Here is a 144,179-nt window from a genome sequence, read left to right on the forward strand (position 1 = left end):
ACAAAAACCTATGTCTTCGAGTGAGACTATGAGAGCGAAACTTGTCCAGAGTCGGACAAGTCAGCTTTGCTTGTAGCCCAAGTAAAGCTGCCGCATGAGTTTGAAATCTGACCATTGGACACGTGTCAGTTCCTTAGTGACCCAGGGTCATTTCGGACAAATCAGATCGGGTTGCCTAGTGGCTATAAATAGCCCACCCCCTACAACCATAAACGGTTGGCTGCTCAGAGTTAGAGTATGGCTTTTGTCGTTTGAGAGCAACCCACCTCGAAGCCTTTGAGAGAGAATTCCTTGCGAGGATAAAGCCCTAACCACCCAGAGCCAAAGAGTGTTAGGCATCACTTAAGTCTTCTTGTCTGTGTGGTCTGAAGACTTATTACACTTGAGGACTGTGAATCCTCCAGCCGGTTAGGCGTCGCGTTCTGAGCATCCAAGAGCCATTGTGGATCGCCGGTGAACGAAGTTTGTGAAGGTTTGGGAGTCTATATTGAAGACTTACCAGAGTGATTGGGCGAGGTCTGTGTGACCTTAGCTCAAGGGGAATACGGTGAGGACTGGGTGTCCTGTGCTGCGTGTTCAGGACTGGGTGTCCGGGACTGTGTGTCCTCAGGTTTAAATACCTAGCCGCCCTAACCAGATGTACAGTTGTCACAGCAACTGGAACTGGTCCAACAAATCATTGTCTTCAACGAGTCACTGGTTTCATCCTTCCCTTCCCTTTACTTACTGTTGGTCCTTGTGAAGTCATTGTATGATTGCACTATCTTTTGTCTTCACTAAGTGACTGCATGTTTTGTTTGGCTTCATAATATCTTCCTAATTGATCCTCACTACATTGTTGCTATTAGTCATTATGCTTTCACTTCATTGAATACTTGACTATGGTTTGCCTAGTGTAGTCTACCTTCCGCTGCATGGTAATAGGTTTATTTCTATCGTTTGTCTTCGAAACTTCCACGTTTTGAAGACTTTCATAAAAATCGCCTATTCACCCCCCCTCTAGTCGATATAACGCACTTTCAGGAACAGATGGCCGTCTCACCGCCATCCACTGATCCTTTAGAGAATTCACCTCCATGGATGCAACCCATGAAGGCATGCCTCACGGCAGGTTGAGCCCGGGCGGATCTCGCGCGCTGAGCCGTCTCGACGAGGTTGGTGCAACGTCCGGCTCAGGGCCCGACTCGTCGATCCGGCCGATGAAGACATGGATTCCGCCAAAGGGGACCCGGTACCCGTACTCAATTGAGCCGTCCTCGGGGCCCCAGCCTTTGTTGTCGATGTAGAGCTTGCCGCAACGACTCTTGGTCATCCGACCCACAGCGTATCCCTTGAGCCCTTCGAAGTTGCCCTTCAAGAACTCAAATCTATCATGCGCTGGCCCCACGGTGGGTGCCAACTGTCATGGAATTGTCATGGCAGATGTCCTAGCAAAAGGACTTAGTCATAGGGCCATCGCAATTAGGAAGCTTAAAGGGATTAATCGGGATAAAGGACACAAGGGGTTTATACTGGTTCGGCCCCTTACGGTGAAGGTAAGGCCTAGTCTAGTTGGTGTTGTATTGCTATGTTTCGATGACCGAGGAGCGAATCCACTAGCTTGGCTATCAATCTCTTGTTATTCTTCCCCTAAGACGCCGCCAGGTCGTCCCCTTATATACACGGGTTGATGCTTGGCGGCCTACAGAGTCCCGGACGGCTCATAAAATGTGTCCGGCTCGGTGACTTCTTTTATATGCCTTTCTTTACAAGTCTTTCTTTACATACGGCGGTTTGCAATATTGAGCCTTAAGCCGCCTCTGGGCTTAGGCCTTCTACAAGTCTTAATAGACTATCACCCTGAATATTACTGGGCTTCTTTTGTAACCCGCCATTGGGGTTGACCCGGCCCCTCCTGGGCGGGTCATACCTGGTAGCTATATCCCCAACAGTTATGTTATGGATGAAGAAGCTACTAGAGCTATTTTAGCTTGCAATGATAGATATGATCTAAAGAGGTTATTAGCTAAATGGAAGCAGCAATCCCTTAATGCTATAATGAAACATGACCCCTCTTTTGCTACTTCACCTATCTGTGTTACTGATAAGGATTATGAATTCTCTGTTGATCCTGATATAATTACTTTGGTTGAGTCTGATCCTTTTTATGGCTATGAATCTGAAACTGTTGTGGCACATCTTACTAAATTAAATGATATAGCCACCCTGTTGACTAATGATGAGAGAACTCGCTACTTTTATATCCTTAAAATATTTCCGTTCTCATTAAAGGGTGATGCTAAGATATGGTTTAATTCTCTTGATCCTAGTTGTGTGCGTAGTCCCCAGGATATGATTTATTACTTCTCTGCTAAATATTTCCCTGCTCATAAGAAACAAGCTGCCTTTAGGGATATATATAATTTTGAGAAAATTGAAGAAGAGATTCTCCCACAAGCTTGGGGGAGGCTTATCCAATTACTTAATGCTTTGCGTGATCATTCTCTTAAGAAAAATGAAATACTTGATATCTTTTATAATGGACTAACCGATGCTTCCAGAGATTACCTGGATAGTTGTGCTGGTTCTGTTTTCAGGGAAAGAACACCGGATGAAGCTGAAATTCTATTGAATAATATGTCGACAAATGAAAATAATTGGACACTTCCTGAGCCTATTCCTAAATCAACTCCGATGAAGAGAGGTGTTCTATTTCCCAGTCCTGAGGATATGCAAGAGGCAAAGAAATCTATGAAAGAAAAGGGTATTAAAGCTGAAGATGTTAAGAATTTACCTCCTATTGAAGAAATACATGGTCTTAATTTACCGCCTGTCGAAGAAATGCATAATTTTAATCCATCTCCTATTGAAGAAACACATGGTCACGATAACCCGACACAGGTAGTAAAGGTAAATTCTCTCTATAGATATGATAAAGCTGAAATCCCATTTACTAAGTTTGCTAGCCCATGCTTAGATGAGTTTGTTAAATTTATGGTTAAGCAAGAAGACTTCAATGCTTATTTTGGTAGAGAATTAAAATGCAGTGTTGATATGCTTGAACACTTGGGTGATTATATGGCTAATGTCAAAGGTGAACTTAAACTTATTAGTAAACATGCTTCGATTGTTACCACTCAAGTAGAACAAGTACTTAAAGCTCAAAATGATTTGCTCAATGAATTGAATAGTAAGAATAAGGACTATGCTGTTAAAGTGGCTACTAGAACTGGTAAAATGACTCAGGAACCTTTGTATCCTGAAGGTTACCCTAAGAGAATTGAGAAAGATTCTCAGAGAAATAATATAGATGCACCTAGTCCTTCTAAAAGGAAGAAAAAGAAAAATGATATGACTTTGCATGCTTCTAGTGAACCTATTGCTGAAACACCTGAGAATCGAAATGATATTTCTATTTCTGATGCTGAAACACAATCTGGTAATGAACATGAAACTAGTGATAATGTAAATGATAACGTTCAAGTTGATGCTCAACCTAGTAATGATAATGACATAGAAATTGAACCTGTTGTTGATCTTGATAACCCACAATCAAAGAATCAACGTTATGATAACAGAGACTTTGTTGCTAGGAAACATGGTAAAGAAATAGAACCATGGGTTTAGAAACCCATGCCTTTTCCTCCCAAACCATCCAAGAAAAAGGATGATGAGGATTTTGAGCGCTTTGCTGAAATGATTAGACCTATCTTTTTGCGCATGCGATTAACTGATATGCTTAAAATGAATCCTTATGCCAAGTACATGAAAGATATTGTTACTAATAAAAGAAAGATACCGGAAGCTGAAATTTCCACCATGCTTGCTAATTATACTTTTAAAGGTGGAATACCAAAGAAACTTGGAGATCCAGGAGTACCCACTATACCATGCTCCATTAAAAGAAACTATGTTAAAACTGCTTTATGTGATCTTGGAGCTGGTGTTAGTGTTATGCCTCTCTCTTTATATCGTAGACTTGATTTGAATAAGTTGACACCCACTGAAATATCTTTGCAAGTGGCTGATAAATCAACCGCTATACTAGTCGGTGTTTGTGAGGATGTGCCTGTTGTGGTTGCAAACATTACTATTTTAACGGACTTTGTTATTCTTGATATTCCCGAGGACGATAGTATGTCTATTATTCTTGGAAGACCCTTTTTGAATACTGCAGGGGATGTTACTGATTGCACCAAAGGCAATGTCACTTTTCATGTTAATGGTAATGAGCATACGGTACACTCTCCGAGGAAACAACCTCAAGTCCACAGTATAAATTCTATTGGAAAAATTCCATCAATTATTTTTGGAGGTTTTGAATTTCCTCTACCTACTGTCAAGAAGAAATATGATATTCTAATTATTGGGGATGTGCATATCCCCGTTGAGGTAACCTAGGGTTATTCAAAAATTCTCCGGTTCCATGTTATTCGGAATGAGTTTGTTAACAAGACTTGATCAACCTTGTTAATGGATTCCTTTTGATGATCATGAGATGGATGAAGTTAGAAAACACAACTCTCTTTACCCTCTTTCTACTTTCTGTTATTTATATTAAATAAAGCAAAAATAGTAATTTCAGTCTGTTTTTTGATTATCCGTGCAATATAAAATACCCCAAAAATAAAAGTTCTCCAAATGCCCTGAAATTTAAATATGGTTTTTTCAGGAATATTTGAGAATATTTGGCACTGAGAACACAGCAGGGGGGCATTCACCTGGCCACGAGGGTGGAGGGCGCGCCCTACCCCCTGGGCGCGCCCCCTGCCTCATGGGCCCACGGTGGACCTCCTCCACTTATTCCTGTACCCACACACTCCTTCTTCCTCCCACAAACACCATTATCCAGCTCAAACCCGAGTCCAAGCTCATTTTGCTGCCATTTTCGATCTCCTTGCTCAAAGCACCTCTCACAAAACTGCTTGGGGGGATTGTTCCTTGGTATGTGACTCCTCCATTGGTCCAATTAGTTTTTGTTCTTGTGCTTTATTCATTGCAAATTTATGCTGCCTAGGTGACCATGTTCTTGAGCTTGCATCTCAATAGATTTAATGGAGATTTCTTCGGTGGAATTTATGCAACCCGCATAGCTAATTTTCTTGGTATAACCATACGTGAGGATGATATTGAGTTGCCTCCTGCCTATTTGGATTATGAGGCTATGGTTCATCATCAGTTTGTTGAGAGGAACGATCAGTTCCTCTAGTACCGACTAATCTTTAATAGACGACACACCTATCACGTCGCTCTCCTTGCTTCTACTTTCTTTGATTTTCAGGCAAAGGGGAGATCTATAACCAGAGAGGAGGCAGAAGAGTACAAGAGGAGAGCTGAGATAGCTCGCCTCCAAGCTGCAGCCCACGATGCAATGACTGCTGCATCTCAGTACGACCCCAACTACAACTTTGGATATCCGCTAGGCCATCCGTGGCATTAGACCACTTAGGCCAAAAGCCTAAGCTTGGGGGAGTACGTATTTACCACCGACATTACATTTATGTTCACACACTCGTTGCTAGATGTTGGTGCTCATACATTTTCATTGTAATATCCATGCTAGTTTATTTCCTTTTTATGCCTTCTTCTTGTGTGTTTGAAATAAACCTTTTAGAAAAACCAAAAAAAATTAGTTGTAGCTTTTAGCTAGTTTTAATTTCCATGCTTGTAGTAGTAATTAAAAAGAAAACACAAAAAGATTTCCTGTTCTTCTTTTGCTTGTTGGGAGCTTTCCCGTGTAAATAGTTTTATTTCTTTTCTTTTCTTTGGGGGTCGATAGGAGAAGACCACGATTAAATTGTTGAAGTGACTCCTATATGCATTATTGTTGATTTAACCAAGAGTCCATATTGCCCTGTCTTCTCCTGTTTATTGAATGCCTGCAGATTCCAGCTTAGTCCAATGCACATGTACTGTTATTATTATTCACATCATTCGGTCGTGCAAGTGAAAGGCAATTATGATGATATATGATTGCCTGATTGAGATGAGAGAAGCTGGTATGAACTCGACCTCTCTTGTTTTTGTAAATATGATTAGTTCATCATTCCTGATTCAGCCTATTATGAATGAACATGTTTGCAATGACAATTAGAGATTATAGTTGCTTATGCCATGCTTAATTAGCTAGGAGCTTATAATGGTTTACCTTGCGTACCAACATGCAATTAAAATGGTTGTGATGTGGTATGATAGGGTGGTATCCTCTTTTGAACGATTCGAGTGGCTTGACTTGGCACATGTTCACGCATGTAGTTGAAACAAAATCAACATAGCCTCTACGATATTTATGTTCATGGTGCATTATATTCTACTCATGCTTGCATTCGGTGTTGATTAATTTTAATGCATGTTCATGACTGTTGTCGCTCTCTAGCTTGTCGCTTCCCAGTCTTTTTCTAGGCTTCACTTGTACTAAGCGGGAATACTGCTTGTGCATCCAATCCCATAAGCCCCAAAGTTATTCCATATGAGTCCACCATACCTACCTATATACGGTATCAACCCGCTGTTCCAAGTAAATTTGTATGTGCCAAACTCTAAACCTTTAAATAAATATCCTATTTTGTATGCTCGAATAGCTCATGTATCAACTAGGGCTGTCCGTATCTTCCATGTTAGGCGGGTTATTCTCAAGAGGAGTGGACTCCGCTCCTCACTCACGAGAAAATGGCTGGTCACCGGGATGCACAGTCCCATGCTTTATGCAAATCAAATCAAAATAATTGCAAACAAAACTCCCCCAGGGACTCTTGTTAGTTGGAGGCACTTGTTGTTTCGAGCAAGCCATGGATTGATGCTTGTTGGTGGAGGGGGAGTATAAACTTTACCATTCTGTTTGGGAACCGCCTATAATGTGTGTAGCATGGAAGATATCGCCATCTCTTGGTTGTTATGTTGACAATGAAAGTATACCGCTCAAAATATTATTCATCTCTATTTTGAAATCAAGCTCTGGCACCTCTACAAATCCCTGCTTCCCTCTGCGAAGGGCCTATCTATTTACTTTTATGTTGAGTCATCATCCTCTTATTAAAAAGCACCAGTTGGAGAGCACCACTATCATTTGCATCCATTACTGTTATTTTACATTGAGTATGACTTGACTGGATCTCTTTTACCACGAATTACAATGTATAGTCAGTCCTTGATCTTTAAAGGTGCTCTGATTTATCTTTTGCGGTCTCAGAAAGGGCTAGCGAGATACCATCTTGTTATATCATATTATGATTGTTTTGAGAAAGTGTTGTCATCTGAGATTTATTATTATTGCTCGCTAGTTGATTATGCCATTGATATGTGTAAACATGAGACCTAAATGTTATTGTGAATATGGTTGGTTCATAATCTTTGCTGAAAACTTGAATGGTGGCTTTGCATATTTACAACAACAAGAGCAAATAGAGTTTGTAAAAGTTTTTCTTTATCATTTTCAGTTTATCAACTGAATTGCTTGATGACAAGCAAAGGTTTAAGCTTGGGGGATTTGATACGTCTCCATCGTATCTACTTTTCCAAACACTTTTGCCCTTGTTTTGGACTCTAACTTGCATGATTTGAATGGAACTAACCCGGGCTAACACTGTTTTCAGCAGAATTGCCATGGTGTTATTTATGTGCAGAAACAAAAGTTCTCGGAATGACTTGAAACTCCGCGGAGCGTATTTTTGAAAATAATAAAAAATACTGGCAAAAGATCAAGGCCAGGGGGCCCACACCCTAGCCACGAGGGTGGGGGGCACGCCTGCCCCCTAGGCGCGCCCCCTACCTCGTGGGCCCCCTGGAGCTCCTCCGACCTCAACTCCAACTCTATATATTCACTTTCGGGGAGAAAAAAAATCAAGGAGAAGGATTCATCGCGTTTTACGATACGGAGTCGCCGCCAAGCCCTAAAACCTCTCGGGAGGGCTGATCTGGAGTCCGTTCGGGGCTCCGGAGAGAGGAATCCGTCGCCATTGTCATCATCAACCTTCCCCCATCACCAATTTCATGATGCTCACCGCCGTGCGTGAGTAATTCCATCGTAGGCTTGCTGGACGATGATGGGTTGGATGAGATTTATCATGTAATTGAGTTAGTTTTGTTAGGGTTTTATCCCTAGTATCCACTATGTTCTGAGATTGATGTTGCTATGACTTTGCTATGCTTAATGCTTATCACTAGGGCCCGAGTTCTTGATCCTATCTTGCAAGTCTATAGTCACCTACTATGTGTTATGATCCGGCAACCCCGAAGTGAGAATAATCAGGACCACTCAAGGTGATGACCGTAGTTTGAGGAGTTCATGTATTCACTATGTGTTAATGCTTTGGTTCGGTACTCTATTTAAAGGAGGCCTTAATATCCCTTAGTTTCCGCTAGGACCCCGCTGCCACGGGAGGGTAGGACAAAAGATGTCATGCAAGTTCTTTTCCATAAGCACGTATGACTATATTTGGAATACATGCCTACATTGCATTGATGAACTGGAGCTAGTTCTACGTCACCCTAGGTTATGACTGTTACATGATGAACCGCATCCGGCATAATTCTCTATCACCGATCCATTGCCTACAAGCTTTCCATATATTGTTCTTCGCTTATTTACTTTTCCGTTGCTATTGTTACAATCACTACAAAATACCAAAAACATTACTTTTGTTATCATTACCTTTTGCTACTGTTACCACTATTATCATATTACTTTGCTACTAAATACTTTCCTGCAGATATTAAGGTTCCAGGTGTGGTTGAATTGACAACTCAGCTGCTAATACTTGAGAATATTCTTTGGCTCCCCTTGTGTCAAATCAATAAATTTGGGTTGAATACTCCACCCTCGAAAACTATTGCGATCCCCTATACTTGTGGGTTATCAGTACTAGGATCGGTCGATCGTGAAGACGTACGACTACATCAACCGTGTTGTCATAACACTTCTGCTTACGGTCTACAAGGGTACGTAGACAACACTCTCCCCTCTCGTTGCTATGCATCACCATGATCTTGGGTGTGCGTAAGAATTTTTTTGAAATTACTACGGTCCCCAACATGAAGTTGCCCTCACGACGCGGGTCCACATGCCCATCTTTCACCGGGGATGATTGAACAATGAAATGATATTTGGGGAGCGAGCTAGTGTGCTTGAGACGCCGGCTGTGGACTGATACATTTCCAATGTATGTACTTTTCCTAACGCTTTTCCTCTTGTTTTGGACTCTAATTTGCATGATTTGAATGAAACTAACCCTGGACTGACGCTGTTTTTAGCAGAACTACCATTGTGTTGTTTTTGTGCAAAAATAAAAGTTCGCGGAATGGAATGAAACTTTGCGAGGTATTTTTATATAATATATAAGAATTTCTGGAGCCAAGACCTACCGGAGAGGGGACCCTGGGTCGGCACTAATAACCCACAAGTATAGGGGATCGCAACAATTTTTGAGGGTAGAGTATTCAACCCAAATTTATTGATTCGACACAAGGGGAGCCAAAGAATATTCTCAAGTAGTAGCTGTTGAGTTGTCAATTCAACCACACCTGGAAACTTAATATCTGCAGCGAAGTGTTTAGTAGCAAAGTAATATGTTTGTAGTGGTAATGGTGGTAAAAGGTAACATTAGTAAAAGTAATATTTTTGGTGTTTTGTAGTGATGATAACAATAGCAACGGAAAAGTAAATAAGTGAAGAACAATATATGGAAAGCTCGTAGGCAATGGATCGATGATGGATAATTATGCCGGATGCGGTTCATCATGTAACAGTCATAACCTAGGGTGACACAGAACTAGATCCAATTCATCAATGTAATGTAGGCATGTATTCCGAATATAGTCATACGTGCTTATGGAAAGAACTTGCATGGCATCTTTTGTCCTACCCTCCCGTGGTAGAGGGGTCCTATTGGAAACTAAGGGATATTAAGGCCTCCTTTTAATAGAGTACCGGACCAAAGCATTTACACATAGTGAATACATGAACTCCTCAAACTACGGTCATCACCGGGAGTGGTCCCGATTATTGTCACTTTGGGGTTGCCGGATCATAACACATAATAGGTGACTATAGACTTGCAAGATAGGATCAAGAACTCTCATATATTGATGAAAACATAATAGGTTCAGATCTGAAATCATGACACTCAGGCCCTAGTGACAAGCATTAAGCATAGCAAAGTCATAGTAACATCAATCTCAGAACATAGTGGATACTAGGGATCAAACCCTAACAAAACTAACTCGATTACATGATAAATCTCATCCAACCCATCACCGTCCAGCAAGCCTACGATGGAATTACTCACGCACGGTGGTGAGCATCATGAAATTGGTGATGTAGGAAAGTTGATGATGACGATGGCGACGGATTCCCCTCTCCAGAGCCCCGAACGGACTCCAGATCGGCCCTCCCGAGAGAGTTTAGGGCTTGGCGGCGGCTCCATATCGTAAAACTTGATGAATCCTTCTCCCTGGGTTTTTTCTCCCCGAAAGTGAATATATGGAGTCAGGGTTGAGGTCGATGGAGCGTTAGGGGGCCCACGAGGCAGGGGGCGCGCCTAGGGGGTAGGGCGCGCCCCCACCCTCGTGGACAGGAGGAGGCCCCGCTGACGTGGATCTTCCTTCCAGTATTTTTTATGTATTCCAAAATAATTCTCCGTTGATTTTTAGGTCATTCTGAGAACTTTTATTTCTGCACAAAAATAACACCACGACAATTCTGCTGAAAATAGCGTCAGTCCGGGTTAGTTCCATTCAAATCATGCAAGTTAGAGTCCAAAACAAGGGCAAAAGTGTTTGGAAAAGTAGATACGACGGAGACGTATCAACTCCCCCAAGCTTAAGCCTTTGCTTGTCGTCAAGCAATTTAGTTGATAAACTAAAAGTGATAAAGAAAAACTTTTACAAACTCTGTTTGCTCTTGTTGTTGTAAATATGTAAATCCAACATTCAAGTTTTCAACAAAGATTATGAACTAACCATATTCACAATAACATTTAGGTCTCATGTTTACTCATATCAATGGCATAATCAACTAGCGAGCAATAATAATAAATCTTTGATGACAACACTTTCTCAAAACAATCATGATATGATATAACAATATGGTATCTCGCTAGCCCTTTCTGAGACCGCAAAAGATAAATGCAGAGCACCTTTAAAGATCAAGGACTGACTAGACATTGTAATTCATGGTAAAAGAGATCCAGTCAAGTCATACTCAATGTAAACTAACAGTAATGGATGCAAATGACAGCGGTGCTCTCCAACTGGTGCTTTTTAATAAGAGGATGATGACTCAACATAAAAGTAAATAGATAGGCCCTTCGCAGAGGGAAGCATGGATTTGTAGAGGTGCCAGAGCTCAGTTTTGAAATAGATACGAATAATACTTTGAGCGGTATACTTTCATTGTCAACATAACAACCAAGAGATGGCGATATCTTCCATGCTACACACATTATAGGCGATTCCCAAATACAATGGTAAAGTTTATACTCCCCCTCCACCAACAAGCATCAATCCATGGCTTGCTCGAAAGAACGAGTGCCTCCAACTAACAAGAGTCCTGTGGGAGTTTTGTTTGCAGTTATTTTGATTTGATTTGCATAAAGCATGGGACTGGGCATCCCGATGACCAGCCATTTTCTCGTGAGTGAGGAGCGGAGTCCACTCCTCTTGAGAATAACCCGCCTAACATGGAAGATACGGACATCCCTAGTTGATACATGAGCTATTCGAGCATACAAAACAGAATGTTTATTTGAAGGTTTAGAGTTTGGCACATACAAATTTACTTGGAACGGCAGGTAGATACCGTATATAGGTAGGTATGGTGGACCCATATGGAACAACTTTGGGGTTTAAGGAATTGGATGCACAAGCAGTATTCCCGCTTAGTACAAGTGAAGGCTAGCAAAAGACTGGGAAGCGACCAGCTAGAGAGCGACAACAGTCATGAGCATGTATTAAAATTAATCAACACCGAATGCAAGCATGAGTAGGATATAGTGCACCATGAACATAAATATCGTAGAGGCTATGTTGATTTTGTTTCAACTATATGTGTGAACATGTGCCAAGTCAAGCCACTCGAATCGTTCAAAAGAGGATACCACCCTATCATACCACATCAAAACCATTTTAATAGCATGTTGGCACGCGAGGTAAACCATTATAAGCTCCTAGCTAATTAAGCATGGCATAAGCAACTATAATCTCTAATTGTCATTGCAAACATGTTTATTCATAATAGGCTGAATTAGGAACGATGAACTAATCATATTTACAAAAACAATAGAGGTCAAGTTCATACCAGCTTTTCTTATCTCAATAAGTTCATCATATAATCATCATTATTGCCTTTCACTTGCACGACCGAATAGTGTGGATAATAATAATAGTGCACGTGCATTGGACTAAGCTGGAATCTGCAAGCATTCAATTCAAGAGAGAAGACAAGGTAATATGGGCTCTTTGTTAGATCAACAATAATGCATATGAGAGCCACTTTAACATTTTCATTATGGTCTTCTCCTCTCGGCCCCCAAAGGAAAGAAAGAAATAAAACTATTTACACGGGAAAGCTCCCAACAAGCAAAAGAAGAACGAGATATCTTTTTGGGTTTCCTTTGTAATTACTACTACAAGCATGGAAAGTAAACTAATTAAAAGCTACACCTATTTTTTTAGTTTTTCTTAAGGTTTATTAAACACACAAGAAGAAAGCATAAAAAGTAAAATAAACTAGCATGGATGATACAATGAAAAAGTATGAGCACCGACAACTAGCATGAGTGTGTGAACATGAATGTAATGTCGGTGAGAGATACGTACTCCCCAAAGCTTAGGCTTTCGGCCTAAGTTGGTCTATGGCCACGGTTGGCCTGGCGGATATCCAAAGTAATAGTTGGGGTCGTACTGTGAAGAAGCCTCGGATTGCCACTGGTTTGCAATCACCTCCGGATCTCACTGGCAATCAGACTATCATGGAGGATCAAATTGTGGTTCCAGCTCTGGCTCTGTAGCTGATGTAGGGTTCCGGTAGGCGTGAATCCCTAGTATCCACTATGTTCTTAGATTGATGTTGCTATGACTTTGCCATGCTTAATGCTTGTCACTTTGGGCCTGGGTGCCATGATTTCAGATCTGAACCTTTTATGTTATCACTGTTATATCCATGTTCCAGATCCGATCTTGCAAGTTATAGTCACCTACTACGTGTTATGATCCGGTAACCCTAGAGTGACAATAACCATGACTTTTTCCGATGATTACCGTAGTTTGAGGAGTTCATGTCTTCACTATGTGTTAATGCTTTGTTCTGGTTCTCTATTAAAAGGAGGCATTAATATCCCTTAGTTTCCAATATGGACCCCGCTGCCACAGGGGGGGGAGGACAAAAGATGTCATGCAAGTTCTTTTAATAAAGCACGTATGACTATTTACGGAATACATGCCTACATCATATCGATGAACTGGAGCTAGTGCCATATCGCCCTAGTTTATAACTGTCTCATGATGAATATCATCCAACAAGTCACCGATCCAATGCCTACGAATTTTTCCATATTGTTTCTCCTAAGTTACTATTTCTATCATCACTGTTACACTTGCTACAAAATTACTGCTATCACTATTACTCTTACTATTGATGCTACTACTACTATCAAAACTATCAAACTACTTTGGTACTGATCACTTTGCTGCAAATAATTAATCTCCAGGTGTGGTTGAATTGACAACTCAGCTGCTAATACCTTCAGATATTCTTTGGCTCCCCCTGTGTCGAATCTATAAATTTGGGTTGAATACTCTACCCTCGAAAACTGTTGCGATCCCCTATACTTGTGGGTTATCAAGACCGTTTTCTGACGCCATTGCTGGGGGCATAGCTATATTTGTTGAGTCACTTGGGATTATTATTATCATATTATCACTATGAAGAATCTAAAGGATGCTAAGAATAAGATTTTTCCCTCAAAGACGAGGGGAGGTAAGGAACTACCATCCAGTTCTGCTTTAGATTCACCTTCTGTTATGAGTAAACTTGCAACGCCACCACATGCTATTAATTCTGATATGTCTCAAGTTATTGATGATGCATTTCTGCTATGGATAATGCTTATGATGAGGCTAGTACCTTGCTTGATAATGATGATGTGCCACTTGGTGAATTTCTTGATAAACAAATTGCTAGAGTTATACAACATGATGTTGTTGAATCTGATGATGAGCTTGAAACTGAATCTCCTGAAACACCTACTAGAACTAGCCTTCCTAGATATGAATTGCCTAATGTACCAAAAGGTTATGTTATGGGTGAAGAAACAACTAGAGATATTCTTGCTTGCAATGATAGAGATGATCTAGAGAAATTACTATGCAAGTACAAAGAAAAATCTTTAAATGCTAGAATGAAATGTGATCCTAAGTTTGCTATTTCACCTATCTTTATTGATGATAAGGATTATGAATTCTCTGCCAACCCAGTGTTAATTACTCTGTTTGAATTTAATCCTTTCCATGGTTATGAAACTGAAACTGTTGTGGCACATCTTACTAAGTTGAATGACATAGCCACCCTTTTTACTCATGATGAGAAAACTCGCTATTACTTTATTCTCAGATTATTTCCGTTCTCATTAAAGGGTGATGCTAAAGCTTGGTACAATACTCTTGCTCCTGGTTGTGTGCGTAGTCCCCAAGATATGATTTATTACTTCTCTAAAAAATATTTTCCTGCTCATAAGAAACAAGCTGCCTTACAGGAAATATTTAACTTTGTGCAAATTAAAGAAGAGAGTCTCCCACAAGCTTGGGGGAGGATTTGCCAATTACTTAATGCTTTGCCTAATCATCCACTTAAGAAAAATGAAATACTTGATATTTCTATAATGGACTAACTGGTACTTCTAGGGACTTCCTAGATAGTTGTGCTGGTTGTGTTTTTAGGGAATGAACTGTTGGACAAGCTGAAGAATTATTGAATAACAAATTGAAAAATTATGATGATTGGACTATTCATGAACCACCACCTAAACCCACCCCGAAGAAGAGGGGTATATTATATCTCAGACCTGAAGACATGCAAGAGGCAAATAAATCTATGAAGGAAAAAGGTATTAAAGCTGAGGATGTTAAAAATTTACCTCCTATTGAAGAAATACATGGGCTTAATACACCACCAGTGCCTAAGGTGGTAGAAGTAAATTCTCTTATGAAGTTCAATGATAATGATAATCCTCACAATATGCATCCCTAGCCAATGCCTTTATGAGTTTGAAAATTATATTAGAAAACAAGATCACTTCAATGCAAATGTTATGAAACAATTGAAATATAATTCTGATATGATTGCTCGCTTGAGTGACTTGTTATTTAGAATTTCAAATGATGTTGGAGGTGTTGGAAAGCATGCTTCTATGGTTCAAACTCAGTTAGAACACGTTGCTAAATCCCAAAGAGAGTTGCTTGATGAAATGAATAATAATATGCATGACTTTGCTGTTAGAGTTGCAACTAGAGGAGGTAAAATGACTCAGGAACCACTTTATCCCGAGGGACACCCAAAGAGAATTGAACAATATTCACAAAGAGCCAACACTAGTGCACCTAGTTCTTCTAAAAAGAAAAAGAAAAAGAAAAAGAAGAATGATAGGACTTCACATGCTCCTAGTGAACCTGAAATAGAGAAACCTCCTGACATAGATAATGAAGTTTCTATCTATGATGCTGAAACTCAATGTGGTAATGAACACTCACCTAGTGATAATGAAAAATATAATGCCGATGTTCATGAAGACTCTCAACCAAATAATAAAGAACCAGACAATGATGTTGAGATAGAACCACCTGTTGATCTTGATAACCCACAACCTAAGAATAAAAGGTATGACAAAAGAGACTTTGTTGCTAGAAAACACGGTAAAGAAAGAGAACCGTGGGTTCAAAAACCTATGCATTTTCCACCTAGGTCAACTAAAAAGAATGATGATGAAGAATTTGAATGCTTTGCTAAAATGCTGAGGCTAGTCTTTTTGCGTACTCACTTGACTGATATCCTGAAAATGCCTCCTTATGCAAGGTATATGAAAGACATCATCACAAATAAGAGAAAAATACCGGAAGCTGAAATTTCCACTATGCTTGCTAATTATACTTTTAAAGATGGAGTACCTAAAAAACTTGGAGATCCGGGGATACCAACTATACCTTGATCTATCAAAAAGAATTATGTGAAAACTGCTTTGTGTGATTTAGGAGCTGGTGTTAGTGGTATGCCTTTCTCTTTATATGTCGGTGTACAAAAGTAGGGGCTCTTCTTTTGACCCCTTTAATTGTGCACGGGCAGTCAGAGTCGCGCGCCACGGCCAGACTTAGCAGGGCAGAGAAGGGAAGTCGGAGAGAAGCCAAAACACGAGGCAACCAAGGCAATGCGAAGACCAGAAACGCAGGAGAGCAAGAGGGCGAGGTGGACTCCCTCGGCAAGATCCTTGCCGAGGTAGCCTCTGCATCCCCGGCAAGAGCCTTGCCGAGGCAGCCTCCGCAGCCCTGGCAAGAGCCTTGCCGGGGCAACTTTCCCGAAGCCAGCGGAGTGAGCCACCCTTGAGCCCACAGGCTCCAACCCAACCAACTACATTGGAACCAAGGCTCGGGAGGCGCCTCTGTGGTGGCATGCAAATCTTCGTGAAGATCATAAACATGTGAGATCAGATGAGGACCGGAAGACAGCGACCCTCAGCGGGATCCTAGTCGAGGAAATCCACAAGACCACCGGTAACCCTTGTCGGGGACGACAGCGACGCCATAGCAGCACCCTTGTCGGGCCCCCAGCAAGACCCTTGCCGAGGGCATCAGCAGGGCCACAGCCAGGCCCATGCCAGCCAAGACTCCACCACCATCCCCAAGCAGCTGCTAGCTCAACTAGCTGGGCAGGCACCTGTGTGGTGACGGGCGGCCTCTACACCGACTCATCAAGCACCTGCGTGGCGGCATGCGACCCTTCATGAAGGCTCCACCACCACGCTAGCCCAACAGCCAGCCAACATGGTGCCATGATGCCTCATCAGCTCGGACGCGTGTCGAGGCCAGGCGAGGCGGCGACAGCTGGGACGTGCTTCCCTGGCATCCCTGATAAAGCAAGGAGGGTACGTCGGTAGCGCATTAAATGCGTTTGTTCGACGGTCCCAGAGGATAGGCTTGTCGACTGTAGACCTTTCCACCTCCTGTGTGCCACTGTGGCAGCCCCTTTTTCCTATAAAAGGAGGCTTGAGGCGGCCAGGAGAGGGATTCGGCTCTTTTGGGCAAAGTTGCACCCTGTAGCTAGCTCAAGAACACAAGAACACTCAAATACATCCACTAAAGCAGGACTAGGGTATTACGCATCTTCGCGGCCCGAACCTGGGTAAACGATCCGTGTGCTTCTTGTCAGACCCGCTCTTCGCACAACCTCGCACCCACCAACCATAGAAGGGGTCCCAGTGACCCCATAGGTGTCGTTTCCGCCGACATCTCTGGCGCGCCAGGTAGGGGGCGCAGTTGTGAAATTCTGGTCTGGCAGTCAGCCTAGCGGTTCTTAATCATCATGGATCCCAAGAAGAAGGCGGCCACGATGGTCGGTTCGTGGGAGCCGGACGGCCCGTACCGGTGCGGGCGAGCAGTGGGCCAGTCGCCGACAGGACCCGAGGCGCGACCCGCGAGCACCAACATTGCTCTGGCAGTCAGAACCTAGCGAGCGGCGTCGTTCGTGCGCAAGGCAACGAGCCACACAGCGCGAAATCTAGAGACGGAGCTGCCCCCCCGCAGGCGGCGCGGGACCCTCCGGGGGCGTCGCAGTACCACCCACGGGCGACGCGGCGACCTCCAAGACGCCCACTCCGGCGCCCATAGCGCGCTCCTCCCAGGTTGTGCGCGACGAGCAGTGTCACCACACCTGTGACCCTGGACACCGCCGTGGGGAGAGTCCTGTGCGTCATTTGCGGGACGAAGGAGGTCAGCATGCCCGCCGAAGTGCTGGCGGAAATGGCACACAGCCGCCGGGCCGTGACAGAGCTCCTTCTAACGTGGTTAGAAGTCGAAGCGCGCCACGGTCCATGCAGCTTTCGCCGCCACCCACGCCGGCAGAAGCTTTGGCGTGCGCGCAGCTGCTCCTCGACTTTCCTCCTGCTGCGGAGAAGCTCGACGAGTGGAGAGCCTCTATCCGGAGCCTCGTCGGTGTTGCCAACAAAGACGAGCCATGACTGGTGGGGCCCTCAGGCTGGCGCTCCATCGAGCCACTGCATGCCAGCGGTGGAGGGGCCGGAGGCGCCATGGCCATGGTGCACTCTCCTCCTCCACGCCAGCCACCGCGGATGTCGATCAGTCGTGATGACGCTTGTGATAACATTTCCATAGCGTCGTCCGACCCACAGACCCACCACGACCAACGCTGGGCTCTTCGGGAGCGAGCCCATGAAGACGCTGGAACCACCATCGAGCGCCGGCGCAATACGCGCCACCAGTCAGACAGGCGGGTGGGGCTCGCTATGGACCACCCAGCACCGGGAGGCTCCGACGGCCTACCTTACGAGGTGGGTTGCCTAGCCTTTACCCGTGAGCTGTGGCAGTTCCAGTGGCCATCCCACCGCATGTTCAAGCCCGACGTCGGCGAGAAGTACAACGGCAAGACCCATCCATCAGAGTTCCTCAGCATCTACACCATCGCGATGCAAGCCACTGGTGCTCGTGACGACAAGGTGCTTGCCAACTACTTCCCCTTGGCCCTGAAACCCAATGTCATGTTTTGGTTGATGCACTTGCAGGCGGATTCCATTTCTTCTTGGTCGGACATGTGTCATGAGTTCGTTGGTGCCTTCACTGGAGGCCACCAAGCTCATGGCCAAGCGAGTGATTTGCATATCATTCCCCAGAAGGAAGGTGAAAACCTGCGCAAGTACATACAGAGGTTCAGCCGAGTGCAATACAACATCCCGGATGTTCATCCTGCCGCCGTGATCAGCGCATTACATCAGAATGTGCGTAACCGCAAGATGCGTGAAGAGCTGGCAATGAACAAGGTCCAGGACGAGGCCGAACTTTATGTTCTGGTCGATAGATGCGCCCGGGCTGAAGAGGGAAGGAAGTACTGATACATCTCCACCGTATCTATAATTTTTGATTGTTCCATGCTATATTACATCCTGTTTTGGACATTATTGGGCTTTATTATACACTTTTATATTATTTTTGGGACTAACCTATTAACCGGAGGCCCAGCCCAGAATTGCTGTTTTTTTGCCTATTTCAGAGTTTCGCAGAAAAAGAATATCAAACGGAGTCCAAATGGAATGAAACCTTCAGGAACGTGATTTTCGGAACGAACATGATCCAGAGGACTTGGACCCTACGTCAAGAAAGCAACCAGGAAGGCACGAGGTAGGGGTGCGTGCCTACCCCCCAGGCTCGCCCTCCACCCTCGTGGGGCCCATGTTGTTCCACCGACGTACTTCTTCCTCCTATATATACCTACGTACCCCCAAACTACCAGATACGGAGCCAAAACCCCAATTCCACTGCCGTAACTTTCTGTATCTGTGAGATCCCATCTTGGGGCCTTTTCCGGAGCTTCGCCAGAGGGGGCATCGATCACTGAGGGCTTCTACATCAACACCATAGCCTCTCCGATGAAGTGTGAGTAGTTTACTTCAGACCTTCGGGTCCATAGTTATTACCTAGATGGCTTCTTCTCTCTTTTTGGATCTCAATACAATGTTCTCCCCCTCTCTTGTGGAGATCTATTCGATGTAATCTTCTTTTGCGGTGTGTTTGTTGAGACCGATGAATTGTGGGTTTATGATCAAGTATATCTATGAACAATATTTGAATCTTCTCTGAATTCTTTTATGTATGATTGGTTATCTTTGCAAGTCTCTTCGAATTATCAGTTTGGTTTGGCCTACTAGATTGATCTTTCTTGCAATAGGAGAAGTGCTTAGCTTTGGGTTCAATCTTGGGGTGTCCTTTCCCAGTGACAGTAGGGGAAGCAAGGCACGTATTGTATTGTTGCCATCGAGGATAACAAGATGGGGTTTATTTCATATTGCATGAGTTTATCCCTCTACATCATGTCATCTTGCTTAAAGCGTTACTCTGTTCTTTGAACTTAATACTCTAGATGCATGCTGGATAGCGGTCGATGTGTGGAGTAATAGTAGTAGATGCAGGCACGAGTCGGTCTACTTGTCTCAGACGTGATGCCTATATACATGATCATACCTAGATATTCTCATAACTATGCTCAATTCTGTCAATTGCTCAACAATAATTTGTTTACCCACCGTAATACTTATGCTCTCGAGAGAAGCCACTAGTGAAACCTATGGCCCCCGGGTCTATTTTCCATCATATTAATCTTCCATCAACAAGCTATTTCCTTTTCCGTTTATTTTGCTTTCTTTACTTTGCATCTTTATCATAAAAATACCAAAATATTATCTTATCATATCTATCAGATCTCACTTTCATAAGTGACCATGAAGGGATTGACAACCCCTTTATTGCGTTGGTCGCGAGGAGTTTATTTGTTTGTGTAGGTGCAAGGGACTCGTGCGTGGCCTCCTACTGGATTGATACCTTGGTTTTCAAAAATTGAGGGAAATACTGACGCTACTTTGCTGCATCACCCTTTCCTCTTCAAGGGAAAACCAACACAGTGCTCAAGAGGTAGCAAGAAGGATTTCTGGTGCCGTTGCCGGGGAGTCTACGCAAAAGTCAACATACCAAGTACCCATCACAAACCCTTATCTCCCGCATTATATTATTTTCCATTTGCCTCTCGTTTTCCTCTCCCCCACTTCACCCTTGCCGTTTTATTCGCCCTCTCTCTTTCCCGTTTGCCTCTTTTTGCTCGTTTTTCCCTCACCATGTCGGAACCAAAAAGAGTTGGGGGTTCTCTCCCGAGCTTGGACAATCCTTCTATTATATCTAAACTCATAAATAAAGCTGTGGAAAACCTGCCAGAGTTGTCAATGAGAGTCTTAATAAATTTGATGAAGATGATTCCGGAATTTTTCGTAATTTACTTGATGAATCTTTGAAAGATTCTTGGGATAGGCTATTAAGGATCCGGGCTAGCTATGTACCCCAATATCAAATTGAGGTTTACCTAAAAAACTTTTATGCTGGGTTGCCCACTTCGTTCAAACAAGTTTTAGATTCTATTTTTGAAGAGGGTTTTCTTGAAGGGGACCCCATAGATACCTATGAAAATATGAAAGCTATATTTGGGCACCCCATTAATGAGAAAGTTGAAACCACATCTCTTTTGCTCTCTTACCAGAATGAATCTATCAAAGAAATAAAAGCTAGCCTAGATGCCAATTTCCGCAACTTACTTAATCTTTCTTCTACCATAAATAGCCACGTGCTTTACCAAAATAGAAAGATTAATTCTATAGATAACAAGTTTGCTATTTTCTTCCCTAAAACCAAATATGGCAATACCTAGATCTATCCTTGCTTTTATGCCTAGCTAGGGGCATTAAACGATAGCGCTTGTTGGGAGGCAACCCAATTTTATTTTTTTCCTTTCTTTTTGCTCCTGTTTAGTAATAAATAATTTATCTAGACTCTGTTTTGGTTGTGTTTTTTGTGTTTAATTAGTGTTTGTTCCAAGTAGAACCGTTGGGAAGACTTGGGGAAAGTCTTTTTAATCTTGCTGTAAAAAACAGAAACTTTAACTCTCACGAGAATTGCTGCCATTTTTATTTAGAAGGTGATATTTAGTTAATTATTTTTGAAGATGATTAATAGAAAAATTCCTCACGTCCAGAAAATTAGTTTAGAATTTTTGGGGTTCCAGAACTTGCGTTATCTACAGATTACTACATACTGTTCTGTTTTTGACAGATTCTGTTTTTCGTGTGTTGTTTGCTTATTTTGATCAATCTATGGCTAGTAAAATAGTTTGTAAACCATATAGAAGTTGGAGTACAGTAGGTTTAACACCAATATAAATAAAGCATGAGTTCATTACAGTACCTTGAAGAGGTGTTTTGTTTTCTTTCGCTAACGGAGCTCACGAGATTTTCTACTTTAAGTTTTGTGTTGTGAAGTTTTTAAGTTTTGGGTGAAAGATTTGATGGATTATGTAACAAGGAGTGGCAAGAGCCTAAGATTGGGGATGCCCATGGCACCCCAAGATAATCTAAGGACACCTAAAAGCCCAAGCTTGGGGATGCCCCGGAAGGCATCCCCTCTTTCATCTACTTCCATCGGTAACTTTACTTGGAGCTATATTTTTGTTTACCACATGATATGTGTTTTGCTTGGAGCGTCTTGTATTATTTGAGTCCTTATTTATTAGTTTTCCACAATCATCCTTGTTGTACACACCTTTTGAGAGAGACACACATGATTCAGAAATTTTTAGAATACTCTATGTGCTTCACTTATATCTTTTGAGTTATATAGTTTTTGCTCTAGTGCTTCACTTATATCTTTTAGAGCACGGTGGTGGATTTGTTTTATAGAAACTATTGTTCTCTCATGCTTCACTTAGATTATTTTGAGAATCCTACAAAACAGTGTGGTAATTTGCTTTAATTATGTTAGGCATTCAAGATTAATAAAAAAATTCTTATGAGTGTGTTGAATACTATGAGAAGTTTGATACTTGATAATTGTTTTGAGATATGGAGATGGTGATTTTAGAGTCGTGCTAGTTGAGTAGTTATGAATTTGAGAAATTCTTGTGTTGAAGTTTGTGATTCCCGTAGCATGCACGTATGGTGAACCGTTATGTGAAGAAGTTGCAGCATGAATTATTTATTGATTGTCTTCCTTATGAGTGGCGGTCGGGGACGAGCGATGGTCTTTTCCTACCAATCTATCCCCCTAGGAGCATGCGCGTAGTACTTTGCTTCGATAACTAATAGATTTTTGCAATAAGTATGTGAGTTCTTTATGACTAATGTTGAGTCCATGAATTATACACACTCTCACCCTTCCACCATTGCTAGCCTCTCTAATACCGCGCACCTTTCACCGGTATCATACACCCACCATATACCTTCCTCAAAACAGTCACCATACCTACCTATCATGGCATTTCCCTAGCCATTCTGAGATATATTGCCATGCAACTTTCTACCATTCCGTTTACTATGACACGCTCCATCATTGTCATATTGCTTTGCATGATCATGTAGTTGACATTTTAGTTGTGGCAAAGCCACCGTTCATAATTCTTTCATACAAGTCACTCATGCATCATTGCTATCCCGGTATACCGCCGGAGGCATTCATATAGAGTCATAATTTGTTCTAGTATCGAGTTGTAATCATTGAGATGTAAATAAATATAAGTGTGATGGTCATCATTCATAGAGTATTGTCCCAATAAAAAAGAAAGGCCAAATAAAAAAGGCCCAAAAATATATATAAAAAGGGACAATACTACTATCCTTTTTCCACACTTGTGCTTCAAAGTATCACCATGATCTTCATGATAGAGAGTCTCCTATGTTATCACTTTCATATACTAGTGGGAATTTTTCATTATAGAACTTGGCTTGTATATTCCAATAATGTACTTCCTCAAAATGCCCTAGGTCTTCGTGAGCAAGCAAGTTGGATGCACACCCACTTAGTTCTTTTTGTTGAGCTTTCATATACTTATAGCTCTAGTGCATCCATTGCATGGCAATCCCTACTCACTCACATTGATATCTATTAATGGGCATCTCCATAGCCCGTTGATACGCCTAGTTGATTTGAGACTATCTTCTCCCTTTTTTTCTCCTCCACAACCACCATTCTATTCCACATATAGTGCTATGTCCATGGCTCACGCTCATGTATTGCGTGAAGTTTGAAAAAGTTTGAGAACACAAAAAGTATGAAACAATTGCTTGGCTTGTCATCGGGGTTGTGCATGATTTAAATACTTTGTGTGGTGAAGATGGAGCATAGCCAGACTATATGATTTTGTAGGGATAACTTTCTTTGGCCATGTTATTTTGAAGAGACATAATTGCTTAGTTAGTATGCTTGAAGTATTATTATTTCTATGTCAATATTAAACTTTTGTCTTGAATCTTTCGGATCTGAATATTCATACCACAATTAAGAGAATTACATTGAAATTATTCCAAGTAGCATTCCACATCAAAAATTCTGTTTTTATCATTTACCTACTTGAGGACGAGCAGGAATTAAGCTTGGGAATGCTTGATACGTCTCCAATGTATCTATAATTTTTTATTGTTCCATGCTATATTATATCCTGTTTTGGACATTATTGGGCTTTATTATACACTTTTATACTATTTTTGGGACTAACCTATTAACCGGAGGCCCAACCCAGAATTGCTGTTTTTTTGCCTATTTCAGAGTTTCGCAGAAAAAGAATATCAAACGGAGTCCAAACGGAATGAAACCTTCGGGAACGTGACTTGGACCCTACGTCAAGAAAGCAACCAGGAAGGCACGAGGTAGGGGGGCACGCCTACCCCCCAGGCGCGCCCTCCACCCTTGTGGGGCCCACGTTGCTCCACCGACTTACTTCTTCCTCCTATATATACCTACGTACCCCCAAACTACCAGATACGGAGCCAAAACCCTAATTCCACCGCCGTAACTTTCTGTATCCGTGAGATCCCATCTTGGGGCCTTTTCCGGAGCTCTGCCAGAGGGGGCATCCATCACGGAGGGCTTCTACATCAACACCATAGCCTCTCCGATGAAGTGTGAGTAGTTTACTTCAGACCTTCGGGTCCATAGTTATTAGCTAGATGGCTTCTTCTCTCTTTTTGGATCTCAATACAAAGTTCTCCCCCTCTCTTGTGGAGATCTATTCGATGTAATCTTCTTTTGCGGTGTGTTTGTTGAGACCGATGAATTGTGGGTTTATGATCAAGTATATCTATGAATAATATTTGAATCTTCTCTGAATTCTTTTATGTATGATTGGTTATCTTTGCAAGTCTCTTCGAATTATCAGTTTGGTTTGGCCTACTAGATTGATCTTTCTTGCAATAGGAGAAGTGCTTAGCTTTGGGTTCAATCTTGCGGTGTCCTTTCCCAGTGACAGTAGGGGAAGCAAGGCACGTATTGTATTGTTGCCATCGAGGATAACAAGATGGTTTTTTTTTATCATATTGCATGAGTTTATCCCTCTACATCATGTCATCTTGCTTAAAGCGTTACTCTGTTCTTTGAACTTAATACTCTAGATGCATGCTGGATAGCGGTCGATGTGTGGAGTAATAGTAGTAGATGCAGGCAGGAGTCGGTCTACTTGTCTCGGACATGATGCCTATATACATGATCATACCTAGATATTCTCATAACTATGCTCAATTCTGTCAATTGCTCAACAGTAATTTGTTTACCCACCGTAATACTTATGCTCCCGAGAGAAGCCACTAGTGAAACCTATGGCCCCTAGGTCTATTTTCCATCATATTAATCTTCCATCAACAAGTTATTTCCTTTTCTGTTTATTTTTCTTTCTTTACTTTGCAGCTTTATCATAAAAATACCAAAAATATTATCTTATCATATCTATCAGATCTCACTTTCATAAGTGACCGTGAAGGGATTGACAACCCCTTTATTGCGTTGGTTGCGAGGAGTTTATTTGTTTGTGTAGGTGCAAGGGACTCGTGCGTGGCCTCCTACTGGATTGATACCTTGGTTCTCAAAAACTGAGGGAAATACTTACTCTACTTTGCTGCATCACCCTTTCCTCTTCAAGGGAAAACCGACGCAGTGCTCAAGAGGTTGCAAGTACCCCGGCGAAGACGCCAGTGCGGAAACCGACTCTACCTATGAAGACATCGCCGCCCCGACGAAGAAGGGTCGGCGTCGCAACTGGAAACGCAAGGGCAAGGCCATGCTTGCCGTCGAGGGATCCGACGACACTAGCGGCACCAAGAAGGCCAGGGCAGACGACCCCGGCAAGGAGATTGCCGGGTGCGCCGCTTGCTGGGCCTTGGTGGCTGCCGACAACCCAGGGGCTCCGACAAGCAGTATTGCAAGATCCACCGGACCAAGGGCCACGACCTCCAGAACTGCCGACAAGTTGAGATGCTTGCTGAAAAGAAAAAAGCCGAATATGAGAGGCGGGACAAGGAGAAGGTTCAGATGGTGCCGAAGGGTCCAGCAAGAAGCGTGGCGGCCAAAGGGGCCGCCGCGGCAAGAACAATCAACAAGAGAGGCCCGCTCGGGGCCGCGAAAAGAAGCAGGAAGACGACAATCATGACGAGAATGACGAGTCCGGCAAGCATGAGTTCCAGAAAGCTACAAAGGCCATGTGCATCCATGGTGGTGCCTCGCTGCATACTTCTCACCACCAGCTCAAGCAGTGGGCGCGTGAGATCACAACAGCAGAGCCGTCGTTCGACGCTCAGAAGCCGCTTAAGTGGTCTAGCACGCCCATCATCTTTGACACCGAGGACCACCCTGATCGCACAACCGCGGTCGGGTGTTTGCCGTTGTTGGTTTCACCAACGATACGCAACCTCAAGGTGAACAAGATGCTGGTTGACGGCAGGGCCGGTCAGAACTTGATCTCACCCATTGTGATCAAAGGGCTGCAAATTCCTGATGGAGACCTCGAGGAAACGGGCACGTTTCAAGGGGTCAACCCGAGAAGGAGCCAGCCGTAGGGGAAGGTCACGCTGCCTGTGACGTTTGGAGGCGAGCTGAACTACAGGACGGAGAAGATTGTCTTTGATGTAGCCGAGATTCCCTTGCCCTACAACGGGAGTCTCGGCCGGCCAGCACTAGACAAGTTCATGGCGGCATCACATTACGCCTACAACACGCTGAAGATGTCTGGGCTGATGACCATCATCACCGTTCCCTGCGACAAGAAGGATGCGCTGATCTGTGCTGACCAACTCTACCGAGAAGCAGTTGTAGCAGCTGCCGCCAAGGCACTTGCTCCTGCCACTGAAACCTCAGGAGAGAAGAAGAAGACCGACAAGACCTCTCGCACCCACTCTGGCAAGCGCACCTCTTCGGAGTGTTGTGCTACCGTCGAGGACGTGCCAGAGAGCTTCACTGGCAAGAGCAAGAAATCCAGAGCCGCACCACCAGAGACCAAGAGGGTGCCCGTCAAGGAGGATGGCACGGGAGGGCCTTTCACCATAAACTCGACCCTCGATAGCAAATAGGAAAGCGCACTCATCACTTTCCTGCACGCGAATGTCGATGTGTTTGCATGGCAAGCATCCGACATCCCCGGTGTTCCCAGGGAAGTGATTGAGCACCATCTTGCCGTCTGTCCCCATGCGCGACCCGTCAAGCAGAAGGTCAGGAAGCAAGATTTGGAATGGCAAGAATTCGCCCTATAGTGAGTCGTATTACAATTCACTGGCCGTCGTTTTACAACGTCGTGACTGGGAAAACCCTGGCGTTACCCAACTTAATCGCCTTGCAGCACATCCCCCTTTCGCCAGCTGGCGTAATAGAAGTGGAGGTTGTGTATCGATTACACAGATATCAATAAGGCTTGTCCTAAAGACCCCTTCCCGTTGCCGCGCATCGACCAGATTGTTGACTCCACGGCCGGGTGCGATCAGTTATCATTCCTCGACACCCGGGCTACCACCAGATCTTCATGGCAAAGGAATACGAAGAGAAGACAACATTCATCACCCCATGTGGTACGTATTGCTTTTTACGGATGCCTTCTGGGTTGAAGAGTGCTGGCTCGACATTCGCAAGGGTGGTCCAAATTGGTTTTGAGCCCTAGCTACATAGAAATATGGAAGCTTATATGGATGACATAGTGGTCAAAACCAAGGACAAGGCAACCCTTGTACAAGACTTAGAAGAGACGTTTGCCAACCTACGCAAGATCAACCTCAAGCTGAACCCTGAGAAGTGTGTCTTCAGCGTTCCGCCCGGCACACTTCTCAGGTTCTTTGTGTCGCAGCATGGGATCGAGGCAAACCCGGACAAAATCAAGGCTATCGAGCAGATTAAGGCACCCAAGCGAATCAAGGATGTGCGTCGGCTCACTGGCTGTGTTGCCGCCACGAGCAGATTCATCTCCAAGTCCACTGAGCGTGCCCTTCCCTTTTTCAATATCTTGAAGAAGGCGGGCCCAATGGAGTGGACCCCAGAGGCCGAGGTAGCGTTGCAAGATCTAAAGAAATACCTTTACTCTACACCAATACTGGTTGCGCCTAAACCACAAGAGTCATTGCTGCTGTATCTGGCGGCGACGAATCAAGTGGTCAGTGTCGCGCTAGTGGTACAGAGGGAGGTCAGTAAAGAGGAAGTGGCGACGGCAGGACTGGCGGATGGCAAGCCAGAGGTTCCCCCGGCAGGGCCCAATGCCGGCAAGGCAAGGCCCCCAGTGGAGTCTGACACCATTAGGACAGGCCCCATGCAATCGAATGAGGTGGTGCAGAAGAAGAAGATGATGCAGCACCCAGTTTACATTGGCAGCTCCCTCCTGTAGGGGGCTAGGTCAAGGTACTCTGGTGTGCAGAAATTGCTCTTCGGCTTCCTTATGGCCTCGAGGAAGCTGCGTCACTACTTCCAAGCACACAAAATCACCATTGTCACCCGCCTCCCGTTACAACGGATACTGCACAACCCAGACGCAACCGGAAGGATTGTGGAGTGGGCCTTGGAGTTTTCGAGCTTTGGTTTGAAGTTTGAAAGTACTTTGACAATCCGGAGCAGAGTCTTGGCAGAGTTCATTGTAGAATGGACCTCAACGCCTGACGAGGAAATCCAGTAGACCACCCTCCCCGACAAGGAAGCACGTCGCAACTGAATCATGTACCTTGATGGGGCTTTCTCGCTGCAAGGCAGCGGTGCTGGTGTGCTGCTCGTTGCACCCACCGGAGAGCACCTCAAGTATGCAATCCAGATGCACTTTCCCAGGGAGATGTCCACCAACAACACTGCTGAGTACGAGGGGTTGCTTGCCAGCCTCAGGATCGCGGCGGACATCGGGGTCAAGAAGCTCATCGTCAGAGGTGATTCACAGCTTGTTGTCAGACAAGTTAACAAAGATTATCAGAGCCCATTGATGGAGGCCTATGTAGATGAGGTGAGGAAGCTGGAGGAGCGCTTTGATGGTATACAAGCGGAGCACGTTCCCCGAGTGGAGAACGACATCGTCGATTACCTGTCAAAGTGCGCTGCATTCAAGCTACCTGTGGAACCAGGTACTTTTTTGCTTCGTTTAACTCAACCACCCGTCGAACCATCAACGGAGCAGAACAAACGAAGGAAATCAGGCCCTGGCAAGTACTTCCCGCTGAGCCCCCAGGGGCCGCCGGCAAGGGTGTTGCCATGGATTCTGAGCCTGCCGAGGAGCGACTGATTCCGGCGGGCCGTCAAGCCCTGGCCGTAGAGACGACCGCTCTCATGGCAGAAGAAATGCCTTTGGTCCTTGCCGTTGAGCCCTAGGCTCCGGCATGGGCACAACATACCGTCCGATTCCTCCAAACAGGGGAGCTTCCTGAGGAGTAGGAAGAAGCGGAGAAAGTAGCCCGTCGGTCTGCCATGTATCAGTTCGTCGATGACGTCCTATATAGGAAGAGACTGAACAGTGTGAAATTGAAGTGCATTCCCCAGGAGGAGGGACTAGAGCTGTTGGCGGAGATACACGAAGGCATATGTGGCTCCTACATAGGGTCGAGGGCCCTTACCGGCAAGGCATTCTAGGAAGGTTTCTTCTGTCCCACTGCCCTCCAAGATGCAACGACACTAGTAACCAAGTGTGAAGCGTGTCAGTTCCATTCGAAGGAGCTTCAGCAACCTGCTCAAGCCCTTCAAATAATTCCTCTTTCCAGGCCATTCTCGGTCTGGGGGCTCGCCATCCTGGGCCCTTTCCCCCGCGCTGTCAGGGGCTTTGAGTACTTGTACGTTGCGATCGACAAGTTCACAAAGTGTCCAGAGGTGGAAGTAGTGAGGAAGGTGACAACACAGTCAGCCGTCAAGTTCTTCAAGGGGCTAGTGTGCCATTTTGGTGTGCCAAATAGAGTCATCACCGACAACGGCACGCAGTTCACAATCCACACCTTCATGCAATACACCCAAGACCTCGGTAGCAGGGTCTGTTTCGCTTCCGTGGCACACCCACGGAGCAATGGCCAGGCGGAGAGGGCAAATGCTGAAGTGTTGCGAGGCCTGAGGACAAAGACTTTTGACAGGGTGCACAAGAGCGGAATGTGCTGGATTGATGAGTTGCCGGCGGTTCTTTGGTCGATCAGAATGACGCCAAATCGAGCCACCGGCCAGACACCCTTTGCCCTAGTATACGGGGCAGAAGCAGTTCTCCCCACGGAACTCATATATGGGTCACCTCTAGTGCTCGCTTACGAAGAGCTTGAGCAAGAGCAATTGTGGCAAGATGACACAGCACTCCTTGAGGAAGATCGTCTTCGGGCGGTTGTGAGAGCAGCACGCTACCAGCAAGCCTTGCGCCGCTACCATAGCCGCAAGATTCATGCCCGAAGCTTTGAGTAAGGCGACCTTGTTCTTCGGCGCGTTCAGTCGGCCAAGAATTCCAACAAGTTGACGCCGAAGAGGGAAGGCCCTTATCGGGTAATACGAGTCACCAGGCCAGGCGCAGTCCGCCTGGAGACCGAAGATGCTATTCTAGTGAGTAACTCCTGGAACATTTAACATCTTCGCAAGTTTTACCCATAAGGTGTGGTTGCCGCCCCCCCCGGCAACCCACCTTTTGTACAAGCCTTGCCGGCAAGGCATGTAGCCCTCTGTACAAAGCCAGGCGCAGACCTTGAGCATAAATAAATGAAGCGCCGGCGCCCTAAGTTTTAGCATGCATGCTAGGTTAAGTCTCTCCCTCGATTAGGGTTGATAGTGCATAGCGGCAACTAACCCCTAGCCTAGAGGTCGAGTGTGCGTCTTTCTGTCTTCTTTGGTTCGCAGGGCATGTGGACACTTCTGCTGAGCTGCTTCGGAGAAATAAAACGAACCGGCGCTCCGGCCCCGGCAAGCCAAGACTGCCGGGGGCTGAAGACACAAGGATCTAACCACGGCAAGCCAAAGTTGCCAGGGGCTGCGGATTCAGATAAGTCCTTCATCCCTTGTTGTGCATTTCCGTATGGAACTGGGACAAATGAAACCTCATTTTGCCCCAAGACACCGTGCTCCCCCTTCTTCTTGTACCCAAGTCCCTGGGACAGAACCGGGTCGTAGACGCGGTGGCGAGGAAATAATCGAAGGGCCTAACTCTACTTCTCCCTGCCTCCGCCAAAAGTGTGAGAATGGTCGACTGAAGTCAGGGGACGGCAAGGCCTGTTGCCGGGCGACAATGTTTATCTTAAAAATAACAAGGATTCCTTCCTTAGCATGGGCCTCACTCACTCACAGAGAACCTGACAAGTGCCCTTTTTCATTAAAAACATCCCATACAGGTACAATTCATACAGAATTAAAAACATGAGCAAGGGGATTACAAATTTTAAATCTAACAAGTGCCCGCAGGCTTACAAACTAAAAAGAGATAAGATGCCCATAATCCCTTTCTTGTCCCTCTCCTCAGAAGGTGTGATACGTCTCCAACGTATCTATAATTTTTGATTGCTCCATGCTATATTATCTAATATTTTAGACATTATTGGGCTTTATTATCCACTTTTATATTATTTTTGGGACTAACCTATTAACCGAAGGCCCAGCCCAGAATTGCTATTTTTTGCCTGTTTTAGGGTTTCGAAGAAAAGGAATATCAAACGGGGTCCAAACGGAATGAAACCTCCAGAAACGTGATTTTCTCATCAGATAAGATCCAGGAGACTTGGACCCTCCATCAAGAAAGCCACGAGGCGGTCATGAGGGTGGAGGGCGTCCCCCCTAGGGCGCGCCCCCTGCCTCGTGGGCCCCTTGAAGGTCCACCGACGTACTTCTTCCTCCTATATATATCCATGTACCCCAAACGATCAGATATGGAGCGAAAAACCTAATTCCACCGCCGCAACTTTCTCTATCCACGAGATCCCATCTTGGGGCCTGTTCCGGAGCTCCGCCGGAGGGGGCATCGATCACGGAGGGCTTCTACATCATCATCCAAGCCCCTCCGATGAAGTGTGAGTAGTTTACTTCAGACCTACAGGTCCATAGTTAGTAGCTAGATGGCTTCTTCTCTCTTTTTGGATCTCAATACAATGTTCTCCCCCTCTCTGGTGGAGATCTATTCGATGTAATCTTCTTTTTACGGTGTGTTTGTTGAGACCGATGAATTGTGGGTTTATGATCAAGTCTATCTATGAATAATATTTGAATCTTCTCTGAATTCTTTTATGTATGATTGATTATCTTTGCAAGTCTCTTCGAATTATCAGTTTGGTTTGGCCTACTAGATTGGTGTTCTTGCCATGGGAGAAGTGCTTAGCTTTGGGTTCGATCTTGGTCCTTTCCCAGTGACAGAAGGGGCAGCAAGGCACATATTGTATCGTTGCCATCGAGGATAACAAGATGGTTTTTTTTATCATATTGCATGAAACTATCCCTCTACATCATGTCATCTTGCTTAAGGCGTTACTCTGTTTTTAACTTAATACTCTAGATGCATGCTGGATAGCGGTCGATGAGTGGAGTAATAGTAGTAGATGTAGGCAGGAGTCGGTCTACTTGTCTCGGACGTGATGCCTATATACATGATCATACCTAGATATTCTCGTAACTATGCTCAATTCTGTCAATTGCTCAACAGCAATTTGTTCACCCACCGTAGGATACTTATGCTCTTGAGAGAAGCCACTAGAGAAACCTATGGCCCCGGGTCTCTTTCTCATCATATCAATCTCCATCACTTTATTATTGCTTTGCTTTTACTTTTTACTTTGCATCTCTATACGAAAAATACCAAAAGTATTATTTATCATCTCTATCAGATCTCACTTTCGTAAGTGACCGTGAAGGGATTGACAACCCCTAAGCATGTTGGTTGCATTGAGCTATTGTTTTTTGTAGGTACGAGGGACTCGTGCGTAGCCTCCTACTGGATTGATACCTTGGTTCTCAAAAATGGAGGGAAATACTTACGCTACTTTGCTGCATCATCCTCTCCTCATCGAGGAAATCCAATGTAGTGCTCAAGAGGTAGCAAGAAGAATTTCTGGCACCGTTGCCGGGGAGTCTGCGCAAAAGTGAACATACCAAGTACCCATCACTATCCCTATCTCCCGCATTACATTATTTGCCATTTGCCTCTCGTTTTCCTCTCCCCCCAATTCACCCTTGCCGTTTTATTCGCCCTCTCTCTCTCTCTATCCTCCCTCTCTTTCTCCGTTTGCCTTTTTGTTTGCTCATGTGTTAGTTTGTTTGCTTGTCGTCATGGCTAGTCTCATATCTTCTCTGTTGTCTCCCAAGAATGAAGTTCTAAATTTTAAACAAAGGGAGGGAGAAAATCTAAAAGATGCTTGGTATAGAATTTGCAATGCTTAAAATAGATCTACCAGGAAGCAATCTACTTCAGTTCTTCTCCGCTATTTTTATGTATGTGTTAGTCCTTGGTATAGATATATCCTTGATACCATTACTGGAGGGAATTTCTTGGGTAGCCATACTTTTGATTCTTATAATGCTATGTTAGATTTATTTGGCTCACCACCTCTTTTGGTTAATGGAACTATGTTAACTTTGGAGCATGTGATGCAAAGACTTGAAATTATTGAAAATAAAGTTGCTACTATTGAATTAATTTAAAATCTAGATAAAAAGATCCACAATCAAATTACCCAATATGTATCTAAGGTAGGAATGACTTTGAAAAATATTAAGGAAAAGGAAGCCATAGTTAATGAGAAAATAAACTTAGATTCTACTAGAATCGATAAACTTGAGGGTATCATTACGAATTTGGGAACCGCTTTTTCTTCTGTAAAGAATACTCCAAGTCCTCCTACTAAAATTGCCAAGCTTATGTATGTTCCTAAAAATAAGGGTGAATCATCTAGTAAGGAAACTGCGGATCTTAAATCTATAAGTATTCATCCCAATCTTTTTGCTATCATTAAGGAACCAATTGCTACAAATGAATTTTTCGATCTTGTGCCTAAGAGTTTGATAATCACTAGAAATAAATAAATTCCTAAGGGAGATATATGCCTCATTGAAGAATTGCCTACCAAAGATGGCAATACCTAGATCTATTCTTGCTTGTTATGCCTAGCTAGGGGCGTTAAACGATAGCGCTTGTTGGGAGGAAACCCAATTTTATTTTTATTACTTGATTTTTGCTCCTGTTTCGTAATAATTAAATTATTTAACCTCTGTTTTGGTTGTGTTTTTTGTGTTTAATTAGTGTTTGTGCCAAGTAGAACTGTTGGGAAGACTTGGGGAAAGTCTTGTTGAACTTGCTATAAAAAACAGAAACTTTAGCGCTCATGAGAACTGCTGTCATTTTTATTTGGAGAGTGCTATTTAGTTAATTATTTTTAAAGATGATTAATATATAAATTCCTCACGTCCAGCAATTTATTTTATAATTTTTGGGGTTCCAGATCTTGCGCTAGCTACAGATTACTACAGACTGTTCTGTTTTTGACAGATTCTGTTTTTCGTGTGTTGTTTGCTTATTTTGATGAATCTATGGCTAGTAAAATAGTTTATAATCCATAGAGAAGTTGGAATACAGTAGTTTTAACACCAATATAAATAAAGAATGATTTCATTACAGTACCTTGAAGTGGTCTTTTTTTTTCGCCAACGGAGCTCACGAGGTTTTCTACTTTAAGTTTGTTGTTGTGAAGTTTTCAAGTTTTGGGTAAAGATTTGATGGATTATGGAACAAGGATTGGCAAGAGCCCAAGCTTGGGGATGCCCATGGCACCCCCAAGATAATCTAAGGACACCTAAAAACCAAAGCTTGGGGATGCCCCGGAAGGCATCCCCTCTTTCGTCTACTTCTATCGGTAACTTTGCTTGGAGCTATATTTTTATTCACCACATGATATGTGTTTTGCTTGGAGCATCTTTTATGATTTGAGTCTTTGATTATTAGTTTACCACAATCATCCTTGCTGTACACACCTTTTGATAGAGCCATACATAATTTGGAATTTGATAGAATACTCTATGTGCTTCACTTATATCTTTTGAGTTATATAATTTTGCTCTAGTGCTTCACTTATATCCTTTAGAGCACGGTGGTGGATTTGTTTTATAGAAACTATTGATCTCTCATGCTTCACTTAGATTATTTTGAGAGTCTTAATAGCATGGTAATTTTCTTAATAATAATATGCTTGGTATTCAAGATTTGTGAAACTTTCTTTTGAGTGCGTTGAATACTAAGAGAAAAATTGATGCTTGATAATTGTTTTGAGATATGAGGATGGTGATATTAGAGTCATGCTATTTGAGTAGTTGTGAATTTGAGAAATGCTTGTGTTAAAGTTTTTGATTCCCGTAGCATGCACATATGGTGAACCATTATGTGATGAAGTCGGAGCATGATTTATTTATTGATTGTCTTCCTTATGAGTGGCGGTCGGGGACGAGCGATGGTCTTTTCCTACCAATCTATCCCCCTAGGAGCATGCGCGTAATACTTTGCTTTGATAACTTCTAGATTTTTGCAATAAGTATATGAGTTCTTTATGACTAATGTTGAGTCCATGGATTATACGGACTTCCCTTCCTTCCAGCATTGCTAGCCTCTCTAATAACGCGCACTTTTCGCCGGTATCGTACACCCACCAAATACCTTCCTCAAAAAAGCCGCCATACCTACCTATCATGGCATTTCCATAGCCATTCCGAGATATATTGCCATTCAACTTTCCACCGTTCCGTTCATTATGACACACTCCATCATTGTCATATTGCTAGCATGATCATGTAGTTGACATCGTATTTGTGGCAAAGCCATCGTTCATAATTCTTTCATACATGTCACTCTTGGTTCATTGCATATCCCGGTACACCGCCGGAGGCATTCATATAGAGTCATATTTTGTTGTAAGTATTGAGTTGTAATTGTTGAGTTGTAAGAAATATAAAAAGTGTGATGATCATCATTTTTAGAGCATTGTCCCAAGTGAGGAAAGGATGATGGAGACTATGATTCCCCCACAAGTCGGGATGAGACTCCGGACGAAAAAAGAGGCCATAAAAACATAGAAGGCCCAAAAAAAATGAGAGAAAAAGAGAGAAGGGACAATGTTACTATCCTTTTACCACACTTGTGCTTCAAAGTAGAACCATGATCTTCATGATAGAGAGTCTCTCATTCTGTCACTTTCATATACTAGTGGGAATTTTTCATTATAGAACTTGGCTTGTATATTCCAATGATGGGCTTCCTCAAAATGCCCTAGGTCTTCGTGAGCAAGCAAGTTGGATGCACACCCACTTAGTTTCTTTTGTTGAGCTTTCATATACTTATAGCTCTAGTGCATCCGTTGCATGGCAATCCCTACTCACTCACATTGATATCTATTGATGGGCATCTCCATAGCCCGCTGATACGCCTAGTTGATGTGAGACTATCTTCTCCCTTTTTGTCTTCTCCACAACCACCATTCTATTCCACATATAGTGCTATATCCATGGCTCACGCTCATGTATTGCGTGAAGATCGAAAAAGTTTTGGAAATGTCAAAAGTATGAAATAATTGCTTGGCTTGTCATCGGGGTTGTGCATGATTTAAATACTTTGTATGGTGAAGATAGAGCATAGCCAGACTATATGATTTTGTAGGGATAGCTTTCTTTGGCCATGTTATTTTGAGAAGACATAATTTCTTTGTTAGTGTGCTTGAAGTATTATTATTTTTATGTCAACATGAACTTTTGTCTTGAATCTTTTGAAACTGAATATTCATACCACAATTAAGAAGATTTACATTGGAATTATGCCAAGTAGCACTCCGCATCAAAAATTCTGTATTTATCATTACCTACTCGAGGACGAGCAGGAATTAAGCTCGGGGATGCTTGATACGTCTCCAACGTATCTATAATTTTTTATTGTTCCATGCTATATTATCTCCTGTTTTGGACATTATTGGGCTTTATTATCCACTTTTATATTATTTTTGGGACTAACATATTAACCGGAGGCCCATCCCAGAATTGTTGTTTTTTGCCTGTTTTAGGGTTTCGAAGAAAAGGAATATCAAATGGAGTCCAAACGAAATGAAACATTCGGAAACATGATTTTCTCATCAGATAAGATCCAGGATACTTGGACCCTCCGTCAAGAAAGCCACGAGGCGGTCACGAGGGTGGAGGGCGCCTCCCCCTAGGGCGCGCCCCCTTGCGTCGTGGGCCCCTCAAAGCTCCACCGACGTACTTCTTCCTCCTATATATATCCACGTACCACCAAACGATCAGATACGGAGCCAACACTACTAGGAAAAGGACTATAGATGGAAATGACACTAATGGCGCACCAGACATGTGGTGCACCATTAGTGTCCAAATACTAATGGCGCACCACATCCACGGTGCGCCATTAGTAACAAATTTTTTTTTTCATTTTTTTCAACTAGTAATGGCGCACCACATCCACGGTGCGCCATTAGTAAATTATTTTCAATTTTGTTTTCCAAATTTTTTTATTTATTTTTTCAAAACTAGTAATGGCGCACCAGTGGACAGTGCGCCATTACTAGTTAAAACTAGTAATGGCGCACTGTCAACCGGTGCGCCATTACTAAGTGTTTTTTAAAAAAAAAATCAGAATTTGTTTTTCAAAACTAGTAATGGCGCACCCTGGGTGTGGTGCGCCATTACTTGTTTAACTAGTAATGGCGCACCACCCCCATGATGCGCCATGACTAACTTGGCCCAAAACATACCGAATGCACCCCCCCCCCTGCGAATTTACAGCACCGTAGTAGAATCATTACCAACGGCACGCTGTGCGCCTAAGTGCGAAAAGACAGTGCAAGCTTTGTTATGCCGAAACCTAAATGTAAAGTCAGCAACACTTCTAAATGCCACTTCTTCCCGCCGCATCCGTCTTCAGGACGATATAGTCACAGGTTTTCACTTTTCAGTGAGTGAAAGATTTGTATCCGGGTCTACGTTCAAAGCTTCTACCATAGACCTAATTCGAGAAGGCTTGATAGTCCTAAGAAAGGTGAGGGTGTCCGAATGAGAAAGACCAATGGGGGTGGTGCGCCATTACTAACTTTGGCCCAAAACATACCGAATGCACCCCCCCCATGGACCGCCTTTTCAGTTTAAAAAAATAAAAGAAAATTATGGAAATGTCCAAAAAGTGAAAGAAAATAAGTTTCCTATGTGATATGTGGTCTAATTGTTGGGAAAATTTACAAATATGAATTTCGACTTTATTTGCAAAATCTCTCTGATATTTATAAAATGGGCATAACTTTTGCATACGAACTCGGATGAAAAAGTTTTTTATATGAAAAATCATCTACTTGAAAAGTTACATCCGAATTTAATCGGGGGAACCCCGTTAAAATTTTTCAAAATCCCCAAAAACCTAACAGAAAAAAAGTTACGGGGCTTTTAAGATCCGGGGGAAAAAATTCAAAAATTTCAAACTTACTAGTGGCGCACCGTATGCTAGGTGCTCCACTAGTAACAGAAAAAAAAAATTGAATTATTTTTCAAAATATGATACGTAATATGACTGGGAAGTTTGAAATATTTTTTCAAAATTTCATCATACTCATGAACATGAACAAAGTCCTAGACATCAGCAAGGTTTAATAGGATTGATATGATAGATATATCAACAAGTGCCTGTGAAGTGAGCTGGTGCTAGGGTTGGATAGAACTATGAAGTTAATCATGCTTGGGCTGGAGTAGTGTGAGGATGGGTGACCTTCTGGGAAGTTTGACCATAGAGTGCGATTTGACATAAGTTTAAGCATATTGACTCGAGATTAAGCCATAGTGACCCGAGATTAAGAAAAAAATAAAAAAAATTGAATTTTTTTTGAAAAAAAATTTGAAAAAAATTTGAAAAAAATTTATTACTAACGGCGCACTTCTATGTGGTGCGCCATTACTAAGTCAGATAGTAACGGCGCACCTCTAGGCATACTAATGGCGCACCACTGGTGGCGTGATACTAATGGCGCACCAGAAGTGCGCCATTAGTACGCAAAACTGGTGCGCCATTAGTAGGCCTTTTCCTAGTGGTGCAAAAACCTAATTCCACCACTGCAACTTTCTGTATCCACGAGATCCCATCTTGGGGCCTGTTCCGGAGCTCCGCCGGAGGGGGCATCGATCACGGAGGGCTTCTACATCATCATCCAAGCCCCTCCGATGAAGTGTGTGTAGTTTACTTCAGACCTACGGGTCCATAGTTAGTAGCTAGATGGCTTCTTCTCTCTTTTTGGATCTCAATACAATGTACTCCCCCTCCCTCGTGGAGATCTATTTGATGTAATCTTCTTTTTGCGCTGTGTTTGTTGAGACCGATGAATTGTGGGTTTATGATCAAGTCTATCTATGAATAATATTTGAATCTTCTCTGAATTCTTTTATGTATGATTGATTATCTTTGCAAGTCTCTTTGAATTATCAGTTTGGTTTGGCCTACTAGATTGGTGTTCTTGCCATGGGAGAAGTGCTTAACTTTGGGTTCGATCTTGCGGTGTCCTTTCCCAGTGACAGAAGGGGCAGCAAGGCACATATTGTATCGTTGCCATCGAGGATAACAAGATGGGGGTTTTATCATATTGCATGAAACTATCCCTCTACATCATGTCATCTTGCTTAAGGCGTTACTCTGTTTTTAACTTAATACTCTAGATGCATGCTGGATAGCGGTCGATGAGTGGAGTAATAGTAGTAGATGCAGGCAGGAGTCGGTCTACTTGTCCCAGACGTGATGCCTATATACATGATCATACTTAGATATTCTCATAACTATGCTCAATTCTGTCAATTGCTCAACAGTAATTTGTTCACCCACCGTAGAATACTTATGCTCTTGAGAGAAGCCAGTAGTGAAACCTATGGCCCCCGGGTCTCTTTCTCATCATATCAATCTCCATCACTTTATTATTGCTTTGCTTTTACTTTTTACTTTGCATCTCTATACGAAAATACCAAAAATATTATTTACCATCTCTATCAGATCTCACTTTCGTAAGTGACCGTGAAGGGATTGACAACCCCTAAGCGCGTTGGTTGCGTTGAGATATTGTTTTTGTGTAGGTACGAGGGACTCGTGCGTAGCCTCCTACTAGATTCATACCTTGGTTCTCAAAAACGGAGGGAAATACTTACGCTACTTTGCTCCATCATCCTCTCCTCTTCAGGGAAATCCAACGCAGTGCTCAAGAGGTAGCAAGGTGGAACAAGGTGGTAGGAGGGCAAAAAGAGCGCCTAGGTGAGGTACGAGGAGCAGAAGGCACCAAGAGAACATCTTGGTGCCAGGAAAGGAGCTGGAAGACGAGGCAACGGGCTGGCAATACGCGAAGAAGGCGTCGGTGCCCGCGTACTCCGACTTGACGGCAGCAAACCGCCTTCTTCGCCTTCTCCGGCCCTCCTACCCCAGCCGCCCAAGGAGACGAAGGGGAGCGCCCCAATGGAGAGCTTGACGAGGAAGGCCCTTGGCAGGACGCACGACGTAGGGCGGGGCAACGCGATCAGTCAGAGACGAGGTCGACATGACCTCGCTCGACGCTCTCGTCGTCGCTGTCGCTACCCTCCTCATCACTCCCACTTGTAGAGGAGTCTTCATCATCGGAGGAGCTCTCCACGCAGCACTTCAGGCGAGTTCCATGATCTCCAAATACCTTGACGGAGAGCAGACCACCCTCCATTAACTTGAAGTAGAGGACAAGCCCTGCCGTCAGGCTATGGATGCGAGTGAACGTCTTCCATCCGCGGTAGAGGTACATGAAGTGAGGAGCTGGGAAGTCGACGTCGACCCGCGTACCGCCGTTCCCGCAACCCCTCATGTGCAACCTGAGGGTCTGGGGTGGATTGAGCTCCATCTCACGAGCAAATGGGGTAGGGAGACGGAGACGGCGACGCGGTGGCCGGTGCAGCCTGATGAAGAACTCGTGGGGCTGGTCCCTGACGTGGCCCTCCATCGGGGGAGGCATCGCTGGTGGAGGCGAGGCCGATGCGCTGCCCCGTCCCCCTATACCCCGAGCACCACGGCGACCTCGGCCTCGCCCCTCCCCCTTCCTCTAATGGCCGGCTCCGCCGCCACGTGCTCTTGGGGAGGAGGGACGCGCTGACGAGCAGCAACCCTTGCCGCCACCGTCGAAGGGCCGGCGCCTCCTCTCGCCATGGCAGATGGACGAAAGGAGCCTAAGTGAATGGATATGGATGATGAAAGGATGTGGGATGCCATCCCCCTCCTTATAAAGGAGCGGGGTCGGGGCTCGGCCGCCCTACTCGGCCAATCAGGCCGTCAGGAGCGCACGGGATTGGGTCTGACCCGCTGCCCCAATCAGGGATGGCCCGGTTTCCCGCCTCCACCGCCTGCCACCTGCATGGGGGACACGTGGCGAGTGTCGGCGTTCTGGGAACGGGGGTCCCCAGACTTGCCTGCCTGCGGCCCGCGGCGTGGCTCAAAAGGGGGCCTAGCGCGGCCCATCTTCATCAACACAGACCCAAGACCCTCGCGAGGGGCCAAGCCTCGCAGGGCGGACGACATGGAGCTTCCTCAGGCATGGCCTCATCAGGCTGGCTCGCGAGGAGGCAGAGAGATCAAGGTGGGGTACCTCACGAGGTGCCCGTGACGCAAGCCATGACGACCAAGGGCATCGGGCGGGCGTCGGGCGGGCGTCAGCTGCGCAGTGTCCACCTTTCCCCTTTGGTGCAAAGGGAGCAAGCGCAGGCGAGAGCATCAAGCAAAGGCACCTGTTTCGGTGCAACGAGACCAAGACCAGTCCAACGGCAGGGAGGAAGTCATTGTGGAGCCCAAGCCAGCGTCACCACCAGAGTCTTTGGCAGGCGGGGACCAACTTTAGTTAGGATAAGTGTACCAGATGTTCCCCTTCAAAATGGCCAATTGTTGGCGCCCTTCCCGCTCAATATTTGGGAAGAGGCCCAGGGCCTTTGCCTATAAATAGGACTAGCCACCCGTAGGGTAGAGGGAATCGAAAATCGGAGAGAGAATCGAGAAGAGAGAGAGAGAGAGAAGGGTGATTGAACTCCTTTCAGCAGTTCATCCCCCCAACCAAGAACAGACCCTCGCGAGGCTGTTCTTCCTTGTATTGCTCATCATCATCAGCCCAAGAGGCAATCCACCACGCCACACACTGGAGTAGGGTATTACACCACAACGGTGGCCCGAACCAGTATAAACCATGTGTCTCTTGTGCTGTTCTTTCCATAGCTTAGATCTTAGCGAGGCGGAGGGGTGCAGGTAGGTAGAGGGCGAAATCTCCGCGCGCACCCCAGTGTTCGAACCTCAAGGGTCTGCCGGAACCCGAAATCCGACATTTGGCGCGCCAGGTAGGGGTGCACCAGAGTTTTCCCTTCCGCCACCGCCACGACCTGCCTCGCGATGAGTAGCGCGTCGCCCGCTCCGGCCGCCGGCGCCAGCACAGGGGCCAGGGGGCTCCGAGCCCTGGCCCCAGCCCTGCGACGGGTACGGTGGCCGGACAAGTTCAAGCCAACGACGCCGCCGCGCTACGGCGGCACGACTGATCCGCTGGCCTTCTTGCTGGCGTACGAGGAGGCCATCCTCGAAGCTGGAGGTGACGATAGGGTCATGGCCAACTGGCTCCCCATGGCCCTCACCGGCGCTCCGCGCGCATGGCTGCTCCACCTGCCGGCAGCCTCCGTGGCCTCTTGGGAAGAGCTCCGCAGCCTCTTCCCCGCCCACCACGCTACACCAACACCCCCGGTCGTCGCCGCCCTCCTGGGCGGCTCGCAGGTGCCGCCTACAAGTCACCACGTCAAGCCGTTCATCCGCCGGGTCAGCGCCGCTTCCACGCGGCAGGGGGCTCTCCCGGACCGGGCGGCGCCCAAGGCCGTCCTGACCTTCAACTCGGAGGACCACCCCTCCAACTCGACCTGCTCGGGTGCGCTCCCCATGCTGTGCACCCCCAGCATGCACCAGGTGGCCGTCACCAGAACTCTCATCGATGGCGGTGCGGGCCTCAGCGTGCTCTCTGTTGAGGCCTTCAACCTCCTTTGCATACCCCTAGAACGGCTGCAACCCAGCTGGCCCTTCTCAGGCGTTGGGGGCGGATCATCCAGCTCCTTGGGACAGATCCAGCTCGCAGTAACCTTCGGCACCTACAACAACTTCCGCACGGAGCTGGTCAACTTCGACATCGCCCCCATCGGGCTCCCTACAACGCCATCCTCAGCTACCCAGCGCTGGCCCAGTTCATGGCCGCGACGCACCCGGCGTACAACCTCATGAAGATGCCCGGGAGCAGCGGTGTCCTCACCGTGCACAGGGACACCGGAGACGCGCTGCGGGTGCTCAAGCTCGCCTTCAAGACGGCGGCGTCGGCACAGCCCGCCGACTCGGAGACCCCCGAGCTCAAGGGGGCTGCACCCGCCAAGAAGAAACAGTTGTTCACCCAAGACAAGGCAGAAACCAAGCAGATACCCGTCAATGAGGACGGGTCCACCAACGTCACTTTCACCATAGGCGCCAACCTCGAACCCGAGCAGGAGGAGGCCCTAGTCGGGTTCCTACGCGCAAACAAGAAGGTATTTGCTTGGGAGCCTGACCAGTTGGCGGGGATCCCTAGGAGCGTAATCGAGCATCACCTCAACGTGTTCCCCAACATGCGCCCTGTGAAGCAGAAGGAAAGGCGGCAGTCCACAGAAAAGCAGGCCTTCATCGTCCAAGAGACCCGCAAACTAGAAGCCGTTGGGGTCAGTCGCGAGGTCCGATACCCGGATTGGTTGGCCAACCTTGTCGTTGTGCCAAAGAAGGGAGGGAAGGAGCGCATGTGTGTCGACTTCACCAACCTCAACAAGGCATGCCCGCAAGATCCGTTCCCGCTCCCCCGCATCGACCAGATCGTCGATTCCATCGCGGAATGTGACCTGCTATGCTTCTTGGATGCCTTCTCTGGGTATCACCAGATCAAGATGGCGGTAGAAGACGTCAAAAAGACAGCCTTCCTAACCCCGTGTGGGGTGTAGTGCTACACATGCAGGCCATTCGGGCTGCGTAACGCAGGGGCGACCTTTCAGCGGCTGATGCACATCACCTTGTGCCCACAGCTCGGGAGGAATGTTGAGGCTTACGTTGATGACATTATGGTGAAGTCTCGGGAGGCCAGGACCCTGATACAAGACCTAGAGGAAACCTTTGCGAGCCTCAACGCAGTGAACCTGCGGGTCAACCCAGAGAAGTGTGTGTTCGGAGTCCCGTCGGGCAAGCTCTTGGGTTTCCTCGTGTCCCACCGAGGCATCGAGGCTAACCCGGAAAAGGTCAAGGCGGTCGAGGACATGAGCCCGCCAAAGACCCTTAGAGAAATGCAGAAGCTCACTGGGCGCGTGACTGCGCTAGGGCGCTTCATCTCCAAGTTGGGGGAGCGAGCGCTGCCCTTCTTCCAGCTAATGAAGAAAAAGGGGCCCTTTGAGTGGACTGAAGAGGCCGACAAGGCGTTCCAGGATCTCAAGAGATACCTGACCAACCCTTCGGTCGTGGTGGCTCCGCGCCCGCAAGATCCCCTGGTGCTTTACCTCTCCGCCACTCCCTACTCCGCAAGCGCAGCCCTGGTGGCGGTTAGAGAGGAGCGTCGAATCAAAACCACAGCAACAGCCTGGGACAAGGCAAAACAGGAACAAGGAAGGCCCACAGAAACCGCCACCGCGGCTGAGGAGGATCAGCCGCCGTAGAGGAGTGCACCGGAGGTGGAAGAGACCCCTCTCCCAGATGGCCAGCCTCAGGAGGCCTCATCGCCTCAGGAGGCGCCATGGTCTCCGAAGGGCGCCACCAGCACTGACGCACCCAACCTCGTTGAGCACCCAGGGTACTTCGTCAGCACGGTGTTGCGGGACGCGAGGGCACGGTACCCCCTGCCTCAGAAGCTCCTCCTCACGCTACTGGTGGCCTCGCGCAAGCTGCGGCACTATTTTCAGGGTCACCCCATCAAGGTCGTCTCGTCATACCCCCTGAAGAGAGTGCTTTGGAGCCCTAACTCAGCTGGAAGGGTCGCTGAGTGGGACATAGAACTGCAAGCGTTTCAGCTCGAATTCAGCACGACTAGAGTCATCAAGGGAGCAGCATTGGCGGATTTTGTGGCAGAATGGACGGAGGCACCAAGCCTCAAGGCCGACGAGGATCGGTCCCTCTCCCCGGGAGCGAGGCGCCAGAAGGCTGGGTCATGTACTTCGATGGGGCGTTCTCCAGGCATGGCGCTGGGGTTGGGGCGGTGCTTATATCGCCCACTCAGGACAAGCTCTACTACGCTATACAGCTCTGTTTCCAGCAAGGTGAAAAGGTCTCCAACAACATAGCGGAGTATGAAGGTTTAATAGTGGGCTTGAAGGCCGCAGCTGCCCTGGTGGTGAAACGCCTCACCCTCAAGGGCGATTCGCAGCTCCTTGTCAATTTCTCCAACAAGGTGTACGAGTCGAAAGATGAGCACATGGAAGCCTACCTTGCGGAGGTCCGCATGATGGAGAAGCAGTTCTGGGGGTTGGAGTTGCAGCATGTGCCCCGCGGCACCAATCAGGAGGCCGACGACATCGCCAAACGGGCGTCCAGGCGGTTACCTCAGGAGCCTGGCGTTTTCGAGGAGCGGCTCTTCAAGCCCTCAGCCCTGCCGTCATTGTCCAACATGGCTCAGCCTCGGGAGGAGCTCCCCCAGCCACCTGCCTTAGGAGCCCCGGTCTGTGGCCAGGCCTCAGGAGCACGCCTGCTCCTGACGATGGAACCTCTGGAGGGGTGCTGGATCACGGAGCTCCGGAGTTACTTAACACAAGGGACCCTGCCAGAGAAGGAGGAGGAAGCGGAGCGTGTGGCACGGCAGGCCACAGCATACTGCATCAAGGATGGAGAGCTCTACCGGAAGCGACCAAACGGTGTATCCCTGCGCTGCATCTCCAGGGAGCAAGGAAAGGAACTACTGGAAGATATACATGGCGGAGACTGTGGACATCATTCATCATCATGGACCCTCGTCGGCAAGGCGTTCCGCATTGGGTTTTATTGGCCCACCGCACTCAATGACGCCGTCGAACTAGTGAAAGCTTGTGAGGCCTGCCAGTTCCACGCCAAGCAGATCCATCAGCCGGCAGGAGGCCTGCAGACTATACCCCTTTCGTGGCCATTCGCAGTCTGGGGGCTGGACATCCTGGGCCCGTTTCCTCGTGCGCCAGGGGGCTACCGCTACCTCTACATCGCCGTGGACAAGTTCACCAAGTGGGATGAAGTAGAGGCCGTCCGCACCATCCCCGCGGGTTCCCCGGTCAAGTTCATCAGGGGCATCGTGAGCCGGTTCGGGGTGCTGAACCGCATCATCACAGACAACGGTTCGCAGTTCACTAGTAACCTCTTCAAAACATACTGTGCTAACCTTGGAACGCAGATATGCTACGCTTCGGTGGCGCACCCCCGAAGCAACGGCCAGGCCGAGCGAGCCAACGTAGAGGTCCTGAGGGGCCTCAAGACCAGGACGTTCAAGAAGAAGCTGGAGGCCTGCGGCAGAGGTTGGTACGACGAGCTTCAGTCCGTGTTGTGGTCCATCCGCACAACTGCGACCAAGACGACTGGAGAGACCCTGTTCTTCCTGATCTACGGAGCCGAAGCGGTCCTCCCTCACGAGGTCAGACGTCGCTCTGCACGGGTCCTGGTGTTTGACGAGGCGCAGCAGGACGCCATGCAGGGGATGGACCTCGTGCTGGGGGAGGAACGTTGCCGAGAAGCCGCGCTGTGAGTGGCGAGGTACCAACAAGCACTGCGACGATATCACTACCGCAACATCCGCCCTAGAACTCTCGAGGTAGGAGACCTCGTGCTCAGGCAGGTTCTCTCCAGGGAGGGACTGCACAAGCTCTCTCCCATGTGGGAGGGCCCGTTCAAGGTTGTTCATATTTCCAGGCCCGGCTCCGCATGCTTGGAGACTCAGGAGGGGGTGCCGGTCCAGAACGCATGGAACATCCAGCACCTCCGGAGGTTCTACCCCTAAAAAGGCCCAGAGCCTGTGAAGAAGGTGAATGCCTGTGAAGCTGTCGCGTTTGGGAAAAGGCCCAAAGCCTGTGAAGAAGGCGAATGCCTGTGAAGCTGTCGCGTTTTGGAAAAGGCCCAGAGCCTGTGAAGAAGGCGAATGCCTGTGAAGCTGTCGCGTTTTGGAAAAGGCCCAGAGCCTCTGAAGAAGGCGAATGCCTGTGAAGCTATCGCGTTTTGGAAAAGGCCCAGAGCCTATGAAGAAGGCGAATGCCTATGAAGCTGTCGCGTTTTGGAAAGGGCCCGGAGCCTGTGAAGAGGGCAAATGCCCGTGAAGCCTGCTTCCCCCAAGAAAGGCCCGGAGCCTGTGAAGAAGGCCAAGGCCTGTGAAGCTCGCCGCCCATGACACTCTCACGTAATAATGAGTTGGGGCTGTAGACGCCCCGGAGTCTCAGGAGCGCCGGCCTCAGGCCCTTGGGCTCCCTCCCACGCCTAGTGGCAGCACTTAGCTCCGCACTGGTGAGAAGACGTCGAAGACTAGATTAGGTGCCGGACGCGGCTTTTTCATTTGCTTTCCGCAGTTGGCTTGTTCATTCTCATTCGGAGTTTTATTGAAGTTGTTGCCGTCTTTGGCTTGTGGTTCTTCGACTTTTCACTCTCCTGCCTCGATTTCTCTTATGCAAGGCCTCGCGAGGGGGGCAGCCGAGCGCCCTCGCGAGTGTTCCTGTCCTAGTCGTTCAAAGGTTTCGCGACCTGGGTCCATTACAGGAGCACCCCTCCAGTCCGTGCCCCACGGGCACCGCGACACGAACACAGGGCCTGGGTTGGTCGCCCCCACGGCTGGGGCCGGGAGCTATCCACGCGCGGGCACGTAGCCGGAAGGCACGATAACGGAAGCAAATCGATGATTAACAGCAATAACCCAAACACGCCCCCGCGGGGCTCCATGCTACTGTCTTTTTACGCAGGAAAAAGGAAAAGAAAGAACAAATCAGGCGCAGCTCGCCTCACACCAACCAGCAGGGAAGAATCGAGCTGCCTCCAGGGCTCAGGCAGACTCCCTCTCGCGCTTCACCGAGGCGCGACGGCGGGCAGACACGCTACCACCTCCCAAGCAGGTATGACGGCGTGGAGGCTGACCGCGGCCACCGCTAGAAGAGTCGCCGCTTGAATAAGAACCGGTGAAGCTTGGGGAACCCCAAGCGCCGCCGGTCACGCGAGCGCTGTCCTCTCCGTCTTCGCCGGGGCTGGGTTCCCGGCCGCGGTCGTCGTCCTCAGGGAAGCACCCTGCGGGCGACCATCTTCCCGAAACACCCTCACGTAGAGGGTGGCATCGCCGTTAAACTTGAAGTGTAGGGTGCACCGACGGCTCAGGCCACGCGCGCGGGCAAACGTCTGCCAACCGCGGGCCAAGGCCAGGCTCCCGGCTGTGGAGACCTCCAGTGAAGCCCACGAGGCCCGGCTACAGCAGCCGTCTGCCTGGAGCCAGAGGCCGCCCGGGAGCTTGCCGAGGAGGAAGCGAGGAAGTGGAAGCCGGGTGCTAGTCGGCTCCGCCGACCACACAACGAACTCCGGCAGCACCTCTGTAGCACAAAAGCGCGGCCTAGGGGAACGCGCGACCGAAGCGCGCCCCCCGGCCGTAGCAGTCCGCCCGTCACCTTGCTGGAAATCGTCTCCACGGCCGCGGGGAGCTGCCGTGGTGACCACAGGATGTTTGCGAGGGCACCCTCGGCCGCTCTTGGGCAGGGGAGAGGCAGGCTCAACCTGGCGAGCCTTCCCCTTCTCTGCAACCGAGAACCTCCTCGACGGGGCTGTCGGATTTTGGGTTCCGGCAGACCCTTGAGGTTCGAACACTGGGGTGCGCGTGGAGCTTTCATCTCCTACCTACCTGTACCCCTCCGCCTTGCTAGGATCTAAACTAAGGAAAGAACAACACAAGAGACACAGGGTTTATACTGGTTCGGGCCACCGTTGTGGTGTAATACCCTACTCCAGTGTGTGGTGTGGTGGATTGCCTCTTGGGCTGATGATGATGAACAATACAAGGAAGAACAGCCTCGCAAGGGTCTCTTCTTGGCTGGGGCGATGAACTGCTGGGAGGAGCTCAGTCACCTTTCTCTCTCTCTTTCTGATCTTCTGTATCCTTCCAAACACTCGGCCTCCTTTGCTCTGTGGGTGGCTGGTCCTATTTATAGAGGCCCTGGTCCTCTTCCCAAATATCGAGCGGGAAGGGAGCCAACAATGGCGGGCTAATTTAAAGGGGGACAGCTAGTACTAGCTACCCTGACAAAAGTAGTCTTCGCCTGCGCAAAGCTCTGGTGATGACGCCGTCTTGGGCTCCACGGTGACCTCCATCTCGTAGTCCTCCTGGTCTTGGTCTCATTGCACCAAAATGGCAACCTTTGCCTGATGCCTCGGTACTCCGCGGCTGCGCTTGCCCCCCTTGCACCAAAGAGGGAAGGAGGACACTGCGCGGGCTGTAACCCGCCTGGCGCCCTCGGTCGTCATGGCTTGCATCACGGGCACCTTGTGAGGTACCCCGCCTTAATCTCTCCGCCTCCTCGTGAGCCAGCCTGACGAGGCCGTGCCTGAGGAAGCTCCGCGTCGTCCGCCCCGCGAGGCTTGGCCCCTCGCGAGGGTCTTGGGTTTGTGTTGGTGAAGATGGGCCGCGCTGGGCCCCCCTTTGAGCCACACCGCAGGCCACAGGCAGGCAAGTCTGGGGACCCCCGTTCCCAGAACGCCGACAGTAGCCCCCGGGCCCAAGGCGCGCCCGGACTTGGCCATGCAGGGAGGCGGAAGGGCAACAGCGAAGCGCCGCGGGCCCTAACAGTCTGCGGCCTTGGGTGCCGCGTGGCGGTTGATTGGACATGGGCACCTTAGCAACCGGGCGAGTTGATAAAGGAGCGGCGTCCCCCTAGGCTTTGCTTCTTGCTTTCCCCGGTTGCTGCTCAGATCCCCTTTCTTGCGCCTCTCCTTGCTTCGTCCAAAATTTCCAGATCCGCTCCGACCGTGTGACCTAGGAAGCCATGGCGCCTCATCAGCCCCCGGCCGTAGCTTGGTACTCGTCCGCCCTGGACCCGCCGAACGTGTTGGAGGCGAGCCTTGCCTGGTTGCGCCGGATGGCGACGGCACGGGGCGTCAATGGGGCGAAGGTGTTTAAAGCCGGCTCCGCCACCCCTGAGGGTCAAGGGAGCACCTTCTATCCGCTCTTCGTAAGTGCCATTGCTGCTGGCCTGGTGCCTCCCTTCTCCGAGTTCTTCTTCTCTATCCTCCGCCACTATAAGCTGCAAGCCCTGCATCTCCACCCCAACTCCATCCTTCTCCTGGCAATCTTCTCCTATAACTGCGAGGCTCACGTAGGGGTGCAGCCCTCAGTGGCCTTGCTGCGCCACTACTTCTACCTCCGGACCTCTCGTGGTACTGCTTCCGCGTGCACGAGCTTCGTGGCGTACGGTGGCTCCATTGCCATTTCGAACCCCTGGAAAAGGATTGAGGACTTTAGGAGCAAGTGGGTCTTGGTGGATGCTGGGCACATCCACCCTCGACTGATCTTGCCAACGGAGAAGCCCACGAGCTCCAGCAATTGGGGTCGAGCGGAGCTCATGGACCCCCGCGCGAAGCTGATGTTGGAGAAGATGGACGCGGATCTGAGGCCGGCCAATATGGCGGCGGCGAAGCTGACCGGCGCGTCGCTGCTGAGGGAATTCCTGGAGCACCAGCTGGCTCCGCTTCGGCAGTACTCGCTTCCGATGTGGAGGTCCCGTCCGAGCCCCGCGGCCTTAGCCGACGGAGATCTGGCTGCTGTCCTCCAATCTCTGGTCGGGGGCGATGTGGCGAGGTCGGCGGGCGCTCCTACGCCCTTGTTCCTCCGCGACAACTGGGAGCAGGTAGTGGAGTCCATGCCCGTCTACAACGGGGATGGGCCCGTGCCCATGGAAACTCCTGAGGAACCGATGGACGTGCCCTCCGACGACTCCAGCGAAGAGGAGGAAGGAGGGGAGCGGGGAAAAGGGCCTGACTCCGAGGCGACTGATGGAGAGTCGAGGGCTCCCCTCCCTCGGCGCAGGTCCCGCGTTCTCCGCCTCTCTCCGAGCGATGACGACAAGGATGACGATGAAGACGATGACGAGCAGGACGGCGGGAGCTCACCCTCGATCCCGAAGAAGGACAGGACCGGGCTAATCTCCTGAGGGTCGGCCCCGGCCCCAGGGCGGACCGCAGATGCACCTTCCGCCTCCAAGATTCCCGAGGTTGACCCTTCCAGCTGGCTTTCAGGCTTCAAATTTGGCCGGAGGCCGCTTGAGCTCGCTGGCGACGACCCGTAAGCATTCGATTCCTGTCTTTATATCTTGCTCTGCTTCTGAGGCTTGACGTCCGCATCTCTTGGATAGGCTGGCGCCCGCAGCAAAGAAGCCAAAGGAGGCTCCCGAGGTTCCATCCGTGGCAGCGCCTCTGCCTGCGAAGGAGGGTGACCGCGACGCACATGCTTCTCCTGCCCGGTCGTCCTCGCGAGGCCTGGCTGAGCCGGCTGGGGCGAGCTCAGCCCCCACGGCCCAGGTGGCTCCCGAGGTGCTCTCGCCTGCCGCCGCCACCACAGCTGTCGGGGCGCGGCAGACTCTGCCTCAGGATGCTGCGGCCGCGCTGCCGCCTTCTCCTCCTACTCCACCGGCTGCTGTCTCTCCGACTCCTTCTGCCGTTCTGGATCATGCTATTGCTGAGCTGGACCGACTGTGGCAGGATCTTCTTGGCGCCGACCCCCGCTTGGTGGCCGGGCGCTTGGAGCTGGCTTCAGGATGGGTTCGCCCCGATGCTTCGATTCGGGCGGCGCTGGTCCAGGCCTCGACGGCATGCGACGAGGAGAAGCAAGCCGTCCTTGAGGCGAACGCTGCCCGTGATGCAGCCCTGGGGGAGGTGGTCGACGTCCTCGGCGTTGCAAGGTGCTGGAGGGCGAGCTGCAAGATTTGCGGGACCAGCTCGCGAACGAGGTCCGCCTTCGCCAAGAGCAGGAAGAAGGCGTGAAGGCTCGCGAGGCGGCTCTCGAGGAGAGGGAGGTCAAGCTCAAGAAACGCCGCAACTGCCTAGGCGCGCTAGAGCAGGAGTTGGGGGCGAGGAAGGCCAAGCTGGACGACGAGGCCCTGGTTCTTGTCGAGGACCGCGTGGCCTTCACGGAGATGGAGGCGAGGGCTCGCTCCTCACTGAGGACGCTTTACGACAGCGGCCTGGAGAGCCCACTGGCTGGCTCCGAGGACGGCCCCACCAAGCTGCTTCCCTTCCTTGTTCACGCTCTTGAAGATGTCGCCCTTGGCCTTGGCCCCACGGACGAGGCCGAGGCGCGTGTCCTATCTTTTGCAGCATTGACGCGGGTCCTCACCCACATCTACCTTCGCGATCCCAATGTCGACCTCGACAGCCTGCTGGAGCCAGTGAGCGGCGAGCGTGCCACTGCCGCTGCTGAGGCCGTGAAGGGTTGCGCAGAGGCCCTGCTGGGGAAGTTCTGGGCCTTCAGCACCAAGCCGAATCAAGGCGCTGCCAACTCCACCGCACCGTGAGGCGTGCCCGATCCGCACTGCTCCACTACCGACAAGTGACTCCGTCGCGGCTCCTGTCCTACTTTTAATTCCTGCACATGTATCATGCCTCGGGGAGGCGTTTAAACTTGCGTTTGGCATTGAGATAACAGTGTGGACTGTAATATTTGCTTTTGAATTCCTTGAAATTTGCGCCTTTCCTTCCTACTTGCTTATGTTCTACGCCGGCAGAGCCCGGCCCCGCGCATGCCTCACCCAGCGTTGGTCCCGACCGGAAACCAGGACGGGGCCAAGGAGTGAGGGGCCACGTGACAAGTTAGGCTCCTGAGTCCCGATGCTCAGGAGTCCCCCTTGGCACACGAACAGCAAGTAGGGAGGTGTGATGCGGGTGGATCTACCATTCTACGTCTGCAGAGCCCGACCGCGCGCGTGCCTCACCCAGCGCTGGTCCCGACCGGAAACCAGGACGGGGCCACGGAGTGAGGGACTACATGACCAGTTAGGCTCCTGAGTCGCGATGCTCAGGAGTCCCCCTTGACGCTCAAACGGCCTTCGTACCTTGGCTCCGCTCGGGGAGAGGCGCGCGACGAACCAGGCCCGGGGGGACCTGGCTAGGCGGCGTGCGTCTGGGTGTGACCCAGCTGCAGCCCCCGTGCCCAGCCCCCTCACGCGGCACTCCCGAGGGGAGGCGTTACGATGAGGCTAGGCACTAAGCTCTGGGCTCCCTGAGGTTGATGCGGCCCGGGGGCCACCCTCAGTTGTTTATCACCAGCGCGGAGCATAGTGCTACCGTATATGTACGGGCATAGCCGCTCCTCGGCAGTGTCGTCAGCCAGCGCGGAGCATGGTGCTTCCACTGGTACATGGGAGGGGGCCCCCCTCCGGGAGGAGCCCCCGGGGTGTGTACAACCTCGCCCTGACATGTGGCCGGCACGGTAGGGCCTGGCGAGGTGTATCTGGGCACCCGTGAGCCAGCGCGGGACTCACGGGGCCCTACCTCTAGGCGGGTTGCGCCTAGCACTGGGCCTTATCTTGTGATGCGTTCCTGCAAATTTGGTTAGATGTCGGCACTCTACGTCCTCGGGTCCCGGCCCTCGAGCTAGTCTCAGCCGTCGCTGGTATGCCAGGTCGCAATGCCATGGACAAGGCCAGAGGGTGAGGGCTGGAGAGCCAGTAAGAGCCCTGAGTCGCGATGCTCAGGTACCCCCCCTTTAATGTGCAAGTGGTCCGCATGGAGAAGAAGAGGTGTCGTGGACCGGCATCAAATAATCAAGCATGGTGGGTCTAACGCATAATCGGAAATAAATGCAAATGGGATACATGCCACTGGGCCTGGCCCGAGCGGCTTGGGGATCATGCAGCCTGAGGGGCGCCCCCAACAAGGTAAGCTAACAACATTGAATAAAAAGGGATACACACCATAGGGACGGACCCATGCGGCCTGGGAATAATGCAGCCCTGGGGGGGCGCTCCCAGCTGGAAGTAAAACTAGAAAGGTGTCACCTGTTGATGTTGAGGATGAAGGAGCGTTGATGTAGCGGGCTCGGTGGGCTGCGGGAGCCGATCCTCACGAGCCCCCAGGCCCAGGGGCCTCGGGAGGCTCCGGAGGCGCTGGTGGCTCCTCGCGGGCCATCTCCATCCCTGCCAGGGCAGCGGAACGCCTGGCCTCTCGTGCCTCCGTGATGCCCCTCATGAGGCGCAGGTACGCGTCAGCAGCACTCGGCAAGCCGTAAGTCATGCGAACGTAGCTGTGGGGTGGGCCTCCGCAGCTCCCCACTCGCGAGGGCCAGAGGCGCTCCAGAGAGGCGACTCGGTTGAGCCCTGGTATGTCGATGCAGACACGCAGCCCACCATCGTCGCCTGGATGGATAGCCACTGCTGGTAGGCGGCGGCCGCCTTTCATGACTCTTGACTCCTGTAGCTCCTGAATGGCCTTGCTGACGAACTCCTGAGAGTCTGGATCTCCTTGCCTTGCTCCTTCTTTAGGGAAACGTGCTTCGAAACACGCCTCCATGTGGTGCCCAAGCGCCTCCCTCGTGACCCTAGCTAGGTCGGTGGCCCTCCAGGGGAGAGCCCCCGAGCCCTGCCTGAGGAGGGCGCCGGGCGCGCTTTCCTATGCGATGGAAGGAGGTTCCCCCTGGGCAGGCGCGGGCCCAGAGGGGCCTGCCTCCTGAGTGGCCGGGCTGGACGATGTCTTCTTCTTCTTAGGGGCGGTCTCGGGAGGCCTCCTGCTTCCATGATCCGGGTCTTCCAGTGACGCGGCCTGAAAGGCTCGTTCCAGGGAACACACCGCGTCCTTCTCTTCACAGGGCACCGTGATGACTCCGCCACTTCCTGGCATCTTGAGGACGTTGTAGCCATGGTGAGTTACGGCCATGAACTTGGCCAGCGCTGGGTACCCAAGGATGGCGTTGTACGGCAGGCGAATGTGAGCGACGTCAAAGTCGATGAGCTCGGTGCGGTAGTTGTCGCGTGCCCCGAAGGTGACAGGGAGGCGGACCTGCCCAATCGGGACCGTGGAGCCGTCGGTGATACCGGAGAAAGGCTTGGTTGGTTGAAGCTGGCTGTAGGGCACTTGGAGGTTGTTGAATGTTTCCACGGACAGGACGTTGAGCCCTGCCCCGCCATCGATGAGGGTCTTGGTGACCACCACGTTGCTGATGATTGGGGAACAAAGCATCGGGAGGACTCCGGCTGTAGCCGCACACTTGAGCTGATCTGCCGAGCTGAACGTGATGGCGCACGCCGACCACCTGAGAGGGCGCGTGGCTTCGAGCCTGGGGAGGACTGCGTTCACTTCGCGGGCGAACTGCTTGAAGATGCGCTGAGAGGCTGGGGCTTGCGCCCCGCCCAAGATGCAGGCGATCACGCGCGGCTCCTGGAAGCCCCCAGCCCCCTCGTCCTGGTGGCGGTCTTTGTTTCTTCTTGGCTGCGGCGGCAGCGGTGGGAGGCCTGCGTTGCCTTGCGGGCGATCCTCGCGAGGCTGATCCCCCCAGTCTCCCTCGCGAGGTGGGTCTTGCCAGCGATCCTCGTGAGGTTGGTCGCGCCACCCTTGGAGCGGGCCACGGTCTTCCTAGCGTCCTGCGTTCCTTCCTCCTCCTCGGCCGTAGCCCCGGTCACTACGGTCAGGGCGACGGCCGATCCTTCCTTCTCGGACGGCTCGGAGCTCTTGACATTCGTTGGTGTTGTGGGTGTGGAGGTCGTGGTACACACAGTACCGGCTGCCCTTGGAAGGTTCGGGCTGATCTCTGCCTCGCTTGGTGTCTGGTTCTGCCGCGAGCATGGCAGCCCCCTTGCGCTTCACATCCTTGGCCTTGGGCTTCTTCTCTTCTGGGTCCGCGGCAGGCAGCTCGATGAGGGAGAGACGCCCTTCCTCGGCCCTGGCGCACTTGGTTGCCAGGTTGAACAGCTCCAAGGAGGTGCACATGTCTTCATGCATCGCCAGCTCCTCCTTCATCTTGACGTCGCGCACGCCGTCGGAGAAGGCCGAGATGATGGCCTCCTCGGTCACCTTGGGAATCTTGAGGCGCTCGTTGTTGAAGTGCTGGATGTGCTTCTGCAGGGTCTCCCCAGGCTATTGCTTGATGCGGCGCATGTCGCTTACGGCGGGTGGCCGGTCGCGAGTGCCTTGGAAGTTGGCGATGAAGCGGGTGCGCATCTCGTCCCAGGAGGAGATTGTGCCTGGAGCCAGGTTCAGGAGCCAGGTGCGGGCCCCGTCCTTGAGTGCCATGGGGAACCAGTTCGCCATGACCTTCTCGTCTCCGTTGGCAGCTTCGATGCCCAGCTCGTAGAGCTGGAGGAACTCTGCAGGGTCAGCCGTGCCGTCGTAGCGAGGAGGCAAGTCTGGCTTGAACTTGCCGGGCCACGCGACGCTGCGTAGCTCGGCGGTGAAGGCGCGGCAGCCTGCTGTGGCCGCGGGAGGTCTTGGATGCCGGGGAGCTTGGTCTTGCATATCCCCACGCGCTGCAGCTGGAAGCAGCGCGGGGTCTTGATGCGCGGGAGCAGGAGCATGGTCGCGACGTGCTGGAGGAGGGAGCGCCCTGGCAGCTTCTTGCGGGCGAGGGACTTCTTGACAGCTCTGCTCTTGCCGCGTTGGCACCTGATGGAGCGGGTTCTGCCCAGGGGCCACGCGCCTTGGAGCCATGGCGCCTTCCTGAGGAGGAGGCGGTCGGGGCGCCACTAGAGCTTCATCGCCCGCGCGGGGCAGGGTGCGGTGCAGCAGAACGGACGGCGCAGGAGAGCCCCCTGCGACGCGGACGAGCTCGGCGACGCGGTCGAGCCATTCTTCGTAGACGTCGTCGACGGGACGGTAGCGCAGGAGCTCGTTCGCCATGATGAGTGCAGCCCGAGCCTCCATGGGCGCGCGAAGCGCGCGGGACGAAGAACCAGCTGGGGTGAGCGAGGGAGTTGCGGCGCGGCCGTCTTGCCGCACGGACGGATGCTGGGACGATTCTTGTCGCTCGTCCCCCGCCAGGCCGGTGGCGGTGTTGACGGCAGGTGACGGGGAACGGCGAGGACGCCCGCTGATAGGGGCCGTTTGGGCGACGCGGGAAGCGAGCGCGGCCCGGCGCTCGGCGAGGGCCCGACGAGCGTCAGACATGGGCGTGATGGTCGGAGGAGAACGGGGTGGTGGAAGACGAATCCCGGCGCACCCCTACCTGGCGCGCCAAATGTAGGATTTCGGGTTCCGGCAGACCCTTGAGGCTCGAACACTGGGGTGCGCGTGGAGCTTTCGTCTCCTACCTACCTGTACCCCTCCGCCTTGCTAGGATCTAAACTAAGGAAAGAACAACACAAGAGACACAGGTTTTATACTGGTTCGGGCCACCGTTGTGGTGTAATACCCTACTCCAGTGTGTGGTGTGGTGGATTGCCTCTTGGGCTGATGATGATGAACAATACAAGGAAGAACAGCCTCGCGAGGGTCTGTTCTTGGCTGGGGCGATGAACTGCTGGGAGGAGCTCAGTCACCTTTCTCTCTCTCTCTCTCTCTCTCTCTCTCTCTCTCTCTCTCTCTCTCTCTTTCTGATCTTCTCTATCCTTCCAAACACTCGGCCTCCTTTGCTCTGTGGGTGGCTGGTCCTATTTATAGAGGCCCTGGTCCTCTTCCCAAATATCGAGCGGGAAGGGAGCCAACAATGGCGGGCTAATTTAAAGGGGGACAGCTAGTACTAGCTACCCTGACAAAAGTAGTCTTCGGCTGCGCAAAGCTCTGGTGATGACGCCGTCTTGGGCTCCACGGTGACCTCCATCTCGTAGTCCTCCTGGTCTTGGTCTCATTGCACCGAAATGGCAACCTTTGCCTGATGCCTCGGTACTCCACGGCTGCGCTTGCCCCCCTTGCACCAAAAAGGGAAGGAGGACACTGCGCGGGCTGACACCCGCCTGGCGCCCTCGGTCTTCATGGCTTGCGTCACGGGCACCTCGTGAGGTACCCCGCCTTGATCTCTCCGCCTCCTCGTGAGCCAGCCTGACGAGGCCGTGCCTGAGGAAGCTCCGCGTCGTCCGCCACGCGAGGCTTGGCCCCTCGCGAGGGTCTTGGGTTTGTGTTGGTGAAGATGGGCCGCGCTGGGGCCCCCTTTGAGCCATGCCGCAGGCAGGCAAGTCTGGGGACCCCCGTTCCCAGAATGCTGACAGGGGCCATGAAGAAGAAGGAGAAGCAAGGGGGGATGAACTGGAAGGGCGCGCACCGATCTGTACTTATGGCCGGCGAGGGCCAACCGTCGGCCCCCACGATCGCAGGTAATCATGACCCGCTTTGCATGCAGGGACTTGTCCAATCCGTGCAATTGCCGAGGCGCCATGGGAAGTGGAGACGCCCACGTCCAATCAACCGCCACGCGGCGCCCAAGGCCGCAGGCTGTTAGGGCCCGCGGCGCTTCGCTCTTGCCCTTTTGCCTCCCTGCACAGCCAAGTCCGGGCGTGCCTTGGGCCCGGGGGCTACTGTCGGCGTTCTGGGAACGGGGGTCCCTAGACTTGCCTGCCTGCGGCCTGCGACGTGGCTCAAAAGGGGGCCCAGTGCGGCCCATCTTCATCAACACAGACCCAAGACCCTCGCGAGGGGCCAAGCCTCGCGGGGCGGACGACACGGAGCTTCCTCAGGCACGGCCTCATCAGGCTGGCTCGCGAGGAGGAAGAGAGATCAAGGCGGGGTACCTCACGAGGTGCCCATGACGCAAGCCATGACGACCAAGGGCGTCGGGCGGGGGTCAGCCGCGCAGTGTCCTCCTTTCCTCTTTGGTGCAAAGGGAGGAAGCGCATGCGAGAGCATCAAGCAAAGGCACCCGTTTCGGTGCAACGAGACCAAGACCAGTCCAACGGCAGGGAGGAAGTCATTGTGGAGCCCAAGCCAGCGTCACAACCAGAGTCTTTGGCAGGCGGGGACCAACTTTAGTCAGGATAAGTGTACCAGATGTTCCCCTTCAAAATGGCCAATTGTTGGCGCCCTTCCCGCTCAATATTTGGGAAGAGGCCCAGGGCCTTTGCCTATAAATAGGACTAGCCACCCGTAGGGTAGAGGGAATCGAAAATCGGAGAGAGAATCGAGAAGAGAGAGAGATAAGGGTGATTGAACTCCTTTCAACAGTTCATCCCCCCAACCAAGAACAGACCCTCGCGAGGCTGTTCTTCCTTGTATTGCTCATCATCATCAGCCCAAGAGGCAATCCACCATGCCACACACTGGAGTAGGGTATTACACCACAACAGTGGCCCGAACCAGTATAAACCCTGTGTCTCTTGTGTTGTTCTTTCCATAGCTTAGATCTTAGCGAGGCGGAGGGGTGCAGGTAGGTAGAGGGCGAAATCTCCACGCGCACCCCAGTGTTCGAACCTCAAGGGTCTGCCGGAACCCGAAATCCGATAGCGAGCAAGCAGAATTGAGGGGACGGGTGAGGCGGCCATTCCCCACCCCGTGATCGTGGGGGACTGACGCCTTGAAGACCACGACCCGAGTCCGCCCGAGTAAATGAGCCGCGCCTCTGCGCCTCCCTCTTTTTGTGGGGTAAGCGCGAGCCGCCTCTTAACCAAGATGTGACGCATGCGTGTGGAAACCGCCCCATGCATGACCCCCACATCACGCACGACCCTCCACATCCCGCGTTCAACGCAGGTCGTGGGGAAGCGCAGCGGACGAGAAGTTACTGCGATAAAATCTGCCCCACCTGCCCGCGCACCGTTCTGGGCCTAGCCAAACTACGCGGTGCGCTTATGTGTGGCCCAAGCCCAGGGGCTCCTGTCGGTGTACAAAATTAGGGGCTCTTCTTTTGACCCCTTTACTTGTGCACGGGCAGTCAGAGCCGCGCGCCACGGCCGCACTTAGCAGGGCAGAGAAGGGAAGCCGGAGAGAAGCCGAAACACGAGGCAACCAAGGCAACACCAGGACCAGAAACACAGTAGAGCTAGAGGGCGAGGTGGACTTCCTCGGCAAGATCCTTGTCGAGGCAGCCTCCGCAGCCCCGGCAAGAGCCTTGCCGGGGCAACTTGCCCGATCCTAGCGGAGTGAGCCACCCTTGAGCCCACAAGCTCCAACCCAACCAACTACATTGGAACCAAGGCTCGGGAGGCGCCTCTGTGGTGGCATGCAAATCTTCATCAAGATCATAAACATGTGGGATCAGATGAGGACCAGAAGACGGCGACCCTCGGCAGGATCCTAACCGAGGAAATCCACAAGACTCCCCAGCAAGACCCTTGCCGAGGACGACTGCGATGCCACAGCAGCACCCTTGCCGGGCCCCTGGCAAGACCCTTGCCTAGGGCATCAGCAGGGCCACTGCCAGGCCCACGCCAGCCAAGACTCCACCACCGTCCCCAAGCAGCAGCTAGCTCAACCAGTTGGGCAAGCACCTGCGTGGCGATGGGCGGCCTCTACACCGACTCAGCAAGCACCCGCGTGGCGGCATGTGACCCTTCATGAAGGCTCCACCACCACGCCAGCCCAGCAGCCAGCCAACGTGGTGCCACGATGCCTCATCAGCTCGGACGCGTGCCGAGGCCAGGCGGGGCGGCGACAGCTGGGACGTGCTTCCCTGGCGTCCCTGATAAAGCAAGGAGGGCACGTCGGCAACACATTAAATGCGTTTGCCCGACGGTCCCAGAGGATAGGCTTGTCAACTGTAGACCTTTCCAACTCCTGTGTGCCACCGTGGCAACCCCTTTTTCCTATAAAAGGAGGCCCGAGGCGGCTAGGAGAGGGATTCGGCTCTTTTGGGCAAAGTTGCACCCTGTAGTTAGCTCAAGAACACAAGAACACTCAAATACATCCACCAAAGCAGGACTAGGTTATTACACATCTTTGCGGCCCGAACCTGGGTAAACGATCCGTGTGCTTCCTGTCAGACCCGCTCTTCGCAACCTCGAGCCCGCCAACCGTAGAAGGGATCCCAGTGACCCCATAGGTGTCTTTTCCGCCGACATTATATAACAGACTTGACTTGAATAAACTCACACCTACTGAAATATCTTTGCAAATGGCTGACAAATCAACTGCCATACCTATCGGTATATGTGAGGATGTGCCCGTTGTTGTTGCTAATGTTACTATTTTGACTGACTTTGTCAATTATCCTTGGTAGACCCTTCTTGAATGCTGCATGGTCTATTATTGATTGCAATAAAAGCGAGGTCACTTTTCATATCAATGGTAATGAGCATACGATGCACTTTCCGAAGAAACAATTCCAAGTGAATGGTATTAATGTTATTGAAAAATCTCTGACAATCACTATTGGAAGTTTTCAAATACCTCTACCTACTGTCAAAAATAAATATGAAATGCTTATTGTTGAGGAAATGCATATCCCCATTGAGGTAACCTAGTGATTTACGAAAGTTCTTTGGTTTCATGCTAATCGAAAGTGGTTGTTAATAAGACTTGATCAACCTTATTAATGGATCATTTTTTAACAGACTGAAGTTGATGAATTTAGTAAGCACTATTTTCTATCCCTATTTTCTATTCTCTATTCTTATTAGTTAAATAAAATAAAATGCCATGTTTTATCTGTTTTTTGATTTTCCCGCGCAATGAAAAAATGACCCAAAAATAAAAGTTCTCGGAATGCCCTGAAAATTTAATATGATTTTTTCTGAATAATTGAGAATTTTTGGTGCAATAAGCATCAAAGGGTGGTTCACCAGGTGCGCACAACCCACCTAGGCGCGCGAGCACCCCAAGGCACGCCCTGGTGGGTTGTGGTCCCCACGTGGGCCCTCTCACTTTTCTCTTCATACCACATCATCACCTACCTCTAGAAAAAATCTCCATTGCTCTCTCTCCCGTGTTCTTGATCTCAAACCCGTAGATTTCGATCTCTTTGCTCGAAGCTCCGTTTCCGAAACTGTTTCGGGGGATTGTTGCTTGGTATGTGACTCCACCGTTTGTCAAATTAGTTTTTGTTTTAGTGTTTTATATTTTGAATAATTAGCAACTCTTGGTCCTGCTATAGATGTGCTTGCATGTTAAATTCTTAGTATTCTAAGTAGTTTGAATGCTTGATATGGCCTCTATGTATCCCTATGAGTAGTTGGTATCATTTTTGTGAAGTTTTATTAAGAAAATTTTGTGGGCTAATAAATTTCCGAATTTTGTTCATTGGAAAACCATGAATATCTTTAGGAAGTTTGGCTCCAAGAAGAACACCAAAGGTGTTATTGGGGAGTCATATGATAGTGATCTCTATCCTCGGAGGTTGGTGGAGGTACGACCATGCGAATGGCCGCACACCCCATTCCTGGAAGAGGCTGGAATCCTGTAGAAGTTCATGTAATATGCTGCGAATGTCGGCCTCACCTACTTCATTGCAGATGAGTGTGAATAGCACCAAATCATCACAAACATTTTTGTTCAGAGCTTTACTTTCCTGCCTAGGAATAATCCTCCTGAAGTTAGCTTTGATTTATATGCTGAAAACCATGAGATACCACTTACTGAATTTTGTGACATATGCTTGATCCCTTCTGATGGGAGCTTGGCCGAGTCTAGGCCGGCTGGGTTTGAGGCATTTTATCGTACTTTGACCATGGGAGATGAGAGAGGGGTGTCAGCTACCACTGCCACTGGCCTGCATTTTCCCGTTGTTCATTACTTTGCACTTTTTATTGCAAAACGGTTGCTTGCTAGGGAGAAGGTGGGTGCGCTCAGCTCACCAGACCTTGCTATTTTACGTCGTGCATTGGAGGGCGACAACACTTATAGCTTGGGAGCTATTGTGGCTCATCGCCTCCATCTTAATAAATCCCAGGGTAAAATCCATGGTGGGATTTATGCTACTCGCTTGGCGGCCAACTTTAATGTTGGGATATGCCCTCATGATTACCCTCTAATCAAGGTTTACTTAGACCGTGCAGCCATGGAACACCATCATTTTCTTACACAGGATTATCCTAACATCCCTAGTCCTTATAACTTGGTCTTTAGTGTTGAAACTTGTGATATTATTCTATTGCCTGCTCCTGCTTTGTTTGATCCTGTTGCCAGCGGCAGATATAAGATCATGCCTGTAGACATCATCGCCTATCGGAACGCTCAGGCCGCTGAGGAGGCAGCACAGGAGGAGCCTCCACAGTGGGATCAGTGGAAGCCCGCTCCTCAATACCCCAACTACTATCCGGACTACTGACCGACTACCAAGTTAGGCCAAAAGCCTAAGCTTGGGGGAGTACGGGTTTCTCACCGACATTACATTCATGTCCACTTATTCATCTTGTCGGTGTTCACACCTTTTCATTGTATCATCCATGCTTAGATTATTTTTCCTGCTTTCTTCTTGTGTGTTTGAAAAACTTTAGAAAACCCAAAAAATATTAGTTGTAGCTAGTTTTTTTTCATGCATGCTTAGTTGTTATATTAAAAAGAAAATCCAAAAAGACTTCCTTGTTCTTCTTTTTCTTGTTGGGAGCTTTCCCGTGTAAATAGTTTTTCTCATTTTTGCTTTTCTCTCTTATTTGCTTGCTCAAGAAAACCAAAAACTCCAAAAATATTTCAGTGTGTTTCTCTAAATTTTTTTCTTTTATCTGAGTTGTACCAAGGAGAATACCACAATGAAAATGTTGAGTGGCTCTCATATGAATAATTGTTGAACTAATAAAGAGCCCATTTTACCTTGTCTTCTCATGTTGAATAACATGTTTTGCAGATTCCAGCTTAGTCCACGACACTCTTGCACTATTATTATTTTCACATCATTCGGTTGTGCAAGTGAAAGGCAATAATGACGATATTCGATGAACTGACCGTGGCAGGGAGAAACGGGTCTGAACTAAACTTGTTCTTTTTGTTTAAATATGTTTAACCTAGTATCCATGATTCAGCCCATTATGATTAAACATGTTTGTAATGAAAATTAGATATTATAGTTCCTCATGCCATGCATAAGTAGCTGGGAGTTGATAATGATTTATCTTGGATATCAACATTGCGTTAAAATGATTGTGATGTAGTATGATGATATGGTATCCTCCTCTGAATGTTCGAGTGGCTTGACTTGGCTCATGTTCACGCATGTAGTTGAATCAAAACCAACATAGCCTCTATGATATTTATGTTCATGGTGTTCATATCCTACTCATGCTAGTGTCCAATATTACTTATGCATAATGCATGATCATGATCGTTGTTGCTCTCTAGCTGGCCGCTTCTCAATCTAATTGCTAGCCTTCGCCTGTACTAAGTGGGGATTCTGCTTGTACATCAAAAACCTTGAACCCAAAGTTATTCCAGATGAGTCCACCATACCTACCTATATGCGGTATTACCATGCCGTCGTAAGTAAATTTGCATGTGCCACCTCTAAAAACTTCTAAAAATTTATCCGTTTTGTGTGCCTGGATCATTCACGAAATGACAGGAGGTGGTCGGTATCTTCCATGCTAAGTGGGTTATTCTCAGGTCGAGTATTTATTCACTCGCCATCGCACGAGAAAAGGGTGGTAATAGGGATGCCCAGTCCCAAACTGCAAAATACAAAAAGAGTTAATCGCTCGACTAATCAAACAAATCCTCCCAATGGAGTCAAAACCTTTACTTTTATCGCTTTAGAACCGCCACTAGCCTATTTAGCATGGGAGATATTGATAACTAATAGTCGTGAAGTGAATGAGAAGGGTGCATGTCTCAAAATATCATTTATCTCTATTTTTTTAAAACTTGAGCTCTGGCACCTCTGCAAATCACTTCTTCCCTCTGTGAAGGGACTTTCCATTTACTTTTATGTTGTCGCGTCACCTTCTAAAACAAGCGCTAGAAACTGAGAGAGCACAATTGTCATGACTTATGTATTGTGTGTAGCTAATGTTGGGCGCATCATGACTGGATCTTTTCTACCATGAATTACAATGTTTAGTCACTACTTGGAATTTGGAGGTGCTCTGCATTTATGTTTTGCGGTTTCAGAAAGGGCTAGCGAGATACCATTATTGTCATATTATATCATGGTTGTTTTGACAACGTGTTGCCGTTTGAGATGTCTTATTATTGATCGCTAGCTGATTGTGTCATTGATATGAGTTAATATAATCTTTAAGAGTTATTGTCGGCATGGTTACTTATAATGTTGGCTGAAAACCTGGGTGTTGTTTAAGCTTATTTATGCAAACAAGAGCAACAGAGTTCATCAAAGTTTTTCTTTTTCACTTTCAGTTTATCAACTGAATTGCTTATGGACAAGCAAAGGTTTATGCTTGGGTGCCTTGATTTCAGATATGAACCGTTTATGTTACCACCATTATATCCATGTTCTAGATTCGATCTTGCAAGTTATAGTCACCTACTACGTGTTATGATCCGGTAACCCCAGAGTGACAATAACCAGGACTTCTTCCTATGATTACCGTAGTTTGAGGATTTCATGTATTCACTATGTGTTAATGCTTTGTTCTGGTTCTCTATTAAAAGGAGGCCTTAATATCCCTTAGTTTCCAATATGGACCCCACTGCCACGGGAGGATAGGGCAAAAGATGTCATGCAAGTTCTTTTAATAAAGCACGTATGACTATTTACGGAATACATGCCTACATTATATCGATGAACTGGAGCTAGTGCCATATCACCCTAGTTTATAACTGTCTCGTTATGAATATCATCCAACAATTCACCGATCCAATGCCTACAAATTTTTCCATATTGTTTTTGCTAAGTTACTACTGCTATCATCACTGTTACACTTTCTACAAAATTACTACTATCACTGTTACTGTTACTATTGCCGCTACTACTACTATCAAAACTATCAAACTACTTTTCTACTGATCACTTTGCTGCAGATAATTAATCTCCAGGTGTGGTTAAATTGACAACTCAGCTGCTAATACCTTCAAATATTCTTTGGCTCCAATTGTGTCGAATCTATAAATTTGGGTTGAATACTCTACCTCGAAAACTGTTGCGATCCCCTATACTTGTGGGTTATCATGGACTGTAGAGACGCACCTTCCCGCATAAGCCATAGGCGTACTATACACCGACGGTGTTCTAGGATATTTTGTGCTGCATCTCACACGGTTGGTGATAATAAACTGTGTGAGATCTACTTGATCTTTCATCTTGATTCGAATTACATAATGGGGTCACAGTGGCAATGGACGGTGTTTGAATTGCTAGACCTTTTATCTGCAGCGAACATGCAACTATATGTGTGTCGTAAAAGAATTGGAATTATTCAGGGTTCTTTTGAACATTTTACACATTAAATTGGGTTTCTAGCCATTTCAGGTGCACAATTCAAAATTAAACTACATGCACATGCTCTAGTGCACCAACATGGGTTGTAAAATCATATATGTGTCCATGGGTTTTTGCTTATGTCCCATGCAAGAAATGGGATGAAATTCGAACACCACGGCACTGTAGCTCTCTGGCAAACGTCGATGTACTTGCTTTTGTAATTCTAGTAAATCCAAAATTCGTTCGAAATTCATGAAACTTGGCATGCTATCATGGAGCGGTATCAACATGCCGTGGTAAATTTTTTGTCTCGTTTGGGGCAGGTTTGGGTATAAGCTTCTCATAAACCAGAGCTTCTCACAACAAGTGTGATGGTTTCGGCAGGGAACGTTTCACCTTTCTGGACAAAACGATATCCGTTGCCTCTTCTCGATTTCAAATTTTTCCTACTGTCAACATAGAACAACAGGAGTGTTGTGTCAATTTTTGGGATTTTTTGGGGTTTGCTTGGACATCTTTATACATTAACTGAGTTTTCTATGCATTCATGTGCATAATTCAAATTGGAACTACAGGCACATGCTCTAATGCATATAAATTAGTTGAAAATTCAAATATGTGTCCTTAGTTGCATGGTTAGGTCTCATGCAAGAAATGGGAATGAATGTCAAACACCCTCACTCGGCCGCAAACATTGAGATACATGGTTTTTAAATTCTAGTAAATCCAAAACTCGTCTGAAATTCATGAAACTTGGCATGCTGTCATGGAGCGGCATCAACATGCCGTGGTAATTTTTTTGTCCCATTTGGGGCAGGTTGGGGATATGCTTCTCACAAACCAGAGCTTCTCACAACAAGCCTGATGGTTCCGGTAGGGAACGTTTCACCTTTGGGGATGAACGATATCCATTGCCTCTTATTGCTTTCAAAAGTTTTATCGTGTCAACGTAGAGCAACAGGAGTGCTGTGTCATTTTTGGGATTTTTCGGGGTTCGTTTGGACATTTTTATGCATTAATTGAGTTTTCAATGCATTCATGTGCATAATTCAAATTTGAACTACATGCACATGCTCAATGCATATAAATTGGTTGAAAATTCAAATCTGTGTCCTTGGTTGCATGCTTAGGTCCCATGCAAGAAATGGGAATGAAGGTCAAACACCCTGCCACCGTCACTCGGCCGCAAACATTGAGATACCTTGTTTTTGAATTCTAGTAAATCCAAAACTCATTTGAAATTCATGAAACTTGACATGCTGTCATGGAGTGGCATCCACATGCCATGGTAAATTTTTTGTCCCATTTGAGGCTGGTTTGGGTATATGCTTCTCATAAACCAGAGCTTCTCACAACAAGCATGATGGTTTCGGTAGGGAACGTTTCACCTTTGGGGACGAAACGATATCCATTGCCTCTTATTGCTTTCAAAAAAATTCTCGTGTCAATGTAGAGCAACAGGAGAGTTGTGTCAATTTTTGTGATTTTTGGGGTTCGTTTGGACATTTTTATGCATTAATTGAGTTTTCAATGCATTCATGTGCATAATTCAAATTTGTACATGCACATGCTTTAATCCATATAAATTGGTTGAAAATTCAAATCCGTGTCCTTGGTTGCATGCTTAGGTCCCATGCAAGAAATGGGAATGAATGTCAAACACCCTGCCACCATCACTCGGCCGCAAACATTGAGATACCCGGGTTTTAAATTCTACTAAATCCAAAACTCGTCTAAAATTCATGAAACTTATCATGCTATCATGGAACAGCATCAACATGTCGTGGTAAATTTTTTGTCCCATTTGGGGCAGGTTTGGGTATATGCTTCTCACAACGAGCATGATGGTTTCGGTAGGGAACGTCCCACCTTTGTGGACGAAACGATATCCATTGCCTCTTATTGCTTTCAAAAAATTTCTCATGTCAACATAGAACAACAGGAGTGTTGTGTCAATTGTTGTGATTTTTCGGGGTTTGTTTGGACATTTTTATGCATTAACTGAGTTTTCAATGCATTTATATGCATAATTCAAATTTGAACTACATGCACATGCTCCAGTGCATATAAATTGGTTGAAAAATCAAATCTGTGTCCTTGGGTGCATGCTTAGGTCCCATGCAAGAAATGGGAATGAATTTCAAACAACAGGGCACTGTTGATTGCCGGAAAAATGTTGAGATACTTTATTTTTAAATTCTAGTAAATCCAAAACTCGTCTAAAATTCATCAAACATGGCATGCTATCATGGAATGGCACCCGACATGCTGTGGTATTTTTCGCGTCCATTTTGAGAGAAGGCGCACTTGAATAACAACCAACAAAGGCATTTTCAAAAAATAGCTGCCACTTTAATATCTCAAACGTTTGTATAATTCAAACCGTGTGCGTTCCGTTAACCATTCATGTCACGCCACGTGTCTTGGTTTTAATGGCTATAGGAGGTGTCGTGTAGACAACCGCTTGACCTTGACTGAATGGGAGGCGTGCGAGCACAGTCCAGTGCGCAGGCTGACCAAGAGGCCTGCAAGCTATCCTCCAATGCGCAGGCTCATCGGGAAGCGTGCAAGCCGTATGATGCGGAGGCACACTGGGAAGTGAGCCCTTTGACTTCCATGGCCGCCTTCCTTCCTCTCCATTAATAGCGCCCGAGCCGCTGCTTAATATGGGTGGTCTTACTGTTCGCCTCCCTTTCCCCTCCCTCCCGCAGACCTCCACCAACGCCAAGGCGCAGAAGGATCATCTGCCACTAGTCTTCAAGTTTGGTGAAGTTGACAACGAGCCGGAGGAGATAGAAAATGAGGAATGGGGCCTCATGGACATGGCCCAGAACAAGCTGGTTGCGGCGGTTGCTGCCCCCGCTCTCGTCCCAGCTCCCATCCCTGTGCTTGTGCCAGCGACCATCCCCATAGCATTGACGGGCTGATCGCTGAGCAGTATTGCAGAGATGGAAGCCGCGGGCATTAGCGAGGTCTCTGCGGACCCGTGCGAGCTCGTGTACAAGCCAGCGCCAGCGCCCGTGCCCGTGCGCGCCCCTCCACCCACCGCGGCGCCGGTCCCCGCGCGCTTGGCTGCGCACGTGATGACCCACAAGTATAGGGGATCAATTGTAGCTCTTTTCGATAAATAAGAGTGTCGAACCCAACGAGGAGCAGAAGGAAATGACAAGTAGTTTTCAGTAAGGTAATGTCTACAAGTGTTGAAATTGTAAGTAACAGAGTAGTTTGATAGCAAGATAATTTGTAACGAGCAAGTAACAATAGTAGTAACAACAGTGTAGCAAGACAGCCCAATCCTTTTGAGGCAAAGGACAGGCCAAAACGGTCTCTTATGACAAGCAAAGCGTTCTTGAGGGTACACGGGAATTTCATCTAGTCACTTTCATCATGTTGGTTTGATTTGTGTTCGCTACTTTGATAATTTGATATGTGGGTGGACCAGTGCTTAGGTTCTGTTCTTACTTTAACAAACCTCCTACTTATGATTAACCCTCCCACAAGCATCCGCAACTATGAGAAAAGTGTTAAGAATAAAATCTAGCCATAGCATTGAACTTTTGGATCCAATCGGTCCCTTACGAAATAGCACATAAACTGGGGTTTAAGCTTCTGTCACTCTCGTAACCCACCATCTAATTGCTACTCCACAATGCATTCCCTTAGGCCCAAATATGGTGAAGTGTCATGTAGTTGACGTTCACATGACACCACTAAGGGAATAACAACATACATGCTATCAAAATATCGAACACATATCAAGTTCACATGATTACCTGCAACATGATTTCTCCCATGACCTCAAGAACAAAAGTAACTACTCACAAATGATAAACATGTTCATGATTAGAGGAGTATTAAATAGCATAATGGATCTTAACATATAATCTTCCACCAAATAAACCATATAGTAATCAACTACAAGATGTAATCAACACTACTAGTCACCCATAAGCACCAATATATAGTTCCGGTAACAAGATTGAACACAAGAGATGAACTAGGGTTTGAGAGGAGATGGTGCTGTTGAAGATTTTGATGGAGATTGCCCTCCCGGAGATGGGAGAGTTGTTGGTGATGATGATGACGATGATTTCCCCCTCCGGGAGGGAACTTCCCCCGGCAGAATCGCTCCGCCGGAGGGCAAAAGTGCTCCTGCCCAAGTTTCGCCTCGAGGTGGCAACTCTTCATCCCGAAAGTCTCCTACTTATTTTTTTCTAGGTCAAAATGACTTATATACCAGAAGATGGGCACCGGAGGTGGCCCGAGGAGGCCACAACCGACCAGGGTGCGCCTGGGGGGCCTAGCGCGCCCAGGTGGGTTGTGCCCACCTGGTGCCCCCCTCTGATGTTTATTGGCTCCAGTATTTCGTAAATAATCCATAAAAAATCTCCGTGAAGTTTCTACTCATTTGGACTTTTGCAGAATAGTTGGCTTGATGTAGCTTTTGCAGGTCCAGATTTCCAGCCGCGGGAATTCTCCCTCTTGGTGTGTTCCTTGCAAATTATGAGAGAAAAGACATTAGAATTACTCCAAAAAGCATTATTATGGATAAAAACATTATAAATAGCAGTAAGAAAACATGATCCAAAATGGACATATCAACTCCCCCAAGCTTATACCTCGCTTGTCCTCAAGCCAAAACCGAAATCGAAAAACATGTCCACATGCTATGAGAGAGGTGTTGATAAAAACAAAATACGGACATGGAAGCATCATGTTGATTATTATAAAATCAACAACATTAAACATATGACTTTTATCATAGAACTTTTATCATATACTTATCATGAATAAGTAATAGTTCATCACACAATCGAAGTATAAAGCAAAAACTCTATTAGAAACCGACAAACTATGTTCTCAGTCAATTTTGCAACTACAATTTATCATCTTTTCAGGAAGGGTCACGTGTCAGAGCCTTTAGGCAAGTCCACATACTCAACCATCATATAGTCTTCCATGATTGCTAACACTCACCTCGTACCCATGAGCAAAATGTTTCAACCAGGCACATAGAAAGATAGGGTCTTATAGTTTCACCTCCCAACATACTCACCTCAAGGGTGATGTCAACAATAATAAGTCATGCCATCTATATTCAACTGGACATATGTGCCTAGATCTTTCCTCACCACATGATGCTTGCCAAAGGATAAAAATAAAAGGTATAGAAGGAAAACATTGACTCTTTGCATAAAAGTAAGTGCATAAAAATAAAGGATAAGCCCTTCGCAGAGGGAAGCAGAGGTTGCCATGCGCTTATTTGTTTGTATGCTCAATCCCTGAGTGCAAGAGAACATCATGTTCTATTGCCCCTTAAGATGACAACATTTATTATGCAGTCTGTCGCTTTTATTCTTTGTCATCCAAGTTTGTACAACGCTCAATTTCTCTTACACTAAATGATCTCACACTTTTAGAAGCAATTTTTATTGCCTTTTTGCACCGATGACAACTTACTTGAGGGATCTTGCTCAATCCCTAGGTAGGTATGGTGGACACTTGAAAAAGATTTGGGTTTAAGGGTTTTTGGATGCACAAGTAGTATCTCTAGTTAGTGCGGAATTTTTGGCTAGAAAAGATAGGGGGCAAGCACCACATGTTTAAGGATCTATGACAATATGACTTCTATGTGAATATAAACAAACATAAACCATTAAGTTGTCTTCCTTGTCCAACGTCAACAATTTTGGCATATAATATTTTGATGAGGGCTAACAATCACAAAATATTTCTAGGATAGTATATCTATATGTGAATCTTCTCTTCCCCTTGTTAATTCTTTCATGAGTTGCATCATTGACTAATGCTATGTTTGTCAATCTCTAATAAAATTTTGTACTTATATTTTTCCTTATGTGGTGCCATCACCTACCATAGGATTAGTATATAATCTTATTGATTTATTTCCTTTCTCTTTTTATTTATTTATTTATTTCTTTTCTTTATTTGCAACATGAAGGTAAAGAAAGCAAAAACTGAAACTAACTTTATTATATAACTTGCACACGATTAGAAGGATAGATCACTAAGAAAACTCTCTAAGAAGAAAGGATCGAACTAAACTTTTATTCATCTAAAGCAAAAGGGTCGAACTAAAATAAGTAAAAGCAAAAAGATAGTGGGATGATACGATACCGGGGCACCTCCCCCAAGCTTGGCGAAAGCCAAGGGGAGTGCCCATACTCGATACTCAATTTTCTTTTGGTGGTGAAGAAGATGATGGTGGTGATGAAGGAGAGATATTGTCCTCGGATTTCCGTGGCAATGGTGGTGGTGAGAAAGTGCATGGTTTCCCTTTTACTTCCTCCAGCTTCTGACGGAGAATAAAATTTTCCATCATCAACTCACAATTATCTATCTCGAGTTTTATTATCCTCTTGCATAATGCCTCCATGCTCTCATCCTTGAACCGGGAAGGAATCGATTCATCATCTTCTTCTTCGGAGGTCTAGCTATAGTGCTCCTCATCCCCATAGGACTTGGGGTTTGCGATGAGATCCGCAACATAGCTCTCACCCTCGGAGTTTTGGGAGGATATATTGTCAGATCTATACAGAAAACAGCAAGAGAAGAGAATAGAGGATTTCTTCACGATACGGTGATCAACAGGTTCGAGAAGTATATATAGATTTTTATCTTGGAGGACAAGCATACAGAAGAAAAATGGAGTACGGAGGGTGTCCCAGGTGGGCACAACCCACCTAGGCGCGCCAGGCAAGCCTGGCGCGCCCTGGTGTCTTGTGCCCGCCACGGGATGCTTCCTAGAAGTTTCTTTATTTCCAAAATTTTAAAATATTCCAAAACTGATAAAAAATATTTTAACGGATTTTTCGGAGTCTGTTTACTTACCGTATCACGTACCTCTTTATTTTCACGATTCTGGAGTGTTCCAGAAGGACTCTGTTATGTGTTCTTCCGGTGTCAAAGTTTGGATAATACTACTTTCAACATTGATAGGTGTACCTGGGATATAATGCTTTATTCGTTGCCCATTCACAACCTTCGGGTTAGTACCTTCGGAGTTATTTATTTTGATGGCTCCAGACCGGTAAACCTCCTCGATGATGTATGGGCCTTCCCATTTTAAGAGGAGCTTTTCTGCAAAAAAATCTAAAACGAGAGTTGTACAAAAGAACATATTCTCCAACTTTAAACTCACGCTTTTGAATTCTTTTGTTATGCCATCTTTTAACTTTTTCTTTGAATAACTTTGCATTCTCATTAGCTTCGGTTCTCCATTCATCTAAGGAGCTTATATCAAATAACCTCTTTTCACCAGCAAGTTTGAAATCGTAGTTGAGTTCTTTAACAGCCCAATATTCTTTATGTTCTAACTCAAGAGGCAAATGACAAGCTTTTCCATAAACCATTTTATAAGGAGACATACCCATATGATTTTTATATGCTGTTCCATAAGCCCAAAGTGCATCATCTAATTTCTTAGACCAATGCTTCCTCGACCTATTAACAGTCTTTTGCAAAATTAATTTTATTTCTCTATTGCTAAGTTAAACTTGACCACTAGACTAAGGATGATAGGGTGATGCAATTCTATGGTTGACATCACACTTAGCAAGCATCTTACGGAAAGCACCATGAATAAAGTGTGAACCACCATCAGTCATTAAATATCTAGGGACTCCTAACCTTGGGAAAATAACTTCCTTCAGAATTTTAATGGAGGTGATGTGATCAGCACTACTAGTTGGAATGGCTTCTACCCATTTTGTAACATAATCAACAGCAACCAAAATATGTGTATACCCATTAGAGGAAGGAAAAGGTCCCATGTAATCAAATCCCCAAACATCAAATGGTTCAACAACAAGTGAATAATTCATAGGCATTTCTTGACGCTTACCGATATTACCTATTATTTGACATTCATCACAAGAAGAGACAAACTTATGGGCATCCTTGAAGAGAGTAGGCCAATAAAATCCAGATTGCAATACCTTGTGAGCAATTCTATCTCCAACATGATGTCCTCCATAAGCCTCAGAGTGACATTTCCGTAGGATTTGTCCCTGTTCATGCTCAGATACACAACGTCTAATAATACAATATACTCCTTCTTTATAAAGATGTGGGTCATCCCAAAAGTAATGTCTTAAATCATTAGAAGAATTTTTTCTTTTGCTGGTATGTAAAGCTAGGTGGTAAATATTTAGCAACAATATAATTATCATAGTCAGCATATCAGGGAGTACTATTAGCAACATTTATTGCAGCTAACTGCTCATCAGGAAAACTATCATCAATAGGTAGTGGGTCATCAAGCACATTTTCAAGCCTAGACAAATTATCAGCTTCGGATCTCCGGACAACTTCCGAAGCAAGGAGTTAATCTTCGATATTGTCCCCTTCTGCAGTGTCTATCACGCACAGCTCGGACGAACTGCGTTTGCTCGATTCAACGCAGTACCACACTATGCTTATCTAAAACTCAAGATGCCCAGTCCATGCGGCATCATAACGGTCAATGGAAATACGGAACGCTCCCTCCGTATAGAAGAGCACACACCTGCCTTAGTAGCAGAAGTACAGAGCAGCCTTCTCAAGCAGAACCTTAATTCGGCTGCTGAGCCCACAAACACCGTTAAGAGGGTCCGAACTACTCTGCAGCAGGAGAGCTCGGCTCGTCAGGAGCTCGACTAGCAATCCGGCCTCTGTCTCAGTCCCGATCAAGTGGTGGCATTCGTGCCGCGCGTACATAACTACGCACTCAAAATACCATGGGCATCGACGGAGGCATAGATAGCTTGTGGTCCATAGTACGGCTCAACCGACATCGGATGCACACATACTTTCACTTTTACTTGTTTCCTTTTCAGGTCTCAATCCCACAGGCCCCATCTGGTGGTCTGGTCATCGGTCCTCTTGAAGGATAAACACACCAAGACGGCGAGAAACACAGACATACGGGGGCTTTTTAGGTGATTCCATTAACGATAACTCTACCTGTTTTTCAAGACCCACATACAGCTCTCCCTTGGTTTCGGCATGTCAAATAGCCTATTGCTTATCACCCTACCTGTATCAATGCGCCTTGACGTACTAATTAAATAACATTGAGAATAGTTTGCGGCTGGAGCTTTAGGACCCCAGCTTTTTACCTTTGCACCTTTTTTGTTTTCTTTCTCTTTTTTCTCTTAGCTTCCCTGTGGATAACCCTATCAGGTAGGACCCATACACTTCGGTACGTTTGACGTTTGCCAGGGGCTTCATAGCACCCCACATTACGGCAACAAAAGTCTGAACACTTTTTATAAGTATAGTTTGGCACCCCAAATTTAGCATTATATGCCTTGGCTCCGAATCATGTCTTTGGTCAATAGTTGGGTTGCCCGGCTCCTGTGCTTGCTACCTTACGTTCTGCTATATCGGCTAAGGTAGTAAAGGGAGAACTACTGCGATTGTGCCTTGGTTTACCCAAAGGAGCACCTCAGTAGAGAAAGCCAAAAACTGACTGTCATGATGCGGCGAGAGCCGGTCAGCTGTTCGGAGGTTACAAATCGTTGGAGATTTCTTCTGCACTACGCGAAGGATTGACACTTCCTGATCAGACGCTTATAGCACTCTAGTTCGGATACTAGGGGCTGCGCCCGTGTTTTTATTGCCGAACTCCTATGGCTAAGTGAGGGCATTACAGCCGCATAGTCTGGTTGCCTGGTTCGTTGCGCTAAACAACTCCTTCAAGGACCATCTAATTGGATCAAGATTGTTTAGATTCCATCCCGAACACCCCCGTACTACCTACGTGGGGGAAGAAGCCGATGACTGGTTAACCCTCAGATTTCATACAACATGGCCGCACAGGAAGTAAAAAAATTAAAAACATAACAAGCATTATATTGCACAATCAATTTGTTTTATCACACAAGGTAGAGGGAGCTCGAATACATTCATTCAAAGATAGTGTCTTTCGTACAATGATCCGCAACAATGCGGGACCCCTCCAAGACATCGCTGAAGTATCGCTCGGGTGTGCAGTGCTCCTTGCCTTCCGGCGGCCCCTCGGTCGCTAATTTGACAGCGTCCAGCTTCGCCCACCAGACCCTGCAATAGGAGAAGGCCAGACGTGCGCCCTTGATGCAGACGGACCGCTTGACGATGTCCAGTCGAGGACAGGCATCCACCAGTCGCTTCACGAGGCCAAAGTAACTGTCGGGTATAGCTTCGGCTGGCCACAACCAGATTATTAAATCCTTCATGGCCAGTTCGGCCACCCTACACAGCTCGACCATCTGTTTTAGTTGATTGCTGAAGGGCACCGGATGTTCTGGCGCAAGATATTGCGACCAGAACAGTTTCTCCGAGGAGCTCCCTTCTTCGGCTCGGAAGAACTCTGAGGCATCAGCCACACTGCGTGGCAGATCAGTAAAAGCCCCTGGAGAAGTCCGAATCCGAGTTAGTAAACGGTATTTCATCTTCACATTCTTGCTTTGCATATTGAATGCCTTACCCGCCGTGATCTTCCTGGCCTCCTGGATCTCCTGGAGGGCGCCCTGGGCCTCATTACAGGCTGCCTCCGCACTCTGACGAGCCTGGGCGAGTTCGGTCTCTTGAACTGATGCATCACGCTCCAAGGCCTCGCACTTCTTCACCGCATCGTCGAGATCCTGCTGGACCCCGTTCACCCGAGCCTTGAGCTTCTTCCGAGCGACCTGCTCCTTGACAGCCTTCCCTTCGGCTTCGGCCAGGGCCTTTTTCAGGGCCTCGACCTCGGTCATCGCCTTTGTACACATCATGGCATTTCGGTCACAGCATATCATTTTACCTTTTTTCGAATACATAACAGGTTATTACTTACCTTGTTTTTCCTAGAGCTGCCTCTTCACCTGGCCCAGCTCCTCCTCGGCCTCCGCCAGTTTTTGCTTCAGTCCGGAGACTTCGACAGTATGTGAGGCTGCAGCCAACAGCAACGCCTGTGCTTACATTTCTGAAAAATTCAGTTAGTTTCCTGCAATAGGAGATTGATCCTCTGTCCGGCTTTTTCTTTCCGAACATCGGACAGTGTCTCAGGGGCTACTGTCTACATTGGAATTTTCTCCTTTTTGTGTCGCTTACCTCAAAACCTGTCAGCAGGCTGCTATAGGCTTCGGTTAGTCCGCTCTTGGCGGACTGAACCCTTTCAATTACCATGCCCATAAGGACACGGTGCTCATCCACAATGGAAGCACCTCGCAGCACTTCCAGTAGATTGTCCGGTGCCCCTGGTTGGACAGGGGTCACCGGCGGAATAGGCATCCCCCCTTCTTTCAAAGAAGGTTGTGTGCCAGATTCCAGAGCCGCATCGGTCTCTGGAATTGAGTTCGGCTGAGGGCCGAAATGAATGCGCCCCCCCCACCAGTCTCCATGGGGATTGATGCCCCTGGTGTCTGGCGAAGGGGGTTTCGCCTTCTGGCGCCTCCTGAGCCTCTCCCCCTCCTGGAACAGTCCTTCGGGATAGCACCTCTGCATCGTCCTTGGCCTTGGGGGAGTGAGCGGCCTGTGGTGAATCGCTGGCCATCCCCTTTGATTCCAACGAACCTCGTGATGAGGATTGCTGGGAGCTGTCGTGGGCTAGACTGTAATAGCATAACTAATTATATCACTACAACAAAGAGGAAATACTCGGTTTATGGGCGGATATGAGTTTTAGCACTTACGATGCGGCCGGGGGCATAGTGCGGGGGCGTCTCTCCGGACTATTGTCGACATCCCACACAAAGTTATCCGCAAGGGAGCTCTTCCCTTTCTTGGACGTCTCCGCCTCCAGATTTGTGGAAGCCACCCTCTTCTTCCTCCCCTCATCAGGGGGAGGGTTGTTGTCGGTGTCAAAACCGGCGGATCTCGGGTAGGGGGTCCCGAATTGTGCGTCTAGGCCGGATGGTAACAGGAGACAAGGGACACAAAGTTTTACCCAGGTTTGGGCCCTCTTGATGGAGGTAAAACCCTACGTCCTGCTTGATTAATATTGATGATATGGGTAGTACAAGAGTAGATCTACCACGAGATAGAGGAGGCTAAACCCTAGAAGGTAGCCTATGGTATGATTGTTGATGTGTATGTTGTCCTACGGACTAAATCCCCTCCGGTTTATATAGATACCGGATAGGGTTAAGGTTACATAGAGTCGGCTACAATGGTAGGAGATCTACATATCCGTATCGCCAAGCTTGCCTTCGATGCCAAGGAAAGTCCCTCCCGGACACGGGACGAAGTCTTCAATCTCGTATCTTCATAGTCCAGGAGTCCGACTGAAGGTATAGTCCGGCTATCCGAATACCCCCTAATCCAAGACTCCCTCAGTAGCCCCTGAACCAGGCTTCAATGACGACGAGTCCGGCACGCAGATTGTCTTCGGCATTGCAAGGCGGGTTCCTCCTCCAAGTACTTCATAGAAGATTTTGAACACAAAGATAGTGTCTGGCTCTGCAAAATAAGTTTCCACATATTGCCATAGAGAGAATAATATTTACACCAATCTAATCTGCTGGCGTATTCCGTAGCGTGTCACACCACGGCCAAGCCTTTATTCGAGTCGTTTCATTATCCCACCTCAGCGCATTATGCGAGGCGGTTTCCTTGGCACGTCTTGTTAAAGCAGAGATCAAGTCCCCTTATCCCGGGATTCTCATCAATACGGGCGTGGGTAACCCAACCGCGCCATCGATTACGGCACTTGGAGATAAGCGAGTTTTACCAGTCTGGTGGGGACATGTAGTTGCGTCCACCCATATAAGGGGATAAAGATCCACCTTTTCACCTACGCCTTCTTCCTCCTTCGCCTATCCATTCTTTCGCACTCGAGCTCCAGCGCCCAAGTCCGCACTCCCCACCTCAACCTTCTCCGGCCATGTCCAGAGCGGGAGGCAAGTGGATGGTCTCCTCCGTCACGGAGGGACATATCAAAAAGCTGAGGAAGGCCGGATACCTGTCTAACGACATCGCGTACTGGCTCCCCGAAAAGGGGCAGCTCATCCCCACCCCTAGGCCCCATGAGAGGGTGGTGTTCCTCCCCCATTTCCTCTGCGGACTGGGCTTCCCTCTCCACCCATTTGTCCGGGGGCTCATGTTCTACTACGGCCTTGATTTCCACGATCTAGCCCCGAACTTCGTCCTCAACATCTTGGCGTTTATCGTTGTGTGCGAGGCCTTCCTCCGCATCCGCCCCCATTTCAGCCTATGGCTCAAGACTTTCAACGTCAAGCCGAAGGTGGTGCGCGGCAACCAGGCGGAGTGCGGAGGTGCCATGGTGGGCGAGATGGCCAACGTCCTCTGGCTCGAGGGCTCCTTTGTGGAGACCCTGAAGGGGTGGCAATCAGGGTGGTTTTATATCACCAAGCCACGCGACGCCGAATGGGTCACACCCCCTGAGTTTCGATCCGGACCCCCTACACGGCTCACCTCCTGGAAGGAGACGGGCCTGCCGTGGGGTAAGAAGGGAGAGCTGACCGGACTCCAAACATGCGTCCAAACCCTGGCGGACAAGAAGCTCAAACTTGTCAACGTAGTCCAGGTTATGCTCATCCGCTTGATCCTCCCGTGTCAACAACGGGCTTTCTACCTGTGGGAGTTCGACCCGGCGCGGCACCAAACTCTGAGCAGGCTCTTCGACACGACGTACGAAGATTCCTGGAAGGTGCTTTTCAAGGGCGCCGAGGATCCCGCATCCGCTACCGAGGATCGTGGATTCAGTGTGCAGCGTCATGCTCTCGCGGTAAGCTGTTTTTTCCTTTTACAAGGTATCAGTTCTTCATAGTTTGACTCCATGCGGGATCTAGGCTCCCTTACCTTTGACAGGATTGGCAGGTAATGTCCGGACAGATCAACTGTCCGGCTCCTTTGCCCAAAGGCCGAGCGGACGCTCGCTTGGCGAAGCTGCTGGTTCCGGCACCCTAAGTGGTGCCGGAGAAGAAGGCCGTGAAAAAGGCCGCGGGGACTCGAAAGAGTGCCCGGCGCCAGGAGGTGTCGGATTCATCATGCGACGAATCCAAGACGCACTCCTCCCGCGAAGACGAGGAGGAGGAAGAAGAGACCCCTCCCCCTCCATCGGGGGAAGGGAAGAAAACGAAGGCCTCCCCAACTGGGGAGGCCAAAGGGTCGAACAAGGGGAAAACCCTTCCTCCGGACTGCTCCACCGACGCTGACGGTGGCGGAGAGGAGTGGACGCCTAGGGCCAAGCCCCTGGCCAAATCGTAAGTATCCGGATACCAGAGTAATTCATAGTATTCGTTTATTGCACAGCTTTCCCTTACGTCGAATATGTTTATGCAGCTCACCCAAAGACCGGCTCGACGCGTCGTCGAGCGGCTCACTGGATTCGTCGGGTGTGAACTCGCTTCCGACGGCTTCCTCCCCCCGCCCTACGGACGACACCGAAGTGTTGTCCCAGCAGGTTCCAAGCCAGGAGGAGGTGGTCCTGGAGGCGTCGCAAGGCGACCTCTCGGACTCCAGGAGTAAAGGGGATGAAACCCCTCAGGGCTCCAAGTCCGGCTCTAGGCCGGACACCGCTCCGGAACCTTCAAAGGTTCCAGAGTCCGGCGGGGGACCTCCTTCCAAGAGGAGCAAGTCCACCGTGCCGGCGGCCCCCGTCCAACCAGAGGCACCAGACAATATGTTGGAGGCGCTCCAAGGCGCCTCCATCGACGAGGAGCACCGCGCTATTATGAGTGCGGTGGTCCAGAAGGTTCAGTCCGCCAAGAGCGGACTGACTGAAGCTTGTACTAGCCTTTTGGCAGGCTTTGAGGTAAGTAAAGAATGTGTAAATAATATTACCGCATAGACAGTAGCCCCTGATGCTCTGTTTGGCGTTCGGAAAGAAAAGCCGAATAGAGGATCAAATAAAATTCGCAGGAGTCTAACAAAAGGAGTCAATATGCGTATGCAGGCTTCTCTGCTTGCGTCCACCGCATTGACTGCAGAAGTGGACACGCTAAAGCAGAACCTCGAGCGGTCCGAGCAAGAGCTCGGTCGTGCCAAGAAGCAGCTCGAGGACAATGAAGGTAAGAAATACCATGTAAATATATATAAAAAGGTGCAATTGCAAAAAATGACAGGATTATCGTGGCTATTTTAGGGGCCACGTATGAAGTGGCGACCCTTAAGCAGGCGCTGGTCGAGGCCGAGAAGAGGGCGGCCTCGGAGCGCACCGAGCGAGAGAAGTATGAGGCCGAGGTTGGCAAGGTGCGGCAAGAGCTCCAGGCTCTCATGGAAAAACATGAGAGTTTGGAGCTTGACTCAAAGACGCGAGCGTCTGAGCTCGCGGTGGCTATTGAAAACGCCAAGTCTGCCAAGGCCGAATCCCAGAAGACCCTTCAGGAGTTGGATGAGGTGAAGAAGATACCGGCGGGTAAGGCATTCTTTATGCAAAGCAAACACATAAGCGTGAGTTACTTGTTACTTACCCGAATCCGGAGCTCTCCAGGAGCATTCGCAGATCTTCCCCGGAGTGTATCCGATGCCGCCACATTCTACCGAGCCGAGGAGGGAAGCTCGACAGAGAAGGTGTTCTGGTCTCAGTATACTGAGGCCGGACACCCCGTGCCCCTGAGCGACCAGCTGAAGCAACTGGTCGAGCTCCACAAGGCGGCCGAACAGGCCATGAAGGGCCTCATTGTTCGGCTATGGTCTGGAGGGGCTCTGCCTGGGAGCTATTTCGGGCTGGTGCGGCGGTTGGTGGAGGCCTGTCCAAGGCTCGAAGTCATCAAGTGCTCCGTCTGCATTGAAGGTGCCCGTAGGGCCCTTGCCCGTGCTAAGGTGCACTGGGGCAAGCTGGATGCTGAGAAGCTGGTGAAGGATGGGCCACCACCGAGGAAAGAGCATCGCAAGCCCGAGAATTACTATAAGGGTGTTCTGAAGGGTGCCCGCCTTGTGGCGGATGAATGTTCTAGGGATGTAATTTTTGAGTGAAACTTGCTCGTTTTATCCCGTGTGCTGAAAACTTGTTTATATGCGCTAAGCAATGCTGTTGGAATTTAAAATATTACCTTTTGTGCGGCTATTTATCAATTCTGAGAGATGGCGAGTCGTCGGCTTCTGCCCCCATGCCGCTAGTGCTGGGGTGTTCGGGGATAAACCTGAGCGCTCTTTTTCCCATGTTTGGGTCCTTCGAGGGAGGCGCTCAGCCCAACGAACAAGGCAATTGGACTATAATGCGTGAACACTCTCACTTAGCCATAGAATTATATAATTTTAAATTTCGGCGAAGCCCCTGGTATTCGGAAGACCGAGTTCGGGGCACTATCCACGCCTTGGCCGGACAGAGACGGCTCCTCGCCCTAAGCGGTATAAGTCTTTAGGGACTCGAAAAACCTCTCGAACAGCGACCAGCTCTCGCTTCATCATGACAGAAAGTTTTAGCTTTCTCCACTGAGGTGCTCGACCCAGCTCAGCTGGGGCACAATCGCAGTGGTTCTCCTAGTGCTACCTTAGCTGATATAGCGGAACGTAAGGCACAAAAACATAGGAGCCGGGCAAACCCAACTATTGACCCAAGACATGATTCGGAGCCAATGCATATAATGCTATAAGTTCGGGGGGGGGGGGGGGGCGCACTTGTTAAAGTGTTCGGACTTCTCACACCATATTGAGGGGTACTAAAGCCCCTGGCGTATTTTGGCCGTACCAACGTGTACGGGTGCAACATGTCGTTAAGGAACATACATAAAAAAAAGAAAAAAGGTAATGCAAAAATATACGGAAGCTATGCATTGTTTATTAAAAAGGGCTGCGATCAAAGCAGAACGATACAAATAATGCGATAAGTGGAAGGTTGGACTAGTTAACATGTCCGTTCTAGGGGCAAGCTGCGGAATAATATGCGGAACAGGTATACTGCTCGTGATAGAGACCACCTGGGAGTTCCGTACTGCGGCGTGGCTTGTCTGCTTCCCTGGTTCTTGCATCGTTTGTGCGGCAATTGAACTGCCGAACAGGCCTTCCGAAGGATGGAGTCCTGAAAGTAAGAGAAAGATAAAAAAATTGGCAGCCTCTGGTATGGTTTAAGCCGTATTTTTGGGCGTGCCGTGATGGTGCCCCTCCCCTGTACCCATGGTATCTCTAGGGCGTAGTTATGGACGCGAAGTACTGGCATCGCCTTTTTGCGAGGGTTGGAGTTGGGGCTGCATTGATACGCCTGCTCGGATCGTGCCAGGCGGTCTTGTTGTAGGTTACGCCGGGCGCGCTTGACGGTTTCCGGTCGTTTTGTGGCTGGACTGGAGAACTTCCTGGAGAGGCTGCTTTGTACTTCCGCTGCAAGGGCCACCGAGTGCTCATCCGTTCGGAGGGAGTGTTCGGTGTTTCCATTGACCGTAATTACTCCTCGAGGGACCGACATCTTGAGCTTAAGGTATGCGTAGTGCGGTACCGCATTGAACTTAGCGAATGCGGTTCGCCCGAGCAATGCGTGATAACCACTGCGAAACGGGACTATGTCGAAGATTAACTCCTCGCTTCGGAAATTATCCGGAGATCCGAAGACCACTTCAAGTGTGACTGAGCCTGTACAGTTGGCCTCTACACCTGGTATTACGCCTTTAAAGGTCATTTTGGTGGGTTTAATCCTCGAGGGATCTATGCCCATTTTGCGCACTGTATCCTGGTAAAGCAGGTTCAGGCTGCTGCCGCCGTCCATAAGGACTCTAGTGAGATGAAACTCGTCAATGATTGGGTCTAGGACCAATGCGGCGAATCCGCCATGATGGATGCTAGTGGGATGGCCCCTTCGGTCAAAGGTGATCGGGCAGGAGGACCATGGGTTGAACTTTGGGGCGACTGGCTCTACCGCGTATACGTCCCTTAACGCGCGCTTCCGCTCCCTTTTGGGGACGTGGGTTGCGTATATCATGTTCACCGTCCGCACTTGTGGGGGAAAACCCTTCTGTCCACTGTTGTTCGGCGGCCGGGGCTCCTCGTCGTCATCGCTATGCAGACCCTTGTCTTCATTTTCAGTGTTTAACTTGCCTGCCTGCTTGAACACAAAACAATCCCTGTTGGTGTGATTGGCCGGCTTTTCGGGGGTGCCATGTATCTGGCACGAGCGGTCGTGTATTCGGTCCAAACTGGACGGGCCCCTAGGATTCCTTTTGAATGGCTTTTTCCGCTGACCGGATTTAGAGCCTCTGAATCCGGCATTAACTGCCGTATCCTCAGCATTGTCGCCGTTAATGCGGCGCTTCTACTTGTTGCGACGCAACCTACCACTACTATCCCTGGTGTCCGAATTACCAGGGTTTTTGGTCATATTGTTGCTACGAGCAAGCCAGCTGTCTTCTCCCACGCAAAAGCGGGTCATGAGTGTCGTGAGTGCTGCCATAGATTTCGGCTTTTCCTGTCCAAGGTGCCGGGCCAGCCATTCGTCATGGATATTGTGCTTGAAGGCTGCTAGGGCCTCAGCGTCCGGACAGTCGACTATTTGATTTTTCTTTGTTAGGAACCATGTCCAGAATTGCCTGGCCGATTCCTCTGGCTGCTGAATTACGTGACTTAGGTCATCAGCGTCTGGGGGTCGCACATAAGTGCCCTGGAAATTGTCGAGGAATGCGGCTTCCAGGTCCTCCCAACAACTGATTGATCCTGTTGGCAAGCTGTTAAGCCAATGCTGAGCTGGTCCTTTAAGCTTGAGTGGGATGTATTTGATGGTGTGGAAATCATCGCCGCGGGCCATGTGGATATGAAGGAGATAATCCTCGATCCATACCGCAGGATCTGTTGTGCCATCATATGATTCGATGTTTACGGGTTTGAAACCCTCGGGGATTTGATGATCCATTATTTCGTCTATAAAGCAGAGTGGGTGTGCGGCACCTCTGTACTGGGCTATATCATGACGTAGCTCCAATGAGCCTTGTCTACTGTGTTCGGCCCCGCCGAATTTGTGCCCGGCGTGACGGTTACTGTCTCGAGCCATGGGGCGCCCACGCGATCTGTAGATCGATCTTGTTTGCCTTGCCTTGTCCTCCAACATGTCTCGTAAGTCTGGCGCATATTCCCGTGCCATGGTACGGGGTGCAGCTTGAGTGGAGGGCCGAGAGGCCTCTCTGTCGCGACCACGAGGTGGCCGGTCGGCCGCATCAAGTGCTTCCTCCTCTAATCGGGGTAGCAACCTGCGCTTTGGGTAGCTCTTGGAGGGGCGTTCGAGTTTATGCGCTTCGGCCGCAAGGACTTCGGTCCATCTGTCAACTAGCAAATCTTGATCAGCTCTCAGCTGTTGCTGTTTTTTCTTGAGGCTTCTTGCCGTGGCCATAAGCCTGCGTTGAAAATGCTTTTTCTCGACGGGATCCTCTGGCAAGACGAATTCGTCGTCGTCGAGGCTTGCCTCGTCTTCGGAGGGAGGCATATAATTATGGACCTCGACCTCTCTGTCTGCCGCTCTCTCATGAGGGTTGGTTTCTCCATCCTCCTGTGCTAAATCTTGCTGGAGGGGGTTTTCTTCGGCGCTTTCCGGAGTATTATTATCTCCCGTGCTGGAATCACCTTGTTTGTTTTGGCGGGATTTTGAGCGGCGCCGCTGATGCCGGCGCTTAGGCTGTTTCTTGGAGGGGTCATCCTCCGCTGTTTCATCGCCATCTCCCTCTTTTGGGGTGTCCACCATGTATATGTCATACGATGAGGTGGCTTTCCAGGGCCTAGTAGGCGCTGGTTCTTCATCATCTCCTTCATCGGCGTCCATACCGTCGATGTCTTCGGAGTCGAAGTCGAGCATGTCGGTTAAGTCGTCGACAGTGGCTACAAAGTGGGTGGTGGGTGGGCTTTGAATTTCTTCATCGTCCGTACCCCAACCTTGCTGACCGTAGTCCGGCCAGGGCTCTCCTGATAAAGAGAGAGACTTCAGTGACTTTAGGATATCGCCGAAAGGCGAGTGCTGAAAGATGTCCGCGGCAGTGAACTCCATGATCGACGCCCAATCGGATTCGATCGGTAGGCGCGTGGAGGGTTCGGAGTCCGGAGAGGAGTCCGGCTCCTTGGAGTCACGAGTCTCGCAGAGTACGGGGCTGGTGCTTGGCTCAATCGCCGTTGGGGTCGCGGTCCCCGAGGTGGCGTCCAACCGCCCATCCTCGATCGGCGCAGTTGGCTCCGAATTAAGGGTCGGAGCCGATACAGGTGCGGCCTCCGGGGCATTGTTCGGCGGTAGAGCTAAATCATTCTCGTCGTGACAGTGCGGCGCGCTTGGCAGTGGCTCGAATCCATCGAAGATCATGTCACCGCAGATGTCAGCCGTGTAGTTTAAACTGCCAAATCTGACCTGATCGCCAGGGGCGTAGCTTTCGATCTGCTCCAGACGGCCAAGCGAATTGGCCCGCAGTGCGAAGCCGCCGAAGACGAAGATCTGTCCGGGGAGGAAGGTCTCACCCTGGACTGCATCACTATCGATGATCGTAGGAGCCATCGAGCCTGACGGCGACGACACAGAGGAACTCTCAATGAAAGCACCAATGTCGGTGTCAAAACTGGCGGATCTCGGGTAGGGGGTCCCGAACTGTGCGTCTAGGCCGGATGGTAACAGAAGGCAAGCGACACGAAGTTTTACCCAGGTTCGGGCCCTCTCAATGGAGGTAAAACCCTACGTCCTGCTTGATTAATATTGATGATATGGGTAGTACAAGAGTAGATCTACCACGAGATCGAGGAGGCTAAACCCTAGAAGCTAGCCTATGGTATGATTGTTGATGTGTATGTTGTCCTACGGACTAAAACCCTCCGGTTTATATAGACACCGGATAGGGTTAGGGTTACATTGAGTCGGTTACAATGGTAGGAGATATACATATCCGTATCGCCAAGCTTGCCTTCCATGCCAAGGAAAGTCCCTCCCGGACACGGGACGAAGTCTTCAATCTCGTATCTTCATAGTCCAGGAGTCCGGCTGAAGGTATAGTCTGGCTATCCGAACACCCCCTAATCCAGGACTCCCTCAGTTGTTCTCCTCCTCCTCCTCATCGTCGTCATCTTCAGCGGCGGAGGAGAGGGTCTTTTCTTCGAACGTCGCATCCGAAGCGCCCTTGTGGCGGGGGCCACTTCAGACCCCATTGGCCTTCCCTGTGTCCTTCTTCTCCGGCGCCTTATAGGGCGCCGACACCAGCATCTTCGCTAAACGCGGGATGATCGGTTCTTCAGGCAGTGGAGCCGGACAGTGGATCCGCTTCGCCTTCTCCATCCACTCTTGAGGAAGCCATGATAATAAAAGCTTAGATATCATCCTTGAAACAAGCAAGTAAAGGATGCAGTAAAGATTTACCTTGTTGGCAGAGCGATTAACGTTGTACCCATGGTCCGAGGTTGTGGCCAGCGGTGTCTCGTTGCCCTTGAAGAGCAACTTCCAAGCGTCTTCAGGGGTTGTTTCAAAGAGCCTCTCTAGGGTTTGGTGCTTCTTCGGATTAAACTCCCGTAGAGAATGGCTTCGGCTTTGGTAGGGGAGAATTCGGCGAACTAGCATCACTTGGATTACATCGACAAGTTTGACTTCCTTGTCCACCATGCTTTGAATGCGCGTTTGCAACGCTGTCAGCTCGTCTGACGAACACTAGTTTGGGCTCTTCTCAACCCAGGAGGTGAGTCACATGGGAGCTCCGGAGTTGAATTCGGTAACCGTGGCCTAGGTGGCATCGCGGGGTTCTGTAACGTAGAACCATTTTTCTGTCATTCCTTGACAGACTCCACGAAAGTGCCTTTTGGCCAGGAGACGTTGGCCAGCTTGCTCACCATGGAGCCTCCGCACTCCGCATGCTAGACATCCACCACCTTCGGCTTCACATTGAAGATTTTGAGCCACAACCCGAAGTGGGGTTGAATGCGGAGGAAGGCTACACACACGATGATGAACACCGAGATATTGAGAAAGGAGTTCAGGGATAGGTTGTGGAAGTCTATCCCATAGAAGAACATCAGCCCGCGGATGAAGGTGTGGAGTGGAAACCCTAACCCACAGAGGAAATGAGGGATAAATACTACCCTCTCATTTGACTTCGGCGTGGGAACGATTTGTGCATGGGCTGGAAGGCGGTGGGCGATTCCCTTCGCCAGATACCCGGCCGCCCGAAGCTCGGCGACGTCCTCCTCCTTGACGGAGGAGGCCATCCACTTGCCTTGACCTCCGGATCCAAACATGGTTGGGTGCTTGCTCTAGTGCGAAACAGATGAGAACTTGGGCGCTGGACCTCAAGAGCGGAAGGACAGAGGAAGAGAGAAGGCGTGGGTGAAGAAAAGGGATTCTTATCTCCTTATAAAGGCAGTGAATATTGAACGCCTCCCCACTCGCCTTGAAATTCGCCTACTCCCAAGGACTGTATAAACGACGCAGTTGGGTTACCCATGCCCGTATTGATGAGGATCCCGCAATAAGGGGACACGATCTCTGCTTTGACAAGATGTGCCAATGGAAATCACATCTCGAAACATGGGCTGGCAGACAAAACGGTTCAATATAGTGACCGGGCAGATGTGATGTCATGTTGTAAAAAAGTTGTCAGCGGATTGGACTCGTGGAATATTATATTCTCTCTACGGTTGTGTGTGGTGTTTCATTATAGGTCCGGACACATTCAAATATGTCCGAAGACTATCCTGGAGTTCGGAGGGAGGAACCTGCCTTGCAATGCCGAAGACAGATCTACGCGTCGGATATGTTGTCATTAAAGCCAGGTTCAGGGGCTACTGAGGGAGTCCTGGACTAAGGGGTCCTCGGGCGTCCGGCCTACTAGCCATGGGCCGGACTGATGGGCTGTGAAGATACAAAGACCGAAGACTGCACCCATGTCCGGATGGGACTCTCCTTGGCGTGGAAGGCAAGCTCGGCGACCAAATATGTAGATTCCTTTCTTTATAACCGACCTTGTGTAACCCTAGATCCTCCCAGTGTCTATATAAACCAGAGGACTTAGTCCGGAGGACTCATTATCATAACCATACAAGCTAGGCCTCTGGGTTTAGCCATTATGATCTCGTGGTAGATCAACCCTTGTAATACTCATATCCATCAAGATCAATCAAGCATGACGTAGGGTATTACCTCCATAGAGAGGGACCGAACCTGGGTAAAACATTATGTCCCCTGTCTCCTGTTACTATCGACCTTAGACGCACAGTTCGGGACCCCCTACCCGAGATCCGCCGGTTTTGACACCGACACCAAGCCAATGCTTTTCCCTTCAAAGATAAAGGGAAAACCTTTTTCATCACTTCATCCCTGGCTAAACATGCAAGCTTAAACAATCCACAAATTTGTTCGACATATATCAAGTGCATATCAGGATGTTCGGTTCCATCTCCTGCATAAGGATTAGCTAGCAATTATTCTATCATACCTGAAGGAATTTCATATTCAATATTTTCAGTAGGTGCAGTAGGTTGAGGGATTGCTAATTGTGGTTCCGGACGAGGTGAAGATACCCCGAACAAACCCCTGAAAGGATTGTTTTGCATAATAACAAGTGACAATATATTTCAGCACACTATATAAATGTTTCCTTACCAAATTACACTTACCAAAGGCGCTTCACTCCCTGGCAACGGCGCCAGAAAATAGCCTTGATGACCCACAAGTATAGGGGATTAATTGTAGCTCTTTTCGATAAGTAAGAGTGTCGAACCCAACGATGAGCAGAAGGAAATGACAAGTAGTTTTCAGTAAGGTAATGTCTGCAAGTGCTGAAATTGTAAGTAATGGAGTAGTTTGATAGCAAGATAATTTGTAATGAGCAAGTAACAATAGTAGTAACAAAAGTGCAGCAAGGTAGCCCAATCCTTTTGAGGCAAAGGACAGGCTAAAATGGTCCCTTATGACAAGCAAAACATTCTTAAGGGCACACAGGAATTTCATCTAGTCATTTTCATCATGTTGGTTTGATTTGTGTTCGCTACTTTGATAATTTGATTTGTGGGTGGACCGGTGCTTAGGTGCTGTTCTTACTTGAACAAGCCTCCTACTTATTATTAACCCTCCCGCAAGCATCCGCAACTATGAGAAAAGTATTAAGAATAAACTCTAACCATAGCATTAAACGTTTGGATCCAATCGGTCCCTTACGAAATAGTGCATAAACTGGGGTTTAAGCTTATGTCAATCTCGCAACCCACCATCTAATTTCTACTCCACAATGCATTCCCTTAGGCCCAAATATGGTGAAGTGTCATGTAGTCGACGTTCACATGACACCACTAAGGGAATAACAACATACATACTATCAAAATATCAAACACATATCAAGTTCACATGATTACTTGCAACATGATTTCTCCCGTGACCTCAAGAACAAAAGTAACTACTCACAAATGATAAACATGTTCATGATCAAAGGAGTATTAAATAGCATAATGGATTTGAACATATAATCTTCCGCCAAATAAACCATATAGTAATGAACTACAAGATGTAATCAACACTACTAGTCACCCACAAGCACCAATCTGTAGTTCCGGTAACAAGATTGAACACACGAGATGAACTAGGGTTTGAGAGGAGATGGTGTTGTTGAAGATGTTGATGGAGATTGCCCTCCCCAAGATGGGAGAGTTGTTGGTGATGATGATGACGATGATTTCCCCTCCAGGAGGGAAGTTCTAGGGAAAAAGTGCTCCTGCCAAGTTCCGCCTCGAGGCGGCGGTGCTTCATCCCGAAAGTCTCCTCCTTATGTTTTCTAGGTCAAAATGACTTATCACTACAAAAAAATACACTTCCGTGATGATACGTGTTTGTCATAGTAGGTCATGTTTTCTGCCATGCATGTACATCCATGACAAATTTATGACAGAATCAAGATAGTCATACCTATGCTGTCGTAGAAGTGTTCCATGACATTGCCAGAATTATCATCACAAAAGTGTCCACTTCCATGACGATAAATTGCGCGTCACAGAAGTGCTTTCGCCAAGGGTGACCGACACATGGCATCCACCGTAACGGAACGCCGTTAAGCTATCGGGTCGGATTTTGGATCCGATAAGCCACGACCAATGCTGATTTTCCACGTGTAAAATTCTCATCGGCTGATGGATCAACGCGTCAGCTCTACGTTGCCACAGGTGTCACTTATCCAATGGTCAAGATGGGCCTATGATATGTTGACACGTGGACCGGCCCAAAAGTGGCCCACAAAGTCAAATGGGCTGGCCCAACCGAAGGCCCATAAGATTTAACAGACCATAATGGGCGGCCCAGCTAAAGGCCCACAAAATTTACTGGACCATAATGGGCCGGCGCAGCTAAAGGCCCACACGATTTTGCAGACCATAATGGGCCGGCCCAGCTAAAGGCCCACAAGATTTTGCAGACCACAATGGGCTGGCCCAGCTAAAGGCCCACAAGATTCTACAGACCATAATGGGCCGGCCCAGCTAAAGGCCCAACATTCTCTGTCAAATCGGCGTGTCAACCGCCTGTCCTAAACTTGTCATCAACGCGGCCCATGGTCACTTCTGGCCCGTTAACAGCCCGCTAAGTAATTGGGCCGAATTACGGCCCGGTGTATTTTCGGCCTGTTAAAGGTCCAGCTTCATTTGGGCCCATTTACAGGCCATCAAAACTTTCAAACCATAAACGACCATGAAGGATTTGGGTCATATTCGGCCATGTCTGACATTCGGCCTGTTAGAGGCCCACTATAGCTTGGGGGCACTTTCGGCCTGTTGCCATTTTCGGCCTGTTAACGCCGGACGTAAACCATGGGCCATATGTGGCCCAACGTCATATCGGGCCCATTAACGACCCATATAAAAATGATGATAATCTAGCCTGACCGAAGTTCCGGCCTATTAAAGGCCCGTGTATTAGGTCGGCGCATTTAGGCCCGTCCGAATTTTGGCCTGTCAAAGATCCACATCGTAAATGGGCCACCATTTCGGCCTGCTAAGTCCAGTGGGTTATTTGGCACAACCAGGGCCCAATCTCACTTTCGGTCTATTAAAGGCCCAAGTTTTTTATGGGCTCAAGATATTTACACCTGTAAACGGCCTATTTTTACTAAGGGCCGAAATTATGTTTAGGCCTGTTAAAGGCCCACTATGGGCACAGACCTACCAGAAAAAATATGAAAGCTTATGCTGATTTAGGCCCAAATATTTTTAGTGGGCTACATGCCAATTTCGGCCCGTAATCGTTACTATCCCAATTGGAATGAGCCTGACGAATGTTGGCATGTTGGGCTCCTACGAAGATTTCGACCGAATACATTACTAAGATAAACCTACCCTATACAAAAATAGCGTTGTAATTACTGCAGCCTGAGGCAGCATCATAAATGTTGTATCACAACAAAATAAATTCCTACCATACAACAAAAGGCCGGTTGGCATAAAGTTTATAGTCCTTCCAGATAAAAGCACCATCAGATGTATAGAAGCGCAGATCATTTGACCTGAGTGCTAATGTTTCAGGCTGTAGAATCTGATGGAGCAGTAGGATCTCCACCTTTTTTCCGCCATTGCTCTTGAACAACGAAGCGAATGTCTGATAGTCTGGGTTCAAAACCATTCATATCTTGAAGACATTTCTCAACCACTATTCTTGTTTCCGAAACAACATCCATTAGGGATTGGACTTGTGTATGGAGCACAGATATATCACTCTGTCTAGCAGGAAGATTTTGTTCAGTAGGCGATTTGGACGAGGTTACCTTGACAACCAACCCAAAATTACGCAGGAAGGTGCTTTTTGCACTGTTAGTGGAGAGATACTGACGCACTGCAGCAAGAGGTGACATTGTGCCTGTAGTAGCCTCGTCACCTTCAGGTGGTTGTGGCTGTTCAATCATTTGTTCCATAGCTTCCTGAAAGTTTGAACTTGTAGATTAGTGTACCAGATAAGTTACTAATGAGACAAAAACAAACAAAGTAGGTTAAACGTTTATACATAACTTATTTTGGTGAACTATTGTAATACATTAGCATGTATTGTAGTGCCAACTACATAATAAAATCACTTTCGGAACATATGTCCATGTAGCATGCCTACCGTATTGTCTATTTCCTCACATTCGTTGACATCTAAGGATAAAGAGACATGGTTTAAAGTAGGATGAACATAGTATGACATCATTCATATCATGGGCAAACAGATATAAAACAAACAGGCTATTTTATCATTGTGTGCGCACATGAACATAACAACTAGATTACAGATCAAGACCAAAAGGATATCATTCATCTCTTTTAAACCATGTAAGGTGAAATGATACGTTAAGACAACTGTGAATAAAAGTGAACAGAGTAACTGACATTGGCTACAAACCAAGTAGTTAAATGAACACATCACAGTACCAATCAGTTCAAGGCAGGAGGAGTAAAAGGACTTACAACAGCGGCTTGAATTGGTGTGCTCATGCCCTTCATCTTGCTGGTGTGGCAATCCTTGAAGATTTGCACTGCATTCGTTTTAGGTTCTTTTTGGTCCGCACGGGCTTTCCTCTGTATTTGGAACAAGTCAATATAGATACGATAATATGGCACACAAAAAAGAAGGAAGTAGCAGCTATTTACAAGAGCCTCGCAGTGTGCAATATAGCTACGAGATCCTGTTGTCTGTTGGAATTTCACTTTAGAACGGTTGGTTTTGTTCTTCAAACAATTAGACTAGAAGAAGATACACTTGTAAGGCACATACATAAATACAAGTTCAATATGTGGTCTGATCAAATACATATAGCCTACCTGATACTTTGGATCAGACCAGTGTTTAACGAGGGCTGTAAAGTCTTCATCTGTAATATATTCCACTGGAGATGTTTGGGTGATTTCATTGTTAGCCTTGCCTTCGAAGTGAGATTTTCTAAGGTGGTACCGATACTGTCACAGAGCAGATTGTAAAACATGAGTGCATGCTTGTTTAGTTGCATCATCTTTCAGATCCAACTTGAACCTCATCTGTTGAAAAAAGAATGTGAGTCTTATTAGGAGGAAGCTAGAAAGTATGGGACAGAGCAAGACAATATTACAAATTGCGATGAATAACATTACTTACGGATAAATGGTCAAGGAAGGTGTTAAACTGGGTATTGTCTTTCTCATTCCTGTACTGGATCCACGTTGGGAGGATACGTGCATGACACCTAACGGCAACGGCTGCCTTTGATACTAACTTGGCTGACTCTGTAGCATCATGTGGCCTTTTTAAACCTGCCTCAAAATGGATCTCCATTCTTCCTCCTTTAGATTTTGTTAATCTGTCAAGCATTATCCCTGATGTCTGTTTCCGCTTGCGCCATGGTGCTGGTTCAACAACGAATATGGAAAGTGTTAGTGTACATCAAACTGTGAGACTACATATAAAGGAGCATGCAACTGCAGCTTGACTCAGTCAGGTACCGTCTTGGTGTTGATGCTCATGAGGTTCATCTGATCTTGCCAAGTCCTGTTGTGTCAGCAGTGCTTCAGAAGTAGTGATAGGTGTGAAGGCATCTTGGGAACTAGCCAGTTCCAGAGCAAACGAACGAGTAACTGGTTGATATGTTGGTACAGTTGAAGCGGATGCTACAGCTAGTGGAGCAGGTGATACTGTGTTTGTAGATTTAGCCGGTGGACTTGGACCTTCTACTGCACTATAAGTACCAGGAGAATCTCGACGGCAGAACCTTTTCCGTTTCACCCGATAAGTAACAGCACTCCCTACTATATTATTTTCCTTGCTCTTTTTTGACTTTGCCATGTCAAGCTGTACCCACAACACAAAAGAATAAAATCACTCTTCAGAACTCATTGATGCATGATACAGACAAGCAATACTTTGATGTAAGACAACCGTATGAGTATGGAATATGTAAGAAAAACAGGACGGCATGACATATTCACAGCTACGATGTGCAAACTAAGCAGAAGGATTTTCAAGAAAATAGAAGTAATGAAAGCTAGACACCATATGAAAGATGCAACCAATATTACTCTGCCAAGTTAAAAGTGTCTTGTCATAAGTGACAATTCGAAAAATTAGAAGCAGTACAACGTAGAAATCAATGCAAGATGCAACCACTATCAAACTGCCATGTTAAAAGCGTCCAATCATGAGTGACTGATGCGGGATACACAACAGGAGTACTTTGATGTAAGAACATGGTATGATAAATAGATGCAGTGTATTCTAGACACAGAAAGCCATGTCATATGCACATGTATAACGTATAAACTCGGCAGGTGCAATTTAATCAAAATAGAAGAAATACAGGTTAGACAACATATGCAACATGAAACCAATTATCACACTGTCAACTTAGAGCAAGCACCTGCGATGGTGGAGTACGGGAGATGAACTCATCATGTAGACTTGGGACTTCAACTTCATTAGCAGTAGCAGTGGCAAATCTAGAGAGTCTCTGTTTGCGTCGGTGCGGAGGACCACCAACATCCCCCAATTTACTCCTTTCCTTCCTATTTTTTGATATTGCCTTATGAAGTCAAAACCACAAGAAGATGAATAAAATTAGCTCTGCATAACTAGTTGATGCATGATACAGACGAACACTACTTTGATGTAAGGCAAGTGCAGGATAGGAGGATGGAATATATACAAAAAAAGACAGCGTTTCGTATTCACACGTACGATAGGAGGATGGAATATGTATGAAAAAACAGTAAGCGGAAGGCATTTCAACAAAATTAGAAGAAATGAAAGCTAGGCACCATATGAACATGCAACCAATATCACCCTATTAGGTAAAAAGTTTCTCGTCGTAAGTGCCATTTCAAGAAATTAGAAGCAGTACAAGCTAGAAGACAATGAAAGATGCAACCTACATCACAATCCCAAGTTAAATGTGTCTTATGGGTAAGTGATCGTTGCAGGTATAAGTTGTAAGCTACGCAGATGCAATTCAACATAATCAGAAGCAATACAAACTAGACATCATACGGACGCAACCACGTATCACAGTTCCAAGTAAGAGCAAGCACCTGTGATGGTGGAGTAGGGGAGATGTGCTCAGCATGTACACGTATGTTCTAGAAATAGGAACACATGTCATATTCACAAGCATTATGTGTAAAGTAAGATTATGCAATTCAAGTTAGAAGCAATACAAGCTAGACATCATACGCAACATGCAACCACATATAATAGTGTCAAGTTAGAGCAAGCACCTGTGATGGTGGAGTAGGGGAGATGTGCTCATCATCTACACAGCTATGTTGACTGTCCAGCCTTGTGTTGTCTTGCGAATCTTGTTGGGAGGATGGCGGAGTAGAATCTGTAGAGACCCCCTGTTTGAGTTGCTCCGAAGGACCACCATCATCCACTGCCGGACTAATTTCCTTCAGCTGTAATGATTTTGCATTGTGAAGTCAAACCGATAAGAAAAAGGAATAAAATTCGCTCTTCAAAACTCATTCATGCATGATACTGACGAACACTACTCGGATGAAAGGCAAACACATGATGTGAGGATGGAATATGTACGAAAAACAGGATGGTGTGACATATTCACAACTATGATGTGGTAACTAAGCAGAAGGCATTTCAACAAATTAGAAGCACTACAAGCTAGACACCATATGAAAGATGCAACCAATATCACTCTGCCAAGTTCAAACTGTATGGCGTTTCAACAAATTAGAAGCAATACATGCTAGAAATCATATGCAAGACACAACCAATATCACAGTGGCGACTTAAAGGTGCCTTATCATAAGTGACTGATGTGGGATATGCAAGAATAGTAGTCTGATGTAGAAACAGGAACACATGTCAAAATCACAGGCATTATGTGTAAAGTAAGCAGATGCAATTCAACAAAGTTAGAAGCAATACAAGCTAGACATCATACGCAACATGCAACCACATATAATAGTGCCAAGTTAGAGCAAGCACCTATGATGGTGGAGTAGGGGAGATGTGCTCATCATCTACACAGCTACGTTAACTGTCTAGCCTTGCGTTGTCTTGCGAATCTTGTTGGGAGGATGGTGGAGTAGAATCTGTAGAGAACCTCCGTTTCAGTTGGTTGGAAGGATCACCATCATCCAATGCCTTGCCAATTTCCTTCAGCTTTATTGATTTTGCATTGTGAGGTCATACCGATAAGAAAAAGGAATATCATTCTCTCTTCAGAACTCATTCATGCATGATACTGACGAACACTACTCTAATGAAAGGCAAAGTCATGATGCGAGGATGGAATATGTATGAAAAAATGGATGGCTTGACATATTCACACCAATGATGTGGTAACTAAGAAGAAGGCACTTCAAAAAATTAGAAACACTACAAGACACCATATGGAAGGTGCAATCAATATCACTCTACCAAGTTAAAACTGTCTCGTCATAGGTGGCATTCATCAAACTAGAAGCAATACATGCTAGAAATCATATTCAAGACGCAAACCAATATCACACTGCCAACTTAAAGGTGTCCCATCATAAGTGACTGATGGAGGATACACAAGAAGAGTAGTTTCATGTAAGAACATGGTGTAATAGACAGATATAGTATGTACCAAAAACAGGAAAGCGTGTCATATTCACATGTATCATGTGTAAGCTAAGCAGATGCAGTTTACACTAATTAGGAGCAATACGAGCTAGACACCATATGCAACATGCAACCAGATATCACACTGCCAAGTTAGAGCAAGCACCTTGGATGGTGGAGTAGGGGAGCGGAGACTTGGATCTTGTAATGCACTATCAGTACAAGCAGAATCGGTATAGATGCTCCGTTTACGTTGCTGCAGAGGACCACCATCATCGCCTTCCTTACTCTTTTCCTCCCTCTTTCTTGATTTTGCATTGTCAAGTCAAACCCACAAGAAAAAGGAATAAAATTTGCTCTTCAGAACTCATTGATGCATGATACTGACGAACACTACTTTCATGTAAGGCAGCCGCATGATAGGAGGATGGAATATGTATGAAAAATAGGATGGCGTGACATATTGACATGTATGATGTATAAAGTGTAAACTGAGCACAAGGTGCTTGAACTTTTTAGAATCGATGCAAGCTAGAAACCATATGAAAGATGAAACCAATATCACTCTGCCAAATTAAAAGGGTGCCCTAACAAATGTATTTGACCAAATTAGAAGCAATACACGGCAACAGGCTAGAAATAATATGCAATATGCAACGAATAAAGGTGACTCATCGCAAGTGATTGATGCAGGATACAGAAGAGAGGTAGTTTCATGTAAGAACAAGGTTAACACATAGATGTAGTGTGTACCAAAAATAGGAAGGCATGTCATATTCACAGGTATAGTGTGTAAACTAAGCAGATGCAATTTACCCTAATTAGAAGCATTACAAGCTAGACACCGTATGCTACATGCAACCACATGTCACACTGTGAAGTTAGAGCAAGCACCTATGATGCTGGTGTAGGGGAAGTGCGGTCTTCAGGTACAAAGCTACGTTCAATATCTTCATTTAGGCTTGCTGTTTCTTGAGAATCATGTGGAGAGGATGAAATTGCATTATTTATAAGAGTATTGCGTCTCATATTAACCCACGCGCGTGACTGTCTCATCATAAGCGATAGACGCAGGATACACAAGCACAGTAGTTTGATGTAAGAACATGGTGTGATAGGCAGATGTAGTATGTACCAAAAACAGGAAGGCGTGTCATATTCACATGTATAATGTGTAAGCTAAAGAGATGCAATTTAACAAATTAGGAGCATTGATGAGGGATACACAAGAAAAGTAGTTTGATGTAAGAACATGGTTAATAGAAAGACGTGGTATGTACCAAAAACAGGATGGCATCTCATATTCACAGGTATAATGTGTTAACTAAGCAGATGCAATTTACCCTAATTAGAAGTATTACAAGGTAGACACCATATGCAACATGCAACCACATATCACACTGCCAAGTAAGAGCAATCACCTGTGATGGTGGTGTGGGGGAATTGCGGTGATTAACTAGAGAGCTACGTTGACTATCTTCATTTAGCCTTGCTGTTTCTTGAGAATCATGTGGGGAGGATGACACTACACTCTTTAAATGAGTAGGGCGTCTCACAGTAACCCACTCGGGTGACTGTCTCATCATAAGTGATTGACGAGGGATACAAAAGAGCATTAGTTTGATGTACAAACATGGTTAATAGACATATGTAGTATGTATCAAAAACAGGAAGGCATGTCATTATCAAAGGTATGAGTAAAGTAAGCAGATGCAATTTAACCAAATGGAAGAAATACAAGCTAGACACCATATGCATCATGCAACCACATTTGACAGCGCGAAGTTAAAGCAAGCACCTGGGATGGTTGTGTGTGGCAATTGAGATCATCAACTGCAGAGCTACGTTTAGTGTCTCCAACTGCTGACACTGCACCCATTAGAGCGCTGAAACGCTTAGTGCTCATCTTCAAATTACACTGGAGCGACTTCTGTCTTTTCTTTTCTGCATTCATCAACACTGCGTCAGAGTCTGAAATACCCATGCATAAAAAAATGATAGTGTGTGTATGGGTGAAGTGTGTGCAAAATTAGTACAGTGTAAAGGTAGCAGATAGCAGGTCGGTGAGAAATAAATGACGGGAGACATATGATAGCTCTACAACATGCATGGCACACTAAATTACTACAGGATTCTATGAAAATAACAGTCGACTGAAAGCAAATAGGTCAGTCCATTTTTTCTGCACCGTCCGATGTACAAAGAACGGGCAGATCGCCTTCATCTACCTCCAGCCAGTCAGTGTTGACGATCTTCCTCGAAATGCCAGCGACCACCGACCCAGTATTCCTCCCCTTCCTGCGCCCTCCCCTCGACCTCACCGCACCGCCATGCTTGGCACCGCCCCCCGACCATCCATTCAAGCCCCGCCGACCTCCAGATCGGGCGCAAGCAACTCCTGCGCCCCACACCCCTATGATAGACACCGATGCGCCGCTTCCCCGGGGAACAGGCGGACTAGGTGCTCCGCGTGCCTAAGCGGGTGCTGCTTCTTTTAATTGAGGTTCAACTGACCCTGAATTGAAATCCAGGCAGGCTACTGACCTCTAGCAAAGGTGAAATAGTAAAAGGGAGGAAACCTTGTGCATTTAGTATCACGAAGAAGATGCAGTAAGAAGCGCTCAACTAGTTTCTTTCGTGGGATGAATACGGTGTGAGCGGAGACGTAATATTTGCACGAATAAGGGAAGAGGAGTACCTCTTTCTGCTGGCAGTGCTGTGTCCTCCTTCTGTTTTTCCGACGATCTTCTTATTGTTCGCCGGAAACCAGAAGTTGTGGAGGACGGTGCAGCCTTGGACGAACCCATGGCCAAGTTGTTGAGTGTGGTGCGGTGGCCGTCTGTCAGCGGCGGGGAAGCAGATCCGAGGCGGCGAATGACGGCGTAGCAGGAACAACTCCGGTGCGGTGGACGGTTGCGACAGTGGAGCCGCAGCAGTGAGGCGCAGGACGGCGTGGTCGGAGTGGTTCAGGTACGATGCACGTCGGCGTTGGCGTTGTGGAGGCAGCTCTGCCTCGGCTTCAGCTGCTAAGTCCTTGAGGGCGTTGCGGTTGCGGTTGTGTTGGACGACGACGTCGGGGTACCGGCTCCGGCGTGATGGAGGAGGGCGGCGGTGGATTGGCCGCTATGGGGTGGAGGACGGAGGAGGCTGGGGTTTCGCGGCTGGTGGAGAGGGCGATTTCGCACCCACGGAGTATGAATGGGGAAACAGAGGGAGGCGGGGAACTAAGGGGGAACAATGTTTCGATTTGAGACGTGCTTGTTTGAAATTTGGGGAAAGTTACAAACTTTGCCCCCATCTAAAATTTCAGACATATTGCAGGTTGGGGGTAGGACAGTCATGTCAGGTGTCCCAAATGTGGGCGGGATAGATTTCGGCTGAGCGCATGGGTAGGCGCCCATGGCGTATGAATGCTTCTCGGAGGCGGTTGAGACTGGCGTCTTGGTGAAGTTACAAACCTACCCCAGTTTAGACCTTTGGACATCGGGCCGATAGGCTACACGGGCCAGAGTCAGGACAGTAATTTCCTACCACCAAAACATTAGTCTCGCGCTATTTCGGGTGATCAGAGGCCTATTTGGCGCTTCGTTCAATATTTGGGAGTAGAAGCATTAACGTTTTCGGTTCTCTTGAATTGAACTTTCAGGATTTGTCAAACTTCACAAATCTTTACTCTTGAAAATTCTAAAGCTAGGGATTATTTTGGAATGGAGGGGGTACCTTTGAATATACATTGTACACGAGTATATATTAAAAAATATGCAGCTTACCTCAGTTCATGCATGGTTCCAGATATAATCTCCTTGGTTGAAAAAAAAGTTAGATATGCGTATGAATATATATAGCATGTTCAAACTCACAACTAAGATTGATGCCCCCTTTTACATCTGATTTACAAATGCATTATCTCGGGTTCAAATAGATGAATGCACTTCCTATGAATTCGAATCTTCAAAAACCCCTTTATGTTGAATTCGACATGTATTCTATTTCGTAGCTAGCAATTTGGAATGTATCCATGCAAGTGACAAATGTATAAAGTGTTTCACACTAACAACATGGAGTGCACTAATTAATGTTTATATATGAATTGCAAAAGCATCCATTGCCTGTATTTCAAACTGCTCTCACTCTATGGATCGATAATATGAAATAAACACATGCACATGCTAGAATTCAATAGAGTATGGGTGTCTGATAGACCAATTTTCGTCCATACGCAATTTGCAAAATTCATGATCTCATCCAAAAATAATAATGCCATTTATATTTTAATTTAATGCGTAGAACTACCTTTTACACGTAGATGCACTATGCCTCGCCCCGTTCTCACAAACGCATTATATATCTCTCTATCTAACGCATAAGTGCACACTCTTTACATGCATCGGCATTTCTCTTTCACACATGCTCACAATGTCTCTCAGGGTGTCGGGGTGTCTCACGCACATGCTCTCTCTGTTTCTCTCTCTCTCTTTCTGACTACTATGTACCATTCTTTTCACTAATCTCAGTTGGAAAACACTATTTCTCTCACATGCATATATACACATGCACGGTCTCTACTAGCCCTATATACGCACATATATGTGCCTACGTGTCTCCCGCATGCACATTATCTTTAGGCCTCTCTCGCACACATTGCCCCCCCTCGACACACCTCTCTCTTAGTAGTTGGCAGATATGATTTCATCATATCATTTGGCAGATATCATTTTGGCTGGATGGTAATACGAGGCAAAGTTTTACCCTAGTTCGGATAGGACCCTTGCAGTTCGAAACCCCCTTTATGTTGAATTCGACATGTATTCTATTTCGTAGCTAGCAATTTGGAATGCATCCATGCAAGTGACAAATGTATAAAGTGCTTCACACTAACAACATGGAGTGCACTAATTAATGTTTATATATGAATTGCAAAAGCATCCATTGCCTGTATTTCAAACCGCTCTCATTCTATGGATCGATAATATGAAATAAACACATGCACATGCTAGAATTCAATTGTAGTTGAAGAAAGAGACCACTCCTGGTACTGTATATTAGTGATAGGGGTGTGTACAAAGTACACGTGAATACCAGGCATTGTGCGTGTGTGTATACTATCGACGAACTAGCCCCCAAGCTTGTATAACATACTAAGGGTCTAGGGTTACAAATCATATATAGTCGGCTTATCACCAGTGGGGATAGAGTCCTCCACATGGGTCTTCGTATAACACGTCTCGGTCCAACCTATATGTGGCGCAGGATGGAACCGACCCATGAGTCTTCATGTTGACCCACCACAACTAGAAATGATGTGCCCACCACACCACACACGCAATCGGCCACTAAGAAAATAAGCATATACAAGAGTACAACAGTATCTAGCTCACGATATGTCTCCATATTTTGTTGATGACACTGACGGACTTTGCATTTGATGCATGCTCCGTATTTTGTTGACGACACTTACGGTCATTGTTTTTGAAGCGAAAGCACGATATGGTCACTGGACTTCAGAATAAGCTCATCACGGTCACCACATACATTTTGTCGTGCTAACCAAGATGTGGTTGGATGGTTAGAGGACAGTGGTTTCTCGAGCCCACCAAGGTTAAAGTCCCGGTGCTCGCATTTATCTTGTGTTAATTTTAGTATTTTCCGGCGATGTACGTTCAGTGGGAGGAGACGTTCCACTCGACTACGAGGCACCTATGGTGACTTCGTAAAATCTCAAGATCATATATGCTGGCCCACTCTCTCGAAGGTGCTCATAGGGGTAGGGTTCGCGTGTGTGTGCTTATAGCGGTGAGTGCTTGTGTGTATATATGAGCCTTTGCGTCTGTACCGTGTTAAACAAATACATATCATGATTATACAGTCATTGGCTCACCCGTACAACTCCGTATTTTGTTGATGACACAATCAATTGACCAGTCAAACGTTCCACGCGGCGCAACTAGTATTGCACCATCGGGGCGCGTAACCGTGGGGCCCACCTGTCAGCCCATATATGAAAGAAAGAAATGGTAGTTTGAGTCTGTACTGTGTTAAAATAGGAGTACATTTTAGGGTGATCATACGGTTACTGGCTCACCATACAGCTCCGTAATTTGTTGATAACACAATCAATTGACCAGTCAAACGGCCCACATTCAGCAGCGCACATTACCATAGGGCCCACCCATCAGCGTGTATATGAAGGATAGAAATGGTAATAAATTAGTGGTCGGTGGGTATTCGAAGTCGTGAGACCTCTGGTTGGCAGTCACCGGCGGTTGGGGGCGTTCATTGGGCGGTGGGGTGGGGATCCCCAGAGACAAAGCTCGACGGGGGGAGGGGGCTAGAGGGATGGCCGGTGCGGCAGCGAACCGGCGGTGGGGAGTGGTTTCGGGGAGGGCGGGCCGGCCGCGGGCGGCGGGGGCTGGCGGTTCGGCCGGTGGTGGCTGGCGGCTCAAGGGGTGGAGTTTGATGATAAACTGGAGGCCCTTGATTTCGTATCCAACGGCTGGAAAATCTAATGACCAGAGATGAAAAAGTCAGCCGACTGACGTGTAGCCTCACCTTGCACGTACACATGCACACACGCAAGACACGCACGCATATAGGCGTGCAACACTGACACGTACACACGCACGCATGCTGGCGTGCAACACTGACATGTACACATGCACTCACGAACACACGCACGTACGCACCCATGCATGCAACACTGAAACGTACCCTTGCACGCACGCAACACTCGCACTCCTGCATGCACACAGCACACGACGCAAGACACACGCTCAACCTATACGTGCATGCACCCTTTGTTAAGGACATGGATTGTTATGGGAATTAATCAATCTTATCTTTGATAAGCAAAACATTGATGTTTGCAGCGGTCTTTATGAATCACAACGTATCGAACGGGCTATCAACATAGTAGGCTTATCTACATGAAAAAGATAACGTCACACTCAATGAACAATCATCGGTTTATGAAATGCCCGCTTCTGACTGCCCTGGCCCACCAAAGGTTCCTCTGCTGTGCGCTACCTGTGTTGGGTCACTGACATGCAGGCCATGCACCCAAAGAGCCCACACGTTAGTGGAAGAATGGCGCGGTGTCCTAGGTCAGAGTCGAGGGCGCCACTCGCGGCACGCCCGGATGAACACGCATCCGTGCAGCATTCAAACGCCTCCATGAAACCCGCCCGTGTGGAAGCCGAGAAACCCACTCTGGACACACGTCCGTTGATGACCGGGCCGGCGTTAAACGCAACGCCGGCCGAGCTCCTCCCATCCGTTGTCTATTTAATCTACTATTTAAACGAGGCCAAACACCGGCCAAGAATCGCATACCTCCGCCGCTCCCCTATCTCCTCCACCATTTAGTCCACTCTTACAATGGCTTAGGAAGAGTAGTTATTCCGCATCCAAGCCGGCTGGGTAGCCCGCCGGATACGAGCTATGCAGCTTGCTGATCCACCTCCCTCCCCTCGCCCGACGGAGCCAGTTGCCGCCCCAAGCCGGCGCGCGGTTCAGCAACTCGCCACTCCAGGACAGCTCGACGAGGAGCGGCACACGGGCGTCGTTGCTGCCGTCCACGCCGCCGCCTCGTACCGCGTCTCCCGTTTCTGTGGCCGAGACTCCCATGCCGGCGGCCACGCCATGAAAGCAGAGAAAGAAGCCGGGTGCGCGGAGAGCGATGAGTCGGTGGCCAGCGCCCCCGTGTCTGCTGCCATTATCGAGGAGAAGTAGAACACGGGAGGCCGCCGCTGCTTGGGTCCCATGAAGGCCACCGCGGAGGCGACGCCGGCGTACACAGCAGGTGTCTTGCCGGATCCTTTTGTTGTGAGGACCTTCGTCGACCCCGCATGGGCTCCACGGAAGAGGGGAATGTTAGGATGAACTCGAGCCAGTGCCGGCCATGGCGAAGTAGTGGCCGGTGATGAACTCGAACCAGTGCCGGCCACCATCATCTTCGGCACCAGCCAATGATACAGTTGGGCAGTGGGGAAGCGAGCCGTCCTTTGCGCTGAAGCATATACCTCTGGGGCTCCCGGCAGTCCGGTGATCGTGCTGCCGGACATGAGGAACACAAATCGATCGGCGGGCGACCATTTAGGCCAGGTATTATATACCTGTGCTGTCCAGAACTAGCACCGTGTAGTTCATTTGAATGTAATGAAATCCATCATGTTTGTATGAAAATCTGGTATTTTATATGATTTCCGTCGTTGTTTATATGAAATATCAGTTTTTCTATGTGTTTGCGTGAATTTCGTCAGGTTGGTTGAGTTGTTGTCATAATGTGTGCGACTACGGTTGGATGGCGTAATTTGCGGGTCGCCGGTCGGTCTGCGGGCGGCTCGGGCGGCGTTGTGGGACAAAAAAACACAGCTTGTGCGAGCTCGTCTCCAACGTGCGTGCTAGAGGATGCATGACAGCATGAGCACCCGAGCCATTCCTCGTTCATCGGCGGCAAAGGCACCGGTGGACAAAAGGGTCGCCAATATTTTGGCTACCCCGGGCAAGATCCAAACAACCCCTCCCAACAGATTCAAATCCCTCGTTCGCCGTGGAATTTTGCCATGTGTTGTTTTCATGGACTAGCAAGATGCCCGTGCATTGCACGGAACATCAAGATGCATTTTTTTACAAACTCCCGCATGCATGCAAGGGATAATTAATGTCCTCCTTTGCTAGTACCACGAGGAAAACACCATTAATATTGCATCGATTAGTGTTAGTGGCCTTGTATATCTGCAAATTGTAATTTCGATAGTGGCCCCTTGTATATAAAAATGGAGTGAGAAAGATGAGAGATAAGGTGAGGAAGAGTGGGGCGTGGTGGTGACTGGTGTTCGTACTAGGCGGAGGCATGGGGATGGACGACGCATTATGTCTAGGTTTGTATCTCTCTCACACACACCCACGTAGGTGGGGGACGTGCACGAAGAGAAGAGGTGCATGCACGGCGCACATACTCCCGTCTCTTTCCCAACCACACCTGCGCGGGTACACGGTGGAGCTCATTTTTGTACGAAAAAGGCAGCCCACGTGGTAATTTGGCACGTGTACTGGTTGTCCACTTGGTGGAGGGAGGATCATCTACCACGGGTGAACAAACAAATTGCGACTTGACGCGTTATGTTAAATTAAAAAAAGAGGCAAACCATGTGGGGCCTACCTTAGAGGCAAGGCTCTATACACTGGAGTACTTTTGATGTGTCCCGTCAACTCGCAGAACGAGGAGAAGCTTGCTTAGTACGCCGTCTCCCCTGCCCACGGGCGCGGTGGCTCGCAGGATGAGGTGAATCTTGCTTACGAGTAGTAGTAGTAGTAGTAGTAGTAGTAGTAGTAGTAGTAGTAGTAGTAGTAGTAGTAGTAGTAGTAGTACTGTACGCCTTTACGCCCGCTCCCTCGCCCACGCGCGTGGTGGCTCGCAGCACGAGGAGAAATTTTTACTACTCCCTCCGTTTACTCCTCGTCCCTACTACGTACTTTGGTTAGTACTCCCTCCATTTACTTATACAAGGCCACTATAAAAAATACATTTTGCATCTATACAAAGCCACAAATAGTAATCGAGACAAAAGTTACCACTCCCTCCTTTCCAGTTTATGGCTCAATTTCAAAATCTCTCCAACCAAGGTAGACGGTGCGTGGTCGAATTAATTTCGTAGTTTGCACAAGTAATTAGTACGCTCGTTTTTCTCAAGAAGTTATGTTTACCGAGGCATTAATTAGAACGAATGCATGAATGGCCACTAAATTTCCATGAACTTGTACATGCATTGGTTAGTTTCCTCTTGACACTACTTGCGTCAGGTGATCTAACGCACCTCAAAATCCAACATGTAATGGTACTACTACTAGTATAGTAGAATTGAGACTTATCAAACGGAAAAACGAATGTTTTTTAGATGAGCCCTATAAACCCTAGTGGGTACGTACTCCGTAAAAACAGATTTTTCCAAAACTAAGTCGCTCCCTTTCATGAATTCTGTAGTATACTCCTCCGTCGATGCTCCCTTTCATGAATTCTATACTTCCTGTCGCCGACATTTGGGACATATAGCAACCGGGTCGACGTGTCAAGCACCAAATAACAGTGCAGAACAGCAGGGGGGCGCACCCCACTCATACCGGCCCAGTAGTAGTAATGAGCAATGAGACATCAAATCACAATGCCGCGCCTTCCCAGATGGACGAAGCAACCATTATTTCACACTTCGGTTCGCCATCATCCCAAACCACGTAGTATTGCCTCTGCCTCAAGAGGCACACGCGCATCGCCTTGGTACATCATGAGACGTGGGACCGCATGACAGGCAATGCTCCGCCACCGATCGCTCGGTAAAATCACCTCATTTTTACTATACTTCCTCCGTATTGGTTTACTACATGGCATGCACGTCGTTCTAGGTTGAGAATTTAACTGGCTATATATGTGATGAACAGTACTCTGGCCTTTTAAAAAATGTATACTTTTGTACAGTAGTACTATCGATGGATTGCGCCATGGAGCAAAAATTGAAATTAAAAAAAGGTGGTACATATAGAGAGCGCTCGTCACCAAATTATGCATATAGTACTATTAAAAAAGCTAGTACGTGCTTAATTGGGGTGCTAAATTCTATTAAAGAAATACTAGTAGTATGTACATACTGAAGAGTTAAAGTAACGAGAAGAAACATAACATAGTTCTGCTGGGGGCTCAGCACAACACACCCCTCAAATTAAACTAAGCACACCTGAAATTAAACTATGCACTAATCCGGTAGACATTGCATTAGAAGTTTAGAACCACCATGAGCAACGACACTGCCACCTTACTCGGAGTCCTCGTCCACGTCCTCGACTTCGTCCTTGTCCCTCTCCCTCTTGGCCAATACTTCTTTGCTTGAACCGCACACTTGGCTGTTGCTCTTCATCCAACCCTTGTAGATATTGAAACAAAGGTAGCCATCCATTGCAGCATAGTGGATGTGGTCTATATCTAGTACATTCCGCTGCCATGCATGACGATGAAACGTGTAATGAGGTTTCTCCAGTTTACGGTACGAAGGATGAACCATGGCTCATGCCAGGGTCAACATTGAAGGTTGAGAGGAGGACACCAGGCTTGCCTTCTGGAGATCGAAGGGCTGGCCTACAACGAGACCTATCCGACGCAGGACATCCCTGTCGTTCTTAAAGCCTACAGTAACGAATTTCACTCTTTTGTCCTTGAGGAAGTTCTTAAAATCCTGGCACTCAACGTCGGCATGGCATATGTGGTAGACCAAGCAAACGTTATGTACGCAAACCTGGATCGCGGCGGGTTTCTTCATCTCTTCATCCTTTAGATCCTTCTCTCGTCCCAGGACTGTGGTGTACTCAACATCTAGCCCAGCGACCCACTCATCATCTGAGTTTTCGAACATGCGTCTGAAGCGATAAAGGCATCCTTTCACCGTCGCGGAAGAACGGGTGTAGACAACGTCGAACTCATCGCCGGTGATGGTTCTAACCTTGTACTCACCGCCGATTGTGGAGATTTGGGATGCCATGGATTTGGGAGGAGTGTTAGGATTAGTGGAACTATCGTAATTTGAATGGACGGGACGACTAGGAGCGAACCGACGTAGTATTGAAGGACGTGCGGGGACGCGTGTGAACGGCAGGGTAGTGGCTTTCCATTCTCCCATGATATGGGCTTTCGAGAGCCCTTAGATCTGAGATCAACCGATTGCATGGCGTCATTCTAGACCTATGGGTGAATATCCTATCCTGGAGGGTTATTCTGCAAATTTTTAGCAACTTACCATGCGGCCGTTTGATCTCAGATCCAAGGGCTGCCAGCAGCCCGTATCATGGTCGCGCCTACCACGACCGTCGTGTCGCTCACGCGGTCGCACCCTTGGAGATTTAACACGGTGCGTTAGGCTATCTGATGTTGGTATGTCATACATAGTCATCACTTAGTCACTCATACTACAACAAGGTTGGCTATAAGGTTGGCTATAAGTGTATTTTTTTACTCCTCTCTATCTCTTTCTTCGTACTCCTTCCGTCCCATAATATAAGAACGTTTTTGACACTAGTGTAGTGCCAAAACGTTCTTATATTATGGGACACAGGGAGTACTAGTATTTATTGCATTTGCCAAGGAGTGACCTCTTCCAATCAAATAGTGTTGCTAAGTTTGCTTCATTTAATTAGCTATAGACTCAAAATTGTCTTTTCACCTAGGTACACGCGCTTAGCACCGTTTCTTCCTTGGGTCACCAAACTAGTCTCTCTCTTCTTGATTAACTTGCCTCATCAGACTTTATGCCTATGTGGCAAGCTTAAGCACCTGTAGGAGCAAGTAAAAGTAAGTACAATAGTGCGCTTTACATGGCATGTTTGCATATGTGGAGGAAAGAGAGGCAAGGAAAAAGTGGAGAAATGGGCTCTCATGCAAGAGCCAGCCTCTACTACATGGTGGAGCATTGGGAGAGGCACCTGTATGGAGGTGGTCAGGAATCGTGAGACTCACGCCGGTCGTAGCGCCGCAGTTAAAATGATAATGGCAAGTCAAATCACGGGGCCACACCTGTCCAGCGGTAAGTCGCTGTCAAATCACACAGCCCTACGTTTGCAGCAGCCTACTCCCTCGTCTTCTCGCGTCTCTGTCGAACCGATGACTTTTAAATACAACTACATCCGCTTAAGAATCCAATGATATACTTTTTGTGACATAATAACTCATATTTAGTTAGTCATATGGATGACCTAGAACTACGTGCAGGCCCTATAAACCGAGACGCCTAAAAATAAAAAAAAACCAAGACGGAGAGGGTAGTTCAGCACGTATCTTTTTAGATCAATATAGCCGGGATTCACCAAGGAGAAAAACCAAGTGGTAGGCTACTCCTGTCATGTTGGCGTAGCAACTCAAGCAGGGTCAGTCCGCACACGAAATGGCGACACACTTAACATGACCCCTTTGGCCGACATGTGGCTCATCCACCGTCTTGTTCCATCTCCAAAGCATCGTCATGATTTCCATCGTCACCTGCATGACACCATGATCTCCATCATCTTGATCTATATCAATGTGTCGTCACATGGTCGTCTTGCCAACTATTTCTCTTGCAACTATTGCTATCGCATAGCGATAAAGTAAAGCAATTATTTGGCGCTTGCATCTTATGCAATAAAGAGACAACCATAAGGCTTCTGCCAGTTGCCGATAACTTCAACAAAACATGATCATCTTATACAACAACTTATATCTCATCACGTCTTGACCATATCACATCACAACATGCCCTGCAAAAACAAGTTAGACGTCCTCAACTTAGTTGTTGCAAGTTTTACGTGGCTACTACGGGCTGAGTAAGAACCGTTCTTACCTACGCATCAAAACCACAACGATAGTTTGTCAAGTTAGTGCTGTTTTAACCTTCTCAAGGATCGGGCGTAGCCACACTCGGTTCAACTAAAGTTGGAGAAACAGACACCCGCTAGTCACCTGTGTGCATAGCACGGCGGTAAAACCAGTCTCGCGTAAGCGTACGCGTAATGTCAGTCCGGGCCGCTTCATCCAACAATACCGCCGAACCAAAGTGTGACATGCTGGTAAGTAGTATGACTTATATCACCCACAACTCACTTGTGTTCTACTCGTGCATATTACATCAACGCATAAAACCTGGCTCGGATACCACTGTTGGGGAACGTAGTAATTTCAAAAATTTCCTACGCACACACAGGATCATGGTGATGCATAGCAACGAGAGGGGAGAGTGTTGTCTACGCACCCTCATAGACCATTCACGGAAGCGTTGTATCAACGCGGTTGATGCAGTCATACGTCTTCACGATCCGATCGATCCAAGTACCGAAAGCACAGCACCTCCGAGTTCTGCACACGTTTGGCTCGGTGACGTCCTCGCCTTCTCGATCCAGCAAGAGGGGCAAAGTAGTAGATGAGTTCCGGCAGCACGACGGCGTGGTGACGGTGTTGGTGAAGAACAATCTCTGCAGGGCTTCGCCTAAGCACTACGAAAACTATGACGGAGGATAAACTAGAGGGGACGGGGTAGCCGGCACACGGCTTGGTGTTTCTTGATGTGTCTTTGGTGCTAGCCCTGCCCCTCTATTTATATGTTGAGCCCTGGGGTCGAAACTTGGAGCAAAAGCCTCCTAAAAGTCAGTTTTGCCCGAAAGGCAAGAGTCCCACTCGGACTCCAGGACCAAACGCCACAATCCTTGGCGTCTGGCCCAGACGCCATGGGCCTCGGCGTCTGGCCCAGGGCCAGACGCCAGGGTCTCCGGCGTTTGGCCCCCTGGCCTCCGCAAAACTCCTTTTGCACCAACTTATAGCCCCATGGGCCTGACCCCTTGGCCAAACCATATCATCCAATATATGAATCTTTACCTCCGGACCATCCACGAGCTCCTCGTCATGTCTGTGATCTCATCCGGGACTCTGAACAACATTCGGTCACCAACATACATAACTCATATAATACTATATCGTCAATGAATGTTAAGCGTGCGGACCCTACGGGTTCGAGAACTATGTAGACATGACCGAGACACCTCTCTGGTCAATAACCAATAGCGGGACCTGGATGCCCATATTGGCTACTACATATTCTACGAAGATCTTTATCGGTCAGACCGCATAACAACATACGGTGTTCCCTTTGTCATCGGTATGTTTCTTGCCCGAGATTCGATCGTCGGTATCTCAATACCTAGTTCAATCTCGTTATCGGCAAGTCTCTTTACTCGTTCCGTAACATAGCATCCCGCAACTAACTCATTAGTTGCAAGGCTTGCAAGGCTTAAGTGATGTGCATTACCGAGAGGGCCCAGAGATACCTCTCCGACAATCGGAGTGACAAATCCTAATCTCGAAATACGCCAACCCAACAAGTTGTTGGGGAACATAGCAGAATTTTAAAATTTTCTACGCATCACCATGATCAATCTATGGATTCATCTAGCAATGAGGGAGAAGGGAGTGCATCTACATACCCTTGAAGATCGCGAGCGGAAGCGTTCAAGAGAACGGGGTTGATGGAGTCGTACTCGTCGTGATCCAAATCACCGATGACCTAGCGCCTAGCGGACGGCACCTCCGCGTTCAACACACGTACGGTTGGGAAGACGTCTCCTCCAACTTGATCCAGCAAGGGGATGGAGAGGTTGATGGAGATCCAGCAGCACGACGGCGTGGTGGTGGAAGTAACAGTGATCTCGGCAGGGCTTCGCCAAGCTCAGGGAGAGGGAGAGGTGTCACGGGAGGGAGAAGGAGGCGCCAGGGGCTAGGGTGTGGCTGCCCTCCCTCCCCCCCACTATATATAGGACCCCTAGGGGGGCGCCGGCCCTAGGAGATGGGATCTCCAAGGGGGGGCGGCGGCCAAGGGAGTGGCTTGCCCCCCAAGCCAAGTGGGGCGCCCCCACCCCTAGGGTTTCCAACCCTAGGCACAGGGGGAGGCCCAAGGGGGGCACACCCGCCCACTAGGGGCTGGTTCCCCTCCCACTTCAGCCCATGGGGCCCTCCGGGATAGGTGGCCCAACCGGTGGACCCCCGGGACCCTTCCGGTGGTCTCGGTACAATACTGATTACCCCCTAAACTTTCCCGATGGCCGAAACTTGACTTCCTATATATAAATCTTCACCTCCAGACCATTCCAGAACTCCTCGTAACATCCGGGACTCCAAAGAACTTTCGGGTTACCGTATACTAATATCACAACAATCCTAGCGTCACCAAACCTTAAGTGTGTAGAGCCTACGGGTTCGGGAAACACGCAGACATGACCGAGACGACTCTCCGGTCAATAACCAACAGCGGGATCTGGATACCCATGTTGGCTCCCACATGCTCCTCGATGATCTCATCGGATGAACCATGATGTCAAGGATTCAATCAATCCCGTATACAATTCCCTTTGTTAATCGGTACGTTACTTGCCCGAGACTCGACCATCGGTATCCCAATACCTCGTTCAATCTCGTTACCGGCAAGTCACTTTACGCGTACCGTAATGCATGATCCCGTGATCAACCACTTGGTCACATTGAGCTCATTATGATGATGCATTACCGAGTGGGCCTAGAGATACCTCTCCGTCATACGGAGTGACAAATCCCAGTCTCGATTCGTGCCAACCCAACAGACACTTTCGGAGGTACCCGTAGTGCACCTTTATAGTCACCCAGTTACGTTGTGATGTTTGGCACACCCAAAGCACTCCTACGATATCCGGGAGTTGCACAATCTCATGGTCTAAGGAAATGATACTTGACATTCAGAAAAGCTATAGCAAACGAACTACACGATCTTTGAGCTATGCTTAGGATTGGGTCTTGTCCATCACATCATTCTCCTAATGATGTGATCCCGTTATCAATGACATCCAATGTCCATAGTCAGGAAACCATGACTATCTTTTGATCAACGAGCTAGTCAACTAGAGGCTCACTAGGGACGTGTTGTGGTCTATGTATTCACACATGTATTACGATTTCCGGATAACACAATTATAGCATGAACAATAGACAATTATCATGAACATGAAAATATAACAATAACCATTTTATTATTGCCTCTAGGGCATATTTCCAACAGTCTCCCACTTGCACTAGAGTCAATAATCTAGTTACATTGTGATGAATCGAACACCCATAGAGTTCTGGTGTTGATCCTGTTTTGCTCTAGGGAGAGGTTTAGTCAACGGTTCTGCTACATTCAGGTCCGTATGTACTTTACAAATATCTATGTCTCCATTTTGAACACTTTCACGAATGGAATTGAAGCGACGCTTGATATGCCTGGTCTTCCTGTGAAACCTGGGCTCGTTAGCAAGGGCAATAGCTCCAGTGTTGTCATAGAAGAGAGTCATCGGGCCCGACGCATTGGGAATGACTCCTAGGTTGGTAATGAACTCCTTCACCCAGATTACTTCTTGTGCTGCCTCCGAGGCTGCCATGTACTCTGCTTCACATGTAGATCCTGCCACAACACTTTGCTTGCAACTGCACCAGCTTAATGCCCCACCATTCAAAATATACACGTATCCGGTTTGTGACTTAGAGTCATCCAGATCTGTGTCGAAGCTAGCATCGATGTAACCCTTTACGACGAGCTCTTCGTCACCTCCATAAACGAGAAACATATCCTTAGTCCTCTTCAGGTACTTCAGGATATTCTTGACCATTGTTCAGTGTTCCATGTCGGGATTACTTTGGTACCTTCCTACCAAACTTACGGCAAGGTTTACATCAGGTCTGGTACACAGCATAGCATACATGATAGACCCTATGGCCGAGGCATAGGGGATGACACTCATCTTTTCTCTATCTTCTGCCGTGGTCGGGCATTGAGCCGTGCTCAATCTCGTACCTTGCAATACAGGCAATAACCCCTTCTTTGATTGATCCATATTGAACTTCTTCAATATCTTGTCAAGGTACGTACTCTGTGAAAGACCAATGAGGCGTCTCGATCTATCTCTATAGATCTTGATGCCTAATATGTAAGCAGCTTCTCCAAGATCCTTCATTGAAAAACACTTGTTCAAGTAGGCCTTTATGCTTTCCAAGAATTCTATATCATTTCCCATCAACAGTATGTCATCCACATACAATATGAGAAATGCTACAGAGCTCCCACTCACTTTCTTGTAAATGCAGGCTTCTCCATAAGTCTGCGTAAACCCAGACGCTTTGATCATCTCATCAAAACGAATGTTCCAACTCCGAGATGCTTGCACCAGCCCATAGATCGAGCGTTGGAGCTTGCACACCTTGTCAGCGTTCATAGGATCGACAAAACCTTCCGGCTGTATCATATACAATTCTTCCTTAAGGAAACCATTAAGGAATGCCGTTTTGACGTCCATTTTCCATATCTCATAATCATAGAATGCGGCAATTGCTAACATGATTCGGACGGACTTCAGCTTCACTACGGGTGAGAAAGTCTCATCGTAGTTAACCCCTTGAACTTGTCGATAACCCTTAGTGACAAGCCGAGCTTTATAGATGGTTACATTACCATCCGCGTCTGTCTTCTTCTTAAAGATCCATTTATTTTCTATGGCTCGCCGATCATCGGGCAAGTCAGTCAAAGTCCATACTTTGTTTTCATACATGGATCCTATCTCGGATTTCATGGCTTCCAGCCATTTGTCGGAATCTGGGCCCGCCATCGCTTCTTCATAGTTCGAAGGTTCACCATTGTCTAACAACATGATTTCCAGGACAGGGTTGCCGTACCACTCTGGTGCGGAACGTGTCCTTGTGGACCTACGAAGTTCAGTAGCAACTTGATCTGAAGTTTCATGATCATCATCATTAACTTCCTCTCTAGTCGGTGCAGGCACCTCAGGAACATTTTCTTGAGCTACACCACTCTCCGGTTCAAGAGGCAATACTTCATCAAGTTCTACTTTCCTCCCACTTACTTCTTTTGAGAGAAACTCTTTCTATAGAAAGGATCCATTCTTGGCAACAAAGATTTTTCCTTCGGATACGAGGTAGTAGGTATACCCAATAGTTTCTTTAGGGTATCCTATGAAGACGCATTTTTCCGATTTGGGTTCGAGCTTTTCAGGTTGAAGTTTCTTGACATAAGCATCGCATCCCCAAACTTTTAGAAATGACAGCTTAGGTTTCTTCCCAAACCATAATTCATACGGTGTCGTCTCAACGGATTTCGACGGAGCCCTATTTAAAGTCAATGCGGCAGTCTCTAAAGCATAGCCCCAAAATGACAGCGGTAGATCGGTAAGAGACATCATAGATCGCACCATATCCAATAGAGTGTGATTACAACGTTCGGACACACCATTACGCTGAGGTGTTCCAGACGGTGTGAGTTGTGAAACTATTCCACATTTCCTTAAGTGCGTGCCAAATTCGTGACTCAAGTATTCTCCCCCACGATCTGATCGCAAGAACTTGATTTTTCGGTCACGTTGATTCTCAACCTCACTCTGAAATTCCTTGAACTTTTCAAAGGTCTCAGACTTGTGTTTCATCAAGCAGACATACCCATATCTACTCAAGTCATCTGTGAGGGTGAGAACATAACGATAGCCACCGCGAGCCTCAACACTCATTGGACCGCACACATCAGTATGTATGATTTCCAATAAGTTGGTTGCTCGCTCCATTGTTCCTGAGAACGGAGTCTTGGTCATTTTACCCATGAGGCATGGTTCGCACGTGTCAAATGATTCGTAATCAAGAGACTCCAAAAGTCCATCTGCATGGAGCTTCTTCATGCGTTTGACACCTATGTGACCAAGGCGGCAGTGCCACAAGTATGTGGGACTATCATTATCAACCTTACATCTTTTGGTATTCATGCTATGAATATGTCTAACATTACGCTCGAGATTCATTAAGAATAAACCATTCACCAGCGGAGCATGACCATAAAACATATCTCTCATATAAATAGAACAACCATTATTCTCGGATTTAAATGAGTAGCCATCTCGAATTAAACGAGATCCTGATACAATGTTCATGCTCAAAGCTGACACTAAATAACAATTATTGAGGTTTAAAACTAATCCCGTAGGTAAATGTAGAGGTAGCGTGCCGACGGCGATCACATCGACCTTGGAACCATTCCCGACGCGCATCGTCACCTCGTCCTTCGCCAGTCTCCGCTTATTCCGCAGCTCCTGCTTTGAGTTACAAATGTGAGCAACCGCACCGGTATCAAATACCCAGGAGCTACTACGAGTATTGGTAAGGTACACATCAATTACATGTATATCACATATACCTTTAGTGTTGCCGGCCTTCTTGTCCGCTAAGTATTTGGGGCAGTTCCGCTTCTAGTGACCACTTCCCTTGCAATAAAAACACTCAGTCTCGGGCTTGGGTCCATTCTTTGGCTTCTTCTCGGAAGCTTGCTTAACGGGCGCGGTAACCCCCTTGCCGTCCTTCTTGAAGTTCTTCTTACCCTTACTGATTTCAGCATTGAATATACCTCAGGAATGGTCTTTTCCATCCCCTGCATATTGAAGTTCATCACAAAGCTCTTGTAGCTCGGTGGAAGCGACTGAAGGATTCTGTCAATGACCGCATCATCCGGGAGATTAACTCCCAGCCGAGTCAAGCGGTTATGCAACCCAGACATTTTGAGTATGTGCTCACTGACAGAACTATTTTCCTCCATCTTACAACTGAAGAACTTGTCAGAGACTTCATATCTCTCGACCCGGGCATGAGCTTGGAAAACCATTTTCAGCTCTTCGAACATCTCATATGCTCCGTGTTGCTCAAAACGCTTTTGGAGCCTCGGTTCTAAGCTGTAAAGCATGCCGCACTAAACGAGGGAGTAATCATCAGCACGTGACTGCCAAGCGTTCATAACGTCTTGGTTCTCTGGGATGGGTGCGTCACCTAGCGGTGCTTCTAGGACATAATCTTTCTTGGCAGCTATGAGGATGATCCTCAGGTTCCGGACCCAGTCCGTATAGTTGCTGCCATCATCTTTCAGCTTGGTTTTCTCTAGGAACGCGTTGAAGTTGAGGGCAACATTAGCGTGGGCCATTTGATCTACAAGACATAATGTAAAGACTTTAGACTAAGTTCATGATAATTAAGTTCATCTAATCAAATTATTCAATGAACTCCCACTCAGATAGACATCCCTCTAGTCATCTAAGTGAAACATGATCCGAGTGAACTAGGCAGTGTCCGATCATCACATGAGACGGACTAGTCAACATCGGTGAACGTCTTCATGTTGATCGTATCTTCTATACGACTCATGCTCGACCTTTCAGTCTTCCGTGTTCCGAGGCCATGTCTGTACATGCTAGGCTCGTCAAGTCAACCTAAGTGTATTGCGTGTGTAAATCTGGCTTACACCCCTTGTATTCGAAAGTTAGAATCTATCACACCCGATCATCACGTGGTGCTTCGAAACAACGAACCTTCGCAACGGTGCACAGTTAGGGGGAACACTTTCTTGAAATTATAACGAGGGATCATCTTATTTAAGCTACCGTCGTTCTAAGCAAATAAGATGTAAAACATGATAAACATCACATGCAATCAAATAGTGACATGATATGGCCAATGTCATTTGCTCCTTTTGATCTCCATCTTCGGGGCGCCATGATCATCGTCGTCACCGGCATGACACCATGATCTCCATCATCATGATCTCCATCATCGTGTCTTCTTGAAGTTGTCTCGTCATCTATTACTTCTACTACTTGGCTAACGCTTTAGCAATAAAGTAAAGTAATTACATGACATTTATGTTGACTCGCAGGTCATAAATAAATTAAGACAACTCCTATGGCTCCTGTCGGTTGTCATACTCATCGACATGCAAGTCGTGATTCCTATTACAAGAACATGATCAATCTCATACATCACATATATCATTCATCACATCCTTTTGGCCATATCACATCACACGGCACATGCTGCAAAAACAAGTTAGACGTCCTCTAATTGTTGTTGCAAGTTTTTACGTGGCTGCTATAGGTTTCTAGCAAGAACGTTTCTTACCTACGCCAAAACCACAACGTGATATGCCAATTTCTATTTACCCTTCATAAGGACCCTTTTCATCGAATCCGATCCGACTAAAGTGGGAGAGACAGACACCCGCTAGCCACCTTATGCAACTAGTGCATGTCAGTCGGTGGAACCAGTCTCACGTAAGCCTACGTGTAAGGTCGGTCCGGGCCGCTTCATCCCACGATGCCGCCGAATCAAGATAAGACTAGTAACGGCAAGTAAATTGACAATATCGACGCCCACAATTGCTTTCTGTTCTACTCGTGCATAGAAACTACGCATAGACCTAGCTCATGATGCCACTGTTGGGGAACGTAGCAGAATTTTAAAATTTTCTACGCATCACCAAGATCAATCTATGGAGTCATCTAGCAACAAGGGAGAAGGGAGTGCATCTACATACCCTTGTAGATCGCCAGCGGAAGCGTTCAAGAGAACGGGGTTGATGGAGTCGTACTCGTCTTGATCCAAATCACCGATGACCTAGCGCCGAACGGACGGCACCTCCGCGTTCAACACACGTACAGTTGGGAAGACGTCTCCTCCAACTTGATCCAGCAAGGGGGATGGACAGGTTGATGGAGATCCAGCAGCATGACGGCGTGGTGGTGGAAGTAACGGTGATCTCGGCAGGGCTTCGCCAAGCTCAGGGAGAGGGAGAGGTGTCACGGGAGGGAGAGGGAGGCACCAGGGGCTAGGGTGTGGCTGCCCTCCCTCCCCCCCGCTATATATAGGACCCCTAGGGGGGCGCCAGCCCTAGGAGATGGGATCTCCAAGGGGGGTGGCTTGCCCCCCAAGCCAAGTGGGGCGCCCCCCACCCTTAGGGTTTCCAACCCTAGGCGCAGGGGGAGGCCCAAGGGGGGCGCACCATCCCACTATGGGCTGGTTCCCCTCCCACTTCAGCCCATGGGGCCCTCCGGGATAGGTGGCCCCACCCGGTGGACCCCCAGGACCCTTCCGGTGGTCTCGGTACAATACCGATTACCCCCAAAACTTTCCCGATGGCCGAAACTTGACTTCCTATATATAAATCTTCACCTCTAGACCATTCCGGAACTCCTCGTGACCTCCGGGATCTCATCCGGGACTCCAAACAACTTTCGGGTTACCGTATACTAATATCTCAACAACCCTAGTGTCACCGAACCTTCAGTGTGTAGACCCTACGGGTTCGGGAGACACGCAGACATGACCGAGACGACTCTCCGGTCAATAACCAACAGCGGGATGTGGATACCCATGTTGGCTCCCACATGCTCCTCGATGATCTCATCGGATGAACCACGATGTCGAGGATTCAATCAATCCCGTATACAATTCCCTTTGTTAATCGGTACGTTACTTGCCCGAGACTCGACCATCGGTATCCCAATACCTCGTTCAATCTCGTTACCGGCAAGTCACTTTACGCGTACCGTAATGCATGATCCCGTGATCAACCACTTGGTCACATTGAGCTCATTATGATGATGCCTTACCGAGTGGGCCTAGAGATACCTCTCCGTCATACGGAGTGACAAATCCCAGTCTCGATTCGTGCCAACCCAACAGACACTTTCGGAGGTACCCGTAGTGCACCTTGATAGTCACCCAGTTATGTTGTGACATTTGGCACACCCAAAGCACTCCTACGGTATCCGGGAGTTGCATAATCTCATGGTCTAAGGAAATGATACTTGACATTCGGAAAAGCTATAGCAAACAAACTACACGACCTTTGAGCTATGCTTAGGATTGGGTCTTGTCCATCACATCATTCTGCTAATGATGTGATCCCGTTATCAATGACATCCAATGTCCATAGTCAGGAAACCACGACTATCTTTTGATCAATGAGCTAGTCAACTAGAGGCTCACTAGGGACGTGTTGTGGTCTATGTATTCACACATGTATTACGATTTCCAGATAACACAATTATAGCATGAACAATAGACAATTATCATGAACAAGGAAATATAATAATAACCATTTTATTATTACCTCTAGGGCATATTTCCAACATAAGTACCTTGAGAGACACCTGTAGAGCACCTTTATAATTACCCAGTAACGTTGTGACGTTTGGTAGCACACAAAGTGTTCCTCCGGTAAATGGGAGTTGCATAATCTCATAGTCATAGGAACATGTATAAGTCATGAAGAAAGAAATAACAACAAACTAAACGATCAAGTGCTAAGCTAACGGAATGGGTCAAGTCAATCACATCATTCTCCTAATGATGTGATCCCGTTAATCAAATGACAACTCATGTCTATGGTTAGGAAACATAACCATCTTTGATCAACGAGCTAGTCAAGTAGAGGCATACTAGTGACACTCTGTTTGTCTATGTATTCACACATGTATTATGTTTCCGGTTAATACAATTCTAGCATGAATAATAAACATTTATCATGATATAAGGAAATAAATAATAACTTTATTATTGCCTCTAGGGCATATTTCCTTCAGTCTCCCACTTGCACTAGAGTCAATAATCTAGTTCACATCGCCATGTGATTTAATACCAATAATTCACATCACCATGTGATTAACATCCATAGTTCACATCGACATGTGACCAACACCCAAAGGGTTTACTAGAGTCAATAATCTAGTTCACATCGCTATGTGATTAACACCCAAAGAGTACTAAGGTGTGATCATGTTTTGCTTGTGACAGAAGTTTAGTCAACGGGTCTGCCACATTCAGATCCGTAAGTATTTTGCAAATTTCTATGTCAACAATGCTCTGCATGGAGCTACTCTAGCTAATTGCTCCCACTTTCAATATGTATCCAGATTGAGATTTAGAGTCATCTAGATCAGTGTCAAAATTTGCATCGACGTAACCCTTTATGACGAACCTTTTTGTCACCTCCATAATCGAGAAACATATCCTTATTCCACTAAGGATAATTTTGACCGATGTCTAGTGATCTACTCCTAGATCACTATTGTACCCCTTGCCAAAATCAGTGTAGGGTATACAATAGATCTGGTACACAGCATGTCATATTTTATAGAACCTATGGCCAAGGCATAGGGAATGACTTTCATTCTCTTTCTATCTTCTGCCGTGGTCGGGCTTTGAGTCTTACTCAGTTTCACACCTTGCAACACAGGCAAGAACTCTTTCTTTGACTGTTCCATTTTGAACTACTTCAAAATCTTGTCAAGGTATGTAATCATTGAAAAACTTATCAAGCGTCTTAATCTATCTCTATAGATCTTGATGCTCAATATGCAAGCAGCTTCACCGAGGTCTTTCTTTGAAAAACTCCTTTCAAACATTCCTTTATGCTTTGCAGAATAATTCTACATTATCTCCGATCAACAATATGTCATACATATACTTATCAGAAATGTTGTAGTGCTCCCAGTCACTTTCTTGTAAATACAGGCTTCACCGCAAGTCTGTATAAAACTATATGCTTTGATCAACTTATCAAAGTGTATATTCCAACTCCGAGATGCTTGCACCAGTCCATGGATGGATCGCTGGAGCTTGCATATTTTTTAGTACCTTTAGGATTGACAAAACTTTCTTGTTGCATCATATACAACTCTTCTTTAATAAATCCATTAAGGAATGCAGTTTTGTTTATCCATTTGCCAGATTTCATAAAATGCAGTAATTGCTAACATGATTCGGACAGACTTAAGCATAGATACGAGTGAGAAACTCTCATCGTAGTCAACACCTTGAACTTGTCGAAAACCTTTTTGCGACAATTCTAGCTTTGTAGATAGTAACACTACTATCAGCGTCCATCTTCCTCTTGAAGATCCATTTAATCTCAATGGATCGCCGATCATTGGGCAACTCAATCAAAGTCCATACTTTGTTCTCATACATGGATCTCATCTCAGATTTCATGGCCTCAAGCCATTTCGCGGAATCTGGGCTCATCATCGCTTCCTCATAGTTCGTACGCTCGTCATTGTCAAGTAACATGACCTCTAGAACAGGATTACCATACCACTCTGGTGCGGATCTCACTCTGATTTACCTATGAGGTTTCGGTAGTAACTTGATCTAAAGTTATATGATCATCATCATTAGCTTCCTCACTAATTGGTGTAGTAGTCATAGGAACAGATTTCTGTGATGAACTACTTTCCAATAAGGGAGTAGGTACAGTTACCTAATCAAGTTCTACTTTCCTCCCACTCACTTCTTTTGAGAGAAACTCCTTCTCTAGAAAGGATCTATTCTCAGCAATGAATAACTTGCCTTCGGATCTGTGATAGAAGGTGTACCCAACATTTTCTTTTGGGTATCCTATGAAGACGCACTTCTCCGATTTGGGTTTGAGCTTATCAGGTTGAAACTTTTTCACATAAGCATTGCAACCTCAAACTTTAAGAAACGACGGCTTAGGTTTCTTGCCAAACCATAGTTCATACGGTGTCGTCTCAACGGATTTAGATGGTGCCCTATTTAACGTGAATGCAGCTGTCTCTAATGCATAACCCCAAAACGATAGTGGTAAATCGGTAAGAGACATCATAGATCGCACCATATCTAATAAAGTACGGTCACGACATTCAGACACACCATTACACTGTGGTGTTCCAGGTGGCGTGAGTAGTGAAACTATTTCACATTGTTTTAACTGAAGGCCAAAATCGTAACTCAAATATTTTACTTCTGCGATCATATCGTAGAAACTTTTATTTTTGTTACGATGATTCTCCACTTCACTCTGAAATTCTTTGAACTTTTAAAATGTTTCAGACTTGTGTTTCACAAGTAGATATACTCATATTTGCTCAAATCATCTGTGAAGACCAGAAAATAATGATACCTGTCGCGAGCCTCAATATTCATCGGACCACATACATCAGTATGTATGATTTCCAATAAATCTGTTGCTCGCTCCATTGTTCCGGAGAACAGAGTCTTAGTCATCTTGCCCATGAGGCATGGTTCGCAAGAATCAACTGATTCATAATCAAGTGATTCCAAAAGCCCATCATCATGGATTTTCTTCATGCGGTTTACACCAATATGACCTAAACGGCAGTGCCACAAATAAGTTGCACTATCATTATTAACTTTGCATCTTTTGGCTTCAATACTAAGATAATGTGTATCACCACGATCGAGATCCAACAAACCATTTTCATTGGGTGTATGACCATAGAAGGTCTTATTCATGTAAACAGAACAACAATTATTCTCTAACTTAAATGAATAACCGTATTGCAGTAAACGTGATCAAATCATATTCATGCTCAACGCAAACACCAAATAACACTTATTTAGGTTCAACACTTATCCCGAAAGTATAGGGAGTGTGCGATGATGATCATATCAATCTTGGAACTACTTCCAACACACATCGTCACTTCACCCTTAACTAGCTTCTGTTTATTCTGCAACTCCCGTTTCGAGTTACTACTCTTAGCAACTGAACCAGTATCAAATACCGAGGGGTTGCTACGAACACTAGTAATATACACATCAATAATCTGGATATCAAATATACATTTGTTCACTTTGCCATCCTTCTTATCCGCCAAATACTTGGGGTAGTTCCGCTTCCAGTGACCAGTTCCTTTGCAGTAGAAGCACTTAGTCTCAGGCTTAGGTCCAGACTTGGGCTTCTTCACTTGAGCAGCAAGTTGCTTGCCATTCTTCTTGAGGTTTCCCTTCTTCCCTTTGCCCTTTTCTTGAAACTAGTGGTCTTGTTAACCATCAACACTTGATGCTTTTCTTGATTTCTACCTTCGTCGATTTCAGCATCATGAAGAGCTTGGGAATCGTTTTTGTTATCCCTTGCATATTATAGTTCATCACGAAGTTCTAGCAACTTGGTGATAGTGACTAGAGAACTCTGTCAATCACTATCTTATCTGGAAGATTAACTCCCACTTGATTCAAGTGATTGTAGTACTCAGACATTCTGAGCACATGCTCACTAGCTGAGCAATTCTCCTCCATCTTGTAGGCAAAGTACTGTCAGAGGTCTCATACCTCTCGACACGGGCATGAGTATGAAATACCAATTTCAACTCTTAGAACATCTTATATGCTCTGTGGCGTTCAAAACATTTTTGAAGTCCCAGTTCTAGGCCGTAAAGCATGGTGCACTAAACTATCAAGTAGTCATCATACCGAGCTTTTGTCAAATGTTCATAATGTCTGCATCTGCTCCTGCAATAGGTCTGTCACCTAGCGGTGCATCAAGGACATAATACTTTTGTGCAGCAATAAGGTTAATCCTCAGATCACGAATCCAATCCGCATCATTGCTACTAACATTTTTCAACATAGTTTTCTCTAGGAATATATAAAAATTAAACGGGGAGCAACATCGTGAGCTATTGATCTACAACATAGATATGCTAATACTACGAGGACTAAATTCATGATAAATTAAAGTTCAATTAATCATATTACTTAAGAGCTCCCACTTAGATAGACATCCCTCTAATCCTCTAAGTGATCACGTGATCCATATCAACTAAACCTTGTCCGATCATCATGTGAGATGGAGTAGTTTCAATGGTGAACATCACTATGTTGATCATATCTACTATATGATTCACGCTCGACCTTTCAGTCTCCGTGTTCTGAGGCCATATCTGTTATATGCTAGGCTCGTCAAGTTTAACCTGAGTATTTCGCGTGTGCAACTGTTTTGCACCCGTTGTATTTGAACGTAGAGCCTATCACACCCGATCATCACGTGGTGTCTCAACACGAAGAACTTTTGCAACGGTGCATACTCAAGGAGAACACTTGTACCTTGATAATTAGTGAGAGATCATCTTATAAAGCTACCGTCGAACTAAGCAAAATAAGATGTATAAAAGCTAAACATCACATGCAATCAAAATATGTGACATGATATGGCCATCATCATCTTGTGCCATTGATCTCCATCTCCAAAGCATCGTCATGATTTCCATCGTCACCGGCATGACACCATGATCTCCATCATCTTGATCTATATCAATGTGTCATCACATGGTCGTCTTGCCAACTATTGCTCTTGCAACTATTGCTATCGCATAGCGATAAAGTAAAGCAATTATTTGGCGCTTGCATCTTATGAAATAAAGAGACAACCATAAGGCTTCTGCCAGTTGCCGATAACTTCAACAAAACATGATCATCTTATACAACAACTTATATCTCATCACTTCTTGACCATATCACATCACAACATGCCCTGCAAAAACAAGTTAGACGTCCTCTACTTTGTTCTTGCAAGTTTTACATGGCTACTACGGGCTGAGCAAGAACCGTTCTTACCTACGCATCAAAACCACAACAATAGTTTGTCAAGTTAGTGCTGTTTTAACCTTCTCAAGGATCGGGCGTAGCCACACTCGGTTCAACTAAAGTTGGAGAAACTGACACCCGCTAGTCAGATGTGTGCATAGCACGGCGGTAAAACCAGTCTCGCGTAAGCATACACGTAATGTCGGTCCGGGCCGCTTCATCCAACAATACCGCCGAACCAAAGTGTGACATGCTAGTAAGCAGTATGACTTATATCGCCCACAACTCACTCGTGTTCTACTCGTGCACAGTACATCAACGCATAAAACCTGGCTCGGATACCACAATTGGGGAACGTAGTAATTTCAAAAATTTCCTATGCACACCCAGGATCATGGTGATGCATAGCAACGAGAGGGGAGAGTGTTGTCTACGTACCCTCGTAGACCATTCACGGAAGCGTTGTATCAACGCGGTTGATGTAGTCGTACGTCTTCACGATCCAACCGATCCAAGTACCGAAAGCACGGCACCTCCGAGTTCTGCACATGTTCGGCTCGGTGACGTCCTCGCCTTCTCGATCCAGCAAGAGGGGCGAAGTAGTAGATGAGTTCCGGCAGCACGACGGCGTGGTGACGGTGTTGGTGAAGAACAATCTCTGCAAGGCTTCGCCTAAGCACTACGAAAACTATGACGGAGGATAAACTAGAGGGGACGGGGTAGCCGGCACACGGCTTGGTGTTTCTTGATGTGTCTTTGGTGCTAGCCCTGCCCCTCTATTTATATGTTGAGCCCTAGGGTCGAAACTTGGAGCAAAAGCCTCCTCAAAGTCGGTTTTGCCCAAAAGGCAAGAGTCCCACTCGGACTCCAGGACCAAATTCCACAATCCTTGGTGTCTGTCCCAGACGCCATGGGCCTCGGCGTCTAGCCCAGGGCCAGATGCCAGGGTCTCCAGCGTTTGGCCCCCTGGCCTCCGCAAAACTCCTTTTGCACCGACTTATAGCCCCAAGGGCCTGACCCCTTGGCCAAACCATATCATCCAATATATGAATCTTTACCTCCGGACCATTTCGGAGCTCCTCGTCATGTCCGTGATCTCATCCGGGACTCCAAACAAAATTCGGTTACCAACATACATAACTCATATAATACTATACCGTCAACGAATGTTAAACGTGCGGACCCTACGGGTTCGAGAACTATGTGGACATGACCGAGACACCTCTCTAGTCAATAACCAATAGCGGGACCTGGATGCCCATATTGGCTCCTACATATTCTACGAAGATCTTTATCGGTCAGACCGCATAACAACATACATTGTTCCCTTTGTCATCGGTATGTTACTTACCCGAGATTCGATCGTCAGTATCTCAATACCTAGTTCAATCTCGTTACCGGCAAGTCTCTTTACTCGTTCCGTAACACATCATCCCGCAACTAACTCATTAGTTGCAAGGCTTAAGTGATGTGCATTACCGAGAGGGACCAGAGATACCTCTCGGACAATCGGAGTGACAAATCCTAATCTCGAAAAACGCCAACCCAACAAGTACCTTCGGAGACACCTGTAGAGCACCTTTATAATCACCCAGTTCCATTGTGACGTTTGGTAGCACACAAAGTGTTCCTCCGGTAAACGGGAGTTGCATAATCTCATAGTCATAGGAACATGTATAAGTCATGAAGAAAGAAATAGCAACAAACTAAACGATCAAGTGCTAAGCTAATGGAATGGGTCAAGTCAATCACATCATTCTCCTAATGATGTGATCATGTTAATCAAATGACAACTCATGTCTATGGTTAGGAAACATAACCATCTTTGATCAACGAGCTAGTCAGGTAGAGGCATACTAGTGACACTCTGTTTGTCTATGTATTCACACATGTATTATGTTTCCGGTTAATACAATTCTAGCATGAATAATGAACATTTATCATGACATAAGGAAATAAATAATAACTTTATTATTGCCTCTAGGGCATATTTCCTTCATACTACGGCGTGCGGGGCCATGTCATAGTAAACGGGTTCGAGTCGACTACTTAAATATATGTGGGCCACTTGGTTTTATGGGAACAAGGCAACATTTTGGGTTCGGGGACTAGTGGAGATATAGTACGTACAAAAAATTGTGGACGTTGGTTCGACCGAAAGGCAATGATGCATGGGCCCTGCATTTTGATATACCCGGGGCCGCGTGAAATTTGCTACTCTACTCAAAACTAGTAAGGTACACCTGTATTGAACGCGTGAGATTTTGAAACCAAATTATGAATAAATACACACTATAGCATGTAAAGCTTTGAGTCATATATGCATGATGTAGATGTTCGTTTAGTTATTATAGTTCATCTCATTCAAAATCAATTAGTTTTATAAAAATGTTAAGATTCATGGGGTTGTGCATTGTAAATCATAAAGTAAAAAATAAATAATGGCAATTCATTTAGAAAGAAATAATCAATTATGATACAGAAGATTATAGAACAAAGGAGAAGTGCTTGTGTTTTGAGGTTTGTGCATTATGCTTAAGTTCAACCATGGAGTCTTCTAAATTGTACATGTGGCAGATCTGGTGGAATGTTGATGATATCCAACAGCCAGTAGTGCTCGGATTTGCCTATCTCTGCACTGCCGGGTTAGCTTCATCCAGTGACCATCTTTCAAAGTTATTGGCACACTATATAGTTCTTGTGCCATAGTTGCATGTTTTGGAAAAAAGCTACTAGTGGGTTTTACTATCTATTTAGGAATAGAAGATGTATACATGGAAGTTGTAGGCAAAGAGATGACATGGAGCATCTCAATTCCTATGAGTAGGAATTGGAAAAGAGATGTCATTTGGTTCACATCATAGGAACTTTTCTATTGAATCTAGAGATGACATGTATCTCAATTCCTATGAGGAGGGATTAGAAAAGAGATGTAGTTTGGTTCATATCATAGGAACTTTTCTATTGAATATACACTAATGTTTATTTTCCTTTGAAATTAAGGGAGTATAGGAATCCATTCATATGAACCAAGTGGCTCTAAAGCTATAGAAATGATATCATGTTTATTTCCTTTGAAATGTGGAGTATATGAATCTATTCCTATGAACCAATTGGCTCTAAAGGAAAAAATCCTATAAAATCATATCATATAGAGTTCCTATGATATTCCTTGACACTAAAGGATGCTTGAAATTGCTGCGGGTGATATGATGGTCTTTCTTTGTAGACTCCTCACCCATCTTTATAGTTACCTCTCAAAGATGAATGAAATGATATATACATGGTATTCTACATGTGCAATTTGGTACACGAAAACTCGGTAAAAGTTTGCGAGGTTCAAATTTTCAATAAAGCTATATGCACTGCATTTTGGAACGGAGGGAGCATACGACAGTTGCTAACACTCACGTGGAAGATTTGTGTGTAGGAGGAGTGGCTGTTCTGTTAAATGACATGCCAAAACTGACACTGTCGGATGCCGATCTAACGGTTCTTACGGCGTTCGTCAAGAAAAGGCTTGTGGCGAACGTTTGTCGGATAATGATTTATGGCCACATGCATTTCATTGATATGTGCCCCCCTCTCTCTCACGCACATGCACCCTCACGAGTCACGACTCTCCTGAGTCCTCTCGCAGACTCGCACGTCGCACCCACCGTCTATCTGCAGGTAGACGTCACACACATATGTGCTCTTCACACCCTACCCTCAGGACTTCTAAAAAACAAAAGACGGCGCGCACATTTTATTTTAGCTCACACGTCACACACTTATACTATTACTCTTGCGGCGAACGTTCTTTGGGCATAGTATATTGTACTCTCACGAAGAGAAGCGGTGCACGCACGCACTAGTTCTCTCACACCCACTCGTGGGTACACGTAGGAGCGCATTTTTTTGAAGCTGGTACAACAAAATCACTCCACTATATATAAAAGCAGGAGCCTTAGCGCTTGCTTTACTAGGGTTCCTCTCATTCACTCTCATGCTCTCCAGATCTAAGCTACACATAGGTGGCCACACTCTCTCTCAGCTCATGGCTGGTCACAAATCCGGCCGGACAACCTCGACCGAGGCAGGGGTGTAGGTGCATCATTCACGCTGTCGTCGGCGGCGAGGGAGGAGACCAACGGCTGCCCGCGCGTCCCGATCGGCGGCCGTGCCGTTCTCTTCGAAAGAGCACCGGCTTGGGAGGGCCTCCGACCCCTTCTTCCTCCCTGCGGTATTGTGTCCAAGATGCGGCCTCCCGACGCCGTCTTTGCCACATGCCGACGACCCTCAGGTATATATTCCTTCGAAACCTGCCTTGCTCTACTGCCCCAGCTCCCTTCGTGTGGATCCTTTTCTACTTTCGTCCGCTGTTCCAAAGCCACCTAGACTTGTACTATTATTAGAAGTAAAGCTAGTTCATACAGTAGACTCAAAGCGTTGGTTCAAACAGGGAAGAAAGTGGGAAAGCTATAGCATGAATCTAGGACTTGGTTCTAAGAGGAAACGGGGGAAAGTAGTAATATCTGTCACTGTTTAAATAATCGTATTTTGTATTTGCGCAAATAGGGATGTCTGTCTCCATATCGTTTCGGGATGTATGTCTCCGTATCATTTCTATCCGTGCTATCAAAAGCACACACCTCAGTTTTAGTACAACTGCGCAAAATGAGATGGCTATCCCTCGTTGCCGTCGTCTAACCTCCCGTCTTCAAGGTATCCCTACATCGGTAGTAACTAAGGCAGAATGACCAAAGCTGATTCGTATGTTTTACTTCCTGATTGCAGTGCAGGGACGAGCGAAAACAACTTCATCCTAGTCCGGAATGCACTTTCTACCAGTTCATCCATGGACCGAGGACTAGCTGGCACGGCTGCACGGCGGTTTTTTGGATAGATGCGCGGACAAGAGGCATTGTGGTCTGCTTATTTCTGCAAATAGCGGTGCTTAAATTTAGTGGAATGCACAAGCATTTCAGCTGGTCAGTACACTGCATGGTTCAGTTCAGCATTCCAGCTGAGACCACAATTAAAATTGGTTATTCTGGAATGAGAGAACCTAACCCTGGATGGTGGCAACAAGAAAAAACCAGAGTGAACTCCAGGAAATTTAAGCCTGCCGGGAGGCCCTTTGCTCAGAGAAGCCATGCTTGTTTTTTCCTGATTTGTAAACCTTCTCACAACTTTGTCTTTTGCTGTGAACTAGTATATGCTTGTTATGTTCTATGAATCATTGAGATGTATAAAATTGCTTAACTTATGCTTTTCAAGTTTTTTATGAAGACGATTTTAATGTGAGTGTTCCACATGAGCGCTGGACTAGCGTGTGAACGTTTGGAATTTATTACATTGTGGCCTTAATTAATTGCATGAACCACTGTAACAAGATACATAGTTGCTTATATGTCAGACAGCAGATTGTTGATTGTTAGCTGGTCGATAGCCTAGTGTTGAAGCGAGCTGAGCCAATGTGCCCTGTTTTGCACAACAGCTTACAAGTGGGGTAGCACCAACAGTGTTTACAAGTACTTATGTATACGTCGGCGCACGGTTCTCGAACGAGTGCTCTATTTCATCAAAACACACACTGCTCGTATGATAAACTGTGACAACTTATGTCTTACCATGCCATGTTCATGAAAAAACTAGTGAGGACGCATCTGTTTCGGCAACAATTATGATGGTTCTCACATGCTTCACGGGCACACAAAAGTAGCAGCAGTTCCCATAGACGGATTCAAACAGAGTACTAGCCCCAGAGGGGTCGATAACAGGCAAGGTTCGGATAATTAGACACAATCCAAACTACTATTAAACACTAGCTGGGGCAACTATTTCATGCCTCGATCTAATTTGGGCTGGACACAAGACGGACCTTGCCATGAACATCATCGAGGACGTCCCGCAGCAGCTCAATCCTGTGAACCTTCATGAAGACAACCTTGTGGCCTTGCCACTGATAAACTTGTTTGTGGAGGCATGTCACATCATCTTCCTGCGTAAGCTTGACAAGAACAGTATGCCTCACAAACGAAGGAGTAGCTTTGAACTTCTTGTGCTTTAGTACAGCCTGGACAACACGCCTGACAACAGTGAGGCTGGAATACAACTCTTCATTGGTATAACCGCAAATGGCTTCCAGGATCCAACAGCCTAAGAACTCTGTTTTCCCAGTGCGTATATTCAAGTCGTCCGCCTCATAGCGAATGACATGTACAACCACACAATCCTTGTCTGCATCAGGGCTCTAATTGAAACAGAAACAAATTCTGAATTACTTTTCAGTATAAGAAACACAAGTTATTTAAACCACTATGTATAGCATGGCATCGAAGCTAATAAAATTTTGCATTATTAATCACCACATACTTCCTTTTCTAAAAAATCACCACATACTTAGATGAAAAACCACAATCGAGATCGGCAAAGAAGGAAATCACCTTGGGCAGCTCAGCGGGGGGGGGGGGCACATCCTCGAAGGGGAAAACTGCTCCTACAGTGCCACGGGGGCTGTAACCTCAAACGGAGCATTGACCATCTCAGTAGTGGCCGTGAGCGTATCTGGGGTCGGCTCGGTGGTTGCCTCCATCTTCTTGGAGCTCTCTATCTCGTGGGGATCAGCCTCCCGCGTCTGCTCCAATATCGGCAGATCTTTGCCTGGTTCTCCTTGGTCCATCATGAAACTGACGAATACTAGGAGACCACTGAAAGGAAAACACAATCGTAATGACAATGAAACAAAAAAGAGAGTGAGGATCGGTTACTGCTTTGCAAAAGTTCTTTTTTTCTCTGAATGAAAATATACCAACATCACGGATCCGCTTACCTTCCCTTTGTTTGGAGAGAAGAACAGTGGTAGATGCGAGTGTTGCCTTTCTTGAAGACGGTGAGGGAGAAGGGGATTCAGCGAAGAGTGAAATGATTGTTGCTTCGTCCGTCAAACTTAGACTACGGGGAGGTGGGGTTTTGTGATACGACGGCTCGTTACTGCCGCGCTATGATCGGGGTGACTCTCCGCCTTTATACTGCCTTTTACTTTGGTGGATGGCATTTGGGCCCGCGCACTGCATGGCCCGCATGTCGGTGAACAAAAGTATAACGTCATTCAGTAGAGGAAGACGTTTCAATGACCTAGGAGGAGCCAAAAGCGATAGAGTGTCTCCACTGTACTAGTAGTAATTGTTTTTCTGGGTAGCTGTAAAGTGTCTCCACTGTACTAGTAGTAATTGTTTCTCTGGGACCAAGACAAAACAGCCCATCCACACTAGTAAATAGTAAAATCAATTCAAAAGGCCATATATTTACTGAATTGACGGATGGGTATGTCGAAGAGCAAAAAAAAGGAGTTTCAGGTGGGCAAAAGAGCTTCTGAACGTGCCGGCCTTCTATTTACAACATATTGTGGTCATAATCCAGTAAATTTTACGACCCGGGATGTTCATTCTATGGACCTGACCGATCCATTTCACTGTGACTCCCGAAAACAGTGCTGGAGTTAGATGTTGTTGCCCTTTTCAATCTGGTTTTTTTTGTAAACCTGATGAACAATTAACCCTCGTGCTTTTGTACAGTTTGTAAGCTGGAGTTAGATGTTCCTGCCCTTTTCAACTCGGCTGTGACTGTCATATTTTCTTTGAAACAAGGCAAATGGCTTGACATTCATTTAATTTAGAGTGAAATATTGTAACAAATCCCAACCAAGGGAAATAACATCACTCTCGCCGGCGGCTTGAGCTCACTGTGCATTACAGAAGCCAAGTGATTAGCCCCGACCAGCACCCACAAACTTATTTCGAACTAGCACATCCAATGGGCTGTAAATTTTCATAGGAAAGGTTGCATGACCGTGACAGATTTGGATTCTGACATTTGGGACCCGCGAGGAAATAGCCTATCCAAGGTGGTGTTGACTTACTAGCCAGTCAACAAATGATTCTGCCTACCAGCCGTTGGATTGACATCCAACATCTGTCGTGTATCTTCTATCTCTTGTCTTCTTCTTCCTCCAGCCGCCCAAACCAAACCACCCCGTCGGCTCCGCCTGCTCCCACCTCCCATGGCTGGCTATGCCTCCGCCGCCCTACCGTACGTACCCTCCAACGTTGGCCAGTCCCTCCCTCTATGCCCCCACACGTCCTGTTATTCTCCGGCGACATCAGCCCCAACACGCACCCGCGCCCAAACCAGTCAACCCTCGTACTCCCCTCCGCTTGCGACTGGACTGGCGCATCTTCAACGGCTCCTATTCGTTCCGTCCGAGGCCTCGCCGTTGTCCTCCACCTTGCGGCCTTGGTTCGCTCGCCGTGCGCGGTGCGCCGCCCTCTTGCGTTGTCAACATCGTCAACAACCAAGAGGAACAAGGAGATGACTGTACGTGGAGAGGATGACAGTAGGGACCCACCAGCGTCATGGCAGTACGCAAGCAAGTGCCTCTATAATGCAAGCCCAAAAATATGGTTCCTCCTAATGGTTGGACATCTAGGGCTCAAGCCATTGTCAACGTAGTCAATAAACGAGAGAATTACACTACGAGCGGCTGAGTCCAGTGACCGTATGATGTCCATCCAACGGCCATAGTGCTTCTTCAACCTCTGGTCTTCTTGGTCCAACCGCCCAAAGCAGTGCCAGTCATGCCGCCTGCTCCTGCCTCCCGTGGCCGGCTGTGCTACCGCGGAGGCCTCACCGCCCCCATACTACTCCCACCACTGGCCTGGCCATCCCTCCACTCACCCACACCCCCTGTTATTCTGCGGCGACGGCAGCCTCACACCGCAGCCGAACCAGTGAACGCTCGTACTCCTCTCCGTGTGGGCATCCACTGCCGCGTCTTGCCCGGCTCCGCGTCGTCCCCTTCCTAGGCCTCGCCGTCGTCCACCACCGTGGTGCTCTCGGCGCGGCGTGGTCAATGTGGTCAACGACCAACTTCCATCGGAAGAGTAATGTATGTGGAGAGGCTGACAGATGGGTCCACGGCAGCCGCAAGGAAGTGCCTCCTTATTACGCGGAAAATAATTATTCCTCCACCTAATAGCAGGGACCCACCGGACAGGCCACCAGTATTTTGCGAAAAAAATCGTTTCCCCCTGACTGCTGGGACCCACCGGACGGGCCACCGTATTTCGCGAAAAAATGTTCCCCCCGCTGTCAGCTCGGACCCACCGGAAGTGCCTCCTTATTACGCACAAAAAATGAATACTCCCCCGGCTAGCTGGGACCCACCTTGGTGGGAGGCTGACTTGTGGGCCCACTAAGTTGACGGGGATGAAGGGCTTTGTCAACTTAGTCAATATGAACGATTCTAGCTCCAGTGACCGTACAATGTCCATCCAACAGCCGTAGTGCTTCTTCAACCTCTGGTCTTCTTGCTCCAGCCGCCCAAAGCAGCGCCGGTCGTGCCGCATGCTCCTGCCTCCCATGGCCGGCTGTGCTGCCGCAGAGGCCTCACTGCCCCCTACTATTCCCACCGCTGGCCAAGCCCTGCGGCGACGGAAGCCTCACACCACAACCGAACCAGTGAACCCTCGTACTCCTCTCCGCGCGGGCTTCCACTGCCGCGTCGTCCCCTTCCTAGGCCTCGCCATCGTCCACCGCCGTGGTGCTCTCCGCGCGGCGTGGTAAACATGGTCAAGGAATGACTTCCATCGGAAGAGTATTGTACGTGGAGAGGCTGACAGCTGGGTCCATGGCCACAGCCCAGTTTTTTTGTGATTTGCCAAGTAAGTTGCTTTGTCAGGCCTGTTGGGCTGCAAATCTTTTAAGACGAGGAGAGCTTTCATTCGGCTGGCCTAGAAAATGGCCCATCAGTAATGAGAAATGGGCTGCACATTTTTAAAACACATCAAACCGGCAATTAGTTTGAAATATCTTTTTTTCATTTCAAGATTTTAAATTACATTAATTTTTATGCGTGGAGAATTTGTTGGATTTTATATTAATAGCACAGATGCCTGTGCGTTGCAACGGGAGACAAAAAACCCACTTTACTAATGCAATGGCTCACATCAGAAGACATGATGATATCAACAAACTCCTTAAAATCCTCCACATTGTCACATGAGAAACACCATAATATGAGGAGTGTTGTACAAAGATCACCCATCTTTCTATGATATAACAGAGAAAAGTGCAGAGTTTGAGTCGCAGACAGTAGGGACTCCGAGTCCGATTCCTTGTACTTTGGTGACGGGTGCTAGTGAGTTGATCAGAAAAATAAGAGTAAAGATGTTTTTTGTTCTCAGAAAAATATAGCACATAACCAACAAAAATGAACACCTTTTTATTGTAATTTAGACATATTTTTTGCGTGTGTTATACATAATATTTTTCTCTTGATTTAAAATATGTCGGTACGTCAAATATTAGTATTACAACATCATATCTTAATTAGTTCTTGACGTCAACAGTTCTGATATAAAGAAGTGGTTCAACCGTGGCGTATGCACCTAAACAAAACACCTACCAATTCAGTTACAAACGAAGCGGTTGAACAAATTTAGACACATAAGAAGAAATTCATCAGTCTCGACCATGTAGGTAAATTATGATATTTTTGCACCTAACCGTCTGATCTGGGAGACCGGTCGCACATGTGATGATGATCCGATTGTATGGTCCTGTCATGTCCGCCGTGGGTAATGTTGTGCAAGCCGTGTGTTCGTACATCCTGTTAATTTTTTGAATAACTCCCCCACAATTTTTTTGAATAACTCAAAATCTTGATCGGCCACGATCTAAGTTTTTTCTAGTGCAAAGACATCTATTTTTGTATATGCTCATGTTATTTTTTATATGTGCTCAAGTCTCAACTTGCGTGTTCCATAAAAAATTGTACACATGCTTTTTGTTCCAAATATGGTTTCTCTTGAGTCCTCAATAATCATGGCCGATCCCTTTCTTTTTTGCCTCATCTTCCCCGCACGCACATGAAAGCTTCCTTCTCTCATCATTTAATTCCCCATTTCTTCTTTGTTTTTTAATCACATCTGAAATCCCTCGTTCTTTCCTTATTATCTCAATCTCCCTCTTTCTTTCCTTATATTCTTTCAATGCTTCTTTCCTTCCTTATTATGAGACGATTTACTCCTTAATGATTCCTGAGATGTCTCTTTGATATCCACAAGAAAATCGAGACATATATAAATTAGAAAAATTAGATCTAAGGGAGCGAGGTGGGACTATTTAATAGATTAATCAACATTGTATTCTCATATGTCGCGATGCAGCTTAGTCCAGAATTATTTTGCATCGGCCACCTGGGACTATTTGACAGGTGTGAAACCTTTTATTCGAACACAAACGCATCCCAGCTGAACTGGCAACGGCTTGTCAGGTTTGGTGTGGAGGTTGTGAGTTCGATCCCACTTGTTTTAATAGCAGTTTTTTCTGCCTTCTTTTATACAGAAGTTGGGCTGGCTGATAGCAGTTTTTTTCTGCCTTCTTTTATACAAAAGTTGGGCCAGCTGACTTGGTCCATAAAGACGTTTGACGAAAAAATTGCTGGGCTGTCTGAGTTAGACATAGCGACAACGATGGCGGATGAAAAAACATGGATCGTTGATGGCGGACGAAAATCATCTTAATGACCGACAAAAATTAAAGGGAAGAAGCAATAGTACCACCTTGGATATAGAAAATAATATAGGTGAAAAAACTGAAAGCGTAAATTCAGGGGAAGGAAACGTATTGTGACAGTGAAACCACGGAGTCAATCCGTGCTTTATTATTAGGGATAGATATACATTTATTTTTAAAATCAGTTTGAATGTGAGTCGAAATTTCGGGATTAAAAACAGTTCAGACCGCACCGAAATATGCAAAATTTCGTATAAATTTTTAACCGTGGCCACAATATGGGCTGTAATGCTAACAAAATGAATATGGGCTCCAAAAAAACCTTAAGAATTAGCAAATGGGCTGTAAATTATTAGAAAAAATGGCAGGTGGGATGTATGCTATTTTCCACAGATTTGAGGCTTTCCTAAAAAAAGGTTAACGCACAAGCACTGACTGTTGGATGTCCATCCAACGGCCATCGTGCTTCTTCAATCTGCTCCAGCCGCTCAAACAAGCACCGGCGGGACTGTCTGCTCCCTCCTCCCCGCGGCCGACTGTGCTACCGCGCAGGCCTCACTGCCCCACCGTACTCCCATCGCTGGCCTAGCCATCCCTCTACTCACCCACACCTGCTGTTATTCTCCAGCGACGGCAGACGGACCAGTAAACCCTCATACAGTCGTACTCACCTCCGCGTGGGAAACAACTGCCGAGTCTTCCCTGCCTCCATGTCGTCCCCTTCCTAGGCCTCGCCGTCGTCCACCGCCGTGGTGCTCTAGATGCGGCGTGGTCAATATGGTCAACGACCGACTTACATCGGAAGAGTACTATGCGTGGAGACGCTGACAGCTGGGTCCACGGCCGCAGCAAGGAAGTGCCTCCTTATTATGCGCAAAATAATTATTCCTCCACCTGACAGCGGGGACCCACCGGACGGGCCTACTCGTGCTGATGTACGGCGAGGGCTCGTTGACACGGCTGGGTCGGAACGGAGAAACAGCGTCGTTGTCGTGTTCATGGGAAGGCAACGGAATGCATCGTGTTCATCAGGAGGCAACGGAATGTGTGGGAGCCAACCGGCTGGGTCGGAACGGATGCTTGGTCGTGTTCATCGGGAGGGCTTGGACGGAACAGGCGATGGAAACGAGGCCTGGCGTACCGCAGAACAGAGGAAACGGCCTTGTGTTTGACCGGCCACGTTTGAAACGGGATCCTGTTCATCGGGAGGGGTCTGGCGTACCGCAAAACGGACGAAATGGACCTCCTACGGTCGAAACGGGGGTCCTGTTGATCGGGAGGGGTGTGGCGTACCGCAAAATGGAGGAAACGGACCTCCTATGGTCAAAACGGGGGTCTTGTTGATCGGGAGGGGTGTGGCGTACCGCAAAATGGACGAAACGGATCTCCTACGGTCGAAACGGGGGTCCTGTTCATCGGGAGGGGTGTGGCGTACCGCAAAACAGGGCTCCACGGGATACTGTTCATCTCCACCGTCGACCTCCTCCAGTCTCCACGGGCTACCGTCGACCTCCTCCAGCCTCCACGGGCTCCTGTTCATCCAGCCTCCACCGCGCGCTACTCCACCGGCTACTGTTCAACCACCCCTCCACGGGCACCCCTCCACCGTCTACTGCTCATCCAGCCCTCGACACCACGGGGTCCTGTTCAACCACCCCTCCACGGGCACCCCTCCACCATCTACTGTTCATCCAGCCCTCCACACCATGGGGGCCTGTTCAACCACCCCTCCCCGTCTACTGTTCATCCAGCCCTCCACACCACGGGGTCCTGTTCATCCAGAGGCAACGCCACCACTCACTATTCATCCAACCCCCCCCCCCCCCCCGGTGACGCTCACTGTTCATCCAATCGATCGGCTTCAGTTAGCAGCAGTAGCAAAGGAATCGCCCGATCGGGTTCAATTAACAGCCATCGATCGATCGCTCTGGTTCAGTAATGCGTAGCCTGCAGTGCAATCGCTCGGGTTCAGTTAGAGCCCAACGCCTCGCTCGGGTTTAGTTAGAGCCAACGCCTCACACACACGCGCGTACGTGTACGAGAGAAACGCGCATCGCTCAGCCCCCGACCTCCCACCGTAACCAGGAACTCCCTGAAATTTTCCTCGCCCTCGCTTCTACCACAGTTTTTTCCGTCATGGACGGCCCAAAGAATGTCATGCAGCTGCGTCTCCGGCCCGCCCAGGACGAAAAGCCCATTTTCTGTCATGATTTTTTGTCATAGAAGTAGGAGCCCGCCACATCTATGATAATACCGGGTTTTGTCACAATTATCACAATAGAAGTGTCATATGTATGATAGAAAAAAATTCGTTCGGCCCAAAATGTCACGGATGTGTCTTTTTTTTGTAGTGTATATACCAGAAGATGGGCACCGTAGGTGGGCCGAGGAGGCCACAACCCACCAGGGCGCGCCTGGGGGGCCTAGCGCGCCCAGGTGGGTTGTGCCCACCTGGTGGCCCCCCTCTGGTGTTTATTGGCTCAAGTATTTCTTAGATAATCCATAAAAAATCTCCATGAAGTTTTAGCTCATTTGGAGTTGTGCAGAATAGGTGACCTGACGTAGCTTTTACAGGTCCAGATTTCCAGCTACCGGAATTCTCCCTCTTGGTGTGTTCCTTGCAAATTATGAGATAAAGGGCATTATAATTACTACAAAAAGCATTATTACAGGTAAAAACATTATCAATAGCAGTAAGAAAACATGATGCAAAATGGACATATCAACCCGCCGTGCCCATGCCCATGCGCGCGCCCCGCCTCAGCGGCATGGGACGCCGCTGTCGACCGCTACCTCTCAGCGCCGCCAGCTGCCTTCCTCGTGTGCCCCGCCTGTCGATCGCGCGATGACATGATGTTTCATTTACAAGTGAAGAACATTTTGTGCTGCATTTAAGACTTCAACAACGGTGTCCCGGAGGACGACAACGAGAACAACGGTGCGGCACGCCGCCTCCGCCGCCGCCGGAAATAGTTATTTTCCTAGGTTTAATACTGTATCTCGATCATATGAACATAAATTTGCAGTATGAGTGAATGAAAGATATGGTTTGAATAAACTTGCATTTTTCTCTCTTAATGTGCAGACTTATCAAAAGATTTTCTTTTGAAAAAAAAAGTCAATGGTTTCTAAAAATAAAACACTCATCGCAAACGTTTTAGTTAGAACACCTGTATGCAGACCGACAGCTTCCCCAGGAAGCCAAGGGAAAATGTGCCGAGCAGGATTTGTGCAGGACTTGATCGCAAACGTTTTAGATAGAACACCCGTATGCAAAGTGAGAGCAGGATTTGTGCATCTCTTCAACGCAAACAGTTCTTTTGGATGACCCGTGTGCAACCACTGACAAACAATTTGGGTATGTTGTCATTTGTCATACTGGAAAGATTGACATCTGTTGATCTAGTAACATTGCCATTTGTCAACCTTGTAACACTGTGATTTGTCAAAATATGAAGCTAAAAATCGCTAGCAGTATCTAATTTTTTGCAACTAAAATTCAATAATGAAGTATAGATTTCGTTCATAGATTAAGCAGTCGTTCTTATTTTATAGAAACAGTTCAACTCGACAGCTGAACCGACCAAAATTTTCCCCAATTGTTGCCAACCACGTACTGAAATAGCTAGTTCAACTATATATACTAGCTAGTTTTAAGTATGTTGTACAGTTCCCGCACATCTATAGTTAGATGAACTGAACAAAATAGCCCCTAAATACTACTACTACTACAACTGCGGAGGGGCTTTGTACTACTTCCGGCTGCCTCTCCACTGCCGATCGCGCTCAGTAAGAGGCGGAGGAGGATGATCCTACCGACGAGCTGGGCAACCACAATACGGTGCCTGCCACTGCTGCAGCTTCAGCGACGCTCACCTCGAACGCCCTCTGCCGCTCCGAACGACCCCTCTCGAAGCGGTGGTTCTCCTCATAGATCTCCTGATTCCTTGCCTCTGAGGTGGCGTGTGCCACGGCCACGGCGGCTCTAAGGCTCTTTGCGTGCTCGACGAGGCGCTCCTCCTCCTCCCGCAGGAACTCGGTGTAGCGTGCAAGGTCGCTAACGCACGTGCCGGCATCCACCTCCGCCTCCCGCCTTTGGGCGACGGTGCGGGAGCGGGTGATGACCCCGGCGGTCGATGGTGGGCTAGCTGCCACGGCGGCCGATGATGGGGTGGCGGCCACGACCACCACCTTCCGCCTTTGGGCCGCGATGGCAGAGCGGGTGATGGCCACGGTGGCTGGCAGTGGGGTGGCGGCCACGACAACCACCTCCCGCCTTCGGGCCGCGACGGTGGAGCGGGCTATGGCCCTGGCTTTCGACGATGGTGTGGCGGCAACGGCGGTCGGCAACAGCTACGACGGGCAGCGGAGCGGAGCGTGTGGTGGGTGTTCCGCGCACACCCAACAGGTATGCCACGCGCACTACACTACGCCGGGGACTGAGCCACCGCCGCGGTGTAGCCTCCCAGCTGTAGTTGTCCTCTTATGACGGCAGAGTGGCTAAGCGACGACGACAGACCGATGCTATTGGCGATTGTGGGAGAAGCAGACGAGATAAGCTACAGGGAGGGAGAGGAAAATGCGACGCAGGACTCGCCGGCCATGAGGGTTTCCATAGCAGGCCGGCAAGCATTGGGATTTTGGGGGATTTCACCAAGTCGGGCGGGAAGCTTGCGCGGGAACCTGTGAGGTTGCACGGGAACGAGCTCACCGACGATTCATTGGCGCCACCGTTTGGCCAAAAGAACGCCCCAGGGTGACAAGACGTGCGAGAGGAGGACGAAAGGTCACGTACACATACTGTTAATACAAAAAAAAACGTTTGTGGTTTAATTACCTACTATACCCCCGTCCTGGTTTATAAGTAGGATTTAACTAATAAAATACGAATGCATGTTGCCAAAGATTATATAGTTGGATTCGTATTTGAACAAAGTTTCCAATTATATAATTTTTATAACATGCATTAACATTTGGTTGGTTAAATTTAAGGGCAAAGTATGACACAGAATATAAAGCGGACTATAGACCAAGACGGAGGTAGTAGCACATGACCGCTCTCTACACAGCGACGCAACTGTCGGCCGGCTTGTAGGCGACCATTTCCTACGTGTTCAGCGGTTCTATGCATGTTGTTGCTTGCGGTTGAGGCGGTCGTGACGTACTCTGCTCGTGTCCCACCGCCCGCGCTCTGCTCTCGCATCCCTCCTGGTGCTCTGCCCTCATCCCTCCACGTGTGCTGCCAGTGTTTGGGGCCGGCGCACGATCACGCACGTTCCTGTGCGTGCGGTTGTGTCAGGCGCGACGTGATGATGCAGTTACCCGCTGCAAAAACTGCCATGCGGACGCGCCGTGAATCCACGCCCTCGGCCCCCTTTTATTCCCGCGCCCATTTACCTTCATCTCTCGTCTCACACGACACAATAAGCACACCCACGAGGACACATACAGAGAGGACATCCAACGGTTCCAATGGCGCTCCCAGCGGCCGACGATGACAACGGCGGGCAGTTCACCACGCAACACGCCGTGGACACCCACGTGAGGGGGAAGACTCTCTCGGTGGTGTACACGAACGATCCGGTCTCGGTGGAGAGCGCCATCCAAACTATGGAGCAGTTCCTTGCTGAGGACAAGTACCAAGTGGTCGGCTTCGACCTCGAGTACACCATGGGTCGTGCCGGGCATGATCAGAAGGTTGTCGTCACCCAGTTGTGCGTGCGACATGACGTCCTCATCTACCACTACCACCTGGCCACAAGGCCTTGCGAGCGTTTCTCCAGGTTTATCAACAACTCCGACTATAGTTTTGCTAGGGTGGACACCACCAACGATCTAAAAGTGCTCAAGATTTCGGGCTTGAAATGCCCGAATCTTGTCAACATCCAGCACCACTACAAGGTCTGGGGGAGCGACAAGAACAAACTAAACTCCCTGGTTGACCTCGCCTCGGCCATCATCGACCCCTACTACATGAAGATGAAGGAAGAGAGCAAGAAGGACAAGAACACCTGGCACAGTGTTTGGCATGAGAGACTGGATGAATAACACGTCAAGTACGCGGCCAAGGACGCGTACACAAGCTACGAGATGTACAGGCGGGTCGTTGACATGAGGAACTGTCTTCTTCCTGCCCCAGACGGGGGATCGAGCCACATAGCAGTGGCGGGAGCATCACAAGAAGTAGATGACTAGACGATCGTTTCTCCTACTTTAGAATGCATGCAATTGTTTATTGAGGTGTGTGCGAATGATCTGTATAGTCACTTATGTAATTGGATGTTTATTTCAGTTATATATATAAATACACACACATGTTATTCTTCTGTACACA

This window comes from Triticum urartu, chromosome 1 (genome assembly GCF_003073215.2).
Source record: "Triticum urartu cultivar G1812 chromosome 1, Tu2.1, whole genome shotgun sequence".
Taxonomy (NCBI): domain Eukaryota; kingdom Viridiplantae; phylum Streptophyta; class Magnoliopsida; order Poales; family Poaceae; genus Triticum; species Triticum urartu.